The 144179-nt window shown below is 44.9% G+C and overlaps 1 protein-coding gene across 1 annotated transcript; it reads left to right on the top strand.

The window, feature by feature from the left end:
* Window positions 1–38053: 38053 nt before the first annotated feature.
* On the top strand, window positions 38054–124834 carry LOC142579651 (para-nitrobenzyl esterase-like). The gene is made up of 10 exons (XM_075690062.1): window positions 38054–38262; window positions 71142–71730; window positions 91232–91432; window positions 107539–107799; window positions 108481–108621; window positions 111846–112035; window positions 113387–113458; window positions 113932–114090; window positions 116821–116969; window positions 121367–124834. The coding sequence occupies exons 2-10, from the start codon at window positions 71269–71271 to the stop codon at window positions 121709–121711; spliced, it is 1980 nt and encodes a 659-aa protein (XP_075546177.1). The 5' UTR covers window positions 38054–38262; window positions 71142–71268; the 3' UTR covers window positions 121712–124834.
* Window positions 124835–144179: the final 19345 nt, after the last annotated feature.

Raw genomic sequence — 144179 nt, 5'->3', positions numbered from 1 at the left:
TACCCAAGGTTACACATTTTTCTCAAGCAATTGTGAATAATGTAGAGCCTTCTCACTAATTAGTTTTACATCCTCATTTTACATCAAGAACTGCCAGTCGCCCACCCCTACTTCAAATCCCTTCGAGGTTAGAGTTTGCACCTAAAGCTCAATTGAACCATAAGAACATCAAATGCTCCCGAATGTGTTTCTCTCTCTATGCACGATTTATAACTGAACATGTGCTGCTCAATCGCTCTGTATATTTTACAAGGGTGCAAAATTTTAACCTGGCGAGCATGACGAGAGGTCATGCATTGCAATATTATTGAGAACTTGATCTCTGAGGCCGGAAGCTTACAAGAGGTTGAAGCATTTTCCCGAATAATGGACTCGGCCGACGTCTTTCTGTAAAGAGAAACGGATTCTCTTCGCGTTGTCTGGGGTCTAATAGTGGCAAAATGACGTACGCCGAGATTCTTTGGCATGAGAATGCATATCACTTTAGATCACGAAACTGCTGCCGGGAAAGATGACCAATGGAATAACGACACAGCAATCAAAGAAACGACGAGAGGACGCCATAAAACACCAGTTTTGGTCGTGCGATCTATATCCGCTCCTAACAGAGTACGGAGGTTCTGGCTGAGCAATATGGGATCGCAGATGTAGTAAGCTCGAGCTGCGTGTGTACAAATGGTGGAGCAACACGCGAAAAGCCTGAGCTGCTCATGTTTCCTGCTGTTCCTCGTATATGCGTTACCTGGTTTTTGCCGTTCACGGCCGATGTTCACTGGTTATACGGTGGACTTTCAATAAATACTGCACAACACATTTTTGTTTAATTCTACAAGGCGTATCTGTCAAGTTTCTCTTTTGAATCCGCCGTGCCGATATCATTCAGCAAGGTGTTTAACATGTTTGCTTCTTCGAGTGATCCTCACCGGAAATGCATTATGCGTTATGCTCCATGTGAAAGAAATCCGAAGATGCCAACATGATAAATAGCGATGTATTTAGTAAAAAACCATGTATCGCCAAATTATTGTTGCGCGTGTATTTGCGTAGTTGCGCGCACACGCAATAGTGAAACTCGCATTGCGTCAGAATAAGGTATTTAAGCTTATAGTTTATTTATAACTTGTGACTATAAGTTAAGTTACAGATGCTCATCTGTAAAAAAACCACTGACCGTTATTTTCTTTCGTTTTTCTTTTTTGTTTTTTGCTGAAATTTATTCCTAGTGAGTCCTTCTAATGAAATGTTTTCGCGCAACGTTTCCTTGTCTTATTTTTTATAACTACCGTGCAAGGATACATATCTTAGTCCTAACTTTGTGAACACTACCGAGCCTCACCAGGAGTGCGATGATGAAATATATTAAAACACTAACTTAGCTCCAATCCCTTACACAACCCTGCGCGCTCAGCTGAAAAGAAAACAAGCCGAGTCCGCTTCTTTCCCTCGGAAGTACTTTCTGTTATATCTCTGCAACTTTGTGAATATATATTGTTTAACCCATTGTTTAGCATATAAACCATTTTCACGTTCTGTTGCTCTAGAGGCAGTAAAATTGCTTCAGCGGCAATACCATTCGCCTCTCGGAATATACTAGTGTAAAAATAACATGAAAGTTATAGTCGTCACATCAGAAATATTTCATTCTACTTTCTGGAATGGCTGATAGCGCCGCGTGCAATGCCTGCTGTGTCGAGGAAACTATAGAACATCTACTGTGCTACTGCCCATATTTTGAAAATGAAAGACATGACCTCTGCACAGCTCTCAACTAGTTAGATAGAAAGCCGTTCACCTTGAACAAGATCTTGGGACCATGGCCTCGCATATCGCAGCAGTTAAAGGCCACAAAAGCGCTGCTGCGAAATTTGAAAGCTACCTGATTGAGTCAGCGTCTGTGATCCGGACTGAGTGACCGAACGATATCCCCAGTGGACTTTCTCTTCTTTTAATCTTTCCATCCCCTTTTCTCTTTCCCCAGTGTAGGGTATCCAACCGGGTTCAGTCCTGGTTAACCTCCCTACCTTTCGTTTATCATTCGCACCCCCTGTCTGTCTCATTCTACTTTCCGCGTTAGTTACTTCAATTTATCATGAAAGGAAGAGAGCCCTACTGCGCAAAGAGCAGCGGTGTTTGTGCAACAGATCTGAGTCAGTGAGCCACGGGTGCTCATAACGTGCCCAGGGGTAAGGGACAGCGCGAGGTATGGCAAAGGTAATCATACACACATCCTTGCTTTTTGAGCTTTTGTTTCATTAAGTTTCTTTCTTCTCTTCCTTTTCAATATTGCTGGCAAATAGAACGCCTTAGTTGAAGTAGAGCGGCGATTTCTGAACCGGAATTTTTTGTAAGCGAATAGCTTTCGGTCACTCTTTCAACGGTCGTGGCCGGTAGTGTTCGGGCTTTTGCCGCCGGTACAAAGGCGCCGATCCAAAGGACGCCTGCTTTCACGCAACCGAATTGCGGAGCGCATTCGGGCCAACTTCTCCCTGCAATCATTCCTTCATTTTTCTATCCTATTTCTTCCCACTTCCCTGTATCTACAGAAAGGTAGCCGTGCTCCTATTAGAACTGTAGTAGTATATATGTGACTCTTGTTCCAATAATGTGTAACTGTCCCTTAGAATCAAGTATCAATCAGCCGGACAAGCTCCGAGCAGCGATGTGTCCCAAGCATCGCGTTTCAATCGCTGAGAACTGAGTGCTTCTCCCAATCACTACAATTGGAACTCTCATGTTACCTTCGTGCAATCAAGGGAATGGTTGGAGGAGTATTTGGGCCCCAAGGAATAAACAAACCACAAAGAAAGCGTTCAAAAGATGAAGCGCCAGCACTGACGGCACACTAAGAAGGCACAAAGACAGGACATTGTCTTTGTTCCTTCTTATTGTGCTGTCACTGTTGGTGTTTCATCTTTTAAAAGCTATGCTCTCACTAGCCCCAGAACGTGTTTAACGACAAAGAATGTGGAGTTGAGTTTCCGTTGTCATGCCATTTCATTGTCTTCATGGCGACTTGGTCAGGCTGCTGTGGTTGTCATGCTTTCACACCATTTATAAAATTATGTCGATGTTATTTCTGTGCCGCCATCATGAAACCTTGATTTGGACGTCATCAATACACTTCGTAAGTATAGTTTGTGTCGTTTGTTAGTTGCTTTGATTTAGGCAGTTCGAAGAAGCTATTCATTTGCCTTGACAACACTTTTCTGTGGGGTTATTTAATTATTTTTAAGAAGAAGCTTTCTTTGCCTTTTACTTCGACTTTGCGACTACTGCGGTGGTTGCTGGTGCTACTGCTGCTGCTCCGGCTGCTCTGGCTGCTCTGGCTGCTGCTGTCCTGCACACCACGTCGGGGGGTCCTTCGTAGTATGTCTAAGAGCGTGTGTGAGAGCGTATGTGACAGGGGCGAGTCGGAGAGGAAAGGTAACGTGAGAAACTCGTTTTCACCCCACCACGTCAAATGTACAGAATGCCCTCTGGAGCTCCCTGGACGTCGCCACCTTAGCCTCTTGACAGCTATGATTATCTGTGACTCCCCTCAGAAGCATTGCAGAAACTTAAGCGCTTCCCCTTCTACTAACGTGCGTGTCCAAAGGGACGTAGATAGAACTATAAAGAGGACGGAGAAGAAGAGGCAGTTCGCATAGAAGGGAACAGAGGGTGAAGGTGACGTGAGAAGGCAAAGAAACCGTACCACTATACGACAGCGGTTGTGGGAAAATTGGATAAGCTTGCGCTCAAAGTGTGGTACAGTACGTTGCTACTATTTCTGAAAAAATATACACCATGCAAACATGTCAAGCGGACAAACTACACAGGGCATGCATAAGAGAAACCGCATTAATTAATGTGCACCGCAGAATCCAGGCGACACTGCGGAAGCGCTTGACGGTCAAATCAACACTTCTGTGCCCGCCGCGGTAGCTTTGCGGCTATGGCATTGCTAGGGGTTGCGGATTTGATCCAAATCGCATTAGCCGCATTTCGACGGGGTCGAAATAGAAAACGCACCTGCACTTAGATTTTGGGACACGTTAAAGAACACTACGGTGTCAAAATTAATCCGGAGTCTGCCACTATGGCGTGCCTCATAATCTGATTGTGGTATTGGCATGTACAGCCCCATAATCCAATTCGAGTTTAACACTTATGCCACGGTGGGATGTGCCACGTGAGGAAATGACAACCCTCAACCCTCTCAGAGGTTATGAAATATGGCGCACAAGAACGCATCAAGCAAACACCTCTCCCTGTGTGTTCTGTGTACTACACAGACAAACAGCAGTGGTGCACGTAAGGTAAACGTTTAACATCAACTCGCCACTCTCGTGTTAGATTAAACGTTGAAGAAATTAATCTTTATAGGTCAACATCATCGCTAATCATCGTCAATCAAAGCATCCAGCACGGAAAGCTTCGTTTACATCGATTCCCACAGTGCGTGGGATCTGCATAATTTTTATTATCCACCATTTTCAGCCCGCGCACCCCGTTTTCCCGCTCGTTATCTACGTCAGGCCAGCCCGTGCTTCACTAAAGGGGCTTCGTGGAAGCACTTAGGGCTTGCACGAAAAACACGAACATTATGAGGATGAAATGGAGGGCACAAAAGTGGTGAGAGGTCGGAGGTCGCGTCACACAGGTGTTGCGTAAATGGCCACTCGCGATGGAGCGTACAGGGCCAGACAGGAAGGAGGAAATAAGGAATCGAGAACTACTGGTGGTAAGATAGCTGTTTGGGCGCTAAGACAGCATAATTTATTCATTTTGTCACGAAGGAAGACAGAGGGAATCAAGGAAGAATTAAAAGTAGGACTGACAGAGCAAGTATGGTTCTGAGCTCTTGAAAAGCCCACAAAGCTGCGCTAAAGAAAACAAGGTTGACCTAAAGCAACAAGACCACAGAAACCTTTGTTGCCTGAATAATGTTTTGTTGGCAGAATTCATTAGCCACCACTGGTCTAAGCATTTAGTTCTGCTAGTGGCCTTCATAATAGCTTTGAAAAGCGCCCCTTGCTACAGCTCTATAGTGTACGTGATTTGTGGGTTTTTGTGTCTGTCTTTCCCCCTTAGGCTGTCTTTCTCCTTTTATCCCGCTGCCGCTTCCCTCTTGCAAGGTATCCAAACTTAACTCCGTCTGGTTAAGCTGCCTGCTGTTCTATGCATCCTTTCTATCTCTCCCTATCAAGTGCCAAGAATCCACGTCACATAGGTTCACCTAATCGCATTAGTTTGACACAAGTAGGTGAATCTTCGAGAGTTCTAAAACAACAACGCACAGAAAATTGGTGGCCGGACAGTCATTAATGCGACGGCGTTATAGGCCCCATTACGCGAAAATCCGTTGGTGTAGTCAGAATGACCGAAAGATGGTATAGCAAAAATGGCCGATGGTGCAAAGAGTCAAAATACTTCAAAAAATGATTTCACCAACGTGAAGTCTCTCAGGGAGGTTCCTGTAAATAAAGTAAGTTATTGCATATGGCAAGAAAATTTGGGAAACGCGTAGCGGGGTCGGAGTCGAGCCCAGACCTCCTATGTGCAAGACCTGCATGCTTCCCGGACGCCGCAGTGGCTCCAGAGCTCTGGTTGAGCAAAAGTGCGCCTAACTCGTGCGCCATTGCACACATCACGTCGCAGCCATCTCGCTGACTCAACGTGGGACCTAGTGCGTGCGTTGTTAGGCACGTGGCGGCGCAGCCAATGAGGCGGAGGTGGGGCGTATAAAATAAAAAGCATATATGTTCAATAGAACGCGCTGAACGGTCCTTCGAGTTATCAACTCCTCGCGGGCAAGCCAGAACGTTCAGGTGCTTGGCGCGTTTTCATTTGGCGTTAAACCGGCCCGCAGTAAGAACGCAAGCGTGAGCTCGCGCGGACAAGCAACACTTAGAAAAACAAGTTTCACCAAAGGGACTATAACGCTTTCGCATTTCCACACGTAGGCAGCCTTAAGTGTCTGTGCCGAATTTTTTTCTTTATTTACTTATGAGGAATCTCCTATGCCGACCCCGCCTTCTGAAGCGTACGCCCACGCCATCTCTCTTCATTCCAGCAATAACACTGCAAGGAATACAAAATTCGCGCTAATTATATATGTTCGCCATGACGTGTTTCTCAACTTCATCTCAAACAATGGGCACGCGCTTGCGAATACGAACATATTTTGTTATGCTTTATTTGAGAGGTATGACAGTTCTCGCTTTTCTGTCCTCTCGGTGCTAAGGATCCTTCGCTCAACACAGAAATAATAAAGCGGGCTCTATTTGGGCAATATTTGCTGTGACAGCGGTGTCATAACGCTGACCTGGTGCCACGTGCCTTCTGCTAAGCGCTATGTATGCGCATAATATTCCAGCCGCCAGAAGAGCAGCATAAAAACGGATGCCATTTGCAGTTTGCCTAGGGTTATGTTCAAACCGTGCACATGGATGGCATCTTTGCTGCAGTACCCGCGTTGTGTATGCCGCGTATTCCTGAAGAGTGCGAAGCGAAAGAGTACGTAGTAACGCTCGAACAACAAATATATATACATATATATATATATATATATATATATATATATATATATATATATATATATATATATATATATATATATATATATATATATATATATATATATACACACATATGTAATCAAACTGAGACATTGTACTCCGACATTACTCCAGTGTGCAAATTGGGCTGTATACAGCCTGAATCGGACGAAATATTCAAAGCTTCGAACACTGCAAAACAGGCAAGGTTTAGCTTTAGCGTTTGCTTTCTTTAGCTTTTGTAGATGGTTCCCTGAGGCGGAGCTTCGGAGAACTCAATTGACAATAAAGGCATTTGTTGCAAAGCGCACACGAAGCTTTTAATATAATTAATGTGAAACAGAAACACATGAAATGAGCACTCAATAAAAAAATTCACAACAAGAAACAAAATACAGTCAGAGCTATAAAGCACCAACAGCACTCGAGTAAGGGACAGATTGCGAGCGTGAGCGCGCGCAACGGTTTGATGCCGAGTGTCGGAAACGAGGCGACGAAAGAAGTGGCGTTGGTCTCCCCTAGAGGTCGATGTCGTTGGCCGATGAGCGGGCGACTGGAGCATGGCAGCTCCGGCTTGGAGACGGGCCGCAAGCGGGTTGGCCGGACGGGCAGATGGAGGCAGCGTGCTGGCCAGGCAGCAGGGCGCAAACTCTGGCCCCGCAGCCCGACTGCTCGCACTCTGCCCGTTGGTGAAGAAGTTCGAAGGCCTCGGGTAGCAGTCCGTGCTGGGGAATAGTAGCGACGCTGGGGAACGGGTTGGCAGAAGGCCCGGCCGGGTGAAACGCTGGAGGCAAGCGTCCGGAACCCTACGGCCTGTCTTCAGCTGCCAGTCCGGCTGCCGATCGTCACCCTTGCGTCGCTTCCTGCAACTCTCCCCCTCTTCTGCCAACTCGCCTCTCTGGTTCATTCGTATCTTCCGGACTGGCGATCCCCTGGACCCAGTGTTCAGCGGCGATTGGCCCCTGGAAGCTCCATGGTTTCTTCCGATTGGATTCCTTTCCTTTTTCTTATTTTTCTTGCGCCAAGCGTTCTCCTGCCGGATGCTCCTCGATGTCACCGTCTTTTACCCAGCCCGGGATTCGCCTCCGCGCGAGCGATCTGTGGTGTCCTCTTCTTTCTTTTCTTTCACCACGGCATTGACTCGCGCACTTCACACATCGCATGGTTTCGTTGTGACGTGCCTGCAGGGCATTTTCCTTACAGTGGCACCTTCAATGATAGTGCCTGTGCCACGGAGCAATCTCATCACGCAGCTTTATCAACTACACAAGCTCGCTTAAAGCATGAGCTTTGTATCCTTAAGCCATCCTCGTGTTCGTAACATACAATATGCCTAAATGAATACCTTTCAAAATTACGACGGGTCAATGACCACCTTGCGAGGGTAAGATTAAAGGACTTAAATGATGATTCTCTGATGAAGGGAAAGTATGTGCTACAAATAAGGCTACGTTGTGTTATGCTATAAATATGCTCACAGTATTCGAATGCACCATGCCAATAATAAAATAAGAAGGGCTTGTTAAAGAAGGATATTGTAATAAAGTGGCATGTATATTTTGATTACTGTTTTTGTTTTCCTTTTTCGGATGAGAAATAGACGTAGAAACATCTTACTGTATCTTAAGAAATACTCGTAATATTTTTTGCTGTTTTGTAGGGCGGAAACCAAGACGAAGTTTCACTTTTAAAATATCCTGTAGCAGTTCCGTTGTATTCTCATGTATTCTGATATCATAAGCGGCAACTCCTCACCAGCAGTAGACAAAATTTCGGGCAATACTAAATACGAAAGGAAATTAACGAGCCTAGAAAGGAGAAACGGAACAGGAAATGGTTGGCATAGCGGTAGAAGAAACAATGCTAACCATTAAAGGTCAAATTTAATAGAATGTATTCTATTTCGGAGTAGGACTTCTGGGGACTGTGCAATCGGCGGCAAAGAAATCGGTGAGAGTAGGTAAAACAACGCTGTGTGGATTCGAAGCATTTTCGATGGTGGCCTAACGATGGATTTAGCACTGTGATTAAAATTTTATTCACATAACATGTGCTTATTTGACGGCGGACACAGGGACTTTAGAGATGCTTGAACAAAACATTTTTTTCTCCAGTGGACATCAGGTGAGGCGATCGCCTTATAATAAAGAAAGACATTACAGTTTTTCTCTCTACGAGTGTACTGGTCATTCGAAGTGGAGCACAAATTAACGCACATGCAGAGGAAGGATACAGAATGGCATAGTGGACCGCAATACAAGACGCTTGTAACCGTATCTGTAGCGTGATGCGAAGATACGACAGCGCTATGCAGGCTAGCGGTGTAATGCGTAGGGAGAAAGAGACTAAGGTTTATACACAGAGGAAGGAGACTGGACGGCTCTCGTCCTGTAATCTTCCTCTGGGTTTGTGTTAATTTGCGCGCCTCTTCAAATTGCTATGCGTCACGAACTAGCCCTGCATAAAGTACACTTGTTCGTTGGTCTCATAACAAATCAACAAACAGTGCGAATATTTATAGGACTTTCCTGCTTACCTAAAAGGGGATCCGCGTGCACTAAGTAAAATTAAAGTTGACAAGCTATAATTCAACAAAAGCCCACTATACTCGCTGCCTTATTAGGTCTTACAAAGCATCTCTACTTGCATGAAAATTCCCTCTTGAAACACCGCTGCAGAGCTTCAGCCATAAGTACCCGATGTAAGCGATGTAATGTGAGAATGCAAAATACGGGTTTTTATTTTCTATCGTCAAGGCGAGAAAGTGGGATGAGTGACACATTTCTTGAGATAACGTATTGCGTAACTATAATTAGGTCTTCAGACATCATCACTGCTTGCCGCATGCCCCTCGACAACGCAGGCTATAGCAGTCGGTATAAGTAAGCAAACTGTCTAGTACAAGAGCGAACAAACGTATAGCGAATGGTCTGAGCTCAAGATTGGTTATTTCTAGAAATGGCTTCGGTGGTTCGATAACTAATATTTTAGTGCTACGAATGGTTTAATTTGCGTGATAAAATCATGCTGTATGAGGCAACATTGTTCTGTGCACGTAAACGAGACATCAAAGATGTCAATCAAGAAATGTATTTCCTGTTAACTATCAATTTCGGTGCAGCGGTGGCGTAGAGGTAGAACACCCGCCTCGCGTGAGAGAGGTCCGTGGTTCGAATCCCGGTTCCGCGCAATTTTCCACCGGATTAAAAAAAATCCGCGTATTGATAAAATTGCATAACCAGGCCTGGAGTGTGGCCTCATCCCGGTGACCAGAACCGGTAACGCATTCTCTCACCAGAGCAGGATAGGCCACCCTGGTGCAGTACTTCGCCACAACCTCCTATATGAACACAACAATCAAACCCCGGCTCTCAGTCCCCAGCAGCTGCGAAGCAACTGACCACGGCGGCGGTCAGACCTGCGACGCTGCAGAGGGTGTTAAGAATCCCTGGCTCCGGACAGGCCGCCGTTCAAATATGAACCTGGCAACGTTTAACGCTAGAACGTTATCTAGTGAGGCTAGCAGTGCTATTGGAGGAATCAGAGGGCAGTAAATGGGATATAATAGGGCTAAGTGAAGTTAGAACGCCAAAAGAAGCATATAGAGTGCTAAAAAACGGGCACGTCCTGTGCTACCGGGGCATAGCGGAGAGACGAGAACTAGGAGTCGGATTCCTGAATAATAAGAACATAGCTGGTAACATACAAGCATTCTGTAGCATTAACGAGAGGGTGTCAGATCTTGTTGTGAAACTTAATAAGAGGTACAAAATGAAGGTTACACAAGTCTACGCCCCTACTCCCGGCCATGATGACCAGGAAGTCGAAAGCTTCTATGAAGACGTGGAATCGACGATGGGTAAAGTCAAAACAATATACACTATACTAATGGGCGACTTCAATGCCAAGGTAGGCAAGCAGCAAGCTGGAGACAAGGCAGTGGGGGAATATGGCATAGGCACTTGGAATAGCAGGGGAGAGTCATTAGTAGAGTTTGTGGAACAGAAAAATATGCGGATAATGAATACCTTCTTCTGCAAGCGACATAGCCGAAAGTGGACGGGGAGGAGCCCGAGGGGCGAGACTAGAAATGAGATAGACTTCATACTCTGCGCTAACCCTGGCATCATACAAGATGTGGACGTTCTAAGCAAGGTGCGCTGCAGTGACCATAGGATGGTAAGAATTCGAATTAGCCTAGACTTGAGGAGGGAACAGAAGCAGCTGGTACATAAGAAGTTGATCAATGAGTTAGCGGTAAGAGGGAAAATAGAGGAATTCCAGATCAAGATACAGAACAGGCATTCGGCTTTAACTCAGAAAGAGGACCTTAGTGTTGAAGCAATGAACGACAATCTTGTGTTGCATCATTAAGGAGTGTGCAATAGAAGTCGGTGGCAACTCCGTTGTACAGGATACCAGTAAGCTAACGAAAGATCTGATCAAGAAGCGCCAATGTATGAAAGCCTCTAACCCTACAGCTAGAATAGAACTGGCAGAACTTTCGAAGTTAATCAACAAGCGTAAGACAGCTGACATAAGGAAGTATAATATGGATAGAATTGAACATGCTCTCAGGAACGGACGAAGCCTAAAAGCAGTGAAGAAGAAACTAGGAATTGGCAAGAATCAGATGTATGCGTTAAGAGACAAAGCCGGCAATATCATTACTAATACGGATGAGATAGTTCAAGTGGCTGAGGATTTCTATAGAGATTTATACAGTACCAGTTGCACTCACGACGATAATGAAAGAGAGAATAGTCTAGAGGAATTCGAAATCCCACAGCTAACGCCGGAAGAAAGCCTTGGGAGCTATGCAAAGGGGGAAGGCAGCTGGGGACGATCAGTTAACAGCAGATTTGTTGAAGGATGTTGGGCAGATTGTGTTAGAGAAACTGGCCACCCTGTATACGCGATGCGTCATGACTTCGAGCGTACCCGAATCTTGGAAAAACGCTAACATAATCCTAATCCATAAGAAAGGGGACTCCAAAGACTTGGAAAATTATAGACCAATCAGTTTACTGTCAGTTACCTACAAATTATTTACTAAGGTAATTGCAAATAGAATCAGAAACACCTTAGACTTCCGTCAACCGAAGGACCAGGCAGGATTCCGTAACGGCTACTCAACAATAGACTAAATTCACACTATCAATCAGGTGATAGAAAAATGTGCGGAATATAACCAACCTTTATATATAGCTTTCATTGACTACGAGAAAGCGTTTGATTCAGTCGAAACCTGAGCAGTCATGGAGGCATTGCGGAATCATGGTGTAGACGAGCCGTATGTAAAAAATACTGAAAGATATCTATAGCGGTTCCACAGCCACCGTAGTCTTCCATAAAGAAATCAACAAAATCCCAATAAAGAAAGGCGTCAGGCAGGGAGATACGATCTCTCCAATGCTGTTCACAGCGTGTTTACAGGAGGTATTCAGAGACCTGGATTGGGAAGAATTGGGGATAAGAGTTAATGGAGAATACCTTCGTAACTTGCGATTCGCTGATGATATTGACTAGCTTAGTAACTCAGGGGACCAACTGCAATGCATGCTCACTGACCTGGAGAGGCAAAGCCGAAGGGTGGGTCTAAAAATAAATCTGCAGAAGGCTAAAGTAAGGTTTAACAGTCTCGGAAGAGAACAGCAGTTTACGATAGGTAGTGAGGCTCTGGAAGTGCTAAGGGAATACATCTACTTAGGACAGGTAGTGACTGCGGATTCGGATCATGAGACTGAAATAGTTAGAAGAATAAGAATGGGCTGGGGTGCGTTTGGCAGGCATCCTCAGATCATGAACAGCAGGTTGCCATTATCCCTCAAGAGAAAAGTTTATAACAGCTGTGTCTTACCAGTACTCACGTACGGTGCAGAAACCTGGAGGCTTACGAAAAGGGCTCATTGCTTCGTCCTCAATTTAAGTAGAACCATACTTAAATTGAGGACGACGCAACGAGCTATGGAAAGAAGAATGATAGGTGTAACTTTAAGGGATAAAAAAAGAGCAGATTGGGTGAGGGAACAAACGCGAGGTAATGATATTTTAGTTGAAATCAAGAAAAAGAAATGGGGCATGGTCAGGACACGTAATGAGGAGGGAAGATAACCGCTGGTCATTAAGAGTTACGGAATGGATTCCAAGGAAAGGGAAGCGTAGCAGAGGGCGGCAGAAAGTTAGGTTGGCGGACGAGATTAAGAAGTTTGCAGGCACAACATGGCCACAATTAGTACATGTCCGGGGTAGTTGGAGAAGTATGGGAGAGGCCTTTGCCCTGCAGTGGGCATAACCAGGCTGATGATGATGATGATGATGATGATGATGATGATCATGATGATGATGATCGATGTCGATTATGCATAAATCACGCTAGAATGTATTATTGCTTGACATCTGCAGAGGATTAATCAACGCATTGGTCGCAGCACGTTTTCTCGATGGAATGTTCAAAGGACCTTGCGAAAGACCATAACGCTTCACGAGGCTTACTGTCTTCACAGCCTTAATTGGCGGTGATGACAAAAGCTTCTAAAACACTCGTATTGCGCAATACTCTGTAAACTTCAGGAAACAATGAATGCCTTCCGGTCCCAAAGTTATGCGCATACAGAGATGCCGCTTATATAAAGTGAATCAGACATTTCGCACATCGACGTTTCTTGATTATTACTGGAAGCTGCTGCAGACAGACTACAGCTGAACCATGGAACGGCGCAATAAGAGTGAACGTGACACAGAGCATTCCAGATAAAGAGAAAAGGAGGCAGACAGAGCGAGTTCGTATTTTCCAGCTACCCGGCGGCAATTTCAAGAGGAGTACTGACACAGGCTAGAACTTTCGCCGGAGAGAGCACTTTTTCGTTGCTTTCTTTTTTTTTTTTTCACAGCCAATGTGTTCGTGGTCTCCCTTTTTCGCTGTCGCAGAGTTGACCGGGCGTGTCTTCCCTGCTCATTTCTGGAAGAGCGCCTCGACTCCTCGTCGGCTCGCTCGGTTCGTCGTGCTGGGTTATACGGTGTCGCAGCTCTTCTCGCTCCGGCTCTCGCTCCAGCAATGAGTGCCGGCATTTTCATCCTGTCCTTACGCGAGCGAGCTCCTCTGGAGGAGGCGTTCGCCGGCGGATGATGTTCACGCGCCACGCAGAGCGAAATGCCAAATGTCGTTGCATAAATAATGCGCGAGGAGGAAGGGGGGGGGGGGGCTAAATGTCTTCCGCGGCGGACCGGTGCCGTCGAGCTTTGCCCATACCACCTTTCTTTTTTTTTATATTCCTTGGACGTTTCCGGGTCGACTCACACTAGGTTTACCGTCTGTCCATTTCTGGAATAAGAATCATCGGGACATTTGTTTCATTCTATGTTGTCTATTTTAACAAACGTATGTTTGGTCTAGTCGGCTTATGCTTTGAGTAATAACCAGACAGCCTAAGAACCTGCACAAAGGCAAGCTGTCAAGACGAACGCTGCTGCGAGTAGCGTTCCTCCTCTCTTCTTTGCATTTTTTTTACGATGTTGCTGCTGAGGGACTTTGTATATTTTACTTTTGCATGCATTGCTTTTTCCGATACCCCGAGTCCATTAAGTTTTGCGTTCAGCAGTTTGGCACGAGGTAGCGGGGGTCAACTCCGGCCATGGTAGCGACCGCACTTAGATGCAACGCTCTTAGAATGGTCGTGTACTTAGATTTAGGTTCACGTTGAGGAACCCCAGGCGACAGATAAAACAGGAGCTCTCCCACCCCACGATGTCGTCTCCCGTAGCCCGAATACTGCTCTGGAACTACAAAACCGATTTTCCAATCAATTGCAACCCGCTGTCTCCAAAATCTTGCGCTGCAAGCTCGAATCGCTTGTGATATATCAGGTAAACTTTATAGAAGTCACAGACATTCAGCAATGAAGCAGCGAAAAGGAGTTACCCCTGTGGACAGCCCACGAACGTCACATGAAAGAAACTTGCCATTGGGATCAAGCCGGTGAGCGCGAGGACCTACCGTAAGGGGAGTGCTCTCAAAATGCATCTGTCAGCTTTGTCTCTTCTTAGCATTTTTTAAGGGAAAGTCCACCTGTATTTAGTTCTTTTTGCGCGAATCGCTTGCTTTACTTCAAGGTGTAAGTATGCAACATGATGAGTCAGTATAGAGGTCTTAAAGTGCATATGAATGGTTGACCACGATGGCGGATTATATATTTCCGGAAAATCCCTAAGAAAAGAAGTCATACTTAGACAGGGCGTCAGAACTTGCCGTCTCGCATCTCGCAATCAGACGTGAATTCTCCTTTCTCGCTGCGCAATCGCATTTTGAGCGCACTTTCTATTCACTATACAGCTAAATATCTGGCACGCTCAAGAAGAAAAATAGTATTTCGGCGTGCTACTACACCACGTTTAAAACGCTTATATCATATCAAGGCAACAAAGAGACATCCAAGACATCATAGGGGAAATTACTTGCGCTTATTATTTGAATTACAGAAATGATACAATAGTGGAAAAGTAAGTGGATGAATATACAATTCACCGCAGGTGGAATGCGAACCCACATCTTCTCATTACGCGCCCGATGCTCTTACCAATCGAGCTACCGCCACGGTTTTCCCATTCACTCTCTGGTGTATTTACGTTTCACAAATAACCACGGGAGCCCTAGGTGTATGTACGCACGAGAAGAAAGGAAACCGAGGTGCCCAATTTCTATTAGTCAGAATCAGTAGAAGTCAGCAGGCAGGGACAGCAAGGACAGCAAAGGGGAATTTATTTGTAGTTCCTAATTGTACTATAGGAATGATGAGTGAATGAAACTTGAAGTGGACGAAAAAACAAATGGCCGCAGTTGGCATAGGAACCCACGTATTCTCATTACGCGTGCGATGCTTTTACGAATTGAGCTTACGCAGCGCCGTTTTCCCGTCCACCTTCTGGGGTATTTATATTTAGCGACTAGAACTAATCCTAGCAGTGAGTGGTGGCGCTGGCTAACACCCCTTTGGCTCGTTCTAATAAGTGTGTGGGTATGTGCATGTGCGTGCGTGCGTGCGTGCGTGCGTGCGTGCGTGCGTGTGTGTGTGTGTGTGTGTGTGTGTGTGTGTGTGTGTGTGTGTGTGTGTGTGTGTGTGTGTGTGTGTGTGTGTGTGTGTGTGTGTGTGTGTGTGTGTGTGTGTGTGTGTGTGTGTGTGTGTGTGTGTGTGTGTGTGTGTGTGTGTGTGTGTGTGTGTGTGTGTGTGTGTGTGTGTGTGTGTGTGTGTGTGTGTGTGTGTGTGTGTGCGCGCGCGTGCGTGCTCGTGCGAGTGTGCGCGTGCCTGTGTGTACGTGTGTGTGTGCCTGTTTGTTCCCATTGTAAATTCAAGGATTTCAAGGAGTGCAAAGGCGAGCGCTCCCAAAGGTATAAGAACATGGAAAACAAATTGATATATCTTTATATAGAGTTCTCGCAAATCATGGTTGGCAGAGCCCAAGAAAAACAAATGAGCGGTCATACCCCATGAACGACTTTCAAGTTGACCACTCATTTTGTACCCGCGTAAGCACTTCAAACACGTCCACACAGTCACAACGAATACGTTTGGCCGGCATTTGACCAAGGCAGTGATAAATTGGCTCCTTAGTTCCTAAACCATGCCATGAAAGTCCTTTGTGGTCCTTGAAGTAACCGAAGCGCTCCAGTATGAATGGACGCAGCGGAGCGCTTAAATGGGTGCATACTCGTCAAATGACATATTACCCGCATGCAAATAAAAAAAAAATAGAGTGCTCACTTCGCTGAAGCGGTTATCTAGAAAGATATGGCGAATAATAATAGGCTGCTCGTGCTACAATAAAGGCTAGCGCTGTCAGTGTTCTGTGAGATATATTGCACCATAGCGCCTTTTCAGCGTGCCGTGGTGAGCTGCGCAGAACAGCTAACATGACGAGAAGAAAAGCGGCAGGGCAGCGAAGAAAAGAAACCAGTAGTAGCCCATGGTCGTCACCCTACGAAACAGTGTCGAAATAAATGAGCGTGTATATTATGAATGCTCATGCGTTGACAGCTTCATTCCCTGGACAGACACCGGCAGGCCAGGCGGCGTCCAAATTCCGATGGTGCGGGCGAGAATCGCTTTATCGCTATTCAGTGCAAACTTAAACTCCATCGTAAAGTGGGAAATCCTAGGAATAAAAGAAAAGACCATACACCCCATCCAACGTGTATTGCAGAGATTACACAAATGCATGTGTAAGAGGCTGTGTAAGACCTTGGAGTTGAGGTTATCCAAGAATGTTTTGTCTGAAACCGAGCTCAATGAAAAACTAAACAGACTGTAGTCCAGCAAGTTAGTCCCCATGAAGCTTTGAAAAATTATGATGACCACTTTGCTGTAGTATCATGATCTTGCGTCACTGTCATGACCGACGAGAGTAGGTAAATTACCGCGAACGCCCGTATACAAGCCTGCTGACGCCACGAAGCTCCGCACTCAACAATAAGCGCAAGAACAACTGCCATTTCTTTTTTGCTGAAAAACATTTAAAGCTAAACACATTACTACTGTTCCTTGCCCCGGTATAGTAGGACAAATGAAAGCAGTTATAGGTGGCATTTCTGTGGTAGAATTGGTAAATACAAGAAGATCAATGAGCAACTACAGCACCCAAGCCCTATTATATTTTGCAGAATGTGTCACTCCCAACGTATTCATTGTCACGCCAGCTGATATATATATATATATATATATATATATATATATATATATATATATATATATATATATATATATATATATATATATATATATATATATATAAGCGGTTTATTGACGTTTCGGCCGGGGTCCGGCCTTCATCAGAAAATGATGATGCAGATGAAGACGAGAATTCTGATGAAGGCCGGACCCCGGCCGAAACGTCAATAAACCGCTTCATACGCACGTCTACTTCACTGTGAATATTTACCCGGACACAGAACTGCTTTTTTTCTGGTATGTATTATGCTGATATATATATATATATATATATATATATATATATATATATATATATATATATATATATATATATATATATATATATATATATATATATATAAATGCTCGCGCAATGCACATTCAGCACAGAGATGTTAGTACAGAGCAGCTCTCGTACACGGCTATGGCAGGTTTTGTTAATTGAGGCCGGCGGGCATAGAACACTAGGCAATCTGTTTTAGATAACAAGCACAACTGAAGCAACTCAGCATTAATCGTGGTTCAACGGACATATGCCGATGGATTCTGTCCTCAGACACGCGGTAATTATGTATCTTAAGCACATCAGTTATCATGATGAAAACGTCATTGAATAACAAAAGTGTATATAAGCACTGCTATTGCGCCTTTGAAGCATTGCGGGAAGTTGTTCGCGATCGGGTTATTCTCATATTCCTCATTTTTGGGGGTAGAGCACAGTGCTGGCATAAAGCAAACGTCATCCTGTCTGCGCAACATAGTGTCTTTGCATTTTGGGGAAGAGACCAGATATTTGTTTTGCAAGCGAAAGAACCAATTTGGTGGCAAAATACGAGGGGTGCTACGAAAGTAAGCTTCGCCATTTTGTTTTTAAAAGAGAATATGACACGCCAGTCGAAGCAAAGAATCGCCATGGAAATCCACGCCCATTATTGATTCAATGACGGAAGGCGCAAAGCGCCGAATAAAGGAGAGCAGCAGTAGACCGGCGTGCCCGAGGTTATTAGAATACAAATCACGTTGACAGACAGACGTTTTGTGCCAACGCGGTCGCCAATGGAAGTTCGTTATGTCATCCCGTAAGATTGGGCACCTGTTCCCTGCATTGAAGGCCGCACTCTCGGCATGTCACTTCCAAAACAACGCTAAGGTGGAGCAGGCTGTGCAACAATTCCTTGCATCGCAGTGCAGCAAGTTTTACCACAGCGGTTTCTCCAAACTGACGGCACGCTGCGGCAAATGTCTCAATGACGGCGGCGACTATATGGAAAAATACTGTAAGGTGTATGGTACATGGTGTATTTGTTTTTTGACGAGAAAGTTTCCACTCGAAAAGAAATGACGAAACTTGCTATCAGAACGTCCTTGGGGCCATAATGTATTTACAGGCTATATATTGTTTCTCAGCCCCATTCTCACGAATATAACAGAAAATAAGATTGCGAGCAGTGTTACGACAAAGTTATGTTAGAGCATACCGTAATCGAACAGCTAATATCAGTCGCAGCAACGAAGAACTCGTGAAATAAAAACAAAAATGCACTCTTCTGGCTTGCGTCAGCCTCGTAAAGTCTACGCAAAGCAGAAATGACATAAAATTAAGCGCTTCAAAGTACTGACCATGATGTAGGGGCTGAAAATTAGTCAACGAACGAAGCCGCCATCATATTTCATGGAAACCTGTACTATACGAAACTACGAGAAATGCGCTTTTGAAAAGTTTGAAGAGTTTTGACAGTGTATGCGATTATTTTTGCAAGTTTTCCACCAGCTGAATTATTCTCTGCGCTGTCACAAAGTACGGGGTGCTTCAGCTGAACTCGTGCCAAAGCATTGCTTTATACTAGGCGTGTGCGGATCTTTAAGATATTGAATAGAAGCCTAATAGGTCTCGCTCATCGATTTGCATTCGATGCGAGAGTTATCCATTCGAAGTTGTCGAATATTTGTTTCGCTCGGATACCATGAGACAGAAAGAGGTTTTGAAGTCTTCAGGAGGTAAGGCTGATGCAAATGAAGAATCTTCCGAATGATTTTGCTGAAGGAGAACCGCGGTTGGTGCGCAGACGTCGTTTCCGAGCCGAACCGACAGAGCAACTAATTTATGCACATTAGTTTCCACTTGTTAAACACCCATGTCTCGCCCTTGGCGGCCTACGAATTTTCTCTCAAGATTTAGGCAGATCCGCTGATTATTTGGACAATTCCACCGTGCTTGAATCGCTGTAATAAAACGACGTGCGGTACTGTATGGTAATGCGTTTAGCTCCTTGAATGAGCACTACAGTTGCACGTGCACCTGTCCTCGTGCTTTTTCTTTGTTGAAATACTTTTCATTGTCACAACGTGCCCGATAGAGTCACTGTCATTTACAAGCTTTTAAATAAGTTAAAATCCAGTCGATAACATCACTACGTGCTTCCGATAAAGCAAACAGGCTGCAAGGGTGTTCTTATATTTCACTTTGTTTAGAAGCGGCAAAATATTTGACATTCGACTCTAAACGTAATACCTGTTGTCGACTTGTACGATCCTTTACTGATGACACGCTACAAATAAGAGTTTAAACTGAACAAACTCTACTTTAAGAAACTTGCTAACTGGACAGAAAGAGTGAATATTTATGATACGCACGGGATTACTTTTTGGGTTTCGCTATGGGCTCGTACAAACTAATGCCGACAAATGACCGCATATATATTGCCTACACTTTTAAACCACCAGTATTATTCACTGTAGTACTACTTTTCTATCTCATACAGTAAAGTGTTTTAGTTTTTAGTGTTAGACATTTAGTACTAGATATATCTCACCTGTATAGTTTTTGTAATTGTATCCTTCTCGCATGCGAACCTCTTCTTTTGCCCCTGTAAAAGTTCACTTATCGGGAACATACCCCATTTTAGTGCATGCTATACATGTACCATAATGCCAAAATAAAAATGAATGAATGAATGAATGCGAAGCCGACGTTCTTTCTAATACTCGTATTAGATTTTATTCGAAAGTTTCGCTCTTCGAACACGTCTACATTAAGCGTGAGGTCTTCAGTGGAGAGGCCGTATAACCTATATTGCCACATATACAAACAATGTCTTTCCGCGATGACAGCTACTGAGATTTTCACTTTTCCGAGCTACACTGACCATGTGCCAGATGTTAAAAAAGTGCCACGCGACTAGGCGTTCACATTCAGCGACATTATTGCGCTTGAACATACTACGAATGAATTATCGATGCTGCACGCGTACTGAAGGCACGAACAGGCCTGAAGCAGCCCCGACGGACGAAATACGGTGTTCTGGCCTTCCAGTTTTGCCTAGTTTTGTCTAGCAGTGAAGCAGATGGGGTAATTTTATGCGTGCTAAATGCCGCATCACAAATTTTAAAGCTCTATCATCGTTCTTTGTATTGACAGGCAGCGTAAAGGACGATGAGGTTTTGACGTCGGATGGGGATTCATCTGAGACGATGGGTGTGGCAATCGCGTATCACTTTTGCTTTCGGCCTGTTCATACATTCGGTCTGCGTGACGTTGATAATTCTTTGCTAGCATGGTGAGGGCACTAATGTCAGTGCGCGCAAGTGCCTATTCTCGAGGTGATTTCTTTTTAATATCGGACACTTATTTTGCAGCCCAAAAAGAAATTAAAACGAAAACGGCTGTCATCACGGAAATAATTTTTTTTTAAATATTGGCCAATAGAAGGCTCTACAACTTCTCCATTGAAGGTCTTGCCTTGAATGCAGTACTTTAAAGTAGGTTATTTATTTTCAATTAACCATGTCAGTTCATTGTAAAAAAGTGCTCTACGTTACTCAATAGAACAGTGAATAATAGTAAGTTGGTCACACCCTCGTATTGCGTCCGAGGATATTTTTCCGCGTGCTTATTGCCTCCATGGATATATTTAGGAGTTGGCATGATTTAGCTAACACGCCCTTATACCTACTGTAAGTTACAACTATTAAAGCCTTTTACCTGTTATATATGGTGTACCATATATTATGATACGCGACAATTTTGGCTTATAGAATTGCATCTACGCACATTTACCAAACACGAAAGGTTTATTTGAGCACATATGACTAAAACATAACCTTGCCTAATTTTTGTAAGAAAATCTATATTCATGCAGTAGTGAATTACTAATAATGGAGTTCTCCAGTTCAGCACGCAAATAACGTTCTGAATGCAACAGCTCATGTTACTAAACTTACCTTCTGTGTAAAATGTACTCTCCTAAACATTGTAAGCTAGGCAAAGAACAAGCAGAGTAGCAGCAAAAGACGAAGAAGCGATGACAAACAGCCTTGGTGGAATACAGGCTTCCTGTAGTGGGCTGCCTGAATTCTCCACTTGGAATGAACATGGACAAAGAGCAACCTGGGGGACATGGCTAAGATATTTAATTTTGCACCGTTCACATTGAAAAGTTGTACTGTCCAGGTGTGGCGTGATCACTTCCTTTATACTAATTCACAAAGCCGCCCTTGGTTCCCTGTGGTAGAACACCGGCCAAGTCCTTGAAGGTTGGCATGAAGGATCTTCATGGTGGACTCGATGTTGTGCACCCATATGGTGAATTTCGCGATGGCATCGCAGCGACTCTAGTATTCCGAGAAACAAAATTTTCTTATGTGTTCCGACGCAAGAAGTAATCATTTTGCACTAAAGAACAGCGAGTATTAAACAGTACTTTTCTTACTGTCTGGTGCAAGGAGATTTCCTGCATGCTAGAATTATTCACACGCTTTTTGTCAGGCCCAACAATAACGATGTATCAGCTTCGGGAACTCCTCAGACATAGATTAATGTCTATTGTGTAAGCCTAGATGTTAGCACCAACCGTACAAGTACCACACAAAACTGCTCAATCAGACTTAGTATTTCACGGAAAGCTACTTGCTGGATGTAAACACGTCCTTTACGATTCCACACAATATGACTAGTCGCTGCTTAAAAACAAAATATGAAACGCCTGCAACGCCTGGAATAAGCGACCAGGCGTTCCTCATTGCCTCTACAATGGCAGGAGCATTGACGCAGAAAATGGAGGAACTGTAAGATATGCATTTAACGAGAAGCAAAAGAAAAAGAAAGTGAGGATGCTATAGCATCAAACAAAGTAACATCACTAGATTTGGGGCCCTATAACGTAAAACTATTCCAATATGTTTCTATTCCAATTTCCTGACGTCAAATTTGCGTAACCACCGACGCAAGCACCGGGCAGTCACCCACAGGGTTGTCTGAACAGACCAATCAAACGCTCTCCTCGTTCATAGGAGGTCACTTTTGTTTGCTTGAAAAACGAATAACATTGCCTACACTGAGCGGCTTGTCGTATCTAATTGTCTGACAAGAGGCGAGGAGAACGCTCAAGTGGAGAGGGATTCACTAGGGCACAGCCAGTGCACTGAAAATCGATAACCGGATTAAGAGGGTGGTGCCGACATCGGCGATTGGTCGGCTTTCCCTTACTTAGCTTGTGGTGGCTGGTCGAAAATCGCGGCGGCATGCAACGGAAGCTTAAGAATGACGCTAAAACTGACCCTCAGCAAAGAAGAGTTGGCAGAATGAGGTAGTAAACGTGCCGAAAGTGCTTGAAAACGTTACATGGTCACGCAAGATGTTTTATTACACGCAAATACACACATGCTCTCCGTCAGGTTCGAGTAGCCAGCATCTCAGCGATCGGCGGCAGCCATCTTTTATTCCATTCGGAACGGGGCAGCCTGCGGCTATTCAAAAATGATTCAGTTTTGTTCGGCATATTAATGCATCTTTATCCCGTACACGTCACTTTGACGCGGTGAGTTTGTGTGGTTTTGTGACGTCGTGTGACAGGCAGGGGAAGTGGGTGCAGCCCGAAAACTTTTTACCAATAGCCGAGAGCTAATGACGAAAAGGGGAGAAATCAGAAATAACTGTTTTTATTTTTTCTGTCAAATCATGCATAATCAGTGTGTACACATCATATCAGATGGGGAGGTATTGCGGTTTTCGCGACGTCGCGTGACAGACAGGTGAAGTGGGCGGGTGGTCGAAAAAAGTTTTTGACCAATCGCGGAAGGCTGATAGCAGAATTGGAATATGAAAGTTTGGAATAGTTTTACGTTATAGCGCCCTTGCTTGCGCAAGGCTACAGTAATCTCAGAAAAAGGAAAACGTTTACTGCCTAAGCACATATTTATTTTCTCGACATTAATAAATAGGATGTTTTTGTCAAGTAGTGAGAAATCTGTTCATCTGCTGAAACAATACGCTAGGTTAAAGCTACTGCGGACGCAGGTACACCCAGACAGTCCATAATGAGCTAATAAGAGCATTCATGACTAAAAAACAGAGCAAATGCGTGCTAAAATACAATTGATTTCTTCGAGTACTATTCCTTGAAAGCACAATTACGCTTTTATGCTGTCCTGCCAATGAAGTATGAGAAACTATAACTGGTGCACTTACATCGCACGCTAAAAATGCATTGGCCCAAGTTAAGTTTAATACAAGATGGCTCTGGGGGTGTCAAGTATTCCTTGAAGCGCTTTATGTATGTCAGGATCCCAGTTCTTATCCTGGTGAAAAGAAAGCTCCTAATAGCATTGATTCTCACCTACATAATTCATTGTCTATTGTCCTTATTTCATCAGTTCGACATTATGCTGGTTATTCCCTACTGGGTAAGTCAGACATCATGTCACCTATAGTTCACGAATCATTCACGCATTAATTCATTGCTGCTCGGTCGAATGCCACACATTATATGTTTAGTGCCGTTTGAGCAAATCGCAGCTATAAAAATGCAATCCCTATTTGTTACCAAGGGGGCTTTTGTTAAACCCCACCTCTCTCCCTCTATGGCAACACACAGAACACTCGTTGTCGTTCTTGTGGCCGTCTTTGTCCACATTCATTAGGTGGTGCTTGAAATAGTTTGACAAGCAATAATGTTCCTAGCTATAACAGGCGGTTGCAGGATACGATACACTGCGTATCTACATTAATTCATAGGAAACACGGGATTCCTTAGAAAGCATTATTTGTACAGTGTATATAAACTTTATTTAATCAAGACTTATAGCTCTCAATAACTTGCAAAACCCTCAGCATCGGTGCAATATTCTGGTGCAGTGAATTAGTTCACTAATTTCAATTACCTGAATTGATTGCCACGCGTCGCCGTTGCCGTAGTGGAGAGCACGGAAATATTATTTCAGGAGCTCATTCATGTTCTGCAAGTTATATTTCTAAATATGATACTACAGAAAATAGAAATTGTAGTTTTTCAAAGCAACGGAGAAAAACATTTTCGAATACCTCGGCGCCCTCGAGCCAAAGCAACTGGACCAGTGTGTCGGAACGGAACGAGAACGAAAACGAAAAATGAACAAAACAATTTTTTTTTACCTGTACGAAAACGTAACCGCAACGTTATTTGTTATTTTGTTTCAGAGTGAAACCGAAATATTTTTATTGGTTTTCGGTTCAAGTGTAAAGTCCGCAATCCGAAACAACGGACGTCAGACAACGTCAGCATTATCGCCTATCTCAGGGGTCCGCATGAGCACGTATGTGGCAGGGAGAGTGCAAGCGATGTGCGGTAGAGCGCGCCACTGATCTAAGCCTGCCGCTGAGTGCATTGGCAGTTCGGTGGCGTAGCGAAACCCTTGGCTCGCGCGCTGAAGAGCTTATCGTTTCGTTTTCTACGGGTACAATGTTTTGTTACCGAAGTGTTATCGTTAGTTTATGTTCGTTTAAGTTCGTTTTATCGGAACAGCCGCCTCGCATTTCGGCGAGTGTGCTCGATGCAATGCAGCTGCTAGATCATTCTCAGTGCCTCCACTCAAGGCACTGAGCATGATCTCGGAATTCGTAAATGCCTTATTGAGAAAAACAAATGCTGTGTTTCTATCGTTACATATTGTTTCGAAAACGTTGTATGCGAACCAAAACCGGTATGAACAGTTACGGGTCTTTTCTTTTTATTTCTCGTTCCGAAGCAGAACCGGAACGGAACTTTTTTTAGTGGAACGAACTCAAACCATAACGAAAGAAATTTCGTTCCGACACTCCGATCTGGAGAAGCAAAATACGTTCTTTTAAACACGTTTTACGACGCCATTTTTGGTCACTATAGTGCTGGAGCAAAAATCCCGACAATGGCGTCGTTAACATTCCGCAATGTCCAAATTGCCAAAGAACGCTTGTTTCACATTCCGGGTGAGGTCGCAATAATTTGCCCTCTCCCCCCTCCCTTTCTCCCTCCTTCCCTCCGACAAAGTGCCCGCATCGCCCCTATATACCCCAAGGCTGTTTGCTCGACGCCTAATGGCCGTGCCGTAATAAATTCGCTCACATTTTCTTTCTCCGCCTTAAGTATGCTACTAAGAGAGGCTTCCGTCGTTGCCGTCTTTTCCCGGAAAGAGTTTCCCTGTCGTCGCATTAAGAGTTCCCTGAGTTCCCCGGAGTGCTGCATGCATCGATGCCTTCGTGGGTGAAAACGGTGCAAGAAAGGGAAGCACGCCGTTTAAGCGGAAGAAATTAGGCCCACGGGCCATGCGGGTGACGGGGCGAGCCCGTCGTCGCGGGGATAAGGTTTGCAGCTGAACTACGTATTTTTGTTGCTATAGGAACAGAGGATTGGTGTCAGAAAGTTCACAGGTAAGTAACTGGTGGTGTCATTTAGCGCAATAGGAGATGGTTTGGAAAACTGGGTAGGTTGCCACGGCTTTCAGCGTGCCAAGCTCAAGACAGAGAAACGTAAGTAGTAAAAGAAAGCGTTTATCTCAGATGCGTGGTCCGCGATTGAGCGCACACGACCCCCTTGGCATGGCTTGCCAGAGCTTCCTTGTTTGTTTGTTTGTTTGTTTGTTTGCTTGCTTGCTTGCTTGCTTGCTTGCTTGCTTGTTTGTTTGTTTGTTTGTTTGTTTGTTTGTTTGTTTGTTTGTTTGTTTGTTTGTTTGTTTGTTTGTTTGTTTGCAGTGTGGTGCCAAATTTGAAGTTTGCCCTAAGTTATACTCGGAGTCGTCTTGCGGACTCTAGTTGATTAGCAGTAACGTACTGTATGTAGGGAAGGACTTAGCAGACTAATATCATGCGGACCTCACCCACAGCGGGAATCGATGAAAGCGAAGATTTCTGTTCAGTTTGGTTTGATCTATGACAATTATCGGTGTTGTTGACGGCGAATGTTTAATTCCTTCGACGTTTAGCCCAATATGGGCGTGGTGAGCTTATGTTAATCTGTGCCTTGCGTGTACTAATTCTGTTCGTCTGCGTAGTACACAGAACACACAGGGAGAGGTGTTTACCTAGGGCGTCGCTGTGCGCCACACTTCACAACCTTTGAGAGGACTGGGCATATTAGTTGCCTCACATGGCACGTCGCATCATGGCAGAAGTATTAAACTTTAATTGAATTATTTCGCCGTAGGTGCGAAAAGCACATATGGACTATGAGGCACGCGGCAGTGGCGGACTCCGGATTAATGTTGACGCCGTCGTACTTTTTAACGTGTACCTAAATCTAAGTGGACGAGCGCTTTTCTTTATATTTTTATTTTCGAAAGGCAGCTGCCGTGGTCGGGGTCAAATCAGCGACCTTGAGCATTGCTATAAACGCAATGCTACCACGGTGTGCACAGATGTGTTGATTTGACGTACGTGCGACCGCTTCCGTAATGTCACCTAGGCGCTACTGTGGGTTTAATGCGGCTCTGCTTCTGCACACTATACGTAACTTGTCCGCCCGACGTATTCGCATGGTGTTTATTTCTCTGAAATAGCAGAAACGTACGGTACCGTTCCTTTAAATTAAGTTTGTACCGTTTGCCCGCATCCGCTGTCGCGTCTGTAATGGTAGTGTTTCCTTGTCTGCCCAAGTCATATTTTCTCTATAGCGCCCGTGTCCCGGACCAGGGCGAATTTTACTTCAAACCTGACGCTTTTGTTTCGAGGAACCCGTATGGGTTTCCTTTGTAGCAATTGATACGAACGGGTGGATGTCTGATTTTCCCTTTATTCATTACTTCTCTCCACCTTGCGGGTTTCCGCAGAACTACTACGTCAAACACCATCCTCTCGTATGGAAACTGCGAGCGAAGCGCAGCAAGGCTGTCATTCACTCATTTCGTGACTGCGTCGGTTCTACCGATTGTCTGCCTCCTCTCCTCCCTCATGTCTCCTCCCTCCTCTCTCCTCCCTTCGATTATTCTCTTTAGCTTCCCTGTGGACTAGTACGTTAGTACAAAGGCAAGCGCTGCAGTGTCTGCAATGCTCTTGCGGGAGGTCACGAATAATTACAGCTGTCAAGAGGCTGAAGTGGCCACGCCGAGGGAGCTCCAGAGGCTCCAAAGATCCAAACGAGTTTCTCCCGTCTCCTTTCCTCTCTGCCATGCTCCTGTCACCTATGTACACGCTCTGAACCAGCCCCCGACGCGATGTGCCAGACAGCAGCAGCAGTGGGAAAGTCGAAGGAAGAGACAAAGAAAACTTCGCTTTTAAAAAATTGACTGTTAGAGCTAAAAGCACTGGCGACATGCAAGGCTCCGACCAAGTGTCAATCATTGGCCAAGTGCGACTGAGGTAGCTGTTTAGAGCTTTGTGACTGGCGGAGATCTTAACAGTTACTTCAGTCGTACTTACCTGGTAGAATTTAGTAATGTTATGGGTGGAGTCAGCAAGTCCTCCCAGGATCTAGAACTTTGGGTAATCGGGATAGATGCAAGGAATTGTATTCGTGCTGGTGGGGCCGGGTGCCTAACTCAGGAGCATCAGCGTTCTTTCTGACGATGCATAAGGGGAAGAGTACTGACGCTTACAATAGTGCGACATCGTAGGAGCTCAGCAGAGTTAGCTTTTTTAGCGTGTAGTGAAATGTCTTTGTCGTGCGTTTTTCTATTTGGCAGAGAATTGAATTGAGCTGTATTTATTGACATACCACAATTTACAAATAATGGAATTGCCGTAAAGCGTCTGAATAACTAGCCTGAGGCTTGTTGAAGTTCATGCAAGTATAATTCTGAAAAAAAAACATGTCATATAACAAAACAATGTTAACTCTGCAGTGCTGCCGGAATAACTCGTTGTACAATAATTAATTGAGGGGATAGTTTGTTTGTTAAAGCTGAATAACTCAATTAGGGCAATAAAACAGGCAGACACAAGGAAAGTGAAACAAACAAAAGCGCTTTTTTTTAATTTCGTGTTATCGTGGTGGTCCACAACACGCGGCCAATCTTGAACAAGTCAAACTTGGCACCAGAGCTAGGACTTGAAGAGTTTGCATAGCCATTTGACATGTCACCAAGAAGGCTTCACCAATCCAAATGGATGACATACATGTCGAAGGTACAGCGCTTGTCCTTGTCTCCCATTCTTGCGCCTGTTTCTTTTATTGCGCTAATTTACTTGTTCGACTAACGCGTTAGTCTGAAGGCTTTTAAATTATATTGTTTCTTTTTTAAGTATTGACTTTTCTTTCTAATACTGTAAATTTTCATTTGCATAGTTGCACATTTACCGTAACTCACGTCTGGAGTCCTAAGTGCCAAAACCGTGAATTCATGATGGGACACGCTGCAGCGAGGGACTCCGGATTGAATTTGTACTACCTGGGGATGTTTCATGTGCACCCAATGCATGCGACGCGGGCGTTTTTGCATTTCGCTTTGACCAAAATGCGGCCACTGCGACGGACGTCTGTGCTTACTCGTGCTTAGCAGCGCAATGCTGACGCTACTAAGCCACAGCAGCGGGTGACAGAATATATTAGAGAGTTTTAGAATTGGGGACCCAAGAAAATTACACTCCGCAAGCGCGCATGGGCAGAACGCAAGCTAGTCTTCGGTTCTTGCGTTCGCGCTGACCCAAGACCCCAGAATCGAAAGCTAGCGTGGGTCCCCAAGCCGTAATGGGTCTTAAAACCGCATGCTTCATTCATAGTCCTAACACAGGAATTACGCTTACTACATTTGATTGTTTGCTCCTTTCTATTCAAAAATGCGTTCTGTTCGTTTCCAGTTGCATGCAACACGTTTCCTTTTCTTTCTTTCTTTTTTTTTTGTTTTCGAGCGCCTTTTAATTGTACCCACTGCGGCGTCTTGAGCGCTCGACCTAAGGCTGTCTGCATTGGACCCAGTTCTCAAACCCTGCTGCACCTCTAAATTCAAGAGCAGCTTACCCAACGCAGCCTGGTGACACAGAGTCTTCGGTCCCCCGGTTCTCATACTCTCTATTGTCATTACACTACACTTATATATGCTGTTTGCCTTGGTTTTAGTTCATTTGAGTTGTCCCTAGTTTTATGCGAATGCATCAAAACTAGGGACAACTCATAAGAAGCCGGCCTTTGTAGCAGTGAAACAAACCCAGTAATCCCATTGGCTGCAAGGCCACGTCACGTGGGCACCTCGACGGAGCAGAGCGGGCGAAAGCTGCCGTGCCGACACTTGCTGCCGACACTTGCTGCCGTGCCGACAAGCCAGGTGTTGGGTGAGGGGAGGCCTCGCCGCGACGCCACGTCACCCTCACTCTCGGAAGCTTGTGTTCCGCGCTTCCCTTGTCCGCGCGAGCTCTTGCCTGCGTTCTAGCTTCGCCTCCGTAATAATCATACAAAAATATTTAGCATAAAAAACAATAAAATCGAAAGAAAAAACGCATGCTCCACATGCAAACCACATGCTCAAAAGCCGACTGTCTTACCCACTGGGCTAAACCAGCGCTTCCTTAGACAGCAAATCTGTTGCACTCTGCTTTAATGACATCATGCTACTCGGGCCAAAATTTCCATTTGCAAGCCGAGCGTGACGAAAGCGGTGACGCCAAACCAAAAGTTTACTCGGGAGCGTCCCCACTATATTCTATGGCAATAGGGGAAGGTAGCATGACGTCAAGGACCGAAGTGCACCAGCCTTTTGCTATCTGGGAGGCGTTGGCCAGCGTTTTAACGCACTCACTTGTCCGCGATGGGCTCATGACTCGAAGGACCAGTCAGCGACGTTCAAATGGCCGTTAATGCTCTCGCATTAACAGCTCATAAGAAGCGCTTAGGTATCCTTGCATTATTTTTCCTGTAAAATGTAATATTTATTGAAATTTACACCACACTCTGATTGCTACGTTTGTATTAGAAAGTTTTGCTTGAGGCCTTCCCACTGGGGCTTCTTCAAGCATAACTATTAAGATAAATTATAAGATTGCCACATACAGAGGCCCCAGCAGCTGCAACGGGTCCGCTGGGTTTAATAATCGTGCTATATATTCCGTGATGCTCAGAATAAATGAATAAAAGTGAAACATTGTAAACAAACACTCATTCCCATCGCAACTAGTGAAGTCAGGAAAGCTTTTAAGGAGAGGACGAGTTGCACATACTCTGAATGCGTCCTGATTTATTCTGCTCGTAGGTACATAACTTACGAGCCATATACAAAGCATGAAATAAATCAGCTTATATGTCATATTTACTAACAACCAAAGCCAAGCATCACACGAAGGCGGCAGGTAAACCGTGCACTGAGTAATCTACTAAAAAAGCTTGTAACATTATAGCATGCAGGAAGACAGCAGTACCTATTAGATACTTAACCTGAAGCTCATAGCTGAAGTTGAAGGAATAATTAGATTTGTCCTGTTGGTGAGATTGGACTAACACGACAGCGCCAGATAAAAGAATAGAAATGCTCTCGAGGGCGGCACGGGGCGTCTACTTATCAGGTTGCAAAAGTAAAGAACATAAAAGGAATACAGCTATTGTGACATCGTTAGCAGGAGATAGCTGCGGCTTTCTTCCTGGCACGGATTTTAATTATCTGATAACAAATGGTACACATACATACGTTGACGATGTTAATGGGAATCCTGAACTAAGCGTGCTCCCGATATTTCACCCTCACCGCTTACTTTGCCCACCCGGAATCTGTGCAAGTAGCCCTGCACCATTTCCATGATGCTTGCATCTGTTACCTGTCATTCCAGCATCGGTATACAGGGCGTATTCAATTGACATCTGTACTCTATGTTGTTGCCCAGAGAGAGAGAGAGAGAGAGAGAAGGGAAGACGGAAAGGCAGGGAGGTTAATCAGACTGAGTCCAGTTTGCTACCCTACACGTGTTGCCCAATTCACAGCCTCTACAGTGCTGCTAGAGATAAGCTGATCGAGATAGAGCTCGGTTTTTCGCTATGCTGGCTGTACAAAAATGTGGTAGCGCCAGTGACGTCAGCGCATACGCCTATGGGCAACTAGCGCTGAAAATTAATTCGCTTGCCAACGACAGCGTGTGACACGCAGTTCAGCGAGTGGACGGAACCAATTTCAGTTCCGCATTCTGAGCCTTTAACGTCAGCAATTTCGCCGCTAATGTTTAGGCCCACGTGTGTATCCTGCTTCCGATATTACTGGGCACCAGCGCCCCAAAGAGTAGGAGAGCACGCTCTCCTCGCAGCGCGCATTTTTGTGGATAGAGGGTCGACTGTATGCATTGAACTAAAGAAAACGTTGACACAGGCGCGTATTGGTTATTCCTCAAAATGCCGTGACATTTTCGTGGCCTCTCTACCACACGGTGTCAGCATATTTGAGTTGTATACACTTAAGCTGCCGTAGCGCCTCCTGGCCAGAGCTGATTTCTCAAAGCTAGTGCAAATAATGTGGCATCCACTGACATTTTTTTTTATGCTGCCTTACCAAGAATGTGGCATCCTTCCAAAGCACAAGTAACGAGACATTTGTGCGCAAAGCGTTTGTTTTCCAAGTGCTAGAACGCCATTTCTTGTGAAGGAAATAAGGCGACAACAAGCAGCAGCAGAAGCATTAAATGCAATGTTCGCTGCACCCCTTAAAACCGACACACTCTCAAACAACGGTATTTGTAGTTCTTAAGAAGTGCATAGATGGAAACAAAAGGCAAAGGAATGAGAAAGAAAGGACACCGGCGTCTTCTTTCAGTAAGATTAATGAAACTTAGTAAGAGGAGCACAGGAAATCCTAGGAAAGTTACCAATGTCGAAGGCTCCTGCCTTGCGACGAAATATGATCTTCCTCATAACCGTTTGTCTTCATTCGAAGCAGTCATTCGAGCGACGCCTCCTACGCTGCGCGCGGAACCGTAACGCTCGCCTCGAGACTGTTATTGACGTATGGCACAGAAGACGAATAAATACCAGTTTGCACCCTACAACAACTTAGGCATTCATAAATGTAAAAACTTGCCAGCCAGTCAATCTCATTTAAATAAGCTATGCTTTACTCTATGTTGGTGCTATGCTGTGACCTTTCTAAGCTAAGTCGTCTAGCAGCAAAGCCATGAAAATACAAAAAACAGCAAAGCTATTCTTCCTGCCTAAAGACGGCAAGCTTAAAAACGAGTCTAAGCTATTCGGGGCAGGCGCTAAGAGAGCGCAAAGAACTAAGTAGATCATAAGTAATAAAAATATATCATTGCCTACACTCGCGAATGTTTGATCATGGTCCCGAGTTAGTTTCCGAGGGCTTAGCGCAGTGTATCCTCAAATGTACGTTTGCAGTCCACCAGGCACTTTGTTCATGCCCATGTTGGTAACATCTTTTCACACTATTTAGCTAAAAAAAAGAACTAGCCAACAGGCTCTGCTAAGGCATCATCATCATCATCATCATATATGTCCACTGCAAGGCGAAGCCCTTCGCCAGTAATCCCTAAAAGTACATTGTCTTGCGCCAGGAGATATTATAATATGCTTTGCGAATTTCGTAGTTTAATCTAACCACTACCCTACCGTCCTCCACTGCCTTCTCTTGGCACCCATTATGTAATATCTAATGCACTGCCGGTGACTTCCCCTACGCATATCACCGCCGGCGCGAATCCACTTTTGCCTCCTAGCGTGAACTAAACTTTCGACTGTCACCGCTTGTTCTCTAATGCGCCCCGCAGTGTTCCTGTCTCTTAATGTGTTTATTATATGTGTTTATTATATATTAATATGTTTTATCAAAACAGTTCTAAGGTGTGCTAAATCAAATGAAAAAAATAACAGCAAAGCGAAGCCTCTCCCACTTATATGGCTTCGCCGTTCGTTTCCTCATTATTCAATTTGCCTGGTGTACCAATTTCATTGCCCCCAATTGTTCTCGTATCTTTAGCTTGGTTACCCTCGCGTTCTACGTAACATTATCAGGAAAGAAGCCGTTCTTACAAAAACAAATGTGCGAACATTTACAACGAGAACGCCTTCTGTGTCACATTGACCCTTGAACATGACGCGTATTCATTTTTAACTTCTAGGGAACACGTTATATTGCTTCGAGTCGCTTGACGTAGCCTATGTCGAGTATTAGTGCGTCTCTATGGAATGGATATATCAAAGCAGCACTTTGCCTTCATAACACACAATACCACAAACGTCAATTGCGGGGCACTCTGGAATACGCTATATATATATTGAACCACTGAGTCGTATGCACAGCGATTGCCAAGGGTCGCTTACGTGAGACCGGCCCTATGCACATATTTTTGATTGGGTGGGTCAATGCAAGCGAGACACGGCAAACAGAGCCCGTAATCACGTTATTTATGAGTCCTAATGCGCCTAGCTTCTATAAATATTCATAGATAATTTGTCCTACACTGACCATGCCATTGATATTTATGAATGTAGATGAGATGGCTGCATAACGAGCTAAGCATACTCACATGGCGAGACAATGCTTTTTTTACAAGGATACCCACCGTGTTTAGCATTCGAATTGTCGAAACTAATAGTCCTGCGGGTAGTGTTGCCACTGAGTCACGGGTGTATCGCTCTCTAGCAGTGCTGTATTTTGTCCCCTGTTCTCGTTGCTTTACTTCTGAGATGCGAAATGATACTACCTGTGACAAGAGAAACAACGTATTACTGACGTATATAAGTGGCCCCTTAGTTTTCATATTTTTTTTCGGAAATGCGACTATTTGTACGATCTCTGAAGAATTGGTAAACAAAACATTAATATACGATAGCTCTCGAACACATTTAGAAAGGACACACAAAGTGTTCAGCAAAGTGAGCTGGTCCCTTTTGCTTAAACAGCATTTCATCGGTTGCATTACAGCCGTCTTGCATCTCAGTAACTTTATTCGTTTTTCGGCATTTCTTTTCTCGTTTGTTTTGCCGATATTGTGACATATAGCTGCAGTAAAATGAACAAATATGCAGGCATCTTGTTCATAGGGCAGCATGATGTCGTACTATAAGAGGAAGGAGGTTTGCCATCCATCGTCTGATTGCCAATAGCATCGGAGAAGTAAATGTTACAGTCTCTAACATTTTAAACAGTTGTTGCTATCCTAAAATTATTTCATTTCTCGTCGATGCTATATATGTATTTTTACTCTCTTTGTCGAGTTTCATAGATTGTGACGCCTCCTATATTCACAAGCGTCAAGCGCCGCAGGTTCGACAAAAAATGTGCCATCGATGTGATACGGTAACGAGCAAGCAAGGAAGCAGGTAAAAGAAAGTGGTGGTGGAGGGAGGGGTCTGGATTTTTTTAGGCCTTCAGGCTATATGTCGCCGTGCTTGTAATTCATCATTGCAGCCATCTTATTCGTCCAGTTTTAGTGCATTTGTACTCAAACATGGACTTGTGATTTGGTTGTAACGTCCCTTCTGGATATGTTCATTTCTTAAGACTGCACCTGAGCTGTGGACTTTTTCTGACGTTTACTTTGGCGGTTCATTGTGCTGGAAGAGCATAAACGGGTCCAATAAGTCTCCCATTGCATCATTAGATTTCTGGTTCACTGTCGCTGGTTTTCGAAAGCTTTGGCTTCTTAGTATTGATAGCTGGGCTGCGAGTCTATGACTTTTAGGAAGCCTGAAAAGCAAAACTTTGATTCGATAACGCCACTGTACTCAATTACCCCCCCCCCACCGCCCCCGACACACACACACACTTATTATATACGTTGGTGCGCCCATTGCTTGAAGAAGTAGGCAGAGATACCAGTGATGTTGACATTCGCCTGGCAAGAGCACCCGACCGTTCCGACGAAGGGCCAGTCACAAAAGTGGAGACGAGTTATAGAGACACCAATAAACAATGCTTGGCTATCATTTCCAATCTCTTCACATTTCACTCTTTCTTGCGTGCATGTCTTGCATGACCGCGGAACACAGTCCTTTGTCAGCAAGACCGTACGCACGACACGACATTCTTTTCGCCTCATCCGCTATTAACCACAATGCGCGCTTGATGATGATGTGTGGTGTTTTATGGCGCAAGGGCCAGGTTTGGCCAAAGAGCGCCATCATGCGCGCTTATGTGTCCCCCCAAAGAGTAATTGAGTTTAAAAATGTGATATTCGAAAGCACTTTGGGTCCATTTGGGTTCTACTACATATGCCACGCGTAACCAAGAAATTTCGTCGAGAGAAGGCCTCACTTCTATATCGAATAAGGACAGAAACTGATAGTACACCAGCATAGTTATTTAAGGCGGGGTGTATCAGTTCTCCGAACTGTACGACATGTGAGGAGACAGGAGACATTGAACACATTCTGTGGTCGTGCACTAAATTCCGTGATGAAAGGGACGTTCTCCTACAGATATCTGCAAGAAAAGGACCTTTCGCATACGTGCGTGCAACAGCTTGTGTTCCCCTGAAGGATCAGTTAGAGCCCGCAAACAAACTTCACGTCTTCTTATCGCATTCCTAAAGGAGACTGGTCTGATGGACATGTGGTGAAACACCGCACGCTCGGGCGGAGCAAGTGTCGGGCTTGATTGCCAGGCTAAACCCGCCTCTTGCTACGACTCACTACCACCATCATCCACTTTTATTCATTTTCGTTAGTCCCTGCAGCTAACTGTAACCACTTAACCTAATGACCGACTACCATGAGCGCAATCATTCTCTAGTTAATGTTAGAAAAAAGAAACATGCTAATCTACTTGAAGCAGTGTCGTGTAGTGTGCACTCTTACTGTGTGACATAGTAAACGAGAATAACAGTTGTCGGCAAAGCCTTAGCCAGCAATTACATAAATTCCCATAGTGCACGATGTTTCATATATTGTCACTTGATAGTGACATATAAAGAAGACACTATCAATACTGTCAAAGAAACTAACTTTTATTGGGCGAACCTGTGCCCACAAAAACAGGCTACACTTAAAGAACGGCGACAACGGCGAACACAGTCGGCGACCGTTAAAATCTGATCAGTGGGTCAAGCGCGTCGGCTTTTATACAGCAGTCGTCGAATTTTTCCAGACTAATCGCAGGGACCCGCATGTCTTCCACAAAGTTCTACGCCATTCGTGTCACGCGATGAAATCAGATATCACAAGGTTCGGCGACAACAGGCAGCGGATAGAAGCATCGATAACATTCCAGAAACTTCCGATACATGCAGGTGCGTCCCGCGCTGTGCGATAACATTTGTTAGGCGGCGAAACGTGGTCGCCCGATAAAGACAATTACACGTGTCAGTATACTAAAAACAAGAATCAGAAAAATAACCCTTATTATATTTTCAGGATACCTGCTTCTTCAATGTACCAGCATGGTGAATAGATAGTGTTACAGCTTATGCGCCACTTCATATCAATAATGAGCTCACAGGGTGATTCCTTTGTTTGTTTGTTTGTGTGTGTGTGTTTGTGTGTGTGTGTGTGTGTGTGTGTGTGTGTGTGTGTGTGTGTGTGTGTGTGTGTGTGTGTGTGTGTGTGTGTGTGTGTGTGTGTGTGTGTGTGTGTGTGTGTGTGTGTGTGTGTGTGTGTGTGTGTGTGTGTGTGTGTGTGTGTGTGTGTGTGTGTGTGTGTGTGTGTGTGTGTGTGTGTGTGTGTGTGTGTGTGTGTGTTACTGTGTTCATTTGCAGCAAAAACTAATAATCTGGCAAATCTTACGAGAAACCGGTACGTTAACTGTTTATTGCAGAATTTCGTACATCTGAGACCGTCAGTTCGCTATTTTTCAACAACGGATACAAACACGGAATCATCTACGACGCAGAGAGATCACGGAAAAGCTACGTAATACTGCTATTAAGTAATCCTCTAGTGATTTATTACTTGTGGCGTCCAAATGAAACTTTGTAGCAAAAAACGAACTATCGACCCGCTTATCTGAAGTGCTCGAAGGTGTAAACTAAAATGTACGATTTATAAAGTGTGGTGTCAAATTAATCATCCATTTTTTCTTCGTTAAACGCACTTCCTTTCTTTTTCATTTCATAAGAAAAAAGTGGTTTTGAATCAGCGTGAAGCAATAAAAAAGTAACTAAATGCAGTTTATACTACAGCAGATGTGCTTATAAATTATTCAGTGTATAATCCCGGTTTTACGTGGTTGAAACTTTTTTTTCGCGGGCGCATATTTATATACGCCACGATAGTGCGCACCGAAGCTGCGGCGCTGATTCACGTACGACCTGAGAGGCCTTTAATTTTTTCTTTGTTCTTAGCCCGACTAAACTCCGTCGTTCTCTCTCGCTTTCCTCGTTCAAAGCTTTCCAGCCCCTCACCTTTCCTCGTCGCTGGCCATCGGGCAGCCGTCTCTCAAAGCGCTCGGCAGATGGCGGCAGCCGCCAGAGCAAGATTTCGTTCCGCTTCCGATTGGTGGCTGAGCCGCCACCAGCCATCAGTTCGGCCTGAAAGCTTCAGCAACCGCCGCTCAACCCCCCCCCCCCTCCCCACTCTCCCCACCGTTCTCCGTACTCCCTGCAGCCTCGCCTCGCTTTCCCCATTCCCCCTCGGCGGCTGCATATCCCTACGCTCCCTTTTCCCCCATCCATCGTCAGCTCTCCATTCGCTACCCCGCCTCTCCCGAGCATCTTTCGGGCGCCGGCCTCGTTGGCGAGAAGCTGGGGAGCGCCAGTCGGTCGCCGTCGCGCCTGCATCCCGGATCTGCGGACTTTCACTCGTTGTCGTGCCCAGAAACGGGAGCTTGTCAAGAGCCCTGGACATTCGCAGTGCGCCCCCTGCTCTGCAGTCTTGTTGTCAACCTCCTTCCCCTTTTCCGAGTACTGCCTAGACAGCAGCAAGTTGAATTTGAAGGTAAGCAAGTGTAGTTTGCTGCGGCATCGAGACCAGGAGAATTAATCTGTCACGCTGTCCTTGAGTGGCCTGAATGTAATGTACAGAAAAATTTGTTTCTTGCCTCCCGTGGGAGCGGTTGTAATCGATGTTTTGAGCATGTGCTCTTGACGTCATTTGGCGCAGCTGTACACCAGCGATAGTTCACAATTAGAACAACGTTTTATTTTGGCGGACGGTAATAAATGAAGTCACGAAAATACTTAGAAAAGTTTCTTAATTGAGGTTCAGGAGTTGCCTCTTCTTTAGAACTAAGTTAGCGGCCGAACAGACGAAACGCAGTTATCACAATTCTGTAAGCTGTTGTATACACAGAGAACCACTCAGACAATAATGCTTCTGAGGAACTTTACGCTACGATGTTTACAACTTATTAAACATCGACTTTTATATCAATTACATGTTATCATACGATTTTCCACTTCGCTGCAAGTAGCCTGCTCAGACAATTTAAATCACAAAGAGCCAAACATTTTATCGTTCTTTGAGTATCGTACTAAAGCAGTAGGCTCAATTTGGAACGCATGAAAACTACAAATGCATTTTTTTTTCAGAGGCCTTTCGGAAAGTTCGCTAAGTCACTTGTTACAATCAAATCCTGAGCAAGTGTAGTTTCATGTGGTTTTGTGGAAATGATTATATCAGCAGTATAGTGGAAAATACAGTAAGAATTTCTAGTTATGTACTGAAAGCCACCGGTTACTTGCCTGGAAATGGGAAATAAAGGGGAAATAGCTGCACGCTGTTAGCTTCCTTGTTTATTTCAGTGCCGACGTGAAGGTTCTTTGGGACACTAATGGCTGTTAGCTGCGCTAATTGCGGTGGCTGGCAGAAATATTGGTCCTAATTAGTCTGGCGAGAAGACGTGCTACAGGGAAGGCATTTCACTCTCACGTAAAGATCGTTTCTCGCTGTGGGTCCTACTTAGTATGTTGGTAATGTTGTTGGATGAAGCTCCGCAGAAAAAAAAATACGTAAGCATGTGTTAATGGGGCTTTGGTCCGTTATTTCTGGCAATGGTTGTAGTAGCATTAGCTAATGAGGATTAGCGTAGTACAAAAACCACACGTTTTCTTCTTGCGTCGCTGGCAAACGTGTGCTATTAGGAAAGTGCGCATAGCTCTGGGGAATCCGCGGGCTGTCTTTGATTATACAAACGTAATGATTTCGCCAGTGGAGCGGCGTTTTAAGCCACACTATTTCTTTCCCGGCTCAATTTTATTTGCTTTATTTCCTATCCGTTTCATTTATTTGTACTCAACGTGATGTGAGATATTCTAAGAATTATGGGGATAAGGCTCTCTATGGAAACTTCTACTCCATCTTTAATGCTTGGATAGTCTTTTGGAAGACTAGGGCTGCGTGTGAGTTACGGCCACGTATTTTTCATCCTTTCATTTCACGAAACATTTAGCACTGCATAATACTATTGCACGAGTCAAAGCATGTTTTGTGTAATGCTGTATAAATATGTAAATAAAGTCAATAAGTCTTGTAAACGTATTGCTTCAAAAACCCCATCATTATCATAATCTTCACTCTATATACATATTTTTCCTTAGCGAATTTCTGTAAATTCTCCTTATAAGTTTGCCCTCGCTGTCAGCAAAGACAGATCAGAAACGTCCAGCAAATATCCTTCTTTTCTTTGTAATAGAAAACTTTGCAAACACCAACGCTTTCTCGTACTTTTTTTACTAAAATAAAGCTTATTCCTGCCCAACCATCTCCAAGCATGATTTGCAGAAGTAGTTTTGATGATCTTGGGCGTATTCGTCTTAGGTGGGAGAAAACTCGTTGGTATTAAAACAGTTGCATTTTTTCTCAGACAGTAGGCAATAATTGTTACAGCAACACAATTTTTACCCTGAATTTGCGCCACTTTAGAATACGAAGCATGCATTATCGTATTAGGAAACCACAATTTTAAACTCTGCTATAATTGCAGCACTTTTTTTTCTGTACATTACAAGCGCTCTCATGATTTCCTGGCGCTCTTTGAACATTAATGACCTTGCGCCATATTACGCCTTACATCATCATCATCATCATCATCATCATCATCATCATTACAAAGGCTCCCGTGTTAACGCGACGGCACGAACAGGCCAACAACACTGTTCATTGGATGCATATCTCACGAAGTTGTTGCGTGTTGAAAAACGTGACTAGCGATACTCCGCAGATCTGCGCAAACCTGCTGAACTCATACATGAAAGACCGCGTGAAAGAGTGTTCATACCATTCGGTAGAGCTAAGAACATCCACCCACAAACTTTTCAAACGCTTTCCTGCATCCGAGCTAAGTACTTCTCGAGCTCCTCTTTATTCAGCGCAATTTATTTTAAGCTGCCACAGTAATACCGGTGCCGGTTCCCCGCTGCACGTTCCTACCACGGGGTGGCGTGGCCGCTTCGGAGTTTCCGCACGCGGGCTCCGTTTCCTACATAGTAGGCAACGCTGTGGAGGCTAGAGAGACTTCTCTCACTGCTCGCATGCGTGGTGAAAAAATAGTGCGTGACATATGACAAAGAAAGACAGACACGCGTCATGTAATCAGATGTGAAATCGCGCTCGCTCATGTATGTCGAGAAAAAAATAGGACGTGCTCACTACAAGAATCGCGCTGAATTTCTCAAGCTATTTACCACCAATTGAGAGGAGCGACGAGCGTCGACGACGAGCGGCTACGGCGCATGCTCTGTACTCGCGACCAAAACATCGCACGCCACAAACTGGAAGTACCTAAGTTAACGAAAGAAGTTCGTAATTTTCCACAAACTTGCTTTGTGCGTGTTGCAGTTGTAATATGTGAAGTATAGTTCATTCGACAGAAATCTCGCAGATCGAGAGAAACTTCGCTGCAAAACGCACGGGGTGACTTGAGTGAGTGCACTACTTGCCTAGCTTCCGCAGCGTTGCCTCCTATGGTGATGTTCCGAATGTGACCAGCATCGTAGAACGTCTACGTTGACAGCTAAGGAAACAGACGAGAGTGCTTCGAGCTCAAGTAACGGAACGGGTCTCGAACGAACCACCTGGAAGACGTGCGTAATACGACTCTAATACGGCGAGAAGAAAAAGTTGAGAAAAGGACATCCCACATTTTTAACTCTTTGAGGCAGCTAACGTATGAACGACAGCACGTGACTTACATTAAGCGCATAGGAAAGCGTGACTAGGATTTATTGAGTGCAGACGACCTTCCCGTCTATTTCCCAGGCGTCCTGCTCAGCCGCCATCTTGTTTGGACAGGGATGTAGCCTGCATCGTTTTTGACTGCGTTGCTATCCTCGCTATCGCTTTCCTGTTAATTGTTTATGTGGGTTGATAACAAATAATAATAATAATAATAATAATAATAATAATAATAATAATAATAATAATAATAATAATAATAATAATAATAATAATAATAATGAAGCTGTTTTCGTTGACGTAGTTGTGAGAACTGGAACCAGACATATGATGACCGCTGTCAGGTGAGCCTTAAACTTTGCCTTCTACGGCGAGTATTGGGACACAGCCTCAGTGTGAAACGAAGCAGCGCAGATGCCAGCGTCTGGCTGCGTGCGTTCACCGGCGCCATGGTCATACGCGGCCACTCCAGAGCTCCCCGACGCAAGCTGCGTTGCTGGTCATTTCCTCGCTGACATTGGATACCGAGTGCGCCGCCAGTTCCCCGCTGTCAAAGAAACACCATCGCGAAACTCTCCTTCATCGTTTCGCTCTAAAAGCACACAAACGCAAGCGCACGCTAGCACGCAAGCTTTGCCTACCCAGGTCACCCGGGGCGCTTTCTTCGATCGTGAATCGCACGGTCCCAATTACCACATTTTCGCAGTTTGCGCAAAGGAGTCATTCGAGATCGAAAAACTCGATCCCACTTACGCTTACCCGCGATTGAAAGTGCCCGGGGTAGAAAGGGGTACTTCTTGAAGGAACATATGTTAACATCCACACCAGAACGCAATAAGTGTTTATTGTTTTCTATTTGATACGTTAAGTGGTTATCAAAGGAACAGATATTAACATCTACGACAGATGACAATAAGATGTTAGCTAGTTATCAAAGTCTCAGTACTTAGGATTTGTTCTCCGTTATATCGCAGGCGCTACATTTGCAGGGTTGTAGCCTGCAAAAAAATTATATCCATTTATCAAAAACTCTCCCCTGGTTACCAATTTCTGCTGATACATGCCCAACTTCTTTGGTGAAATGCACTGATGCTCGATATAAACCTGTAATAACACATGCGAAAATCAGGTGCTGATAAGCGATTACTGTAAAATCAGCGCAATTCTTGGAACAACGTTTTATTATGTTAGCTATTCTGCGGGAACCCGGCTATTCTCAGCAGAAGGATTTCAAAACTTTCTCATTGTTTTAGACGATTTCCAGAGCGGGAAAATTACAACATAAACGGACGGATTAAAATTGAAAAAGCGCAATACAGAAGTGCATTTGGGCGGACGCTCGTTCAAGAAGCTTAGAAAAATACAATGCACGCGTTCACACATATAAGGAAAAGGGGGAGGAAGGAGGTTGGTTGGGGGGGGGGGGCAGATGAGTGAAAGAGGAATGAAATAAAGCAAAATCAGCTTTGCCAAGTTCTATACACGTGTGCCATAGTGTCTGCGTTCCATTCCCCAGTGATTCCTGTTATGACTGTTACGGTGTTACATTTTGGTAGCGGTTATTTTGGCATCAAATTCGATTTTCTCAAATAACATGTGAAATGGATCACAGTTACGGGCTACGAGGCTGTGTCGGCGCGTCGGCTTTGTGTGACGCGATGACCACATTTCGTGAAGCGAAGAGGAGGCAAGGACGAGCTACAAGAAAATGATTCGAAAAGGACGGTGATGGATGGACGGTTGGGCGGTTTGTGGTGAGTCGGCCCGCCCGTACCGCGGATACGACGACGCAGATTCGCACTCAGTAGGGGGCGCATCGGACGTCAAAGGATAAAAGCAATGAAGTCCGATAGAAGAGTGATGACCGTCTCTAGCAAATAGAAAACGACGTGGGAGAACCGCGCAAATAACGGGCCAGTTTCGGCACAGTCCAATCTGGGCACCAGGAGAGAACCTCCCCCCCCCCTCCTCCCACCCCACGCACACTCCTCCCTTTTTTATTATTATAATAACACCGCAAATAAAATGTTTGGGAATGCAGCGTAAATGGTTCCTTTCGCTCGGCCACATTCTATGCAGCCTCACTCCCCTCCCCCACCACTGTCCGACGCTAAAGAAGAAGAAGAAAAGAAAGGAAAACGAGACTTTATTGTTCCTGCTATCACGTGGTGAGGAGGAATGAGACAGGTTCCCGAGAATCACCGTAAACATGAGGATATATTCTCTTTTTATGTGCAGTCAAGGATTCCAAATTGGCTTAACTTGGCTTTGCAATGCTTGCATATAAAGTCAATGATGAAGATGAAAAAAAGATACAACTGTTTGAAACTCAGGGGGCAGCCTAGCAATCTGAACATTCTGTACACTCAACTAAAAGGATGCACCGGCTGTGTTCAGCAATGCGCAAGAAATAGTCAGTGTTTTTTTTTCTCTAAAATGACTCTTTACAGCATGGTGAACTGTTAAAAAGAGCATGCCTATGTGTGGTTATCACCTTGTTAGCCCTCCAGCTGCCAGCTCCGGCTGAAGCTAGTTCTAACAGGGCGCCGAAAGGCGCTTGTGCTACCAAGCAGTTTCTCTATAACTTGCCAATATATTGATGTTTTATGGCGATGAAGGAGAGGAAGATTACCTGAGAGCTCTGTACTATTTGCAGAGCAACTGCCTGTAGACCATTCTACAGTTATTGTGAAATCCTGTGAACAAACCCGTTGTTTTACTTCACTGTCTTCGGGTAGCCGTTGTGCCGCTCCGTCCATGCGCTGTCTGTGCTATATTTAAAAATACAGAGAACACTTGTCCTTGTAGTAAATGTTCCGCGGGATCCACCGTGGTTGCTTAGCGTCTCTGGTGTTGGGCTGCTGAGCACGAGGTCGCGGGATTGAATACCAGCCACGGCGGCCGCATTTAGATGGGAGCGAAATGCGAAAACACCCGTGTACTGAGATTTAGGTGCACGTTAAAGAACCCCAGGTGGCCCAAATTTCCGGAGTTCCACTGCGGGGTGCCTCATAATCTTATCGTGCTTTTGGCAAGTAAAACCCCATAATTTATTTTATATTCCGCAGCGTATCAATATTCTTTTTGCTCTATTACAGTTCGTGTCGGCAGCTAGAAACTTCTTCTTCCTGTTCTACGATGAATTCGAAGCTGCATTGGCATTTCTATAGATCCAACAACAATCCAACAAGCGTTGGCACTTACTTTTGACCCAAAATAAAAGAATAAACGGCTTACACAGTAATTAACGCCCAAGCGCAAGAAATCTCAAAGGACGCTATTGAGCTAAATGTGTAAAAAGAATTCTGTAGGAGTATATCCTCCCCCTGCACCACCTGAAGAACATGTCAAGATTGCAAGACCATTTTACAATATCGCAGGACTAAGAATTGGTTCCATTCTGTCTCAAACAACACAAGATACGACACTCGCCACTGCTTACTACATAGCAGTCTACGCCAGTCTTTTTTTTTTTTTTCTTCCAGACGCAGCCCCGTTGACGCCTGTCATTGCATACGCAGTTTGGTGCACTCAAAACTCCAAAGGAAATTGTATCAGCAACATATTTCTGACAAAACAAGGTCTTCCTAAATTCCACTTGACAGGCACTTTAGAACTGCCACTCCGAGAAGTATACGCTCCAGGCAAGGATCGTTCCCAAACGAGAGGAAACGGGCATACAACTTTGCTCACATAACAACACTTGTATCGGAAGGGCTGCACGTATAGTTGGGACACGCCATTCGGCATGGCAACAGCTCAGCGGGACAGGAGTCGCCTTTATAAGGAGAAACACGAAAGGAGCCCTGCTCCCTGTCTGCACTGACACCGCGTCACCGTTAGGGCGGAAAGATAGCGACGACAATGCCGTACCCTTACAGAATGCCCGGTGCTGCAACGGCAGCCGGGCGAAGGCATCACGCGGACGACGTTCCTGAGCGGGCCAAACTGATCTGTCAACATAAATAACCCTCACAGCGACTCGGCGCCGCATGGACAGCGTAGGCGGCGACGTAGTACACGCTCTACGCACCGAAGCCCTCAGGCACGCCTCAGGCGTTTGCAACGTACCCGCACACGTCAAGGAAGGAGGATTGGAGGCGAGAGGGAGGGGCGAGTGAGCGCCTCGGTCGCCGGCTAGCACCGGGGGGGGCAAAGCGGGTGTGCTGCACGGCGTCTCTTGATGAGACCAGACTGCGAGGAAGATAGCACCCGCAGTCTACTTGCCGCCTTGGAGTCTGCTGACTCGCTTCCCGCAAGCCTACGTCCTTGTTCCCGATCTTCGCCGTTAAAGAGAGCGATCCTTTTATTGGACCATAGCTTGGGTTCCTCGCCGTTCGCGGCACCATTGTGCTCTGCCGCTTGGCTTTTGTCCGCTTTCTACTTGGCCTCGGGGTGGTGGAGAAACTCTGCTTCCCTGCATCGAATTTCACTTCCCTTTATTCACCTTGTCTTCTTCTATTTTTTTTTTTTACTCCCTATCCCATTTGCGCAGCAAGTCAAAAGGCGAAACGGCTGACATGTCTTCGTTTTTAGACGTCGCGTGCTTCCGGTTCTTCTTGTTTTTTCTCGGCTACCCTATTAAAGCCCCTTGTTTTGAGGAGATGCGTTTGCGTTCGCTGCGCTGAATTTCTTGAGGGATGACACCTTCGTTTTTTTATAACACGAGGAAGTACCTTCTCTCCGCCATGCATGGTTCGCAAACTTACGTCTGTTCAGCGGGTTCTCGGCTAAACTTTTGTCACCAACGTTTCAGTTATCGTATCCCGCTGTATGCCTCTTGATACTAACATTGATAAAATTTGCTCAACATTGAACGTCATCCGTTCGCTGTCATGAACGTAAGCTTCCCTTGTAGCTTACCAATTTCTTTGAAATAGTTGTGCAATATCATCATTGTAGTGAAAATTTACTTCCGTGCAATAAGTAGCAAAGACTCATTTACTATGCAATAATATGGCGAAGTAATTGCGTCATCATCATAAAGTTCAAGAAGATGTTACTCGCGTCCTTCAAGAAAACTCATAAACGTGTATAAATCTAAGAAGTGTCGTAACTTTTCTTTCCTCCCACCGCGCCTTCGAATTTCATCACATTCATAAGAGAAAAAAATACCCCTCCCATAAATTATTCATAGCTATTTATGCAAACAAGAGTACCGCAAGGACATGGGGGCGCGGCAAGAGCGGAAAAAGATGGCCCTCTGAGATACCGCTCTGCAATAAATTGACGCTCAATTTCTCCTTAAAAGCTCCCACTTCTAGAACCTATAAAGAAAGCCTTGGCCAAGCGTATTTCCTTACTCTGAAAGCCACTCGCCCTAAACGCTTGGCTGCTTGCTTCAGAATCGCTGGTGCCTGGGGAAAATGTTCGTAGGAGACTGCAGATAAGAAATTAAAAGCACACAAAAGGGTTCTGTGAGTACAGCAAATCTTTACGCTCAGCTGTGTGACCAGTATATTACGCGCATGATAGCCGCATGCTCGTACTTTCTGTACAGCATCTCACGCTATATGTTGCTTTAAAAAATTACATATCGGCCAAATGCGCACTTGGGTAAGTGGTTCGGGTCCTGAAGATATTAGCGAGAAGCTGGAGCAATTTTCTCTGTCTTCTAGGTGGCATTCACAGTGAAAACGACGGCCTTACAAAATTTCGGGTAGAAAAGTTCTTTCATTGGGAACAACAAAGTATTTATGCTAGTTTACAGGGGAAGAGAACAAAAACGTCATATTTTTCCAATTAAATAATCACAAAGTAAAAAAAAACGCAGTTATTTGTGCGCTAGTATAAATGGCAGGCCGCTTAAGATTTTATCAGCACAGTCTCGGATAATTGTACATGGAGCCAGGTGTCTTGACATTTTGCGTGCTCAATACTAAAAGCATGTAGCAGCTACGTTGGGCGTGCACTATTTAATGTGTAAAGCAAAACAAGTATGTCGTCAAAAATACTAATATAGAACTCCAGTCAGTTAACAATTTCCGCTGGCCTCGTATGCGTGTAAAGGCTTGCAATTAAAAATACCAATCATATGGAATCCAACGTACTGTTGACATAGGGAAACTCGTTATGGTTGTCAGCATGGAATGGCCATACTACAGCAGCAATTCTTTTTTGATAGTTGATATAGGAGACTACCCACCATTAAAGACATTCAAGCATATACAGTATATGCAATATCCGAAGAGCACCTCATTTTATTTTTGACCAAAACTAATATGCGAGCCACGCTATTATGACGCGTGTACACCATGCAAACGTGCGATTAACATTTTAGGGGAGAGGAATGGCGGTACAACACTATGGGCATAAGTGATAGATAACCAATAAAAATATTGAATGAATTGCATTCTCACTTGTAGGAGAACTTAGCGCTCTAAACGGAACTACAGCTGCTGTTGAATGATTCAAAGCTATATGCAGCAGCTAAATTGAATATTCAATGGCTGCAAAAGCTGCAATGAAAGGTGCATTGCCAGTGAATGACAGCATATGTCGAATAGAGTGAAGTCACAAAACACGAACAGAGAGAACGTGATAACTCAGCATGAACAGCGAAACAATGCACACTGCGTTGGAAACCAACGTAGTAGAATTCTTGTGGAATGTGTCCGAGTACAGGTGCTGAAAGAATGAAACAATCCTAATAGAAAGAAATTTTTGTGTCAATAAATGTTTGTCATAAAACATTGCACAAGACATCTAACCACCGAGGCACGCAAAGAATCGCTGACAAATTCACGGCGGTTCTGAGTAAATAAAAAGAAGAGATAAGGATCATCGCCTTTTCTGCAGCCAACACTTTACCGCCAACTGCTGCACTGCTGCACCGCCAACTACAGCGCTTTTAAATGCAGTTGAAACACCGCCACCTCCGAACTCGACAGCTGTCCAAACATCCACATCCTCCCGGAGCTTCGCGCCTGGCGCAACTGCCGAGTGTCGTCACTTCGCTGACATATAACCGACGAATCAAGCTTTTTCGAAGGAGCTGTTCACGCGCATGTCAGCTGAGGGTCCGCTCCGAACGTTCACACTAGACGCCGATAGACAGGAGAGGAATCCGCGCACGACACGACATATGGATGTGATGCATCTGGACAGTCAAGCATTCGGCTCGTATGATAGCTCAGCGGGAGAGCAGCGGAACAGCCCTAAGCTAAGAAAGAGAGGTATGTTGGCTAGTGTCAGCGCTGACATTGTCAGCTGCGGGCACAGTAAAGATGGCGACGATACGGCACACTCATTTTCACCGACACGGCTGCAGTGCGTGTGAACTCTTTCTTGAAGCTGTTACATAACTGGCTACACGTGTACCCGGGAGCGCGCCTATCAGCGGAGGAACTGACGTGTCAAAGTAAATAGTGCCGAAACCGTGACTCTTTCTTGAACAAAGAGCAGACCTTTGGTGCAGCAGTCACTCCCCGCGTCCTCAGAACGTGCCTTCGGTGCGTACAACGCGGAAGAACATCGAGGAGGTAGGTCCGGGCCTTTCGCTCGCCGGCTGGCGCCGTAGGGCATGGCCGCCGCGCCTCTGCGGCGCGTCTCTTCATCAGAGGAACGCCGGGTCACGCCACCCCACGTCAGTGTACACCACGATGGCGCCTGCTGAATGGCTTCCCAGCTTCGGCGTCCTTTCTTGTTCTCTAACTTGGCCGTTAAAGAGAGCAGTCCTTTTATAGGGCCATAGTTTGGTGTCTTCTTCCTTGAAGGCTTGGCGCCTTTGTGCCTCGGTTCGCCTTTGTCCCTTTTCCGCTTCGCCCCCCGAGGCACCCTAAGAAACTCCCCCTCTCTCTTCCCCCGCAATTTATCTTCTACCTATTTACTTTTAATATGCATTCTTCAAAATTTCCTTGGTGCGGCGAGTCAAAAGAAGCATTGGATCATCTGTGTTCGTCTTTTTTTTTTCGTTTTTCGAATAGTCATCACACATGAAGACACCGCGTTCTTTTTTCTTTCGCCCTTGGGCAATTTATTATGACGTTTTCAGCACTGTTAGCGCCTGCTAAGCTTTTGTGGTAAGTTTCTTTTCTTTTGTGACATTGTGGGTAGGTAATAATAGATCTTATTTAATTGAAGCGTGCTTTCTCCGTGAACCTTTCAAATTTTCGTTTTCGTTTCAAATGTTTCTACCAGAATGTCAAACCTTTCCGAATGACGCCGCTGACTACGCTGGAAACATGTTATTTCTCTGTATAAAGTGAGAGGGCGTCCAGTTCGGTTGTATATCGCGCACTGTTGGGTTTTGTCTTGAACAAAAGTGTCCAATTTCTAACGTCCTTTTCAGAAATCATGGCGTGCCAGAAATATTTCAAAACATTGGCTGTGACAAGAATATTATTGCGGCATTACTGGCATTGCCGTGATGTCATTGCTGCCGGTCATTTAATAACAACTCCTCGAAGATAAGCATCATCGCGTCATCATGACTACAATCAAATAAAATGAATGAAATATATTGATAAAATACTGCGCCTTAATTTCAGTTGGAATGCTCGCGTTTCAGAAGTGATTACGACACAAATGCACCATAAGGGCAACTCTTAATATTATTATGGGTGATGGAAACGAGCTATTGAAAATTGGGATAAAACGGCGCAAATTGAGCTTTCAGGCAAATTAAGGTGCAGACAAATAACGAAAAGGATATCACTATTTGATTGTGCGTGCGGATTCAGTATTTCCATCAGTCAATCCTGCTCTGCGAAGACGTGGTAATCTGTTCAGGACAAGAAAGAGCGTAGTCATCGACAAACTGACAGAAAGAAAAGCCGCTGCGCCTGGAGAAAATGATAGCCGTCAATTACTTCAATGGAAGAAATGGTCGTGAAGGAGCACTTGTGTTTAGCAAGTTAGGCGAAGGCAGCGGCGCGAATTTAACCCGAGGGTCCGGGAGAAGTGATGCCCATTATTTTTCAGAGCAGTGGTGCACGAAATTTTAACCACACTGGCTACTAGCACAACTTGAACGCAACAATGCTCTAAATATCAATGCATACGAACATGACATTTAAGGACTATTTATTAATACGCAATGATTCGTCGAGGTTCAAGAGAAGGTAAAAGAAACAAGTAGCTTTAAGAGGGAAAAAAGATATAAGAAGAATTAAAAGGAAAATCGCCAGGATGGTTTCGGCTGTGGAGTTGGGCTGCTGAGAACGAGGATGCGGGTTCGATTGCCGGTCGGCGCGGACAAACTCCGGCGAGGGAGGAATGCAAAAAACGCCCGTGTAGCGTGCTTTGAGGGTCACGTCAGAAACTTCAGGCGGTCAGATTATTCCGACACATTCGAGATTATCGACGTAATTCGGCGCGTTCGAGATTCATTCCGCATTTATTCGAGGTTAACGACGCAGTTCAGTAAATTCGAGAGTCATACCGTGTAGTTCCGTAGTCCAACATAGTGAATGTGGCAGCAAGGCATTGATTTCGCTCCACAATTGCAATTTCTTTGAGAGAATGCCCAGTCTGACGCTCTATCCGCGCACTTTAGGGCCGATCATAAACTAATTAGACTACGACAGAGCGCTCGAGGAGCTTATAACCATTCTTCTATAACTTTCTGGCTTCCGGCACAAGAAGCACGCGTTTTTAGCTCTCTTTTTGGGTGCACTTACATTACAGTCCTCGTAATTATTACAGTTATTTGATAAATTGGCCTCCTTGACGTAAGTAGCTGCAGAATGCAGTATATCATATAACAGAGCACATACTAAATGCTTATGATATAGAAGTAACCGGGGAGGCGACAGTTGCTGGAAGTATAGTGTTTCATGCGTATGCCCCTGCAATGAACGGGTGTTCTGTGTTAACATTCCGGAGTGTTTGATTTTATTGTTGTTTTTTTACCACCATAAACGCACACATGTATTCTGCTGGTGCGCTTCTTACGATTTCCTTTATGCCGCAGACGCAAGATGTAAGTATACACAGGAAGAAAGGAGTGGTGGAGAGGTCACCAAGACGAGTGTGCGGTTTGCTGTACCCTACACTGGCGCTAAGGCAAATGGAACGAGGAGAAGTAGTAGAGAGAGTGAGCGCTGTGTGCACACAGTATGACGCATCCCATGCGCCGGATGCCAGTGGTGCAATCGGCCACTGAAGTCGGTGTTTTTCAAAAATTTCAGTAGTGCACCAATTGTTTCCTGCGCCATCGGCGCATGTGGCCAAGAATTTTCGTTTCAGTAAATATTCTAGTCCAGTTGGCTTAGTGCGGTCTTCATAAGGATGCGCTGGACATCGCACCGAGGGCAAATGCTCAGGCGTTCGATAGGCATTCGATAGTTTTTTTTTTTTTTGCTGACCCGCAAGTGTCGCACGCTCGTGCATTGGACATTCCAAGACGGAAAGAAAAAAAAAACGCGTTCGCAAATGCAGCACTAAGTCAGAGGTGGTTGCCTGAGGTTGCATCCCTGCGGCAGAGGTTATTTGGCCCTTGTAGCAGTAACAAAAGGGTTCAGTGTACGTAGGCGGCTATTGGAGACGCTCGGAGAGCAGCAGAAAGTTGCCCGCTCTGCCCACGGAGGCACCCAGACTATTTCAATTCTGCTGGCGCGGACGCACGCTGCAAGATAACTTTCTTTGCACTCTCGTGTGATGCAGGAATCTTCATATTTTGCTAGAGGTATATCCATAGCAGCATCACCATAGTTACTCACGATTTAAATGCAATGCAAACCATACCTGGAAGGCTATAAACATGCAATCCATTGTTGACATGAGACCAAGGGAAGCAAATATAACTTATTTTTACGTACGTATTCTAACACAACAGCCTGTGAGCTGAACACTTCCCTATAGCCAGAAATGCAGCGAGTATTATTTTATAAGAGTAACACGCATGTGTCCTGCCTGCACATGTTGGACCTCCTGCCGGTGTGTTGCATTGATACGACAAGCCCAGTCAGCCTTGAATAACACCGTTCCAATACGGAGCACTTCTTAGTTGCGATTACTTCCGTAAAGCAAGCTGCCGGAAGGAGAAATTTGCGATCGAAAATTTTGATCCGGATTGAGGTCAATCGCTATCGAAAGGGATCGCGTGACATTGGTACAAGGCAATCACTTGTTTGATTAAACTTACGATTGAGCAGATTCAAATATGACGCAAGCTAGCATTCAGTCGCACATGATCAGCAATAATACAATAATGAGACCTTAGAGTTTGTCTAGTATATGTTTACTAAATCATTAAAGCGTGTATCTTGTACTACACAAGGAATATGCGCGAAACATGTTGTTAGGGACATTGCATTTCTTCCCATTCAAAGATTCTTTTTTTGTGATTCTTTTGGTATTGGGGTCCTCGCCTTCCAGGTCTGCTCTACTGCAAATTCTAACACGTGCATGCTATTCGCCAACTTTCCTGCATCGCACATAGTGCGCACTATACGGTAGCTATACATGGTAGCACATTCGTGGATGATTCGCGGTGTCTTGCTTGGGAATTTCAAGTTATGAAATTCTCGCTACGAATTCCACTTGGGGTTGCTACGTATTGCAAAAGAAAATGAATTCGTGAGCTCCGAGTAATAGCGATATAAATGCAGGGAAAACACAGGGAAGGCGGGAGGTGGAAATTCAAGACGATTAGCAAAACGAGAACAAGGTGAAAGCAGCAGCCAACGTTTCGACAAGTGGACTTGTCGAAACGTTGGGTCCTGCTTTCACCTTGTTCTCGTTTTGCTCATCAGCTATACAAATGAACACACTAAGGACAAAGCTCTTAGGAGGCGGTAACTTATTACTCGAATAATACGTTACCATATGTGATAGCCGGGGTTTTCACGCCATAATTGTGCAAATCTTGAAAAAACGTACTCACGCCAAGTACAGCTCGGCATGCACAAATCTGTCGCTTCGAAGCGCCGGCCCACTTTATTGGCGAAAAGTTTGCGGAAGCGGTTCTCATTCTCGTATGTATGCGAGCAATGTTAACGCTTCGCTGACACCGTTTATAATGCATTGCGGAAGAAATCTGTGGACAAGAAGGTATTCACTTCAAGTATCTGTAGCAAAAGTTTCTCGCAGTTAATTGCTCGCCCGTCTGACGTCCTCTGTGTCGAGAAACTCGCAGAGAACGCCTGCAACAAGTTGTCTGTGATCTGCCGTCACTGGCTAACACACGCTTCACTGCTTATTCATTAGGCAATTAACCGTCCTCCGCTCCTAGGCGCAGCGCCTTACTGCGCGAACAGCGCTTCATCTCACGGCTGTACGCCCACACCTCCTGTCTAGCGTCCAATTAATTACGCACAGATGACGAGAAAGTGGCACGACATCCATTAGAGGCCTAGACTGAAATTATCTACAGAGCAACGCTGAGGCGTGACTTCGAAATTTAAGCGCTTCACACTAAGTTCACTGCGGCGAAGAAGCCTCGCATGTGTGTTCTGCGCGCTCTCGCGCCTTGTGATGAAGCCAAAAAGAAATTTCACCAAGTAGCGTCGAGCAAGCTCATACTTGTTCGTTAATGAAACACTGACCAGGCCTGTATTGGGGAAGGCTTCGCCGTGTTAAATTTTGCTAAGGAGGGCAAGCTGGCATGCCTCTGGTGAAATAGCTCGAGCTATAGCCTAGAGCAGCGGGCAATAGATATCAGATGACTTATAAAGAAAAAGGATTGCATTTGTGTATCAGATGCTCAAGAAAGAAAAATACAAGCCTGAAGCTCTCCGTAAATGCAACATCTGCCGTTAATCAGCTGTGTCATTAGAGTGAAAAATTAAGACTCATTGCCCAGACGAAATTAACCTTCAAAATTTTACTACATCTGTCTTGAAAATGAACACAGTTGTTTAAGAACTGCTCGCAAAGATTAAGACTCCACTTCTTACTGCATTTCTGCTCACCTAACCAACGTTACGATCAAAGGAATCCTTTGGACCCAGTATTAATTTTCGCAGTCTTAATAAATATTTGATATTCGCTATTTCGGCTCAAGAGTAGAGTGCACACTGAGGCAAACTTACAGGAATTTCTTGGACAGCCTTGCATCTATGAGAATTGGTTGCATAAAAATTCTACAGAACAAATGAATGTACACGTCTCCGCATGGCTCATTAGGGGAACCCGTCATAGAAAAAATGTTTAGTTTTATAGAATCATTTTCTCCTAGTCACGTCAGGCAGCGTCCATAAAAAAATGGTTGGGTGACTTGTATATTTTATGAAAGAAACAATGTTTGTGTGTGGAAGGTTATGCTGCTAATTTTACGCGTCTTTCATTAGTTTTCAGATACGCGCTTCAGTATCGTATTTAGCTTTGCTGAACCAGCAACGTAATTTCGTTAAATGATATTGGGCACTGGAACGTTCTCTTATTTAGGGCTCACTTACACTTGAATATCTTGGACACGCCCTTTTCCGCAGGCTCACAGCCTAATTTTGGTTACACTAAAGCAAAACATATGCACAGTAAAAACGCTTATTTTATAACAAATTTTAAAGAAAGCACCAAACATTCTTTCCTTTTGTTGGGGGGGGGGGGGAGGCAAATAGAAATGAGCGACACACCGGGGTATAAAGCACATCGCAGAACACATCTACAACACAGCTATCGTCATGATTTAAATAAATTTCCTGTTTCATAACTGACATTCCTAAAAATATCAAATTGCTTATCTCCCTCATCACCTGACCGCCGTCCTGCTCCCGCAAATTTTCTAATCTGTTTCTGTTTTTCTAACTCGTTTACACTAATAAAGCAGCGCGGCAAGCGTTTTTATACTCATATTGTCTTTCTTAAGATGACAGCTTTAACTGAACACGCATTGACTTAGTCGCGTTTACTTGTGGTTTCATAGCCTATGCTGCGACGCCTTTACAGTGCTTCAAAAAAAAAAGCAAGAGAGAGGTAGCGCACGAGGCGAAAATACTTTCTAAATCTTCGTCAAGTAGTCTTATACGAAATGCAAGTGGCAGGAGAAACAAAACGTGATAAAGGTGAGAGTGAAAGTCCCATATACCACGCTTATTATGATAACCGACCGCTAAATTTCTTTTTTAATGCCCTTGCTCACTTCAGGGCATTCAAACATGGTTTTGCGCACGCAAGCAGTTATTGCTGATATTTAGGTTCTTAGTGTTCACACTTGGCTGGCTGCGGCAGGCTCGGTGCCGTATATATGAAAGGTGGTGGAGCAGGCTGCTGTGAATGAGCCACATGCAGCGTTAAAAAAAAGAATAAATAGATGGACCCAATTCGGATACTCCGCGAGAGAACCATTAAGCCATCTACATAATTACAAAAAATGCTTCAACTTGCTATTGTTTGTTTGGATCCTCTTATTGTTTTCTTTTTTCGCCGCCTTGCGCTTATTGTCGTTTCGATTTAGTGTTACTCGAGAATCATGATGCTTTCTCTAGGAAGGACTAAGCTCTTATTTGATTCCGAAGGCAGAAAGAAAACCTGCAGCGGTCGCTGCTCATGAAAGCAGCAAGCCGCTTATTTTTTGAAAATTTTGACTTAGGCCTACAAAAAGCCTTTTATATTTACAGTATAATAATTATTTGCGGTATCAACATTTACTCTGCAACGTAGTTGTCTGTACGATCGACAATAGTACTGCTACACGCAGGCAAAATCAATCCTGAAGGCAAAAGTAGGGAAATAAATGCCGTCGGAGGAAAGTGCGGAGAACTGCGCGGACACCAGTGCAGCTTCCAATCACATTTTTCAGATGAATGCTCCCGACTATGTTAAATCATAACCATAATCATCCCGATTAAGTTCAACGTAGGACGAAAACTTCTCCTGCTTGTCTTTACTTGTTCCCCTTCTGCGATAGCCGGCTAGAGCCCATGTCTAAAATTTCATCTTTCCGTCACAAGATCTCACCTTTGTGCTACTCTACGGTCATTTTCTTTTTAATTGACAGCGATTCCATTTTAATGAAGCAAACTCCTGCCGACGTGCTTGGCGATAGCCACATGATAGACGGACCAAACAACTTACTGAGGGAAGAGACACAACCATACTAAAGAGCAGCGCTCTGACACATCTGAATATGGTAAAGTCTGTTGTAAGACACAAATAATTAGCGATAAACTGTGAATTTCGGGCTGCTGTGATGCGGATGAGATAAGCGTACTGTTTGGAGTGAGCTGGACACTTCATCCATATTGCTTTGTTTTTAACGCCTTTGAAATTCATTGAAATCTGTGCTTTGGAACTTTCCCGCTAGTGGAAGACACAAACGGGAAGCAGATGTAAAATTGCTGCAAGCATGTCCTCAAATATTGAGAACCAAAAGGTGTATGTGAGTGATGAATGTTGCATCAAGTACTGCAGACATTAGACAGGAAACATCTCCAGTCGAACACGCATATAACGAAGAGGCTTATGTGCCAAATACAGTTCGATATATCAGCTAATTTGATGTAACCAAACTCGCTTATAACAAGCCTAAGAGAAGACACGTGGTGCGTTCTTTGTGTACAGATATGTTAGTTTCAGTGGAGAGAAATGAAAAAAAGTTCAATTATTCATTGCAAAACTATACACTCAGTAAGCGTTAATTGCTGATGTTAATTGTTAATTGTTGACGCGTTAATTGTTGACGAAGCTATAAATTGTAGAACAATTTACAAATTTAAACATGCAATACAAAACATACTATTTTCTGATCACAGCGTGCTTAACGAATGTTAACTGAGTTTTTTGTTTGATGTCGATAGGGATGTTACTAATATTATATTCTGAATGTATAACTTTTGTTATTACGAGAATGTTCTTATTTATTGCAGTGCTGTATTTATGTAGCTACTTGCTATTTTGCAAACAGTTGGTACTTTTCAATGTGCTCAAAATTTGGCTGTAAATAGTTTTGAAGTTTTCTTTCTTATTAGTTGTATTTTGTTTTCTCAGTAAACTGCTACTTCTGCTGCTCCAGCGAGGTAAAGGTCTTATTTAGGAGGATTACGCCCTCCTTTTGCCTTACCTTGAGGGCGAACCTTGTATGTTTTAGCCCAAATAAATAAATAATATAAAGAATAAAATTTTGTTGCTATATTGAGATGCGTCTCAGCGTCACTAATGATGGCGTTCGCGACGCACAAGATTGTGCAAACCTGCTACAGTCCACCTTACTTTATGGCTTTATTTCGCTGGCAGCAGACGCCTGGTGGTCGATATAGCCAACGTTCAGTTCGTTTTAAGTAAGTTTAAGTAAGTTTCGCGTGCTTGATATAAACAATGATTCGCTTTATCTGGATTCCTCATATTCGGGCTCTACTGTATAGTGCACTGTCGGAAAAGCGCAGCTATTCATGAATGAACGAGTGAGAAGGCATGCATAAACGCTGGAAGAGAACATTGAAAGCTGTTTTTAATACTGCCTACAGGTGTCTGGAGTACAGGTAACGTAAACAGACGGGACGCAATCGGGGAACAGTCATGCTGACGTAGTCAGATATACTTTAGCATTGAAAAGCAAGAGAAGCAGGCAATCTCCTTAAGCGTATCTCTTTCCCCCTGAGCAAGGATCTTTAATTATTTGTGCAATGAATTCAGGTCAAGCTACTACTGACCTGCACTCCATTAAGAGCTTTGAAATAAATCGAAGGGAGACATTCGCACCCGCGAAATACGTCTTTCAGGATGCAGGGTGAAGCAAAGGGGAAGCGGGTGCAGAGCAAGTCGTGCTCTTTCTCTCCCGCGTGGGGGAGGGTGCGTGAAGGAATAACAGTGAAGAAACGGTAGGACCGCGAGCAGCTGGCTACTTTCCTCACACCTGCAGAAGGGTTGAAATCCAGACCACTTGGTACATAGTTGTAGAAAAAATCCAGTCACAAAAGACAAAAGACCAAGAAGAGATGTTTACACCACAACGACTTTCCTCCCGCCTCCCGTTCGGGTGGCGGTGTGGTAGTAAGGCTAGGGGAAAAGAGTGAGGCACATAAACACGCACAGCGATATATATATATATATATATATATATATATGGGGAAAAGAGTGAGGCACATAAACACGCACAGCGATATATATATATATATATATATATATATATATATATATATATATATATATATATATATAGAGAGAGAGAGAGAGAGAGAGAGAGAGAGAATGAATGAATGCTCAGTGAAAAAGATTTGTAAAAGCGATGTTGTATATATGCTGACAGGACTCCGCCACATTATACTGCCACACAAAACTCTCATTATACGCAATGCAATCAGTTCTCGCCGGCAGCTCCGAGTACATGACGCCGGAGCTATCAGTAGGCTGCTGTTTTCTTTGCCGTTCGGAATGGGCAGTCTATCTGGCTACACGAAAAAAAACAAGAAGGTTCATCTTTGTTCGGCATATAACTGCGCCTTTATCGCGCACAGGCAACATTGAAGTTGTCAGCTTTCGCGGTTTCTTGAGGAAGGTTCCTTCAGAATCGTGCTCATCTCCCTTTCAATTTCCCAGACGAGTTCTTTCAAATTTCCCCGAAATGTACCCTGACACATATGACGGTATGCAGCTGAGGTAAAAGTATCCGCGATTGCGCCATGGCAGGTGTCCTCTGCATTCGAAAGAGCGAAGCTTGCAACACAAGATCGGCTAGCAGTGCCTCGTCCGCTTGCCCAAATATGTTTCGGGGAAATCGATGTGGTAATGCGCGCTGTGCGGTGCGACGTTGCGTCATGTCACCTGGGGGTAAAAAAAAAAAAAAAACAAGTTGCTTTCGCTAAATACGCAAGGTGAACCAAAGCGCTCTCGCAACGACGACAATGCTATAAAAAAAATGCCTTCGCAGCAAGAAGTTATGAAAATCAAGAAATATAATACCGTGAAGTAAAACGAAACGCAAGGGTACTATTTCAGGCTCAGGGTCAAAGTAGTCGGAGCGTTATTTTAGTGTGAAAGCACTACTTCACTGAATGGGCGTTTTGCCGTGCTATCCGACGGTGGCGGTGTATTTAATAGTAGGAACGCTAAAATGCAAATATAGTATGTATTAGATCGTTGCACAGCATACAAGAGGGTCATATTGTATAGAAAGTGGTTATGTAGACACATCCAGGTATAATAAGCTAAGAGATTTGGGAAGAGAATTCGAAATGCGATTGCCCGCCGGCGTAATGGAGCCCATGCCACCCCCGAGTAAGCTTTGCAATGAGAGCCACAGGCGTTAGCTCTAGTCCACACGAGCAGGTGTTATCGGTGAGACGAAAGAGTGCCTAGTCAGCGCGGCGCGCCTAGCAGTTCGTGACGTCACGGGAGAGGCCTCGACACTTGTATGCATAAAGGACGCGCGCGTTGGCTTGCCTCCATTGCGAGCTGCATGTATGGATACAGGAGCATCTACCTCGCTGGCTTCCGCGAAGCCACGAGGCCGACCGCCAAAGTACCCCTCGGAAGAAGAACGACGGGGCCAGCGGAACGCAGCTCGGCGAGTAATGCAATTGTAATGCAATCGCATCTCTAAAGTATGAATCTGCGTAATTTAGGGACCATAAGGTAATGATTGTTGGCGTATAACGTCCATTACCAGCAAGGGCACCGTCATCTAGTTTTTCAATGGAGTAAATAAAGAGGAGATTGTGATAGGTATAAATGGGGGTGTGTGTTTCAATTAAATAATTGGGATGTCCGCAACACTTTCGGGGCTACGGCGAAAACACTGAAGGGAACAGATTGGGGGACAACATGGGGGACTACATTGGGAAACCACATTAGGACATAAAAGTGAATCATTCTAGTTTCCCAATGAAATCCCCCATGTAGTCGCACAATGTGTTCCCTTTAGAGGTTTCGCCGTTACCCCCCGATAATGTTGCGGGTTTCCCAAATTTTGTCGACAATTCAGCCAGCACAATTTTTTGTGTATGCTGGTTTGGGAATGAATGCTTTAAACCCGATGCTGTCTAAGTTACATTATGGTCATATGATCGCGCGCACTGACATATTATTGGCATAATTATGCAATAACCTTACTTCCACTGCCACAATATTTTCAATGGACGGTGTTATTTACGAAGAGATTGTTATTCTTGATGATATTGATTTCCTGCATTAATCGTTAATCGTTAAGGTTTGCGACAAATGGCTGATGGTAATAAAGATTTCCAAAAAAAAGTCATTGCATTTACCAGGACCAGCGCAATTCACACCTGCTTTCAAACAATACTAGAAACAGTGATCAAACATTTTTTGTGGTAAGATACTTAGGCGTTCACATTTCTGCATATATGACATGGCACCATGCACATTCATTCCTTCTCTATACCAAAGCGTCCAATACCCTCAGTTTCCTAAAGCGTGATCTGTACTCCGCTAATCAAGCAACCAAGCTTTTTGCATATGCGTTACTTTAGTAGAGCGCAACTGGAATATGCGGCTATCACTTGGAATCCGCATCAAGAACACAGTGCTCACAGACTCAAATCAATATAGTATAAAGCTGCAAGGTTTCCCACGAAGCAACAGTCTCGGTTCTGCAGCTTAATCCACACTACGCAATATTTAAATTTGTGCGCACTCGAAAAACAGACTTGCTACGCTGCCATTTTAGCTTCGACTTTATCATAAACCCTAGGTATTCACAGAGCTCCATATCAAACCATCCAGTCGCATGCATTTTCCCTTGAGTAGCTCACCCTATTAAAATACAACCGAAGTTCACTTTACTAAACCTATTCTGTCACCCCGGTGTTTTGCCATTCACCAGTGCAATAAACGGCCAGCTGAAATCACTTCACAGAACCATCAAGATGCATCTGTTAATAAACTAGAGTGTTTCAGAAATACTGACAGGCAATAAGGCTTTGTTCAATTGCATTTGTTTTCTATTCCATGTAAAAGCAGTTATTTCTTCCTTGCGAGTAAAATCATCTTTCTATAATCTACACTCTTGATCCGGTTACACATAGGTTCCAGTTGAAACTAACGTTCCACATGTTCTTACTGGAACGAACCTCATATTTATGTGTATCCGGCTGTTTTCGCGATTAAGATTGCTATCAGGAATCGCAAACTCTTCATTCTTTCTTTATTTTTTCTTTAAGTGGAACACGCCAACGTTACGTGGATCAACGGCTTGTTCCACGTACTCTATTAGCCTTACTATTTTTCCGTTCCACTTACATCTTGTGAGGGACATACTTCTTTTCTTTTGCTGTTCCACTTTAAAACATAAGCATTGCAGTGAACCCTGTGGCGAAGAATCTAAGTGACGACATATGTTTTCTTTGGATTCCCCTCTTACACTCAAGAAAACGCTGCGGGCAGTCATCACGAATAAAAGGAATGTCTAAGTATTTTGAAATTAAAGACAAATCGGTCTTGCTAACTTTATGATTTTTTTTTTGCTTCATTGAAATGCCGACGTGAAGTTTCGCTGGTGCACAAAGCTCACGACAGTTACTTGCTTGGTGGATCAATTAGCAGTGTTTCGAAAAGCGGAATGCGTATTGAGCTTGTGCTTTCTTTTGAAAACTGTAAAAAAGAAAAAAGAAAACAGTAGAGAAGAACGAGACACAAGAGGCGCAAAATAAAACTGAAGTTTATCCGTGCAGGGACAAATACGAGACAAAATGTGAATATAGGGGGAAGGTACGCGAGAGAAACAAGGTGAATTAAATTCAAGTGCCATCTAGAAGGGAAATTTCACAATCCAATAGTGATATAGAGGATGAACTCGCCGCCTATATCCCTAGTTCTCGGGCCATGATTACGATACACAACTTAACAGCGCGGAGCTCCCGCAGCGCAGCCACATTTTGCACAATGATCGGTGTACCGTGTTGCTCTCACAGGCGCACATTCAAGCAGCGCCCAATCTACCCAGTGTATACTGTGTCGCAGGACAAAAAGAGGCAGTAGACAACATTACATCGACAATTCGTCTAGCAATTGACATGATTCGCACCACAACCTTTTTTCAAAGCGCTAGCCTTTGTTTCTGTTCTTTTTTTCGGCGGTTGCAAAGAGGTGCGTCGATGCATTGCTTCAATGTTAATCGCACTAACGTCGACATTCGTCGTGACATGGGTTCTGCCTAATTATCCGTAATGTAATACGATAAAGCTAGGTAATCAAGGGTGCATGAATAATAATAATAAAAATGTACGCAATGTCGACACAATTTTTGCGCCCACAATTTTTTTAAAATTTCGATACACCACCAAGTTCTCTGCCGTCGTCGACGGCGCTTCCCTTTCCTCGGCACCCGTTCTGTAACTCTGATAGACGATCAGTTTATGTGTAAGAAAGACAGAAGCAAACAATTCCCGCAAGGCAGACGGGACCGTGACCCGGTTGTTGTAGCACACGGCAGTGGTAGTAGCCAAACACATTAGAACGGCGAAACTGCAGGCGGCGGCAATCACGAGAGTGCAACGGACACCTATTCCCCTTTTTCGGCCACTCTTACACAGTATACGGAAGAAAGCGAATTGGATGACTGTAAGGCGACTTCGATTGCCGCTGCTTTTACGGCTACGCGACGCGCCTGGCTTTGGCGTATGAGGACAGCGACGTCTCAGAAGGAAGAGAGAGACATAGAAAAAGAAAGGAAAGAACAGTGTCGCAATATAGGAAGGCGTCGACTGGCACGAGCTTTATATATAAGACGAGTGAGGTGAAAGCAGGTGACGGATGTCCCTTTTCTCGCCGAATAATACCGCCTTCTTAGGCTCCCGTTAGGCTCCCGTTAGATCCACAAGTATAAGTAGGAGAATTGGGAAGAACGAAAGGCGACACATTGATTCTCGGGTAAGCAGAGAAAATATAGCGTCTGAAAGCAGGAAGCTATGAAAGAAGCGGCGGTGGCTACTCATTGGAAGGATGGGTGGAAAAAAGTAGGAGAAAGAGCGACAGAAAAAAGATTGATCGCGCCCCCTGGCTGAAGCTAAAAGGCTCATTCCGCATGCTGCAGTGGAGCGCTAAGCGATGCTTCTGTACCCACGTTTCCAGTCAGGATCCGCAGTCTCGCGGAGCAGTAAAGAATGGAGCCGGGAGACGGACAGGTGTAAAGAAAGGGAACAGCAACGGGACTGCGGCATTGCGTTGTGCCGACTTAGCTAACGTCCGTGGTGCCAGTTGTCTGCATTCTCGGGAAGCGGGAAGAATGGCACGCCAGCCTGCATTCGTCTGGGCGCGCAAGCAGGCACACGCGCACAAGGAAACCTTGACAGTTTACCCTTCCATCCGTATTTCTTTTTTTACAGCGATAGCAATTATACGGATGCTCGATTGAAGTGCGTTCACACTGACTCTACCCCCGTCGTGCTGCCATGGTATCTGCAGCCCAAGCGCGGCCCACGCGACGAAGGTTAAAAAGCTCTCTGCAGACGCGCCGTGCGTTTGGCTGCAAAAGCGACGAACCCGAGCTGACGCATGGTGGCACTGCGCGCTCAACCGGCTCTGCAACGTTGTGTCTACCGCTACTGGATGGATGGATGGATGGATGGATATCATGAGCGTCCCCTTTGGAACTGGGCGGTGGGTTGCGCCACCAAGCTCTTGCTATTATACTGCCTTATGTCCTACCTTGGTTAAAAAAGAAATAAAGAAAAAAACCAATATGAACTCCCACAACCAAATTTTCTGATTCCCTATTGCGAACTGTGCTTTTGTACGTCTCCGTTTTTTGTCGTTTCCCTACTTTTCTTCCACCAATCCTCCAATCGCCTCTTACTAATCCCTATTGCGGACATGTTTACTTTTCCACTGCTCTCGCTGAACCCACGGGCTTCAAGGAGGTCAGTGGCGCCTAAATCGACCGCTGGTATGAGCGCTGTGCGCGCACTCTAGCGTTCGCGCCGAGAAGCTGTGTGCATTGCCACACCGTGAAGTGCATAGCATGCCACTATTTCCTGCGCCGAGAGCGGACATTCGAAAGCAGCAATCTAAAATTTGCCCAATCGTTTCTTCGAGAGCTCACGTATAGCCGCGCTGACAAAATTTAGAGGATGTGGGATACGTATAGAGTATCATCAAGTTACTAGAGGGAACTGTGGTGCTAGCCTCTGCGGGAATTGCAAGCAGGTCAATTCAGCTAGCGTGGGAATAATGGGTAGTACGCGGATATTCCTAAAATTTGACCTTTTGGCTTTAAATGGCTTCGTGACTTTGCAAGGTGATCATTTCTATAACAAAGCCCTCCGTTATAAAAAATTAAGTAAACGTTATTAAAATTGTCAGAGGGTGGAATTCGGACAGAGGAGCTGTATCACAGAAGCGCGATATTGAAACCATTACGCCGCGGACGCATGGACAAGAGGAACCACTGCAATTAGCAACGATTATGCGTACTTGCGGAGTCTTCTTGCCTTCTGCATTCAAAAAAGTATCAATTACTTTGAAATTTCGCCCAATTTAGGCCCAGATAAAGCGTAATAAACGAAGCCACAAGAATGTCTAAAGCACCAAGCCCGAAGAGCAGACAAATCCGTGTACTACCAATCATTCCCATGGAGTCTAAATGATCGCAGCCCTAAAGTTCCCTTTATTAATTGTAGGAAATATTATGGTGGGTTAGGTACCCCAGTTTGTTAATCCACTTTTATTTCCCCATTAGCTTATCATTTCTACATTTCAATAAACACAAAAAACTATTTCCCCTATATTGTCCTATACGTTTCGGTATATGTTGGTTTCGAGTCCTCATAAAGCATGGTTGTCGTCCCAGTTTGAACGCGGTCTTTTTCATAGCCCCGGTGGCCACTTCAATAGCACCGCTAAATTCTCCTCCCAACGGTGGCGGTATTTTCTAAAGTCTCATTGCATTTTCCGTTCATTTTCGGAATTCTTTGTCATTTCCCCGTATTCCGGCGTACCTTCATTGTCACAGCTACTAGCCACCTTGTGTGATAGATAATTGTAAGGCAGAGAAGATAATTGGGTCCATACGAAATGCGGTTCCATATCACCTTTTATTATATTCATCACGCGCAAATATGTTTACAGTGAGAAACTCAATTTGATTATTCTAGTTCGTTGGTTATGTGCCTCCTACAGACAGCAGGACGAATCACCAATGCACACTCATGCAGTTCAGCTCACTTCAATTAGTTTCATCACTAGTTGATACTCGTTAATCGAGGTGTTATACAGAATGACGCGCAAGGTCTGAAACTACAGCTAGGCTTTTTATTATCGCTCACATAGGTATATGATAATGAAGAGGCATCAATCGCAATTAGAACTCAAAGTGCTAGACAACCGCGCAAGTTACGCAGTGCTATGACATGACTAATTGAAATAACAACTCATGCGGAATGGGTAACCATAGCACATAGAACAGAAAGGACACCGAGGTAAATGAACGCTATGTAGTTGCAATCCGAAATAGGTTGCCAGTGCACGCAAAAAGTCCACCAACTTGATCTGGAAGATCTAAGTGAATGTCGTTGCGATGGTGAAGTTGGCAGACTTCTTTTATGCGCTGCTAAGTCGTTCCAGATTTTCGCGCCAGCAAAAGGAAAAGATCGTTTTCTGCGGTTGCTGCGTGAGTTTGGAAGTAAAACATTGTGTGAAGCTTGTTTAAGGATGAGCACGAAGGGTATTTTTGTGAGAAGTAAATCAGATGCGACTCGTGTTGCAATAACAAAAGAAGGCTGAGAAAAGGGAGGACAGCTGGGTGTGAACGTGACTGCAGTCTCTCGTCCTAGAAAGAAGCAAGCAGGAAACGCAACAGTGATTTCACGCGGCTTTCTGAGCACGTACGGTGCCAATGTTGCCAGGGTGCTTATATCAGCAGTTTCTTTGGCAAGCCTCGTTGCACCGCTTTGCCGTTAGTTTCTTTTTTGTTGTTTTTTGTTGATGAGGGCGATTGTGAGACGCCGTGTATTATGGGATTAGGTTCTTGCTTCATGGTCTTATAGACCGCGGTGTTAAGCTATCACCGACTGGTGCAACGAGCGAATTGGAGCCAGGCCTTATTGTTAACCCGCAGCACACACACACACACACACGCACACAAACACACACACACACACACACACACACACACACACACACACACACACACACACACACACACACACACACACACACACACACACACACACACACACACGCACACACGCACGCACACACGCACGCACACACACGCACACACGCACACACACACACACACACGCACGCACGCACGCACACGCACACGCACGCGCGCGCGCACTAAACTGAGGCACGAGGCATGAAACTGAGGAACGAAAAAGTGGACCAAAAAGATAAATCCCTAAAAGTTTATCTTCTTCAACAAAAAGCAAAACAATAATCATAGAAGGCCTCATTTGTCTTGCTATTGCAGCGCTAGCGACAATGAAATTCCAGATATTCTATCTTTTTTTGTATATTATATCGTATATTGGGGGGGGCGGGGTTCCGTTGCAGTGAGCGGGAAGAACCAGACAGTACTGAAACTGACACGTCACCAAACTCACCCTCTAGCGAGCGAACTTGCGGCCAGGCATGCAAATAACACTCAAGAACAACAATAGCGGTGAGCACAGCCGTCATTCCTCGATATGTAGTCTATGGGTAAAGGCTCGACATACATGCCAACATAACTGCTGGCGCTCGCGTACGTGCCAAAATGTACACCAATATTCGCTTCGCGCTAGCAGCCTGAGTTGTCAAGATTCTTTCGCTATCAAGTCGGCGACAAGATCGGAGCAACCATAGGTATTGAAATATCGAATGTCAAAGTCAATCATAGCTTCTTTGAATATCGATGGTGTTCTATTAATTGCGACTTCCGCATGCAAAGTTCCCTAGCATCCCCCTTTCACGTGATCAAGTTCATTCCTATCACTCGTTAACAATCTCCTCACCACAGTCTTTGTAGTTCCGTTACATGTGGGATCGGCACAGCTCCCCATTACAGGGCCTCCGGGATCAACGTGCTGTATTGGACGAGAGAACGATAGAGTGGACACGATCAAACTCGGGGAGCGTAATTTTCATAAATACATTTTGCTGTTGAATCTGTATATTGCTGCGGTGAGGAAATTTAGATACGATTGTTTCATTGCGTAATTCTGTAGATAACAGAGCCAGTCGCTGGTACATCTGAGGGGGCAGCTAAAGAAGCGGTATATGGCATCGCGCGTAGCTGTAGGAGCGCGATTCCTTAGTCACACCCTTGCTGTTTCCCACTGGACACAATTTCGTAGCTTACTTCTTTGTGCCACCCGCAGCACATTTCTCCAAACCAGCAGTTCATTGACTCAAGGACTGGATTGTCACAAATAATCGGAAAGTGAAGGAGGAGGAGGAGGAGGAGGAGGAGGAGGAGGAGGAGGCAGGGATCTAAACCAAGAGAGAAGAAGAAGAATACCGAGAGAAGGCAGGGATCTAAATCAGAAGTGTTTCTGGTTGGCTACCCTACTCTGGAGGACAGGAAAGAGGGAATAAAATATAAGCTAGAGAGAGAGAGAGGGGAGGTGAAGGAAAGAAGCGGTGAGCTCGCACACGCACGCGGAGGGCCTGAGCGACTCAAAGGCGTTCATGTAAGGAAGTCGCCCTCAAGAAAGACAAAAGTGCCTTCGAAGCTTTGTGGGCCGACGAACAATGGGGACGCTCTTCAAGTAGCACCCGCACAGACAAGGGCCGATCGCCCAGTCGTCGCAATGCGATAGATAATGTTTATCTTTCCGACTGAAATCGCTGACAATGGCACAATAAAAGTTCGATATTCTCATCCACGCCGCCGGCGTCGCATGCAGCACTGTCGGTCATTCCAGCTTGTCGAAATCTGTAGGAGCTCTTTCACGAGGTCGCGACTTGTTTCCCGTGAAAGTTAAAAAATTAACATATCATTCATTATTTCACTCTCAAATAAGCTACTGCCATCTTGTGTGGGGAACTGCGGCTCGCGTGCATCTAAACCAACTACTACTTCTGCAAAAAAAAGCTATCCGCATAGTTTCTGGCTCAGATTACCTAGATCACACCAGACCACTGTTTATTAAACATGGAATATCTCCCATTCATCATCTAGTGTCATTTACCATTCTTCGCGCCTTGAATAACTTCAGCTTGCCTCGGGCTAAGTTCATAATCCAACTCTCATCGGTGACACAAACGCACACTCATACAAGCACCAGACGCAAAGAGAAATGGCATCTACCTCGACTTCGCACGACGTATGGCTCCCAAATGTTGCATTTCCTGGTTCCGAACACCCTTAACACAAACAAATGGTACACAGAAAATATGAACCTAAACAGAAAAACAATTGTTCAGCAATTTTTTTGAGCATGTGGTGGGTTCAAACCCAAATAAGGCTAATAGTGTTTTTTTTTCATTGTATAAAAAGAAATGCTGCTATGTATTGTTTGAACTTGATATATTATATTGTAATGTTGAAATGCAATTACGTTTTACTCCTTCTGTTTCTGATATAACGCTGTATTATGCTTTTTTGTTACTTCTCAGTGCATTGTATATTTGAATTTCTACCTTGTATTGCATTAGGCTTAATTGAAATTCTGCATTGTGTTCCTTGATTCATGATGTATGTCAAATTGTACTTTTTTCCCTTCACTGCTGCCATTTTGTAAATGGGCCTCGGACCCCGTCAAGCTGCTTCAAGGCAGCTTTTTGTCCCCGGCCTTTTTCTCTTGGAGAAAATGAATCTTGAATCTTGAATCTTGAAATTACTGCACGCCTTCGTGAAAGCCACTCCCAACCACAGCCGGTATAGAAGCGATACCTTACATCGGTAAAGCCTGGGTGGAGGTCGTAGTTGTAGTGAAGGGTTCAGTTCATAAAACCCGTTGTGCCTTATATTTGGAGTGTTCCACTCTGTCAAAAGAGTACATGACAGGGGTAGTTGGAGAAGTATGGGAGAGGCCTTTGCCCTGCAGTGGGCGTAACCAGGCTGCTGCTGCTGGTGATGATGATGACTCTGTTAAGGAGAGCTTGCACGCCAGGTGACGAAGCTGCCTTGTAGCGTCTGTCTTTGGAAAGGAATGGGAATGATCTGTTGTTTTTGATGTGACTCTCGGGCAGCTTTGTCTCCTTGATCATTTCTACTGATCCCGCAATGAAGGCACCAATAATTGTGGAAGGCTTTTGAACTATTGCAAGGCATTAACCATCTCTTGTTTCTCATTCATAGAATATAACGCACCGACATGTCACTTTGCGTAATGTAGTCAACCGCGCCTGAGAGAGCAACAGGCTTTGAACCCATCCGTATAGTGACGGGTAATGACGTGAGAAATCTTGTGTTTGATGTTGACTGACCTTATAATTGGATAACCACTGCTTTAATGGAGGTTGATTTAGTGATAGAACCATCAGTTGAAATGTGAGCTTCGTCAAAGTAGAAAGCATGAAAACATTCCTGAGCCGCTTGCTTCAAAGCAGACATAGGCATTTCGGCCTTCCTTTGAACCCCTGATAGTTTGCAGTCTCTCGCACAGTAGCTTTCGCCTTCCCTGCAAGTTCGTGTTCCGGCGTCCTCCAGAGATGGCAAGAATCAGGCAAAATCTGCGAATTTTAGCGCGCGTAATGCGATGTTGGAGCTTCCTGCGCGAAAACTTCGAACACTCTCAGGGCAATTCTTAAACTTCTTCGTTGATGGATTGGTTAAGCGTAAGCTGGAACATGTTGACTGAAATGTTGAAATGTTGACGAGACGAAGGCTGGCTGGACGAGCAGGGTTTTTTTGGGAAGAACAAACGTAACAACGCAGCGCATGCACAAAATACAGTCCAAAAGCACTGTGCTATCATAGTATACTACAGATGTCTTGCCTACGATTTCCTGCCTAATGTCTTGATGATGAAGGGCTTTACGTATATCTCTTTCACGTTTGCTTCTTCCCTTCCTATTCTGGAATCCGCGCGTGTATGAAATCGGGCTTACAACCACTAATCCTACAGCGCAATGGCAAGTTTCCACTTGCATGTCGATCTTAGATTGATCAAAAAATTCTGCCAAATTAAGTGTCCATTACGCAGAACTGCAAAGCTGCTTAAAACCATTTCTTAACTTGTTTGCGTAAATTCGTTTCACCCGAGCCATTCGACGATTTATTCCCCCAAAGGATGGGTGCTTAAAGCTTCTATTAGCAGCAACACAAAGAAGAAAAACACGTGTTTGAAAACACTTTCCGTCGGCCCGTTTGAGAGGAAATTCTCACAAACATATCCAGTTTAATATTTGAGCATTTACGTTGAACATTTCTATGCTTTACTTAATATGTTTCACTAAACACTACTGAATGCTGACTGCTATTTAAAGAAGATTCTCTAGCGGAGCACGTTTGCACCTGTAAAAACAAAACAAGGAAAAACACTTTTTCATAGCTTTGCGCAGCTCCGACGTTGAAGCACAGCTCTGGGCTGTCCATCGGGCCCGCGACAAGGCGAAGGGGCATGGCCGCTCGGTCCCGACGTGGGAGCGAGCCCGCTGCGCGCTAATCGCGCGGACGGAGGGACCTCAATAAAGTTATTCACCCAACCATCCATCCATATGCTGCACTATGCCCGAAACTTTACTGCAGCAGTCAATATTTAAAAAAAAAGCTAGTATTATTCGCACATCGTCAGTTTCAGATTTGTTCCCTACAACAAGAACACTGTCTACATGCATTCCCCAACACTCGCGGGTTCACTTAGCCAAAAGGAGGTTTATCTAGTAGAGAAAAACGGCATCACAAACGTCTAAACGAATTTCTCGCGAATCTGAGAATCACATCTTAATCTTAATTATAACAGTACACTGTCGTCCCCGTTTGTTCTTGTGCGCAGGAGGGAGCGGGTGACCAGCGAGTGGCTGGAAACGCCGGCAGAGGTCCCTCGCCGAGGCATGACGTCGAGAGACAGCTGTGCCGCGGTGGCGGGCGGATCTTGAGCAGCGGCCGGCTCATGGTGTAGCATGTCCTTGCTGCGGGGCGTGCACCGACCTTACAGCCACTTGGACGACGAGGACGACCTCGTGCGGTACACGGACACGCAACACGACTCGCGCAGCTCGCCCACTTCGTCGTCGGCCGCAGCGCCTGCTTCTAGACTCGTCGACCACTCTCGCCGCCACTACTGGTCCACCGCCGCAGGAACGGGGTCTCAGCAAGGCCGGTGCAGCCCCAAGATGTGCGTTCTCGCAGCCGTCACCACGCTCGTCACGCTCACGATACTGGTCACCGTGGCGGCGGGGGTGATAGCCACGACCGTCAGCCCGTCTAGTAGCAGTGCCGCGTCCACGGGTGACGCGTCCGGAACGACTCCGGCGATTCCGTCGAACGGCGCCGGCAGGTCGCTGGAAGACGTGGTGCGTGCGCGCACCCCCGGCTGTGGGGACATCGCGGGAGTCGTCGAGGATGGAGCGTTTGTTTTCAAGGTGAGCGGGCCTGCAGCGATTTTGAGAGCTAGAAAAATACGTCCTTATGTTTGGCTTGTCCGAAGTGGCTTGCGCCACTATTGCACGTTTTGTTTGTTTCTTTGTTTGTTTAGACTGTGAGGACTTTAAAAAAATAACCTGCGGTGGATAGCGTTCTTGAGTTGCACTACTCGAAGCGGCGGATGTAGCTCGCACATGAAATCGAACTGCACGATCACTACTATTCAATAAAAAAAATATATTTTTACGTATTTGCCATACGCTGCGTATTGCACTTTACGAATTGTTGGCGACGTGTTCAATATCGGTGGCATATCCACTTGCACAGACTTCTAAGGATCGCACAAGTTTCACAATATGCGTGGTGAGAGTAGCGATAAGAATGCTTTATTGTTCCATTTATTTTTTAAAAAGACAGTAGTTTTATGCATTGAAGCACAAAAGTAACTGGAACGCCCATGTATTCTGTCGCACACTTCGGGAATGAATATCCCAAAACTTTTGTCCTGAAAATTTGTTCCAAATTCAAACTTGGAACTTAAAGGTACCTTGCGAATTCACTGGCTCCAATTAGCCAATTGCAATGTGTGGTGCAGAATAATGAATTTAGAAGTTCGCTAGTGAATTTTTCTAATTTGTCCGCAGTAATGTCCGCCTCTTTCAGTAATCTAGCTCGATGAATAGAATTCTGCTATTGGCCCCAGGGAATTTTTGAAAATTGTGTATGGTAGAAAAAGAAACACCGGGTGTAATTTATGGTTTAAATACGTGCCTCGTCTAATAAGCTCAAAACATGCATGTGAAAAGAGACATTTAAAGCCATTGGTGACTCACGCCATTGAAGTCGTTTACAAGATTTCGCTAGGCTTCGGTAAAGATTACTTCGGCCACACGTGTCGAGATATAAACGACTGACTCGGGGAGCAGTCATCGTCTTTGAAGACTGTAGCGGGTAGTATGCACCTACCTGCGCACCTTAAAGGTTGCGGTTGCACTCCAGTCTTTGACAATGCAATGATTATGAGTAAGCCTATTGACAGACTGGTGAAAGAAATATTGAGGCTGGCCAGATAGGCGCACAATCAAGCACGTGTGTTAGTGTCCCGTCAGTAGCGCTGACGGACAACCAAATATGTTATTTCAGTAGATTTTAGGTCTTTCTAGAACTTTTGCGTGTGAGTCTTTATGAGCCTTGCATCAGCCTTCTTACTGCGCATGCGCGCCCCATCCGCCTTCCTCGGAAACTATTAAATAAAGTCCACTTGTAAGGAAGCGTCTGTCCTGTGCATATCGTTTCTCTCCGCCCTCATTGCGCTTAACGACACGTCATCAATTTAGTTTCAGTAAGAGTTTTGGGCATTAACCAGTGCCTAAACCATGTGTTAGTCGCGTATAAATCACTTCGGAGAGTCACATGACTGGTATCACCACACTGGTCACGATTATCTACATGATCTACCTCAGAAGAACTAATGCGGTATGAAACGTGTTACGTAAGTCATTTATGTGCACAAGGAACAGCAACGGTCCAAGGCCGTTTTCCTTAGACGCTGCGGAAATGACGTGAGCAAACGTAGGGTACGAGTTGTTAGCAGAAGTGTAGTGAAAGGTAGATGCTGAGAAATCAATTATTCACTCTGAAACATGGGGATGAATATTAGTATCCAACTGTTTAACCAGTACTCTGTAATAAGCGTACGAAAGGACGCTTTAGATTAGTGTAAGAATACGGTGTCAATTTTGAATTCCGCATCAATAGACGAATACAAGACGCAAGAAATCCAGCGAGCTGTGTGCTAAAACAGAGGCTTTTCTAAAGCCGCGCTGGTATCCAAATAATTAATTGTCATCTTCAAGATAGCTAACGACTTGTAATCTATCAGTTTCGAAATTCTGCTGGTCAATGATACTGATGGTATGCTGATTCTTGAACCACGTGATTCAGGGACCACGTGGCCATCTGGACATATAAAGCCTGCCTGCCTCCTTACCGAGGATCACAAACTGCAGCAGTGACGGCGTCCTAGGCACAAGCTGAATGAACCATTTCTTCTTCGTTTTGCAGATCAGCGGAGCACTTATCACAGTGCAAAATACTTACGGTAGTTTTGGATAGCTGCCACTCGTGCCTGATCTTTAGCGTACGTGCTCTTTGTGCTACAACTGGTGTTTAATAAGAACATGGAAATTGCAAGCTTCCTACACGATTTGAAAGACAAAATGAGAAATGAGTGGAAACAAATTAAAGAAGCCATAGAGTGAAGCATTCAATCCGAAGAGATAAATTCGCTAAATGAAATGTAATGAAAAAAGAGCACGGATTTCTTCAGCAAGAGCCTTGATGACACATACGAAAAATTGGCGGCAAGCTTAAGTGATATTAATGAGCTGAAGAAAGAAAACGAAGTGCTGCAGCAAAAAAATTATACTTTGGAGAAGAACTTGGTGGAATGCAAATCGGGCCTCTGGCAGTCTGAGGAGTACTCGTGTATACAAAATTTTAAATTAAAGGAATAGTCGACAAACCACACGAAAACTTGTTTAAATACTTAAAAATATTGGTGAACTAGTTGGACAGTCTATAGGACACGGAGACATTGATGATTGTCACAGAGTTCGAACAAAACAAAACAATCAGACAAATATAATGTTGAGTTTCAACGACGTGACAAACGACACAATCTACTTCAGTAGTCACGCAAAAAAAAAGGCTAATGAACTCTTTCCTCCACTTACCTACTAAATCTCCTGGGTTTATGAATGAATCCCTTTGTACCGAAGGGAAGAAAATCTAAGGAATGGTAATAGCACGCAAACGTGAACACACCAGAAAATTTGTCTTAACGCACACAGAGGCTTCACCTGTTGTTCGAATGAGGCGTGAAAGTGACTTGAACAAAATCACAAGCGTTTAATAAACATAAACTTTAATACATTCGTACCAGGAACAGAGATGGTGCCTTCAGTCTGTGTGATTCCTGGAGACATCACTACCAGGCACAAGTCTAGCAACGAAGCAAAGCTACCGATATTCATGCATCTAAATGCAACATCACTGTTGAACAACAAGGATGAAGTCAATGTGCCAATGGAATCATGTAATCTGAGATTTGACCTTTTGATGTTTACCAAAAATTGGTACAATGATGACTCAGAGCATTCTCTGCTTAAGTATACCAGGATTTCTTCGTTAACCGCAAGGCAAGTGAACGTAGAGGCGTTGCAATTATAATTTCTCTAGCTGGGTATAATATTCTTAGAGAATATGGCATAGATGCCGAAAATTTCGAAGTTTTATGCACAAAGAAAGAAAATACAGTATTTTACGTTTCGTATAGACCCCCTAATAAGAGCCATTCTGTTTTCTTTCAGTTTTTATATAACCTACTGTTATAGGTAAAGGAAAACGGCTATCTGCTTACACTAGGCACGGCCTTCAACATTGGCATGATGACTATTCAGCACCTACGCGTAGTTTGTATCTATCCTAGAGTGCAATGACTCCTGCCGCATCATCAGGTCACTCACACGTGTAAGCTTCATTACATCATCATAGCTAGACATTTTCATAATAAACTCGGCTATCGATAGCACGACATCGGAAGTCATAAGCTGTGATATCAGCGATCATATACCTATGTAGTGTTTTTCGGGAATGGAAAACCACCGCTAAAGGAGCGTGCACTGAAAAGACAACGTACCGCAAGATATCGGCTCAAACACTAGATAAATTTAGAGAAGCCATGTCTGAAATTTACTGGAGCGGTATTTTTCACATTGAACGTGCCAATAAGGCATATGAAAAGGTTGTGAGCAAACTGAAAATGCGTTACTTCAAGTCATTTCCGAATGAAAACTATCGGTGTCAGAAAAAGTCGGGAAGGTCATGGGTTTCGAAAAAACTCATAAGGCAAATCAACAACAACAAAAAAAGAAAGAGATATCAATCTCTTATCAAGTCCAAAGACTTATCAAAGAGGAAAGAATATAAACAGTTTAGGAATAAATTGAACAAAGAAAAGAAAAAGCGAAAAATGGCTACTACACTCGTAACTTAACAAGGATTGCATGCGCAGAAGGGACAATGAAACGCTAAATCGCAAGCCAGTCGACACACGAACATATGCGTTGATTATCGATGACACTTTTAAAGGTGGTCAGAACTTGCGAACCATTTTAACAATTTCTTTTTCAAAGCAGGATGCGTAGATCACGACATTCAAGATACCACGCATGCAGCTTCATTAAGTGAGTTGTTATTTCTAAATCTCACTAGCATCCGTGAGGTCATTGCAACAATTTCATCCCTGAAAAATAACCACAACGGAGACATATATGATTTAGAAATAATGCCAATTAAGTACGTCATAGACATAGTTGCACCTGTGGTAATGCACATATATAATATTTCCCTGTCAACTGGAGTGTTTCCGTGCAAAATGCAGGTAGCTTGTAATAGTTATTCATAAAGGAGGTAAAAATATTATCGGCAATTATCGACCAGTTTATATATTTCCTATGCTACCGAAGAGCCTCGGAAAAAATGCTTAATTTTCGTATTGATAACTTTTCGCGAAAACGTGGCTTACTTACCAAGTGTGAGTACGGGTTCAAGAAAAAGGTGTCTACAGAAATTGCTGTAAGTATACAGAAGGACCTCATTCTAGAGAGCATTGAAAGAAAGCTTCTTAATTTACTGCGGTCAAATGCAGGTCCACTGCTGGCGACGGCAAAACTCGGCTCGACGCGCTGAGTAAGCCTTTCGCTTAAAAAAAAGTAGAAGGCGGAAGGCCACAAAAACCACAATCTAGATAGGATTGCAGTCTACTTTTAAGCTGCATTTCCACTTCCCTCACGTTTTACCGCACAATTACAGTGACGCAGGCGAAGAAAGTTCTGTTATGGAGCTGATTACAGGCTTATTAGCAGGTCATTTTAGATGTACGGTAGCTCGAGGTTTGAGCCTTTGAGAAAAGTCGCAGTTTCTCCTCAAAGGCGAAGCATGGATTGCGATAGCAAATTAGCAGCCAGCCATGCGAATTAAGGATAGTACTTTTATCGGCCGTGTCAACTTGTAAACACTCACTTGCTAACTAAATTAACAAGCATGGTGTCACTGCGCGGTGCAAACATGAACACATCACACCTCCTCACCGCGGACGCTCGCTGACAAAACACGGGCGTGAGGGAGCGCGGGAGCTGCAGCGAGCGAAGTGAGCTTCGTGCTGTCTATCGCTTCAATGCAGACTGAACGCGGAGAAGACACAACTCACACAAAGATACGAGCTGTCGACGCAATCCCAACGCAGATCGCTCTCAAGATACAGCCGCGCGACCGCGCGCAGCCGCCACATACGCACTTGCAGTCGGAGTAATACGCCGCCCCCCTCCCCCCCTCCCCACGGTGCCTCGCAGCGTTGAGTGCCTCGCTCGCGCGAGTAGGCGGCGCCCTTCCACCTGGCTTTTCTCCCTTTTCCGCGGGCTAGATTTAGCCGTGATCGTCGGCTACACTCGCATTATTTCACTCGCACATACAGCGTAGGGCGCGCGGTGACAGTGTTATCGCCCTTCGACTTTATAGGGAACATCACGGCGACTGCGACGATTTTGTGACCGTAAAAATGCGCCTGGAGTGTCGGTGTAATTGCTGTCACAATAAAACGCACCCCAGTGCTGTGATTGGGAATCAGTGAACACGCGATCTTCCAAATTTCACGTAATTCCCTCAAGATGGAAAACAAATTCAGCTACATGGACGTCCTTGGTTCTAAAGGTAGAGCATGTTGCTACAGAAAATCAGAGGTAAAGGGTGGAGCGTGACGTCTTACGGTATCTGGATGTCACCGTAATCATCTTAAACCACGCAACACGCCACTATTCTTGTTTGCCTCTTGCGAACTACACTGTATCGTTTGCTTCAGTGTGCCTCTAACGTCCGGGCCGCTGGTTCATTGTGCTGACACAAGGAAGCGAGCTCCGACATCCCAGCGCAAATGGCACACTGGAAGGCAAGTAGTCCTGGGAAAACAATCTTTGAAAACGATGAACACTACAAAGAAAATAAATTGAAACAGGAACACACTGCAGCTGGATGTCGTGGCTGACAGCGGAAGAGCGGCGCAGAATCTGCGGCCAAAACAAACAACGTCACGGGACGGTGTTTATTCCCCCCCCCCCAAGGGAATAACACACCGCGTAAGCGGCTACAGCGCAAGCAACCCTGACAGCGTCGTCTCCCTGTCTGTCCCGTGCTATGGTAAGGGACTCCCCTAGTCCCACGTTCTCTCCCCTTAAGAGACAACGCCTTCCGCCGTCGCTTGCTCCCTCTTTCCAATTTGTTCAAGGTCCGCGAGGAGAGACGAGGCGCCTATACGGTGTAGTTGAGGGAGAACAGCGTTTCCCCACTTGCTTATAGAAGCGCGCCGACTATCGATCGCGGCCACCAGAGGGAAACAAGCAGCAACCTAAAACTGGCACCCAGCTCCTTGGCTACGACGTGCGAGGGAACGTGGAGAATGTTGTCCCCCGCTTGGGATATAAGAGTGAAACTCCCGGAGCGAAATAAGGAAGCAAAGGAGGACAAATCTCGGTGTCCGAGTCCCCACCCGTTTCTTCACTTCTGGTCGGCTGCCAACGAGAAAAGTTTAAGTAGAAAAGAAAACGAAACAATACAACGTCTTCCCTTCTCATTTCTGCACTGTTTGCGAAGCGGATGAGAGAGGCCCGGGAGTGTCTTCTCAAGTTCTGCGTGGCGGGAAAAGTGCGGGAAAAGAAATCAAAACGAAATATGACGGTAATATTTTGCTCGGGCAGAAGCCGCTGTCCCTGTGGATGTCTCTATGAGTGCGATAAGGAAGATCCTAAGAGGAAAGACAAACCCGGGAATAGGGTGTATGTGCCTGTAAGTGTGTGCACTTCGGCTTCTCGAATACGATCGACTCTTTTCTTTTTTTTCATCGCGAACAGAGATTTATTTTCTTCTGAAAAAGTAGGGATAGAAATAGTAGGGTGAAAGAGACGAAGAGACAGACATTGTTTTGAAAACGGTGCCTCGTAATGAAAGGAAAAATATGTAAATGGAGGATTCCGAGTTGCCCTGGGACGGGAGCCGTAACAAACGAGGGGCACAGCGTTATTAGCCTTCCTGTCTCAAACAGCGCGATTACTTAATGGTAATGGCAAAACAAAGAGATGGGAAAGAGAAGTGAAAAAATACGTCCCTTATTTTTTTAGAGCACGCGTGAGTTTAGGGACTGGGCCTTTCATCAACAAAATGCTTCCTTCTGTGAGAGCAAAAAGGCAGCCAACTAGTCTATTCTTTTCTTCGTCTTGGCCCTTGTACATTGCTCCCAACACATTTCCCTACCATACACGCTTTCCATTTTTGTACACTCAAATAATAAGATAGAGAATATACCTGTATTCTTTCCTATTATTTCATTGCGCATGTAAATGGCTGCAATAATTAGTAATCTCGAATGCGTATTGTTTAAGGTGAAACACGAGAAAGATGACCTTTTTAAACTACAAAAGAAAATTTAGAAATAGTCTGCGCATATTTGTCACAAAGGCCGCATTTCTATTCGCTCTGTTACGGCTATTACGTGCACTTTTAGATTGATCAAAAGTTGTGAGGTGAACCCGAGTGGATTCGCTCCGGGCAGCTGATCCTTTTTATATTATGTAGTGTAAAAGCTCCACCCTTTAGATAAACTCGTGCTACAGAGCTTGTACTTGAAAGCTACTGCTGTGAGTTACGTCGATAATAATAGCGTTACGAGAAAATGGAGCCTGGGAGGTGATTTTTACTAGTGTATTTGCCTTATTCTCTGCGCTTTACTTTTATGATCTAGATGTATAGTTGTACACTTATTGCCGGTGCTGATACCAAATATTCTTAATTTGATGTATATGTTCTTCATCTGACGTAGTTTGCCTTCAGGGCATATCTTTGCGCTAGGGATGCTCTTAAATTTCGGCATGCTGTGATATTTCTTCAGACCATTCTCAAGCAGACTGACAGCAGCAAAATGAACCAGGAGTCGCATTTTTGTTAAATAAACTTGTAATAATAATAATAATAATAATAATAATAATAATAATAATAATAATAATAATAATAATAATAATAATAATAATAATAATAATACAGAATAGCCTGAATGCGCGAATGAGAATTCGTTACAGGAGGGCACTCGGCGCCCATTGTGCCAATGAAGTTATCAGTAGTCTAACGCCACAATTAACCGGAGTGAATTCCCCGTTATCGGTGCAGTTACACCAACGACATCTCCGATGATTCGGTTTCACTTTGATCCCAGCATTGTCAACTGAAACTCAATTCTCTTCCACGTTGTAACGGTCGAAGGTTAGGTTACACGGATAAACATCTGTAAAAGACAGGAAAGGAATTGTCATTGAGTAAAGAGATAAGGGAAAATCCCCAATGACTCTTGAAGTAGAAGATCGATTCACGAGACCCTTTCCCTTCAATATCGTCTATGCACTTCATTCTGCGTTCGACGACGAGTTGTCGACCACAACAATACGATGAAAATCTCTCTCGCATTCGCTGAATCCCTTTTAGGCGGAAGGATGTTAAGCTTAGTACTCAGTCCGTTTCGTGCATAACTCTCTCTCTCTCTCTCTCTCTCTCTCTATGTAGTCCTCTGTCTATCCAATCCAGGGCGCATAATTCGTTCAACGCAGCTTTGGATGCCGGAAATTGCTGAGACAGCTGACGGTGGCTGGAGGATTACGGCGAGGAGGATATAGTCGACTCAGCCCTATCATAGAACTGTTCGAAGCCGCGTCGTCCGAAAGAGAGCATAGAGTTTAAGTCACGACTGCATGATAGCACTAACTTGTGGGGTAATAGGCGCCGCCGGACGCTTAGAAAATGTTCGGCGCAGGCGGCATTAATGGGTCCCGATATCTGCCTTCAGAACCGGATGGCCACATAAGGCGCCGGAAGCTCCTATTTCGCAGATTACGAAACCACTGAGGCTTACACATGCTAATAATTATGTAGCTGCAAAAAACTTTAGGAACAATTATTAGCACCTATAGCTATGAACAGCGCTGGCAGAGGCGTCTAAAACCGTGGGCATGGTTCGAGCACTCACGAGACATGCATAAAATGAACCGATATTTGATTGGATTTCCCAAAACAAACATGCAGTCTGCGAAATATTTCTGATAGGTAAAGAACCTTCTTCAAACAAAACTCAGCACTGCACATAAATTATAAATAATTTTGAGCTACCTTTATTTTCTTGTGCCGCTGCGTTTTCTCTTCTGGTATCCGCACAGTTGGTACTTTTTAGTCATAGAATTTATGGTTTCAGAATTTGCACTAAACATATTTTTTTCGTGGTTTGGTGACGATAAAACAAAGATACGTCCTCTGTAACTATTTATTTTACTTTCTAGCTTTGACATTGCGATAGCGCGTTATTTTTCGTTTTCTTTTCTTGTTTCTTTTTTTTCAATAGGATAGCGATGCACTTTGCCTATAGCAACCACTCCAGTAATATTGTAATATTTGCAACGCGCAAAGGAACGAGGATATTGGTGGATCTGGGTATTGCCAAAAAAGGGGCGGATTCAGAAGCAGAACTGCATGAAAACGGGAACGCGCGCGTATAATATGAAACGTAACGGAAAAACGTTGCAAGTTGAAAGACGGAAAGAAATAACAACGCGCGCAGAGGCAACAACACCAACAAAATGGATGCTGGGTACGAGAGAGAGATAGGCCATTTTCCAATCGCTTCCTACCACCGTCGACCTCACTTGCGCTGTTTCCCCCTGTTTCGACAGGAAACAGCGTCGCGGCGCCGATGAAGAGTTTCGGAAACCGGTACCGCCTCTCTGTAGTATACCTGTTTATTTGAAGCCGTTCTTTACAGATGCGCAATTTCGAGTTCGCGATATGCTCTCAGAATGTTTTCCCTGCTACACACTAAGAATTGTTGTACCTCCCGTTATGTTTCTTTTTGTTGTTGTTGTTGTTGTTGTTGTTGTTGATTTTATTTATCTAGCGTCGCTTCACACATTTTAGTAATTTACATGACAAAATCGTCGTGCGAGAACTACATACAAAGAACGGTACTCGAGAAAGAAAGCGTCTGGCAATATGTTTGCACGCTAGGGGAATAAGAAGGGTACCGGTACATTTAGAGATATGGAACAGGTGCTTGAGCATCGCGGTATATAGAAATGGCATAGTACGAAGAGATAGCTCTCCGTGGGCATTTACTTTAATTTTCTAATTTTCCACGCGCGGACAAGATTTTTAAGAACTATGAGAAGGAAGAAAGGAAGGAAAAAGTGGAGAAGGAAGGCAGGGAGGTTAACCAGTTTAAACTATATATGAGAAAAGCACAGAAAGGTTTGGGGACCTGGCATCTTCAGTTCTCCGAACGAATGAATAAAAAAAAGAGAGCTGGCAAGTGCTTTGCTCGACTCGTTTGTGGAATTCGCTGCTTCTAAGCAATCTGTGCAGATGTTTTTTTTTAATGTAATCTGTAAGGTAATACAATTTGGCGCCCGGAAGTTTGTGTCCTCTGTACTGCTTCTGAAAGGGGCTGCAATGATTTCCGCAAGCGGGCGGCAAGGGTTAGTTCCTTCATGTTGCTCGCTTTATTGCTGAGCGGAACGGCTATACTAAAAGAAGACAATACCCCTATCAAAAAATTTTGAATGCTTTCCCACTTTGGAAGGTTCTGAATTTGATGATTTAAGTTGAAAGCTTCCAAGAAGGCGCCAAGAGTGATTTTTTTTTAATACAGTCCAAGGAACTCAACCGATAAATGATGGACAAAAAGAAATGGAATGAGAATGCTTCTTTTTTGCTTTATAGCAGGCTGTCAGAATGAAATGCTCATCGTTCTGGATTTATTTCGTTCGACTGAAAAATGCTCCGTTCCGGTTCCGCTCCGCAACGAAAAACAAATTATCCGTAACGGTTCATAACGGTCTTGTTTCGCATGCAAACATTTTCGAAGTGCAGTAACAATAACAGCGTACTATTTATAGTTCACAATAAGTGAATTATGAATTATGATATCGTTCTCACTCAGTGCCTTGAGTTAAGGCACAGAGCAGGATCTCAGAAACAGCACGTCATTGAGTGCACTCACCGAAATGTGAGACCGCTCTTCCTATAAAACGAACCTAAACGAACATAAACGAAGGATAAAGCGTATAAACGAAGGATAAAGCGAAGGATAAAGCCTCCTACCCGTAGAACACAAAACAATAAGCTTCTCATTGCGCGAGCCCTGGGTTTTGACACGATGCCGATCTGCTAGTGCAACGCGAAGTAAGCTTAGACTAGTAGAGTGCTCGAACGGCAATCGTTCACAGTATTCCTGCCTGAGATACGCGGTTATGTGGATCTCTTATAGATACGCGCTAATTCTGATGTTGTCTGACGTCGGTTTTTTTCGGATTGCCAACTCTCCCCATGAACCGAAAACCGAACAAACATACTTCAGTTTCACTCCCAAACCGAACAATAAATAAATTTTCAGTTATGTGCTCGTGCCCGTCAAAAATATCGTTTTTTTTTCGTTTTTCGTTTTTCTCTTTGTTCCGTTCAGACACGCTGCTTTGTGGGTACAACCAATTGCACATACGTACAGTGACACACACAATGATATCGTCATCGTAACAATCCTAAGTCTTATTTGATGTTCACTTCAGGGCTAAGGCCTCTCTCCTAATGATATCCTACTTCAATTGGCTCTCTTCCGTTGATTCCATCCTTTTCTAGCAAATCTCTTAATCTGATCATACCACCTTCTCCTCTGGCGTCCTTGATCTGAATTTTACCTTCTTTGGTTCCTTTCTGTTGCTCTAATTAACAACGCGTGAGTTCGTCTACGCATTATACCGCTCATAGCCTCAACTTGAGTATCAGTTACTCCAGTTAGCTGTCTTATCGACTACACTGTCTTCTTTCGTTCGATTGCGCGCTATAGTGTCATTAGGTTGTCCTCAAGCTTCTTCATTATCCTCCACGTTTCAGCCTTATAGCTAGATATTGGCAGATCTCAATGATTGTGCTCCATTCTTTTCCAAGATGTCGTCCAACTGAAGGTCATGCACACGATGTATTTTGTTCATCTAAGGAGAGAGAGAGAGAGAGAGAAAGAGAGGAATACAGGAAGGCAGAGATGTTAACCAGTCAATAGTCTGGTTGGCTACCCTACGCTGGGGGATAGGAGAAGGGGAAGAGAGAGAAGGGAGAGAGAAGGAAGTCATACAATAGTTTGTGAGCTCCGAAACTCACAGAACCACGCAAAGTCAGAACACAGGCAACTGTTTTATTTCCAGAACCAGCAAGTTTAGAACAAGAGACGCAACAAAATCGCCATGTTCTCGGAGCAATTCTCTATGCTGCGAGAGCGCGGCAACAACTTCATGGAAACGGGAAGAAACTACGGGCACTTCGCTCCTGCTCCAAGGTGTTCAGAAAACATCACATCTCAGTTACCCATAAAAAATGGCGCTTGAAGCTAAAATAGCTCTGATAACTGTTTCAACACTAAGCGCTCATAAAGTGTCACGGTGTCCAAGCGGCACGACCAAACTATAAGCAGCCGAGGCGGGTTTGACGACGCGGCAAGTTAGGGTCCACGGTGCATTACGCATCATTGCCAGTCAGGAATATTCCCGCTGGCACGCGGTAGTCCGAAGATACACTGCGATGGACATTGAGTGCCCGAGTCAGGTGGCTCTTCTGGATACGTTCTAATGCGTCTGTTTACGTCAGTTCGGGCAGTCAATAGCACCATGCACAAGAGCCAAGACGCCCAGTTATCGTCACAATGTCCCTGCTGTGCCAGGCCACGGCCACACACTAGTGACGTATTTTATACGACTTGTAATTCCGTAGCTGTAATGTAGGACATGATAGATGCTATATTACTAGATTCTAGATTAGCTATCGCAATGTGCGGATCTCTAACGTGAAACTGACATCGACTAACGCAAGCATTTTCACATTTTCCACCATCGCATTGAGGCCACTTGTGGCGTAATTCAATCCCGAACCCGCTCAACAGGAAGATTTTGCGGGTAAAGAGGAACCTTAGCGGATGAAACCGCGATGGAGTAGTGGCATGAAACCAAGTGAAAGGGGAGAAAGACATCAGCACACTTGTATATGGCCTGATTTGCTCTCACATCGTTTCCACTGTTCCACAATTTTAAATAGACTGTATACATGCCGAGCCACAACAAAAATTCAAACGTCTCCCCACTCGCTAACCTGTCATAACCATTAACGCGATGCATCCTTCGCCTCTTCCCTCCCACTTTGCCTGGAGGGCTGCGTGACCAAGTGAACTTGGCACAGTACAAGCCACAGTGTAATTAAAGGTGCTGACTCGATGGACCGATCCTGATATACGGGATCGCCACAGGTCCTCGCAAGAATTTTAGCTTGGTGTTTACCGTGGGCCAATCCTGGAGGTAGTGCGAGGTCAGTTCATCCATACAGATCACAGCATGAAGCAATAAAGGTAAACAATAAGTGTTTCGAGCAGCATATCACAACCACTATACTAGCAGGTCTACCGGGAAGCTATTACTTCACCTTGATAGTCATCCTCTCATGGATTCGGCCCAATTGTTCAAGCGAAACTTTTTTTGCGTATCTTCTGAGCTTTGGCAAGAACATAAAACTGGTATTTCTTATGCAAAAACTAAAGAACACGTCATTACAGATCAAACTCCTTGATTACAACATATTTATTTTACCTTGTCTAGAGTACGCATGCGTGGCCTGAGATACTTGTTTAAAAAAAAAGCATGCTTATAAAATAGAAATGGTTCAAAGGAGGGCAGCAAGATTTCTCTATAACACCTATCAAAATCTTGACCCGTCTCATCACTCATGACTAGTAACGACATCTGGCTTTTGGAACAGCGCAGAGCTATCGTCAGGCTCAACTTACTTTTCTTGCACCACAATCGGCAGTTTAATATCGATTCTGTTGTATACCTTATCTTATTGCCATTTTTCTCGCGGCAGGCCAGACATAGTCACAATCGTGACCTCATGCCATATTTAGAACGTACTAACCTGTTCAAACACTCATTTTTTTCCGCGAACCATCATCGAACGGAACGCACTGCGTTAAAATATATGTTGCCGAATGTGTCCTTCCTGACTTTGAGAAAGACGTGTCATTTTGTGCAAACTTCATTGTTCGTAATGCCATACTCTTGCCTATATTTTGACAACTCATGAACTAACTTTAATTTTCTCTTTCTTTGTGCGCATAAAAGTGATTTTACCGAGTTGTGCAGTTTTCTGTCTCTAACATATTTTTAACCATGTTCATTACTGTAGGCTTGTTTTTAGCCGCAATGCTTGCAATATTTTGGTATGTCCCCTGTACAGTTTCCATCACTATGTTCATTTTCTTGCCCCTCCTGCTTCGTCTTCGGACTGCAGTATGTACTAAATAATAAAAATATAACTGATGTACGAAGGGTACACGTGACCAAATAAAAGTATCAGCGTACGGGCTATACCCTGGCGTGCTTAGTGTAAATGTGGTGGAAGTAAGCGCGACTTCCGGTTCTGTGTAACAAGCAAAATGAGCGCCTTCATAATACTTCAACAAATATTGTCTGCGCACAAGTATCTCTAAAACGCAGCGACAAGTTAATGGTACAACAGCTTTTATTAGGCGGATCGTTTGATTTACATTATATTCTTTGATTTAGCGGTTCGGTATGGGTGTCTCTGGGTGTGTGCCTATTCATGGCCATTTTTCGAGAATGGGTACGCGCCACTCAATCACAACAGATAAAGAATTTTCATAAGTTGCTTGATACGAGAACTTATCTGTGCACATGCCTGTCATCACCATTCCTCCCTCGTCAACCCCTATACGTCCCTTCATCTTTGTTGCACCACAGCGTAGGCATGTTACAGTGCGTAATAGTCTAATTTGGAGTTCGCATGCCCACATAGCTTAACGTAAAAATTGTAAGAGAATAGAGTTGTGACTTTGCGGTAGGTGAACATAAACACTTTATGACATTGTATATACATAGAATGAAAGTAAACGAAATCGTAGGGATCACATTTAGTTGTAGAAATTGATGTAAACCGTTTCACCAAAGCTTCGCTTCAGGTACAGTTCGCAACATGTGCATTTCATCTGCATTTTTCTTTCCTTTCTTAGCCTTCACTTTTTGCGATTTCAGTTCCGTTACACAGCGGCCTAAAATTAAGATAGTGCTACAGAAACGAGCTCCTCCTTTCTTCGGCACATCCTGGACAATGAAGAAATCAAGAGAGTATATTGTGATATGTAAGCTCGAGCCTAACATAACGTGAACAGCAGCCGCGCAGGCTGTCAAACCATGCACCGGCACGCCGATGCTATGGTCGATTCAGTACGGCATCAATGTAGGAGCATCAGCTAAGTCTTGCCGAGTCCTTCGGTCAAAATGGGATGCCATCCATGGCAGAGCACGATATAAAAAAAGAAACGGCGTACAAAACCTCACTTCAGAGAACGTTGGTAATCCTGCGGCACTTTTACAGGTTTTGTCTTAACGTCAAAGCCTCTTGAGCAAGCCTGTCAGCAGCTTCGTTACTACAAGTACCCACGAGCGACGGAAGCCAATAAACTGCCTCGACATTGTCACTTTTTTAGATCCAGCGAAGCCGACAGGCAGTTCCCGTCAATGGGAGAACGCTGTCGAAACCTTTCCGGATCAGATTAGCAGTCTCAAAGCGGAAAAAGATAGAAGCAAATCGCAGTTTCGCCCGAAAGGCGAAGCATCGATTGCGATAGGAAATTAGTAGACAGGTGTAGAAAGTAAGGATAGTAGCTTTACGGTGGTATAAAGTTGTAAACATTCGCTTACTTACTAGATTAACAAGAACGGTGTCCCGCGCTCACAGGTAAACATGAACACATCGCGTTTCATGACCACGGACATTCGCTGTCAAAACACTTCCGTGTGACAATGCGGTAGCAGCAGCGAGCGAATTGACGTTCCGTGTTGTCTCTCCCTTCAACGCGAGGTAAACGTCGAAAGCAGAGCGCGTACGAAGATACCGGCACTCGGCGTGTGCGCTTTGTCCACAGCGAAGATCGCTTTCATGACACGGCGGCCGCGCGGCCGCGCCGGAAGCGGCAGCCGCAGGAGCAGGACGCCCACCATCTCTTTCACCAACCCCCCGTGCCTCGCGCGGGACAGAAGACGGCGCGCTTCCGCACCGTCTTCCTTCCTCGTGCGCGCGAGATTGAACCTCGATTGTGGGCTCACCTTCGCAAGCTTTCACTCGTACATACAGCGTACAGCACGCGGCGACGATGTTATGGTGTTTAAACTCTACACAGAATATCACGGTGACGGCACAAATTTGTTTGGAGTGGTCGTAAGGAGCTGAAACACGAGTTTCATTAACTGTCCGCTCAAACCGACACCGAAGGCTTTATTCAGGCATAGAATAGAGGCTAATGCAATGCAGCTGCCGCGGATGCGTGAAGGCCAGTTTTCCGGCTCTTTTTGGATGCGAAAGCATCAAATGGCCCATTGAGGGGAAAAGCCAGCCTCTGCAGTAGCCCGCTGCTGCTCCTTCCCTCTTTCTTCCACCACTCTTTTCTATCCCTTCCCCCCTGTGCAGCACGGTTGAGGTGTCCTCATCTGAGAGACAGTTACTGCGCTGCACTTTACCCCAATTCTTCCTTCCTCAAATAAGAATCTCTATCTCTCTGCAGTAGCGAAACGCCACCGAAATCGCCCCCGCGTCGCCTCACGTGCGCGTCTCGAAGGAGCAGAGTGGGCGAAAGCGAACACGTGCTGCCGCGCTGGCTCGCAGGGTGTTACGCGAGGGAAGAGGGCATCGCCGCGACGCCACGTCAACCTCGCTCTCGAAAGCCTCTGTTATCCGAGCGTTCCTCGTCCGCGCAATTTCACGAAGCGTTCTACCTTTGCCTCGGTAATCGCTATAACGAAATTAACGTACAAAAAGCAATAAATGCGACAGGAAATACGTTGGTGGTAGTGAGTTTCGAGCGTACGACCGAACGCTTGAAAGCCAGTGTCGTATACCCACTGGGCCAAACCAGCGCCTTCTAGATATCACGACCAGTAAGCCATGCTTAAGGAAATCATGTTACCTGGACCAATATTTCCATTTCCAAGACCGGCGCGACGAAAGCGGTAACGGCAAAATAACCGCGGATTAGTCGGGAGCGTCTCCATTCGATTCTGTGACAGTCGGGCAATGTAGCATGACGTCGCTAATCGAAGTGCACCGGCCTTATGCTGTCTAGGAAGCGTTGGCCAAGAGTCCAAACGCGCTCACTTGAACGCGAGGAGTTCAAAACTCGAAGGGCCGCTCAGCGGCGTTCAATTGGATATTAATGCCTTTCGGTGACCACGATGATTTTCCTATCCCCACGCACGGCCGGCGCCGCCGCTGCCGCATATGAGCGGAGCCGGCATCTGTTAGTGGTGCGAGGAACACAGCGACTGGCGTGGCGTGCGTCCTCCAATGTGATTGATTGGCCAAATCGGTTAGAGAATGGCCAGGCAGATACACCCACGGTCAAGAAACCGGGCGATGTTCGCGAAGGAATGCTTCGTTTTTAAAATGGTTCAAGGAGGTGTTGACTTTAGACAGTTACGGATGCGTCAAAGCGTGGCTAGAATTTCTCATAATCACACCACCGCCTAATAAGTTAACGTGACTCTTTGTGCTATCCGAGAGAAGGAACCTTCCATAACTGGTCTAACGGCAAACATGCCGAGCTATTAACTATGTTATTCTCAGATAGGTTGCTTGGTCAAAAAAAATTAGTGTTGAACTGTGTTTAAAGCCAACAGTCCTGTCTATCTGTTGCGTGTTTGGTTCGAAGAGACAAATGAAACGTGCGGCGGCAGCGTAGTACGCGGTTAGTGATGTGAAGAACCGGTCATGCAACATTTTAAATTATGGGTGAGTTTCACTCCTGTGGCAGGCTTTGGGTGCCTGAGCGGCCATGAAAGTGGGATCACCCTAGAATAATGTCGAAATAAAAGATGCGCAGTGGATTCTAGGCAAAATTCGTAGAGCCTGAGTGAAAATTCAAAGATGAAGTTGGAAGCGAACACCTTCAATTCTGTATTGCTTGGCACGTGTGGTATGGGTACAAAAAGAAAGGACGAGAGAAACATGCCTCACGATAACTCGTTAGAAGAACATAATTATGCATTTGTTGATTGTTGTTATAAATTCTCGTATTTGCTATTTTCTGAAAGTTTCACACAAAAATTTATGGCCTCCGTTCTGGCACGGCGTCATAAATTTCCCATTATATTTGATATCTTACTGTGATTGTGTTAAATGCGGTTATTTTATTTTGTGTGTGGTATTTATTTATTTTGGCAATTACGCTTTCAGTGGCCGGCAACAACTATAATTTTTTATGCTATAGCTGAGTATTTTGCGAAGAAATGTTACACATAACTATCCGCTCCAGAAGCTCTGTTGCCCACCTTCCTGCATTTGCAAAAGCATTCCACAGCGAAGCCTGGAAGAATAAACCCCACTGGTACATCTTTCACGAAACCATGCCTTGTCACTTGAGTTGATGTCGTATGCAACTGGCATCTCATTTTTTGTCTAAGGGCATGAAAAAAACACAGTATGCTGAAGGTTTTCCACCAATCTTGTGACGGTCATTAACAAGAGAAGTGGGAGTTGAGAAAGGCGCGCACTACACTTGAAGGCTTGTAGTCTGATTTCTGATATATTTCTGATTTAAAAGACCTTCATTATACTCTGCCAAACTATTTTGTTACTACATAAAACTCAGGTTGCTTAGAGGAAAAACTGCATATCAACGTTCAGTTTGTTATCCCACAGGTTTGTGTCATTAGGGAGGAATTTTTAAACAAAAGCCGGCAGATCCCACGCTCTGGGGCAATCGATGCTATTATACGAAGCAGTGTGCGGGGAGCCTACCAAGTTAACGAAACGACCTTGCAAGCATCAAGATGTAGCCGGCTGTTTCATTACCTACATGGCACGCATGTCATGACATTCATGGTGTGACCGATCATTTATGCTCGTCCTGCACTCTTGTCATACTATGCCAATTTTGGTACACACCACGTTAACGAAACGACCATGAGAGCACCAATGCGTAGGCAGATAGATAGATAGATAGATAGATAGATAGATAGATAGATAGATAGATAGATAGATAGATAGATAGATAGATATATATATATATATAGATAGATAGATAGATAGATAGATAGATAGATAGATAGATAGATAGATAGATAGATAGATAGATAGATAGATAGATAGATAGAGAGATAGATAGATAGATAGATAGATAGATGCTTTCAAAGTGGAAAATGTTCGCCAAGAAATCCGTCGCATTTAAAATTGGATGGGGGAATGTATTGCGGTGCTTAGAATTGAAGAAGGTCGTTCATTGTCACTTGCCCGTTTCGCTCATTGCAGGCGCTACGTTACGCCGAGGCACCCGTGGGTGAACGCCGGTGGCGCAAGCCGCAGCCCAGCAACGCTCAGTCATGCGTGGCCGGTCGCCGGGCCGAGCACTTCGGATCGCCGTGCCTGCAGGCCAACCCGGTCACCAAGAAGTTCGAAGGGTCCGAGGACTGCCTCTTCCTCAACGTCTGGACGCCACGCATAGACGTCACCGTGAGTGTGCAGATACAATAGGGGACCTTATAGCTCCTTCTACCGCTGTCGTCGCTCGAGAGCTTTTAAGGGGCCCAGATGCTTAGACCGTGGCTTCGTCCATGATTAGCGAGAACAACAGAAGTGCTGCTTATACGCGTCGAACTGCAAATGACGTAAACGAATTGGTCACTCTCGTTTCCGCATTGCGAGGCAGCCCTTAATTGGCACTTTCCCTTTCATCCCCGCCTCGAGAAGAGCGCTCTAGCGTAAATCTTTAGCGGCTCCAGCGCCGCCTAAACGAAATCCGCGCCGTTCAGCCAGTCACTGTCGCTGATATCGCACTGTCACCGTGGAGTGCGATGAATAATTCACGAAAAGTTGCACGTTAAACCATTTTGTATTTTGTGTGTAAACTGTTAATGGTTAATCTTGAACTAGAGAGCGAGCAGGCGAGTTTCTGAGTACACACGTTTATCTGTGAATGCGTATGCCTGTGTGCCATACGCTTGTATAGAAGCATAAACGGGGACACACGACCTTCGAGCCTCTCTCACTTCTGTTACAGTTGTTTTTGCATCTTCTCCTCTCTGCCGTTTTGAATTGTTATTTATGTGTCATGTACCGCTGAACAGCTGGAGCAATGTATGCAGATTAGGAGTTCATAATCAGAATAATTGGCGTTTGTGCATAAGCGCTCTAAATTGGTGACGGCTGCCTATTGTAGGCAAGCGCAGGGTCTGAATATCAATTTCTTTGCATCTAGCTATTGTGGGAGATCTTAAATGCACAGCAATTTTAAACGATCATCCTTGCTGAGAGAACTACGCATTTCATACGTTTATGGACTGAAATAGGTCAATTAGACCAAGCAAACACTTGGAGGAACTAGTGGTATACACGCCTATATAGATTGCAGTTAACGCGACTTCTAGCAGCAGTGCAATGTACTGCGTACGTATTCGTTTGCGGAGTTTCGAGGAAGTGCGGGGCTGGTGAAGCTGCCGTCACAATACCTTTTTTTCCCACTACCTCCACTTCTTATTTATACGTAAATGCACTTTTCTGATGAAAATGCAAGCAAAACATGCTATAATACCAGACGTAGTGGGTTTGGCGATGCGATGCTAAAAACTCGAGGTTGTGGGGTCCAGTTCCTGGCGTTGGCGGCCTCATTTAGAATGTGTCGAAATACATAAACTAACGTATTCCGTGAATTGGGTGCACGTTAAAAAACTCAAGGTGGTACAAATTAATCTGGAGCCCCTTCTTACGACATGCGTCAGTATCAGATCCTGTTTCTTTTTTTTTTTTGCACGTAACACCTTCATATTTTTTTAGAATGTTCTACAAATGAATGATACGCTGAAGGCTTAATATGTACACGCGTACATTCCTTTTTTTCTGTGACCGTATTTCTATTTTGCCGTCCCACTATTCTTATATGGTTATCGCTCGTCGCAACATGCGGGTACATATATCCGAATCTTCGCGATAGTTCTCGCTGATTTTATAGAGAGAGAAAATTGTCTAATCAGATTACACGGGTGACGCGAAACAAATAGCATTGTGCATTCGGGAACGTTTGCGAGCACTAGAGATTACTATAGAATGTACTGTGAGTCATGCATAAATAGCCGACGCACTTGACTTATCCATCAGATTTAGATGACAGACGACTGTCATTATCATCATCGTCATCAGCCTGGTTACGCCCACTGCAGGGCAAAGGCCTCTCCCATACTTCTCCAACAACCCCGGTCACGTACAATTGTGGCCATGTAGTACGATTGCACTCACCGTTGTTGTTTTGCTATGAGTGTTGTTTGTTTTTCTTAGCACAAGTTCATCCAAAAGAGGGTTGGAATGGGGACTTGAAGTTTCGACGCTGAATAGTTAGTTATTCACCGTCCCTAGAAAGTAAAATCTCGTGAAGGTGTTTCTACCTTCATGGTCCGGTCACCCCCGCCAAGCCGTGAGCCCAGTGCAAAGCGTGAATGTAACGCCAACGCCACCTCAGCAACCACTGTTCCGCCAACGCCAGCGGCTACAGGGGTTGTCCCCCCCTCCCCCCCTTCGCAGTACGGACCTCTATCCAGCACTCCCACCCAACGTCACGTTGGTTATATTCACGTTGTGTTAATATTTTGTTGAGCAACGCCTAATTGCTTATTGTGTGCCCCAGAAATATTCTCCTAGCATAAAAAAGCACTGAACACCGACACAAGTTCTCATTATGGGCACCATAGCAAGGAGGTCAATATTGGCGTGTGCTATCGCTGCAGATTGATTCCTCCATCATGTTCAGGGAAAGTGTGCACAAAGTAGTCACCTCCAAGCGTCGCCAAAGAGACCGGCATTGCTAGTAAACTTGGTAACATCACTTTTCTAAAGATTCCAAATTTTACATTTCCACTTGTCTACATCTAATAAGCTACAACATAATAGCGATGACTTCTCAAATAGGGAAGGAAACCAGGCCATAGGATGAGAGAAAAGAAGAAAACTAAACTCCAAAAGTAAACGTCTGCACTGAAGTGCGCAATACAGGCTGAAGGATCGTCTGCAGTTCCAACATGCATCGCTTCCACCTCCTTGCAATCAAAGAAATTCGCACGGAGACATACGTTCAAGGGAAGGCGTCTTTGTCGATCGCGGCTACTTTCTTCCTTCAACCTTATCACCGGAGCAGGCAAGGTCGTCTCGACATCGAGACGCGCATTACACAGATCGATGTTGAAAATGGTCTGGTAAGGAGGGCGCCTTGCACAACGCTATTGTCAAGACATCTGCCCCGAGAGCGGTTGGGTTTCGGCGCGCCATTGGTCGGGCGCCTCGTGGGAGACCAGCCTACAATCGGCGTAGCGGTCCCGGGAGGTCGTCTGCAAATGCCCGCTTTATCTCCGTCGGCGACGGAGCACATTAAGGAATGGTGGCCGTACGAGTCATTTGCCGCGGCTTTGCAGGCACGATTTGCTCTCGCTGCTCTTTTCTTTTTCTTGACATATTGAAACGACAATAGCAGACAATTTCATTTTATTTTTTTTACGCGCAATGATTACTTTTATGCGCGAAGGTGTGTACAACCATTTTGTTTTTCTTAAATCGTGACGTATCGTACCGCAGTTCTGGCGCATCAATTACGTAGAGTGCTATCCATTTCGTTACGACCATTTCCTTTCAATTTTAGGTAAATATCGAAATGTTATCGCTGTAGGTTTTCGCTTCGGGCAGATAAAAGAAATAACTAGGCAATTTGGAATGTGCTGGATGGGGAGAAACAGCGCGATCAAGAAGACGAAACCACACACATTTCGTGTGGATCTTTCTCTTTGTGGCTAGTCGTGTGTCGCTGCGTTTGTTCAGAGGGAAGGGGCGGGGGCTCCTTTGATGATTGGCAACAAAGCGGATATCTGCAAAGCGTCGCTTGCCAGGTTCACTCCCACGGTTACTCAAATTTCTACTTATGCTAACATATTACAAAGAGTATTTTGATTCTAAAGAAACAAGATCATTAGAAACTATGTATACGGCTCGCTGTCTCACGACGTAGCGTACATGCCTGCGATACAATTGCGCCAGAATAATATTTCGCATAAGACTTCCTGTAGAAATTGTGCAACATGCTTATGATGAGTGAAAAGGGTGGAAAGGAGCGTAAGAGCAAGAGGACATGAAAGAAGACAGAAGACAAGGTTGACGTAGTTGGTATAGGCAATGACATGTACTGAAATTTGGGGGTGGGGGGGGATGGAGCTGGGGCACTGTTAAAGATTGTGCAATGTTGCACATTTGATTGAAGTTTTATTCATTCCACTAAAAGACTTTAAATTTTTTCCCGCATCCTTTATTTCTTTTATTCAAGCCCTGTTTCTTCATTCGTTTTTTTTTCTCTTCTTCCTTTTGTTAGGACACGTAAATCGATGTTGTCTTCTTTCTCGTCGACTAAGGTTGACCAGTCTTTCTTCTTTTACACCTCGAGACCAAGTGGGCAGATCTCGCAGATACTATCGGCTATGATGTGATATGGTTAGTTTGTGATTATATTGGCGCTTATTACGCCCTTACACTTACTTTGTCTATTCTGTTACTCGTTATCCATTCTTGTTTCCTCGATAAATACATTTTACTGTCCTTTGCTACTCGTTACGATGCTACGGAGGCGCGAAATGGCCGTCTTTTAACCAGAAGGCCAGATAGATACCAAGATTTGATGTACGTGAAACCCGTGTGAAGACGTCAGAGAATACTGTGTCTTCAAGAGATGAGAATTAGCAAGTGTAAAGTTTGGGAAACAGCTAAATTATGGTGAGTCTCTAAATGCGGGGCCTCTCATCACGTGCATTATCGTGACTTCTCGACAGAGAGCAAAAATTATTGACGCCTTGTAGCAGTAACGCTCAGTATGATGAATTCGTTCATGCAAACACGCTAATAATAATAATAATAATAACAATCTAGATAGACTATTCTTCACGTTTCTTCAGCCTACGCTCACGTGTGGCAGCCACCAATTTCTCTGAATCGGGGCGAGCCAATGCAGCGTGACGTCATCGCGTATGCACATCCCACGTGGCGAAACGAAAGCTGCTTGTAAATGTGACTATTACCGTAAGTTATGTATGCCACTCGGACGCTAACGAGAAATATTGTTGGGATTTAGAGGGTTTCTGACATTCACATAACGCAAAATGTGACAAGACGGAAATGGTGCGCCAGTAGCTGGCTCTTTCAAGGTGAAGAATGGCGTGCCAGTAGCCTACTCTGTTAAAATGTCGTTTCTTCATATTTTTAAGGCGAAAACCTTAAGTGGCTCGCTGCAATGGCTCCTACCTAAACAACGCGGCGCCTAGTTAAGTAGTAAAAGAAAAAATACCACTATTAGCAATGGCTCATACCCTTGCAAGCAAGCAAAGATAAAATGGCTCATACCCCCGTAAGCAAGCAAAAAATGCAATGGCTCATACCCCTTTAAAGCAGAGGCTACAAGCGCACAGCAAAAATAAGTCAACAGTGCGCACATTCACTGAAATCACTCATACAACACACAGAACAGCAGGCGTTTCAATAGAGAACAAGCTCGAAAGACGCATCGTAACCATCAATACAGCATTGCATACCCCCCTCGGAAGTGCGCTATACGGCCGAGAATGCTGGCCAAAGCAGTAACGCAGTGCGAAGCGGCAAGTACAAAGCGTTAGATCACGAGTGGTGCTTTCCCCAGCTGAGAGGCTGCAGAGAAATCTCGTTGGCGCGAGTCTTACCCCGCTGTACGAGCGCGCGAAGCCGCAGCAAAGTATCGAAAACGAGCCGAAGAAGACGAACTGCAAAAGCAGAAACGCGACGACGTGAGAGGGCAACGCTTGGAGTAGGCTGAAGCTTGGAGACAACGGCTTTCCATACGTGTACTTTACACTGCTGCTTGTTATGTCTTCCGGGAAATCTGACCCCTCCGATCGTATAACTTAATACATTACCAAGTGTGCCGCTCAGGCTTTCGCCTTCACGTGTTACATGATTGTAACATTGGTGGCGAACTTTTTCTAACCCTGTTGCGCACTGACTTCACAGAGCGAAGACTTCCTTACCCAACTGATACACCAAACTTGTAAGGAGCCAGTATTCGCAAGTCGGTCAAAATACAAAGCGTACCAATGGATCGAAAATTGTATTTTATTCACAGCCCCTCCATCTGAAAGGGAGAGTTAGAGCTGAAACGACGAAGTGAAAATGAAGCTCAACGCGCTGAAACTTATATTTATATTTTCTCCCATCGTCTCCCTTGAGTAGCACTTATTTTATTACGCGATATCTGTATAATTGGCGAACACGTATTCATATAGAAAGGCAGAAGCGCCGTGATAAACGTTTGTTTAGGTTTATTCGAAATGGTCACTTCCCCTTCCGCCTGCGATTACTATCACTTCCGCAGCCGGTTAAAATGATTCCATGCTTCAAGTAAATTTTTTGGTGAACGTTGTAGTCATGGCTTCGCTTACAAATTCGAAATGTTTGAAAAGGTTTCGCTCGAAGGCGGTATTCGCATTTTCCTACAGAAACAAATTGTCGCCGGAAGTTCGTTATTTATGGTGATTGGTGGGGGACCAGCGCGACTAGGGGCCTATCAAGCAATTGGCTATTAGCTGTTTCCCATAAGTGCCTTGTAGTTTTTTGTAAGGGTAGGAAGCACAAAAAAACACAGCTGCAGGCATCAGACACGATGACGTCCGCAGCCCTGCAAAATGCTGCATTTTAAGTATAGAGAATATATTGACACGTTTCATTGTTTATGGGGTGACCGCGTTTCACCTTCTAACAAATTTTACCGCTCAACGCAGGACGCGCCAGCATGTATCGGAAGTTTCTCGAACGTTATCGAAGATTTTGTTCGTTGTCTGTTGTCACCAAACCTTGTGTAACCCGACTGCATGCCCGCGTGACGCGAGTTGTGCAGCACTTTCTGGAAGACACGCGGGCACCAGCGATTACTCTGGAACCTCCGATGACTCATGGATAAAAGCCACGGAGAAGGAATACTCCGTGACAAAAGCCGACGCGCTTGACCAATGACCAAAGCCACCTAGAAAAAAACTTTTTTTCTAGGTGGCTTTGGCTTGACCCCCTCATCAGATTTCTACAAACGCCGACTGTGTTCGCCGCAGTCGTTGTGCTTTGAGTGTAGCCTGTCTTTGTGGGCAGAGGTTCCCCCAATAAACGTTATTTTTGTCATTCGCAGTATTGCTTTTGTGTTCGTTACCGTCGCTACTATGTGACAATATCTTACCACTAGGTTGCAACATATTGTGTCGAGCGTGATGAGAACGTGTGTGCGTATAACGTGAAAATGCGACAAAAAATGGTTTGCACTCTTCCCCTTTGCTGACCACATTTCTAGAAACCTTCCCAGTTTTTTCTACCTATTAAATGACATTAAGTAATATTGTATAATTTAAATGTTCTGAAAACATGGCGTCTACTGTACACATCAGACGGCTAACATACGAACAGAAAGTAATAAGCTATATACAGACTGAATTGCTTTAAATCCGCGATATCTGAAATATTTGGGTGCGCTGTCCTCCTTAAGTCTAGAAGCAAATATAAAAAACAGGGCGACTACTGTACACAACAGACGGGGAACACACGAGCAGAAAGTAATAAGCCACCGACCGAATTTCCTTCAATCCGTGAGTTCTGAAATATTTGGTTGCGCTGTCCTCCTTAAGTCTAGAAGGAAATATAAAAACCAAGCGTCTACTCTACACATAAGACGGATAACACATGAGCAGAAAGTTATAAGCTATACAGACTGAATTGCCTTAAATCCGTGATATCTGAAATATTTGACTGCGCTGTCCTGCTTAAGACTAGAAGCAAATATAAAACCTCATGTACGACCGGCTATCTCCCAATAGAGAGCATTCGGGATGTCGCCCTCGGGCAAGTCAGCAAATAGTCGACATAAGGCACTAGCCGGACCTCGTTTGCGTCATTTTATCCTGATATGAGGGGAAAAAAGGAAGAGACGTATAAGATGCTTATACGTTCTTGAGTCGACCACCTCCGAGGCACAGTATAACAAACCATAAACGAAACTTTGCAAGCAAGAACACTCGCTCGCAAGGAAGGAACGAACATGGAAGGCGCCGAAAACAACTCCTGGAGGAGTGTCGTTAAAGGTTGGGCTGCCGCCACTGGGAAGATCGATGAGCCCGCGCGGCCTTCGCGAACGGCCCGAAGGGTTTTCCTCGGGGGGTCAGCGACAGCGGAGGTGGCGCTGAGGGAAAGAGGTGGCGGTGGATTTAAGGAGAGTCCCGTTTGCGTGGGGGACAAGGGAGCCAGTGGTCGATTTAAAGGAAGGACCCGAGGAACAATAAAAGAAAAAAGAAAACGCGCCCTTCGTCCTGCGTGACGGTGAGCTCCTTTTCGGCATGTAGCTGCACCGCGGAACCTTCCCTCTACACTGTTTCGTTTTTTTTTCTTTTTTCATGCACATTCGTTACAGAAGCATCTCTTTTTTTTTGCTACATGGCTGAATTTTCTCAGGGATTCGTGTGTTCAGTTCCTTCACGGGTGGCCGCCTCCGTTCGGCACTGCTGAACCGGAAATGGAGCGTCGATCCATTAGAGTTCGAGCGTAATTGGAATTCGGAAGCACTTGCCCGCCGTCCCATGTGCAATGAATGAGGCCGGTTGGTATACGTCGATCCCCTTTCCCTTGCGACCCGAAAGTCCTCTTCCGAGCGAATCCAGTTTCTCATCTATCGATATTGACATTTCGAAGTGTTAAGTTCGATGACCGAAGGAGACCTACGGGACAGACATATTTACCTGTGCTACGTGAACGGCTAGAAAAACTTCTCTGTTGACAGTTACATCGATAAATAATGACGCAACGTTTTGTGTGCGCAGTCATAAACATTGCAATCCTGCCGCAAATGTTAAGATACACTGTACTGGAAAACCTAGTGCAACTACAAGTGAACGCATTGCTGAAAATGGTTTCCCTAAGTTGCGCGGCCTAATAATAGTCCTAAGCTCAGTGCTGGTATTATTCGGCTTCATCTACGAATTCTAGAACACGTGCATATAATTCGACTGGAAAGCTGGATAGTGGCGTTCAAGCGAATACAAATCTTGAGCATCGTTTTTGTACAACTTGACTTGGACTTACGAATGATTTCGTAGATTAGGCTTTCGAGCAAAACGGGTGTAAAGGTTAAGCAGTGAAGCTGCTTAGCGCAGTCATGGACATAGGGTCGTGCAGACTGTGTGACCATTGCCTGGCTGTTTTTTTTTTGTTTAGTGCAGTTTTCCCTACGAAGTAAGTCGGGTGCTGTACATCACAGCGATGTCGAATATATAAACTCTCGAAGCGCAATCGTGCTGTCGGTGGCGCCGCCGTGCGGTCACGATATCGATAGCACACGTACGGCACACGCATGCGCGTGAGAGGCAAAAAACTGGAGGACGCTTAAGCTTCGCTTTCAAGAGTGGAACCAAAGCCGGTGGAACGCGATAGCGGTATTGCACCCTGTTCGCACCGCCCACTCACTCGCTCGGCATGCTCTTGAGACACACAAAGACAAGCGGTGAGCGCCGAGCAACGGAGTTTTCGGCGCGGCAACGAAACGTGCGCCTGAGTAAGCGGAACGAACCAAATATCTCGGTGTCTCGGAGGGACAAACAATCTGCGCGAGCCAAACGACGTGATCGGCGCGGACAGCCGGGCCGCGACGCGCCATGAAGGTGGACACGATCATTAGCCGCGTTTACATGAACGCGACAACTGGCGCATCGCATCGCATCAACTTTCTAGCGCATCGCATCCATATAAACGGGCCTAATGCGCTAGGAAATCGCGTCACATTAATACGCCAGACAGAGCTCGATTGAGACGAGTAAGTAGACTTTCGCAATGCATGTAAACGCGATCGCATCGCATTAGGAATTCTGGGAAATTGAATGTGCTGCTGTATCTGCTGCGTTCGCCGAGCTGCAGCGTGGCGTGGCGCCGAACGCGTCTGAAAACGCTGCTTTACATTCTACGTCAGACGCTCGCCGAGCTGCGGCGCGGCGCCGGAAGCGTCTGATGCACTGCTCTGCCTTTCGATGTGCGACACCGCGCGCGCCACCATCGTACCAGGGGTGATGCGCTACATGTAAACGCTGGCGCATCGCATTACTCGTGATGCCCTACTGGCGCATTCTTTCGCATTCATGTAAACGCGGCTATGGGGCTGACGCCTCGATAGGAGCGTCCTCTATCTCGCTTGGGAAAACCACGCAGACGCATGACTCCTCGCCAGCAGCACGGCACAGATCGCAGGGGACGCTTTCCCACCAGACGCGCTACGGCGCAGCGATCACGCCAGAGGGGTCCCGCATAGGACGTTGCACCTAGTAATCGCGCTGTGAGCGGAAAGAGGAGCTCCGTCGCCTAAACACGAGGGTGCGAGTGACGCACGCTGGAAGTTGGAAGGGGAGAGAGCGAGAAAACTTATTAAACGCAAGTGTATTGGGGCATCCTCGCACGGGTCCCGCATGACCCCAATGCGCTAAAACGAGACGAAGGGGAGAAGCGGGTGAGTGGCGCGCCACCTGTCCGGGCAGCGCTGTACATTGCGAGGAGGGGGTCTTCTGTGTTTGCCGCAAGATGGCTCTGCGTGTGCGCAGAGCGCAGAAGAAATGTAGCGGAAACATACTTCGCTACTCGTGTAACTGCGACTTATGTAATTTACATGCTCATAATTACCGATATACACCGCTCTATAACTTTCTACGGCACGTTTCTAAGGCAAAACCGCATTCACTAGAGGCGCTTTTGTTGCGCTTTGAACCATCGAATGGATGGCTGAGTGGTAGCGTCTCACGCTAGGGAGACCCTGGTTCGACTCCCACCCAGCCCATCTTGCAAGTTGTTTTATTTATGAATTGCTTTCCGGGATTTTTCCCTCATGGCCAACGCCACCGACGCCGACGACACCAGCTTTTCTGCGACACGAGCTACTTAACGCTGACGCGTTAAAATCATGGAACTTCGCCGCGGAACTACGGGAGGCCTTCGTCCGCTCGGCAACGTTGACGCGTAGCGGCGTTAAGCTGGAACCGCATGGCGCGTTTTCCGCGAGCGAAAAACGCGAGGCGCGGCGAACGCCCGCGTTGCCGTCGACGCGCGAGCACCCGCACGAAAAAAGGGAGCGGCGCTTTCGCAACGCGTTTTGCGGGTTGCCAGACAACATAACTCGCAACGACTTGAATTGTCTCTGTTACCGCATATATACTATGCCCTTAAACTTACAAAACACTACAATAAAAATAATCTTAGTGTAATCAGACAGCGGTATTTTTGTCCGAAGTGTGTTTATCAAGCTTAATTTCAAGCAGCAAGATTGTGTGCGAAACTGCGACTATGTGCCTTCCGCATGCTGAGATGCCGCTGCTTGTTTACAACTTCAAATAGAAAATAGAGTGTCGGCCGCTTACTACTGAGCAGAAGAGGCGACTGCTACTATTAAGGGGGATGCTGAGGACATCTGCTACGCCATCTACGCTGAGGGTATCTGCTATAGCTCGCCAAGCCTGGTCACGTTTGATGTTCTTGTAATTGCGGTCGCGTATGTCCCACAGGACGCGACGCTTCTCCCCTTCAGTTATTAGGGCCTCGTTTAAGGTTGCTTTGTCTATTTTAGGTGAACACGATGCGCGAACCCACACAATGCGCGAACGAAATCACAGTGGCACGTGCTTTCTTTGACGCACGCGCCAGTTCTGCCGAGAGAAAAAAAAATTGCGCCAGAGATGTTTCGTCGAGATGCGCAGAGAGCAGGGCCATCTGGTGGCGAAACCAAAAACCAAAACTCTACACGACCAAAGGCCACGTGTCTTACCTGAACTCTGATTGGCGGACGCGCCGCGCGAAGCGCTGTTTTTTTTTTTTTCTAGTCCGAGCAGCAGCACGCGGCCAGGTCCCGCACACTCTCAAGTTCAACAAATGCCCACAGAGGGCGAAAAAATCGACCGCACGCTGCTACTAAGAAAACCAGCAGAGTAGAATCACTTCGAGGAAGATGATTGCTCATCTGCCTCGATAGCCTGGGTCTTTGCGCAAGCTACACTGAATGATTGATTGCAGAATATGGTTTTGCCGCCTCACTTGGTTGTGGTCGCCGTGTTACATTTCTCAGATGTGGGGGCCTGGTCAGTTGCATTGGTAAGCAGTCTCTCGCGGTAAGCATTTGCTCCTGCAGTCCGCACAGTGACATAGACTTCCAGTATACACGTACCGTAACTGGTGCTCCCGTTCGTTCTTTCCTGCTGCAGTCATGGGCAAATTGTACTTGTCGCCTACCTCGGCCATGATTTGCTCAGAACGGAGACCAGCATATGTGCTTACATGATTCGAAGTGTATGAAGTTGATAGCCGTATTGGTGGAAAGGCCCGCAAAAATGGCTGCCGAAGGTGATGCCCACGAAAGCGACTTGTCCATATTGAGACAAAATGGGACACCAAATGTGAGCTACACATTAGCGGTCCTCGACAGTAAAGAAACGTGCAGGTTGGAAAGGAGTTAACGCTAAAATGCCGGATAGTCCATTTCGCTGTGTTGGTTGCGGCAGCAGATGCCCGCGTCACCTGATTGCTTCGCAATGGAAGTTGCTCATCTTCAAGGGCAACTGTCAGTTCAAACAGGTGCGACGCTCTGGCCAATCTGTTTGTACTGCTGGTTGTCGCTCGTTACCAGACCACCACATGCGACGAAAGCAAGCATTATGCCTGTAAGTAGGCGGCTGAATGTATCCTAGGAGACCCGTGTATGTGAATGCTCACTGTTGCCATATGGTTCGTAGCCAATGTATATTGTATGCTCCATACACTATGCGGCGAATGATTGCCGTTTATTTTTGCTGTTATCTCACTTGGTTACATTCGCCGTATTATGCTTATCGGATGTGGGGGCCTGGTCAGTTGCATTGGAAAGCAGACTCTCGAAGTAAGCATTTGCTCCTGCAATGTGCACAGCGACATAGACTCCCGATTTACGCACCGTGATTCGTGCTCCCCGTTCAGCCTTTCCTGCTGCAGCCATGGGCAAATTGTGCCTGCGGCCTTTCTCAGTCGCGATTAAGCACGAACGAATACCAGCATACGTGCTTACATGGTCCGACGTGTTTGAAATTGATAGCCACATGGGTGGAAAGGCCCGCAAGAATGGCTGCCGAAGGTGATGCCCACGAAAGCGACTTCTCCATATTGAGACAAAGTGGGACACCAAATATGAGCCACACATTAGCAGCCCTCGACAGAAAAGAAACGCGCAGGTTGGAAAGGAGATAACACTAAAATTACGGGTAGTCCATGTCACTGTGTAGGCTGCAGCAGCAGATGCCTGCGTCACCCGATTGCTTCGCAATGCAAGTTGCTCATCTTTAATGGCGACTGTCGCTGCAAACAAGTGGGACAGACTGTCTAATCTATTTCTGCTGCTGGTTGTCGCTTGTTACTAGACCGCCATGTGCGACGACGATGGTGAGCCGTTTACGAGCTCGCGTCAAAGATTCCAGCGTATCTCGACATACAAATTTTATTTCTGCTATTGCACGAGAATGTACACTGCTTGTCTTCTGCCAATAAAGTCGCACGTTCTGTTCACTCACTTGTGGCTTGTTTGTATGGGCGTCGTCAGTAGAGGCTCTTTGGTCTCCTGGCAATTAGAACGCACTGGCTACGCGGCAGCCGAGGCATGCCGCATAGCCGGCGGGGCGAGTACGGCGCGTACGAGCGGATACAAGCAGATACAAGTGTACATTTGAGTGTACACGACCTGCGAAAAGCGGCCATATTGAATAATGCTCTAAAAAATGCGCATTTCCGCTTCCTGTTTCAGCAGCGCCATCTGGCGTTCACCTAGATAAGTTCCATGCGCTGCCGCTGCTTATTTTCGAACCACTGCGGAAGGTACAGTTTCCCTTCTCTAAAGCTGTTCTTTATTCTATGACGCGGCGGCGCGATTTCGTGACGGATCATGCTGGGCACGCGCCGAAATGACACGCGCGTCCCACCATCCGCGCGTCAATCGCGCCTGAAATCGCGCCATGTGGTTCCGCCTTTACAATAGAAGACCTCCAGAGACGCGCAGTTCGTTTGGCAACGGGAACGACGCAAGCCAAGAGGACGCTCCTTCACGATCTGCTTCGACTCGGTCGACTGAGCAGCGGAGCCAAGTAACAGCGTTGGAAGACTGGCATGAATGTTGGGTGCGCAAGCACTAGCGTTTCTGCTTAGATAGCTGTGTGCCTACATTGGTATCAGCGGAACGAACAGTAACCTTCAAGGTATGCAAGTTGACGACATTCTTTCGCTCTCATCTCCTGCACCATGGTCGTGTGACGCCTGCTACACCATCGTCGGTAGCCGTCATCGAGCCAGCCTTGCGATGCCCACTATCTTCCCGGACGCCTCTTTGTATGAAACTCTATGGCTTGTACTGCGTGGCAGTTTTCTCGCATCACGCCCCCGTCGCATCAACATATCAACCCCCTCACCTGTTTTCTTAGAACCGCGGTCTGACTGGTTTAGGCGCAGCGCTAAGACTAACGTATACTGCATTGAATGCTTTGCAGTTCCAAAGAAAGTGCCGAATTTTGCGTGCATATATAGCTGGTGCTTTCATGAATTAAGTCTAGCAGGAATCAATGGGAGCGACCGTAAATCAACCGATCGGCGCTCTATGGAGGATCGTATGCGGCTGCAATTTATCCCGTTTGTGAAGCCCATTCCCGCAGTTAACGTTACAAAGGAAAGAAGTGCGGTAGGTCTGCAGAAACGGCAGTTCTAATGTGGCAGTGATACGTGTCGCCTGAAGCCGGACGATGTTCAGGAAGTCTTACACATATTGCTGATAGTTTCGGCTTTAATACTGCGTTATAATTTTCAATCTCTTACATATGCACCTGTTTTTCTGATAACTGTGTCCTGAACCATAATTTCAAGACCGTGTGTCAAAACAATAAGCATATCCATGTTTCCTTCATCCCTTACTCTAAAATAGGTGCCGCATTTCTACAACTTCTCTTACGTAGGAGCTGTTCATTACTGGCCAATTCTCATCCGTCCAGTACTTTTAATAACGGTTCCCATGATCGTTGAAAGATCGCCGTTTGTCGCGAAGAGCAGCCACAGGTGATAGACCCGTAACTAAAGAATACAGGCCAATATATTAATTTTTATTCTCAAAATACTTCACACCCTATATAGCTCGACCCATTACCTATAATTCCGTAATAAGTAAAGACTCCGAAGTCTCCATGAAACAGACAATCACAAAGAAGACAAGAACAAGTGCTACGCTTTGTTTATTCACTTCATTTTATTTTCAATATACTTTTACAAAATTCTTTTTCGTCATGAGGCCAGAACATCTACACAAAGAGTCAGCTCGGCGCACCATCTTGGAGGCAATCGCTCATAACGGTTAATTTACATTTAGAAGATCATGTTCTACAGTCGGGCTGCTCCGGTGTGCGCTTTATCTTTCGGAATAGCAAAAAAAATAAATATAGAGATATCTTCTCCCCATGGCTATGAGATATAACTCGAGATACACTAGTTAAAAATGTAAAATTGTTCCTCGAGGGGAGGTCAAGTTTCACAATTCTAATCAACGTCCCCTCCATTGTTATCCTCCTGCTTCATGTCGCGGCATAATTACTTCTGCGGGCTCGAGCATACAGACGACGGATGTGCTTTGGGAAAAGTGGTTTCTGGTACAAAGGTTGTAATAGACATGAAACATCAAGTTTTGATTTATTTTCAACATCCAAGGGCAAATAAAAAAAATGTAATTAGGGGCAATTTTCACATGACATCTCAATTTCCACAAGTAAGAAATTCTCTACGTGTCACTTTTTCACGTACGGCCCCTGCACCGCAATGTACTTTTGATATTGTGCAATAAACTTCTGCACCCTGTCTGCTATAGAGGTGTCACAATGCCTCATCAGCACTGTTTGCTGGACTTCCTCATCTTAACTTGAGCCAATGACCCCGCAGGCCGAAGGTCAAGGTACCTGAGACGCGGTAATCTGATGACGCCTGATGAATGTTCTACGGAGGATGGGGGAACGAGAACAACCAATGGGGGTATGTCCACCGGATTGACGGCCTCCAACCACACACCGGCCAGCGTTATATACGGCACGATGTTCCTGGTTGGTGGCGCATCTATACACGTGGCCATCTTGTTTCACCATGCTCCACGGTATGTTGCCGTGATGGGTACTCCTGATTCCACGTGGTTCCAAGTATACAACTGCTGACCTCACATGTACTCAGTCTTCGTTTATTCCCATGACAGCACAAAACTGTGCTCAGGCTTTTATGTACTATTGTAGGTGAAACGACACTATGGAGCTTGACGTCGCTGTGATACGTGTTCGTTATCTTCTGACTGAATCTCAGTTGTCGCCGCGGTATATAATCTTTGGCGGCTCGCTTTGCAGAGACCTCGTTTTCCTTACATTTTCATCGCTGAGCCCATTTTCTCTTGAAAATAGTTAACCTAGAAAAGACTCTTCGCGTTACCATATATTTTCTGCGGGCTGTTTATTTCTCTGTCTCCACCCTAGGCCGGCATGGATGTGCTGGTCTGGATCCACGGTGGGTTTCTCCAGCTGGGTTCCGGCCACCAGCCCGGCCTGAGTCCTTCAGGGCGTTTGGCGAGAGGCACAAACGTCGTACTCGTCAGCTTCAACTACCGCCTCGGGCCGCTGGGGTTCCTCGCCCTGGCTGCGCTGGGGACCGAAGTCAACCACGGCCTCTGGGATGCCGCGTTGGCTCTCACCTGGGTCCGCGACAACATTCGTTCCCTCGGAGGGGACCCTGAGAAGGTGAACGTGTGCTCCCCTCAAGCTAGCACTTCCCTTGGTTGACCTTGTCTACTTGAGAACTGGTATGCGTTGCAGGATAACTTTGAATTACTTTGTAGCGTGTGAGATTAATTAAAGAAGCGCGTGTTTGGATTCGGGCCGCAGTCCTCAGATGAGGTAATATCGCATTAGAAAATATGTATGTATATTTTTATTCTTACCATTCTTAATGGGGAAAAAGAACGTTGTGAATACAAATAAAGGCTGGAGATGAAATATGCTCACGAGTCATGTAGATTCTACGTTTGATTGCATGGAGGGCGAATGCGCTCTGCTGCAAAATTTTATTATTAATCTGAACTCAACTACAAGGTTCCCACTTGCTGTTGTTGTGGCATATATTTGTTTCAAGAAGGAGTTTAGGAGAGAAACCTCTTACTTTTTCTTAAAGCTTTTTGTTCTCTAATATATTGCATTTTGACGCACCCAAAATAACTTTCAAGTGTCGATACTTCGCACTTCAGCTAACTTCGTATACGGCTTGAAATCCTTGGTATCCTTCAATAAAGTAAAACAGTCTATTTTGCTGTCTGTGAATTTGTCGTGTTAACGAACTGATAACTTTACATACGAAATGTTCAGTGAGACATCCTCACTTTGCGATCTTCTGTAGTTTTTATTTACATTATTTACTGACCGCAGGTGACGGTGGTGGGGACAGACGCGGGTGCCTCACTGGCGCTAGCTATTTTGGCAGCGGGGCCCCAGGCTGGCTGGGGCCGTCTCTTCCGAGCCGCCTGGCTTGATGGTCCCTCTTCAGTACTCAACAGAACCTACGCACAGGTAATGACCACTTCACTGCGCAGTGCCGCTGATGACGTAAATAAAGAAATAAAGCAATATGCCTGTTTGGTGTTCTCTGTAGTATACCATCATGATAGTGAGCGTTCAAGTATTTCAAGTGTCCTGTCTGAAAAGAAAATCAAAGAAAAATTTTCCTGTCAGAACGAAATGTCATCACTCTTGTCAGCAGAAGAAAAAGAAAGCTTCAGCATATTTTAAATTATTATTGTGGTAGAAGAGGTGGTACGCTTGTAGTGGACCAACAAGCGGATGATGTGGCCCTGAAATTTGACATTTATTAGACTTGGTTTCCCTGAAGCCACTTGAACTTGTTGTAGCTCCGCCAGTAAACTTTAACGTCACGCGAAGGAGCCAAGTTGGTCCCGAAAAACTTGATGCAAAAACCTTGCTTATTGTTTTAGTCGTTATTCAATATAATTTCAATCTACCGCTGACGATTACTGTATGAACTAGCCGCCTATGACGTACTTTTTTTTTCACCACTAACTTTCGTAGCCCATTCGGCCGTTGAAGGTATTCAAGTAAACACACAAAGAAATAAGTGTAGTTGCATAGAAACAATGTGTTGCTTCATTTTTTGTAAACGCATTCCCGTGCGTGATTTTAAAACTTGGCAATGGAAAATTTCGGAGCTTTAATTATGAGGTGAATTTCATGCCCGCCTAGAAATCACAGTATAACAGAAATTAATATCCTTCTAAATATTTACACTGTAGCATATAATTACATTGCATTGTAGCTGCGTGGTGGCGCTGAATAATTGTGCGTTTAGGAGAGATTCCTCGATCCGCCTCATTCCTTAGATACCTGCCCTGAAATAGTCTTACGTAGTAACGTTATTTACGAAGTAAGCCATTTTCGCGCAATGCAAGAAAGAAAGGCTTAATTCCAGTGTATGTGCCACCATTCAAGGAGTTAAATAATTATTGCTTGCAGAAAGGCGCTTGTTTGAAAATTTCCGCTAAAGAATGCATAATATACGGCTCAGCTTCCATTATAGATCATAAATGCCATGAAATAGATGTCAAGGAATGCAGCATAGCTTCGGTAATTACTAAATCACAAACTCTGATATTCACGCCAGAAATATTAACACCTGTACGTTAAACGAAGCAATAGCATAATTCATCTAGCCCGCTGTGGCAGTTCTTACTCGTTTTATGTGAAAAGCAATTCTTCGTATGGACTAGCCATCTAAGGAAGTTACAAATCTTTACAAACCTCCTACTGACTCCGAGTCATATGATTTGGTTTTGTTTAGTGTCGTATCCTGTTCGTTTTTCGATTACTGTGCTACAATGGGTCAGACATCGAAGGAAAAGTTGTCATCCACCTGAATATAGCACATAGTTACGGGTTTGCAGAAAGAAAGCAGTGGCTATTTGGCATGTGTACCTATGTGTCGCACTTCAACGACCCTCTTTCACGCCGACATGGGTGATCGGGGATGCGGAACTGTGTATGTGGCATAGGGTATGTACCGCTCTTCAGTGAACCTCGTTGACGCAAACTTCATGAAATACACCGATTGTCTAGAACTGTCATCCCCGCAGCTTGATTCTTAATTGAAGCTGCAGGTGTCATGGCACTTCTTCCGCCGTGATGGAACGTTACTGTGCCGCCTGTGATCAGGGTTTGCTTTTACGAAAGCTTACTAATTCCTTATTGGAATGTATTGCTCATCTATCTGTGAGTCATGCAACGGTGAGGAGACTATCGAACACGTGTAGTGCTTTAGTGATCATTGTGACGTTTAACGCTACGCTTTTCTGAGTGTGTTAAACACATTACATAATAGACCACTCTCAATGACAAAGATACTTGGACCATGGCCTCACGCACCGCAGGCTCACAAAGCACGTGGGCACTGGTGCAGCTTATGAAATCGACTGGCATTAATGACCAATTGTAGGCTTGATGGGATAGATAACCTACGTACTCGCATCGATAGTACCTTTCTTCCTCCGTCTCCGCTCTTTCAATTACATCCCTTAAACCCTCCTCATCACGCAGAGAAGCAAACAGGGAGCCCGTCTGATTGAGGTCCCTAACTTTTTAACGCGACGTACGTACGTTCTTTCCTGTCGTACGTAAGTATCGTACGTTCTTTCCTGTCATGCGCTCTATCTATGTCACGTGCTCACTTGCTAGATGAAGGCCTTAGTAAGCAGGTGGCTCGTCTGGAAGCAGCGAACTATCCGAAACATATCATTAACTCGGTTGCTGAAGGCCTGCATCGTCAAAGGAAACTAACTTCACGCATGAGCGATGAGCAGAGAGCGGATGACGAAAGAGAAAGGAAAGAAGGGACAAACGAAAAGTGGCGGTAATTCCCTACTTTCATAAGGTTTCCCACAACCTAAAAAACGTTGGGCAACGTTCTGGTGTAAACGTTGTGTTTACGGCACCTAACAAACTCTTGAGGTTGAGTGTGATGAGCTGTCCCATGAGGAAACGAAAGTCTAGTTGCGCTACCGCGCACAGAGATCCTTTTGTTACATGCACTCGCAATGTTGTGTATAAGATCCCACTCTCGTGTGGGAAGTACTACGTGGGCCAGACGGGCATATGTTTAAACGTGCGTCTGGCGGAGCATAGTAACAAAGTGGACAGCATCGCAATAGATGGGCATCTGGCTGCCCATTGTAGAAAATGTGACGCGAAGGCACCATGCTTCCCGCTATTAAAACAAACTGTTGTTGTTTATCGCCACAGGAATAAGATTACGAGGGAAATTGTGGAAGCAGCCGAGAGAGCCAGAGCAGGTGTCGAGTGCGGTAGCACGCCGTCTATATTTTTATCAAGGAAAGAGCTTGAATTTTTGGGCATAATAGTCACATGACTGTTTTTTCCTCCTTCCCTTCAGTGTGTACTATTGCAGTGTCGTCCCAGTGAGTATATATGTGCTCACCAGCTGCAATAAATCAATTGTTGAAAGTTAGCGCTCGTCCTGTGTTCTGCTTGTCCCTGTGTCAATTTTTTGCGCTATGTATCCCAGTCTGAACATAATGTATAACCCGATTCTTTATTTTTTTTTTTGGGGGGGGGGAGGCATCGAACTGCACAACCAATTTGTTTTAGCTTTTCTTCCTCCACGATGCGCTATAAGTCTTGAGTAAATCCCAAGTATTTCACCTGTATATTCCACATGCGCAATAACGTCTTGATTTCTAAATTCACCCAACGTTACTTACTCAACGCAGGTTGCCAAGCACAACAAGGCATTTTTCCAGCAGCGTTCAGGCTGCACAAATGCCACGTGCCTGCGAGCACTGAGCGGTCATGACGTCATCAAGGCCCATTTGGGTAAAGACGACCCATCTTTCAGGATCAGGGACCAGAACGACCTGCCCATTCAGGGGATATTTCCGGAGCAGTTTCTCGTCGTCGACGGTGAGCCAGTAGATACGATTCCTTTCGCTGACTTGTGCACTGCATTGCCTCAATTTATTCTGATCGGACGAGAACATGGCCACCGCGTCCGCCGCGCAACGTTTGCTAAACGACTCCACACTGCGATGATCCCTGATATATTTACTCCGTTCTCGCGGCAGTCATCTTTCAGCGTGTGCATTGCAAACACAACACGTATTGTGGCCAACGAGTCACGCCTTAGGTATATATGCGAATTTAGAGAAATACTAGCAGCGTAACTCGGGAACCCCTGCCTCACGCGTACGAAAGTGTAGCCACGGGATGAACAGGGGTTTGACTTTGTTCTATAAGGATTCGGGAGCGGCAACAACACAGCGGAAAGCTTCAATTTGTGCTTTTATTATGAACTGGTTTCGTTTAATAGCGGAGCTTATCCTTTCGTAAAGTACACCGCGCTTTTTATGGTTCAGAAAAAGCAGTTAAATTTACCCCAAATTTAGAAGTAGATTAGCTGACAGTGCAAGCGAAACTCGGTTTAATAAATATTTCTGGGAGCTTGGTGGCGAGATCTTATCTTAAGAGAGACCTTGCGCCACTTTCTTTAACAACGCTGTTGAGTGTATTGGCACCGAATCGCACGACCTTTTAAAAATGCTCCAGAAACAAGAAGTAATGACTTTGCATGGAAGCGTAGTAATTGGCAATCAAGGATTACCCTTGAACTTCCTCTGCGCTCCCACACATTTTTCCGCGCCATGAACGCCAAGTCTACGTAAGAGAGCGTCATTACCCGCGTGCTCCGTTCTTTATACGTCGCCGCGAAGTTGGGGCTTGTTTCTGTTTTATTGGTGTGCGGCGCGCAGTACTTTGTTTTCATGCTTGTACACTTGCTAAACTGGAACGTGCTCGAGTAGAACAAACACACGTGAAATACCTAACAAAGCAAACGGGAAACACGTGAAAAGCAAAAAAAAAAAAGAACGTTAGCACGAGGGCCGAATACCATTCAACGTAGGGGGTGCTCTTTTCAGTACCGCAACTCTTCCTACTAAGGGCTTCGTACGAAGTGCTTCTTTTTCCTTGCTTTCATTGTACTTCATGGTTCTTTTGCTTGTTTTTTTCACGAACGTGTTTATTCTACGTGACATGACTTTTGTTGCACTCGGCTGGTTTCTGCTGTGCACTGCTCTCGTTCGGTTTACAGTACGAAGTATGTGTCCGAGCATTGCCATAAGTCTGTGTCAACGAACTTGAGCGATTCAAGTTTACTGTTTTATTTTTGCGGCTATAAGTACACCCATTGTGAGAGAAAAAGTATAACTGCTTGATACGGCGGGTCAACGATACATTTATTTTTCTTCGTCATCAGGCACATTACTTACGAAGCCACCACTGGAAATGATCGACGGCAATTCCAAGTGTGACATTCCTATATTGATTGGTAAGAGCTCCTTGTTTGACGAACGTTGCCTTAAAGAGTAGAATATTGTAAACACGTTGTACTCGTAATGTGGTACTTAATTTACGATATGTTAAGACTCAAATATGTTGAGAATTAAAAAAGAACATACGTGTTCAAAGGGAGCACCATGTAATATACCGCAATTTACCTTTCTTTGCTAAATCAGAAAGTTGTACATACTGCATTAAGAGGGTGCTTAAGGTATTTGCTTTGGGTAAGCTAAGTTACATTTGTGTAGTAGTCGATAAGTACTCCATAATGATTGTGAAGTCTACAAAAGGAAAGCCGCACTACAGAACAAAGTCATTCTCGGTCATCGAAAGAAACGAATCGTCTCTATGAGATAATTTCAGCTTAAATATACTTCCTCCAATGCCGGCAGCTTTTCAATCTGCCATTGTTTTTGTTTATGTTTTTGTATTTGTAAAATTTTGACTTATATGTGTTTTCAGGGTCATCGTCTCAAGCAGTTGACATATGGCCGGGGCCAGACGACTTAAGCCACTGGTCTTGGAACCAGTACAAGAAATACGTTACTACGAGTCTCGACAGCTTTGGTTCGGGTATCACACAAATGGCGCTTCAGCTGTACAACATTACGAATGCTACAGGTAACTTCGACAAATGCCTTTTTTTTATGAAACTATATTTTCCTTCCACTTCTGCTTCTACTTCTCCACGTTGTGTGGTCCATCGCTTCAGCACAAGGTGGGCGCCTACAACACCCAATAGGCACAAAGCTACGAGCCGCCGACGCACCTACACTCTAGTCCTAACGAAAAAAGCTCTTGTCTCAAGATACGGCCACGAGACCGAGCGAAGCCACCACATGCGCTGTTGCAGCCGGAGTAAAACGCCCCTCTTCCCTCTCCGTCTGCCCCCTCCCCGGTGCTTCGCAACGCTAGGTTGTGTGCCATGGAAGAAGGCGCGTTTCCACTCCGCATCCATCCCTTTCGCGCGAGATTGAGCCGCGATCGTCGTCTACCCTCGCGGTAATTGCTATCGCAGTAATAAAGAACACGGAATGAGAGACGCAATTTCACGCAAAATTACGGTCGGCGAGGTGAGCCTTTAATCCAAACTTCTCCTTCCGCGAGCGAAGAGCAGCGCTTCCTCCGTTCGTGTCATTTACGGTCTTACTTAACCAAGAGGAAGGCCATAACCAGAAGAAGAAACACGGAATGGTTTTAGCGGAAGCGAAATTGTATCGCGTCATCACGGTGAGATGGAGAGCATTAGTTCGCTGTAATTACTGCCGCGCTTGGAAGAGGCGAGCGCCGAAGCTTATTCGCGGCAACAAAGGGCTGACGAATGCCCGAAATTCCGCGAGGAAGCGCACCCAGCGACGAACATAGCAGGGGCACTCGTCGTTCGGATTCGCAAAACAAGTTCCCCTTGATTGCGGGCGGACGGTCCAGAGAGCACATTACTCCTCCCCCCCCCCTCTCAACCCCTTCTATAATGCCTTCGGTTCAGAGCCTTTCATTCAGTGAGCGCGCTGCCCTGGCACTCAAGTGAGCGAACGAAGCGAGGGAAAGTTTTCCCACTTCTAATGCATTTTTTTTTCTGTTTTCAGCTGAGCGTGTGCTCGGCTCGCTGCTATCAGGATTTCTTTGGGGCTCGCAGGGCGTGGAAATTTTCTTTTCGAAACGTTTAAACATACAGAAGGGTGGCCGCGAGGTTTAAGCGCAGCAAAAGTAGCCGGCAGCTGATGAAAGTTGTCCGTGATGGTAGTGGGGAAAAGAAAAGAGTGCGAAAGAGAGTGCAAGAGAGAACAACGCAAGACGAGTAAATACGCTTTTCTGACATGTGGTGAAAGTATACTTCTACGATGAAAAAAATTCAGCGTGTTAATTCTCGAGCTGCAAATATAAGCAAATATAAACCAGTTGTTCATGAACGCCTGCTGCACTGTGTGCATTGCTGTGCATTCTTACTGGGCCACTGATATTTTTAGCCTCAACAGCGATGCAGATGCCCCCCCCTATTGGAAAAAAAAATAAAGGGGTGAAATAGAATGCGGATGCCTCCAAATGTGCCATATAAGAAATTGCCCCAAGTCTCTAATCACAATGATAACTATTGTTTTGTTAAGTCGCCTGGTACTCACGTATTAACCGCGAAGTAAGTCCACAACACAGAAGAACTTACGTGCGGAAACACTATGTTTGCTTCACTCAAAGCGACTTTATCAAAAATATGTACGATGAAGATACACCATGTACAAAGACGTATTTACCGATGCCGTTAACTACGCCAAATGTGAAGCATGCCCTCCTACGTGGAACTTTACTTTTATAAAATGTTTGCAGCAGCAACGGTTATTTGAACGCTGCCGCACTGCAATGAAATCTTTTAGAACATAGCAGACGAACACGAATTTCTTTAAATGTTTCCTTTATTTCTGTCTCCATTGTATTCACAAGCAAACCTTAGGGATTGATCCGTCCAAAGTGGCGTACTCGGCCGTGAACATGTCGTTTTCCGATGTTTTTTTTTATCTTCACTTATGTATTACAAGGCAAATATACCACATACACATCCGGTACCACTATTTCATCATATAGATTAATTAATGTTCTAGAAGGCAGCGTGTGATGAGGAAAGGCAGTCAAGTAGTTTGGGAGAACTGAGCGTTCGTAAAAGATAGCTTTTTACCGTAAGTACTATAGTAGGAAGATTCTGATCCAATGGCCAGTTAAAATATAATAGAGTCATCACGCGCGAATGGCAGATTTTTTTTTTTTTTTGAAACAAGACATATCGAGCTGATGAGTAGGAAAATAAGTTTTGTGGCGTCTACACTTTTTAGGGTATCTGTTAATGAAATTAAATGGAGACCTGAGTACACACGTACAAACATACATTTCTTTTTACCTGCTCAGGTTGACTCTGCATTAATGCGGAGTGACAAACGGAGACAAATAATGACTAGACCAGATTTAGTTAGGCTTAACGCAAATCTCCCAAGTCTGTTAGACACTGAATGGCTACAGTTAATGCATTACTTAGCGGCTCATTTGATTTCCTACTCTCACCACTATGTGCCAATCTTCATTCTATACAGAACACTCGATTCATGTCGCAACGTCTGCGGGAGTCAGCCCTTGTTTTATTTGGAGCGCATAATGTTGATTGGAAAGGAAGCGAAGTGCAGTACAGGACGGCGGAAAATTAGGTGGGGCGACGCAATATGGAAACTTGCAGTGGAAATTTGAAAGTGCAAGACAGGGGCAACTGGAGATTGCTAGGAGAGGCTTTCGTCCTTCAGTGGACATAAAATTAGGCTGCTGCTGCTGCTGCTGCTAATGACGATGATGGTGTTTGATGTGCATTCGCAGACTTGGGCATCACGCCAGAGCTGGTGTACACTACAATGGTGACAGACCTTCGAGTGGCCTGTCCACTGGCGAATATGGCCTCGAACTTGGCGACAGCGTTCCAGTCGCCCGTCTACCGATACGTATCTGAAATCCACCCGTCCAAGCCGGTAAGACATTTGTTCGTTCAGTTTGCCTAACTTTTATAGAAGGGAAAACCCGAAATGTACAAATATCGCTAAAGCGGCCCCACAAGGCGAATGAGGCGAGGTCGGATAAGCGTGAATAATGTCACAAACGCCTTTTTATATAAAAAAAAATACAATTTTTTGTAAGTAGTTGGCTGAGCAGCCCCTACAGCGCTAATCTCACGGGAATCCGCAGGGGTGCAAGAACTGGGCAATATATTTCTTTTTCTTCTGTTTTAAGTGGTCTCCTAGTGAGAGACTTAGGTAGAAACAACTGGGATACATCCCTTCGCTCGGTTTTGCCGCAATAAATATATAGGAAGATGGCGAAAATATGTCTTTAAACCGGCCTAGGTGGGAAGTTTAATATGACAGCAAATATCCCTCTACACATGGAGGTAATAATTCATCGGCTTCGACTGAAACTGACATGTAAAACAACTTTTTGTACAGCCTCGATTGTTTCAATAGTTCTGTTTCAGTGTGGCGAATCCGCTCTATGACAATATGTATATTTTGACAGACCTGCCGCCCATATGTGCACCGTATGTCTGCGTTCTTCTAGTTTTCTTTTGTGTGTGTTTCGCTTTGATTGTCGTAATGTATGCTCTTGTTTATGTAGTTTTCTTTTGTAGCTTTTAAGTAGGTATAAAGTAAGCGTTGCCGTAACATGATTATTCTGTACAATACTTTCTAGCCTTGGGTGCCAGCCGCCCTGTCAAGCCGCAGTACTTAGTCACTTTAATGCGGCTGCTCATTTCTTATCACCGAAGGAGAATAAACTGACTTGAGCTGCCTTGACTTGAATACTCTGCAACACTTCTCCTGAATTCGGCTGTGGACATGACATTCAGAATATTTACTACGTATTTCTTGAGTGTACATGGAACTCCGTAGGCGAACAGCATTAAGAAATAAACAATGGCTCCACAGGCACCCCTTTATTATAAGTTAGGTAATTCGATCATGGAGAACGAAAGATTGGCCGCAGAAGGCGAACGTCGTCACGAAATGCACTATACTTGATACGAGACTACATCAGTGTTCGTGGTGAGGCGATAAAGTTATGTATACAGTGGCGAATTTAGATTCTGTGTCTTCCTTTAGCGTAACTCAGTTTGAGTATGAAGGAAAAACGACAGACAGGTGACAGGATGAGCGCTATCCTGTCACCTGTACGAACGTTTTCTTTCATACACAAAGTAAAGGTGCTATAAGGTAAAGCTATTCCAGATTTTTCTATTCCAGTTCAGAAATCAGCTTTTCGCGATTGGTCAGAAAATTTTCTGGCCCCTCCCATTTCACCTGTCTGTCACGCGGCGTCACTAAAACCCTGAAAACGCTCCATCTGATATCATGTGCACATTCATTAAGCATGATTAGGTGGAATGAAATAAAAATAATTATTTCTGAGTCGACGTCTTTTTCAATATTAGCCGTTTTCTATTTGTCGAACGTTTTTGGGTTGCAAAACGTTCACAAAACCGCGAAAACTCACTGCTTCAAAACAATGTGTACGCTTTAAACACGCATTAATATGCCGAACAAAACTTTTTTTAAATAGCCCAGGAATGCCCCGTTCTGAAAGGAATTGAAGATGGCTGCCAGCCGATCGCCCTGGCCATGGTCACTCGGAGGCGCCGGGAAGAATGGGTATATTGGCGTATAATAAAGGTTTTGCTGTTCAGATAACGTTATCTAGCCCTTTCCCCATGTATGCAACATAGCCCTGCCAAGTCTTCTTTGCTGAGCATCGACTTCAGCGACACATTTAAGCCTCCGTAGCACGCCGCTTCGATTTTCGACCAACCACCACAAGCTCAGTAAGGGGAAGCGGGCCAATCGCTGACGCCGACACCGCCCTCCTTATCCGGTTATCTACTTTCACTGTACTGGCTCAGCTCAATAGAAACCCTTCCCACTTGAGCGGGCTCACTATAGGCAATGCTATTCGCTTTGAAAGGAAAAATGTGCCCTCCTGTAAATGAGGAGCGGATTTGATTGGGCTTTTCAAACAACGTTGCGGCTTACCGCCCGATGCTTGCGTCGGTGGTTACGTAAATTTGACGTCACTAGATTGGAATAAAAACCGACTGGAATAGTTCTTTATTATAGGGCCCTGAGTTTCGCTAAAGCAAGACAAGAATGTGATGCACCGCCTCGCCCATTCAGCCATACTTCTGGGCTTTATTAGATTCTGTAGTTTGGACGTAACTCGAAATCAGGGGTGCGCTTTCTCGTGCCTTCCGTTTTAGTCATTTACAGACTCCTTCACCAAAGGTCAAACACTGCAGTGCTAAAGTTGCGTTTGTGTAGCGGCGTGGACAACAGTTATATTTTGTTCAACCTTATGATTACGCAGCCCTATGTATATAGTCAAAATGTTTAGGTATTTCTCTTATCTGAAGCTCCTGTTTCCGTAGACCCTCTGACAACTTGAATCGTTGGTTTTAAGATTTTCTAAATACGCGTGTGCAATAAGGTACGTTGCACTCTCAATGTTTTCAGTATTGTATGTCTAATTGGGGTGATCTGTGGATTAGCCTTACTTGGGCCTTATCTCCTTAGAGAACCTTACGTGTTCCCTATCAATGCCTGTTTCTACGGAAATAGGCTTTCAGCCAAGGCGCCCTCACGGACCGCTTCAATCATATGACGCTAACAGATAATTAATCAAGGAAAGCATAAGATAAATGACTAGACTTTAATTTCAATGTCAAAATAGTAATTAAAGGAAAAGAAAGTCAGCTAAGAAACAACTGGCGGCAGGTGTGATGCGAATCCACGTCTTGGTGCGTCTTGATGCACGCGTATTTGCGAAACCACGCGTGCGATGCTTGCACCAATAGAGCTATCACTGCACCGTTTCCCCGTACACTTTCTTGAGGAACATACGTGTACGATGTATCTATTACCAGAAGCTTGGTGGTAGGAGAGGTGGTTTAACATACTTCATGAAAAGAAATGAACGCTACAAGGACGCGGACTTGGAAGTTAGCGCCTGTCCGTCGTACATGTTCTTCTCTTCGTCAGCATCATCATCAGCCTGGTTGCGCCCACTGCAGGGCAGAGGCCTCTCCCATACTTCTCCAACAACCTCGGTCATGTACTAATTGTGGCCGTGTCATCCCTGCAAATTTCTTAATCTCATTTCTTAACTTTATGCCGCCCCCTGATACGCTTCCCTTCCCTTGGAATCCAGAGCGTAACCTTAATGACCATCGGTTATCTTCCCTCCTCATTACATGTCCTGCCCATACCCAATTCTTTTTCTTGATTTCAACTAAGATGTCATTAACTCGCCTTTGTTCCCTCACCCTTCTCCTAGTCTTCTCTTAGTCCGCGTCATTGTAGCGCTCATTTCTTTTCTTCAAGATATATCTAGGCCTAGGATTATTAGCCCGCGCCACAAGTTATGGCCTTGGCGATGGAAGCAGCGCATCCTTGATGACGCAAGGCGTCATGACGTAAGAGAACTTTTAGGAAAAGCAACTGGCCAATAAACTCTCACATGATGTGTCTGAATGCATTAAAGCTTCAGGGTTCGAGATCCTTGCTGTGTATTGATAGACGCCAAGGTTAGATGTTGTGGAACTAGCTAAAACTCCCAGGTCCGGATCTAGTACGCCTATAATATTAAAGGAAGTGGATGAGGAAACAGCGCCGCGATGGCTCAGTCAGTAAGAGCTTCGAACGCGTTAGGCGAAGATGTGGTTTTCTACCCCACCATGCGGCCACTTCTTTTTTCGTAGACTTTCATTCTGCTTTACACATCAGTTGTACATTTGAGTTATAAACAAGTAATTCATCTTATGTTTTCTCTTATATCATTGTCTCTTGGCTTCTTATGATTCTGGCTTACGAAAATCATGTCTCTCTGTTCTCCTTTTTAACGGACAGCTTGTCGTTCATAGATATCTCGTGGTCAATTAGGGAACGTTTGACTCCTATCAGAAATCTGGCGAAGTGCACTTGCTTGTAATATAGGTGCGCGCATGCACAGCTGCATAGGCGCGCCGACTAAACGCAGTTTGTTTTTAGCCCATTGCTAGCTACATCTCCACAGTAGCCTAGCAAGTCTCTAAAACTGTTCCTAGCTGACAGTTTGGTTCCTTTGAAGTTATAGTAAATGCTACAAGAATTTCAATGTATTTGCCACCAGACCTGTCTTTTGCGCGAAGGACAGTGGGAGCACCTCAGAACAATAAGAGTGGCCTAGAGGACTAGCTTCAAAGGATTGCAACGCTGTTAAACCTGCAGTGATCACTCATATGAAGTAGTGCTAGGCAGTTATGAGTGTGGCGAGAGTGTCGCACTCTCTGAGGTTAGTAGAGTGATTTTCAATTGCATCTTTTTTCCTAACCTATCTTCAACTACAGGTGAAAATACTGGGCCATGAGGCTCCGTACAGTCTGCACCCGTGGACGCTCGTGGCATTCTTCGACCTCCAGGGTCACTTTCTGGAAGGAGGCGATGGCGGCGGCGGTCCTCAAGAAGAGCCAGATCTGGCTCTTCGCGATGCTGTCCAAGAGATGGCGCTGCGATTTGTGCGCTCGGGTGGCCGCTCAGTGCCCGTGGCGGACTGGATGAGGTACCCGAAGACGGTAGCCCTACTTCGGGGTGCCAATGCCACATGGGAGGTAGTGCCAACCACTTCGTATAAGAAGACCGAGTGCAAATTCTGGACCTCCGAGGGACTGACCCAGTACGCCTGGATCAGCTAAGCGCTCGTGCAGGGCACCGCACTATGTACACCGTCCTGAGATTCATTCATTAGTCGATCGGTCTGCTACATGACGCCGGTCATTTTCTGTGAAGGCTTGTGTGCTTGTTCCCTTTCCGAATGTCCTTGCGCTTTGGCGAATGACTTCATGACTTGTGGAAATACCACACGATACAGGGGGTAGAAGCCACGTCATGGCGATGAAACATGTCTGCATGATCTTTTGTTGCAGCGACAAAAAAATTCCATGCTGTTCGCAGAAGAGGCCACTCGTCGTGAGATGAACAATTTGTGGCATGTTAAGAAGTAAAGAATACCTTTCAATTTGCATAAACACCCCTTTTGGCTAGGCCTAGAAAAATGGCAGATCAGAGTTAACAACAGGGAGTATCAAAGGCAAGTGGCAAGCAATGTTGCATTTTATGGGTTTTGCTCTTTTACAGTTCTCACGCTGTTATAACAGCATTTTCTGAAGTAGCATCGCGTTAATTCCTACTCGTTCATAGTGATCAAGTGGATAAGCGAGGAAAAGCATTCATTACGGTGTCACGATTGCTTACGTGCCGAGAGCTACTTTCGTTGCCTTGGGCAAGGCAGCAGGTTCAGCGCCAAACGCCGAGAAAAACAGATGACATACGTGGGGGAACAGCTGGAAAAGCTGTTCAGTATAAAAATAGTTGTCAGTCATGCGGTTCTACAGGTGAATGCTATACAGAGCGAGTGCTACTTATGAATACCTGTAGGAATATGCGCTGTCTCGCCGACTTTTGTGCTGTACAGTGACTGAAAACAGAACGTAATCGTCAACGACTCGCAAAAACCAAAGCGAATGCGAAGCGCGTCTGTCCTGAAGCCGCGTCAACAATGCACCTATTTCGCGCAGTAGTGTTCTTTAGTATCTTGAGTCGATAACGTTTCTCATCTGGCAGTCACTTATTAAACAAATTGTCTCATAATAATCATGATCAGTTTCTAAGATAAGGAGTGATAAATTACACGCTCATTGCTCGTGTAGACAGACTGCCAGTCCACAGATATGTAAAAGAGAATACCACACGCATAATAAATTACGAGGTTTAGTGACTAGTTCAGTTCATCCGGAAAACTAGGGACAAAGAAATGGAAACTAATATAAAAAGATCTCATCGGAAAGTAACATTGCTGTCGTTCTATGACATGAAGCATCACTTTTATGGGCTGTTTCGTACATTAAAGGCGAGAAGAACGAATTGAAGAAACTGTAAAAGTGGGCGGCAAAGCTTAAGAAACTTCTTTACTTAGCCAATAAGAAAGAGAAACGTTATTGAGCAACAAAAGCCAAATCCTTGCGTTTCTTAATTCAATGTGTGTCTTCTCTGCTCTCCAATACTCGTATAATAGCGTGAATTCGCACACTTCTGACGCATTGTTTGGAGTTGGTTGGGAGTTCTTACGCAACCGACAAAGCCTACATGTTTCGTCGCCAAGGAAACTTATGTACAGTGCTTGTAAACGACACTTGTGTCTATGCATGGCCATTGTAAAAGAAATACATCACTTAACGTGCAGCCGATGACATGGACGCCTCAAGAACCCAGTGACACCTTCAGTGAGTGGTTGCGTTTGCGTGTGCGTGTGTGAAGACAGCGTGATTTGTGCCTTAGGCAGACTCTTCCTGGGAACTTTGCCGTTCGTGAACGCTTTTTGACGGCGTCAAGTACTGGTTCAACTTCTTGCGCCGCGTCTTGTGTGCTTCAGTCGAACGACCTGTTTCTCGTACTTTCATCGTGCTAACCGGGTGTGCTTCTTGCTGTGTTGTTGTGTGTGCGTTGTTATGTGTGGACATTTTTAGTGCACCGGTTCAGTGGTGTTTTTTCGTGATCTTTTTTTTTCATCTGTATGCTTGAATGAATCATACATAACCCGCCGTTCAAAGTTTATAGTTTATAGAGAAATCCTTGCTGCAATCTCTTTCATCCAAAGGCCTTTCTTAGCATCAAACTATTCAGACAACGCTTTCTCTAGCGAATCCAAGCTTCGCCAACTGTGACTAATGGCAATGGAGAATTATCAGACCATAGTGGAGTTCCTCTTCTACGTAAACCTCTTATGCTCTCAGGCGTTGCATGATTATAGAGCGAGGCGTTGTGCTTTTGATAATGAGATCATGTTTATAGAATTTCATTCATTCTTAGTTATAACTGCGTTCCAACGTTCTTCACTGTGCTAAACAATGGAAGGCAAACAAAAGAGCTACGCTCTAATCCCTGGAAGTTAGGGTTCTGATACGCGCATGGCACGTGTGCAAAAATGGTGTATACGGTGAGTGTGTATTTAGATAAATCAGTGATTTTGTTTCTGTTCTTTACACTGGGCAGTTGTTCGTTCATAAGGTAAGTTGCTATCAAGGTACAATACCTCATCACTTCTGCGTTGAGATTGAGCGCGCTTTCCACAATATACTCCGTTGAATGGGTATTTGCTCTTGTGTAATGACTGTCAAAAATATCGGAGAGGTGCTTTGTGAAGATGCAATATTGCAACATGCAATATTAGTATTATAAGAAAATTAGTGCATACGTGTGTCCCACTTATTCGAGTAGGACACATTGAGAATCCTCCATTTTGCCAAAATTTGTGCATTAGTGGGGCTTGCTACTAATGACGTAATAAAAACTCACAACCAGTATGGTGGTAAAAAGAAGTCGTGTCAACCGGCACACAATTTGAAGAGCATCAATGCAACTTGGAAATACTGCTTCAACGGGACATTTGTGGGAACCTTTGTTGCTGTGGTGTGGCTGCATAAGAAACAGGAGTGCGGATGTTGTACGTTGCTTTTCCGCCTACATCTGATTTTACTCGCTGAATTTGCGTGAATGCGAACTAAGGATATACATGAGAGTGGTGGAGAGATTGACGCGCTTAGTGATGGGCCAAACCGTACCGCCTGCTGGGATTATTTAGTTACCAAAAAATATTCAGGACTGCTTGCGCGTCAGTGGTCTTCTTGCCCAACTTAAAACACTCACTGAAATGGACGACAGTTCTTTTTAGCGGTTCCTACTTGTTTCAACAATTGTTCCCCGGCTGACAAATGTGTTGTCTGTATGTATGACTTTGAATAAATATCCCTTTGCTTATTTATAACTAGAACAATACTTTTAATCTTTCTCATGTGCATTGAGCTGGCCATTAACTGTTATTTCATATTCATTTGCCAACTCATTTAACGGGTTGGCATACGACTAATAGTTGGCAAGCTACTAATAACGCCTTAAAGTATGAATGAGCTGAATCACTCAATAAATTATGTTCATTCAGCTCTGAGCAGACAGGTCTAGTTAGTTGAAATCTTTTGCGTCAAATAAAACATGTACATGAAAATAGAGCAATGCAGAACATGTAAATGTCACAGAGGCATGTCGCGTTTTCTAAGCGACGTTGTACAGATTCGAACGGTGGCGTCGTGTACTTGTGCGATCCACAATACTCGCCAACTTATGCCACTACGTTGGCGCCTCTACGGCCAACCAGCAAGGTCCGGATACACCGGTGCAATGCTCTCTCCTACGGTTACATCTTTGCTGTCGGCTGACTCCGTCTTCTTGAGGGCCCTCTCCTTCTCCCTATGGCCATGCCCTCTCATTCTGTCAACGAAGAAAGTGCAGCCTTCCACCTGAAAATTGAAAGATGAGTGAGAATAAGCTATTACATTTCAAAACTTCTACATGCCCTCGCTTTTCGCCAATCTGGGCAAAATAATTTTTATTGCAGCTAGTATCCTCACATACCTTCACATGATGCTATTAACAGGGCCGATACGCCCTAAAATGGAATTGCCAATAGGGCTAACCTATGGTACTTTTGACTGGTATCTACTGCGCTTTAACTTAGTTGACACTGACGCGGAGTCTTCTCGTGATTGGAGGCAGAGTAGGCCTGCTTTAACTGAACGCTCTGCTGCTCTCAGAGCAATAGGAGGAGCCACGTGATCGCGTTTTTTTGTCAGACTTCTACAAGCTCGAAGATGAAAGCACCTTGAAATTGAGCGCGGCGCATTGAATGACAAGAGAAGTGTGTTCCCATCACTCTACTTCGACCACGTGATTAAAAGCGGCACCGCGAGAGCGCTCTAGAACGATCGAAAGCGACCAGTCGAACCTGCCATAAGGCTTATGCTCCGCCTGACCCCGATGCCTCTGAGACCTGCAGTCGTTTTCATAGTTTGCAAGAAATGAACGGTAAGCAGCTGCTATTGGTGTCACAATCAGCTAAAACTTGTACGAAAAAAAGTTACTCTTGATACTCAGAAAAATAGGCTTTTCACTATCCCGTCATATGAGCCATGCCTATAATTTCTGTTGCACCAAAGTTTGTAAGAAATAAGAGATCGATTATAGTAGCTGCTCTTGTGGCCATCCCAGATCGGAGTTTATACATATCAAAAGTAAAAGGTCGTGCTTACTCCGGAAGTAGCGCACATACAATGATATACGCTCAACTGCAGAAATGCAAGTGCATGCACGCTTGTGTGTACAGATGCACAATACGCAGCTACAACTCACGGAGAACGGTGTTGAGAACCTTTTCTTTGACAGGCTCCAGGTCACGGCCTACAACGCTCCAGTTTGTGTGAAAAGCGGCTAATTGCGATGATAGCCAAAGTAATGGCTTGCTCTGATCTTTTTTTTTTTCTAGTGATCTACCTGATCCAAGACATTTGTCTCATTTTTTTTTATTGCTACTTTGTTCAACCTTCTGGGGTGGCGATTAAACGAATCTGGTTTTTAAAAGATTCTGCTTTGCCGAAAAAAGCATTGTTATACTGCATCCAGCCCGTTCAATAACGAGGTTTGTGGAATCTCCATCGGAGTTAAGACAAATGGAGGCTCATATACCATCGGTAGAACGAAATGGAAGCGAGACATTAAACTGAGTCACACAATCTTGTGCAATTTTATCAGGGCCACGTTCATCGTTCCCCTAGAAATTTTTTTCTTCGCCACTGCGGTTCCCGAAGAGCGTCGGCCTCATTCACCGATTATAGCATTGCTGTGCATCCTTCTCTGCACTTCCGCTGTTCTCTCTCTCTCTCTTCATATCTTTCTATTACATGTTTCTCTTTCCCGAAGTGTAGGGCAGCATACCGGACGCTAAGTGACCTTCCCAGATTTCCTCTCCATTTTACATCACACGCAAAAAAAAATGTGTTCCAATACGTTATCAACCCTGACGGAGTAGTTTTGCGCGTACTGCTCAGCTGCAATCTTCAAGGTTATGGTAGCATAATCACGAATATTCATACGTAGGCATGCTAACCAGGTCACTTTCTAGCTCTCCGGTCGTCAAGCGTACCATGGGCACACGACCGTGGATTAGAGAACAACACGAGATCAAATTTACACCCCTGAGAGCACGTCGGGCCTTGCATTGATGGGGAAAGCCCCGCTCTGCCGAACCAGGTTGGCCTTAATTCACTCCTGCCGCGCGAGTCGATAACTATTTGGCGTGCAAGTGCGATCAACTGAGGCGGACGGCCGTCCAGTTACGGTTGGGGCGCCTGAGCGTGAAATGGAGTCCATGATCATTCGACAAGGGCGGTTTCCGAAAGTCTCTGGGAGTCCCGGAGAAGAGGCGATCGTTAATTGCACGCACTATTGGCCGCGACCCTCTAGATAATTAGCGGCGTGCAGTTGTGGCTTGTTCTATGACGCCAGTAATTGCTGGCGATGAGAGCGCTTTTCCTCCTGTGGCGGAAGCGAAGGAGTAAAATCGGCAGAATGGATAGGAGAAAATATAGTTGCAAACCACGTGTGCTTTTCATTGTATATCATGCGAGCGGACGAGGATATATGCGCACAAAGCATCTAGAGCAAAACACAGGGATGACCTTATGGTCACTTTGTACTGCGTGGATACAAAGGTTTGGAGGGTCAGATATTTTGAGCACTTAATTTCAACCAGAACTGATGGACGGTGCGACTGCATTTTGCGTCCTTTCAGCTTTTGCTTTCTCGATTTCCTTTTAAATAAGAAAAAAAAAAGCCCTTTCATGAATCGCATGACACATATTGCTCTGTTGCTCAAAGACAGTGGGTTTCTAGGAGAGGTGGAAATAACCTCGATGAGAAGTTACCATGCTTGGGTAGATTACTAAAATACACTGCCAAGTTAACCTTTTCATTTTTGAAGATGTATGTTGCCATAGCGAAGTGATAGCCAAAAATTTTCGACATTGTCCCTGTGGCCATCGTACGATATTCATCTCAATGCGTAAGCGTAACTCATTGCGCAGCATATTTGAAAGTTATGTTTCAGAAAGGCGCCAGAATTTTGGCAACATTCAGTTAGCAGCGTCGCGAGGGTACCCCCTTTTAATACCATGTGGTAAAGCTTGAAATTACTTCTTGATTGAGGCCGCTTCTTATGTGTTTTTATTTCGTAGTCAAGTGTTCGTGTCGTCTAGTTCTACTCTAACCAAATAGGTTTCTCAGTTTGCCCGCGTCCGGAAAACACATGCATGAGGCTTGTTTTCTTGGAAACTGCTATGTTGCAGACATACTAGAGAACGTCGAAGATGCGGACAACGGTTCCAATTGATCGCCGTTTTATGTATTTGTGTTATTGATTTCGTTGGTTTGGCCACTGATTTGGCCACTGCTCTCTTTTGGTAGAGGCGCAGCATCTGGCAGGCTTAAGAGAGGCAGAGAGAAAGCATGCACAGAAAGGCATGGAGGTTAACCAGAGGTAGTTTTGGTTGGCCATTCTGCACCGGACGAAGGAGGCAAGAAGATAAAAAGAGAAAAAAGATCTTAGTGTGGAGAGGAAGAGGACAGCGCAAGTCAAGTAAACGTCATACTCTATCTAGCTTTATGCGGAAGTGTTCTTAAGGTCTCTTACGAAAGCCAGCAAAATTAAGGACTTCCGTAGCGCAAAAAGTAGTCTTCTGCATGGTTTCAATTGAGGGCACTGGCATCGAACTTTGTTTTCTGATATGGGACGATTGTCTCGTCTATCAAGAACTGCGCAGAGTACTTGTGCACAGTACTTGCTAGGAAGCGAGAAGGTACGTGAATGATGCAAGCTTGAAGAACGCGAAATTGGGCTAAGGAAACTAGGGAATAAAGTCGAATGAAGACCTTCGTACAACTGCAAGTACAGCGCAAAAGGACGAAGACACTCATTTCGCATTTTGTTCGCATATCACCAACAATGAGTGTTCTAATGACATTACACGCACAATTCCAAGGAATTTATCAATGCTCTTCGCCTGTATTCTGAGAAGGAGACCAGCCATGGAGTAAAGCTTGAGGCAGACAATTTAGCATCAGTGAGTTCTCCGACGCAGATGTCATGAAGAGCTGACACACGAAATCGTGAAACTTCACCATCACGTCCAACAATATGTCACGAGGTTGTCTTTAAATGGGTACCTGGCCATTGTGGAATCGGTGGCAATGATTCCGCCGATAACGTTGCTCGGACATCACATCAAGGAGAGCACAGCGTTTCAATTCCACTTTCAAGGACAGACGCCGCAAGGCAGCTTCTACACCTGGCACGCACTCTCTCCCTGACCGAGTGGAACACACCAATCTTGAGACTAGCACGACTGCATGGATTGAACCTCTCAGTGAAACTCCGACCTCCATTCGGAATTTCTCGATGTGAAGCTACGCGTCTCTGTAGCCTTTGGTTAGGAGTTGCCTGCACAAAGGCGTACTCTACATTAATTGGAGTGACCGACAGTGCAGCATGTGAGGTTTGCGGCACCGAAGAAAATACCGACCACCTGCAGCGCCACTGTCCACGATATACCCCAGAAAGACAAGAACTTGCTAATGCTCTCCAAAAACTGGACCATCGGCCGCTTCCTGTGCACGTGCTGCTGGAACACCGCCCACATCGCTTGTCGGCCCATAAAGCGGTGAACGTGCTGCTGTGCTTCTTGAAGTCGACGGGCTTGCGTGAACGTCTGTGATTATTAGTGCAAAAACTATTAGCCCACAGGCGTCAGCGAACTCACCGCTAATTTCCTTCTTTCCTTCCCTCCTCTCTCTCTCTCTGTCATATCTGTTCTCCCCTTTCCCAATATCCCGGTGTAGGGTAGTCAACCGTACGTTATTCACGCTAACTGCCCTGCCTTTTGCTCTTCTCTTTCCTCATTCTTCTCATACTTCGGCTCACTGGCAATGCGGGGTTACGCAAAACACCATTGGCTACAGGCTTATTCATTAAGGTGGGGAAGGTGCGCGGCTGTAAAATATTGGACTATTTTAAATAGGAATTAGAAACAATTAAATATTCGTTATTACACTTGGTAGCAATAATACATACTGCGATGCTAAAGACAAAAAGCGTTGTACGTTTGGTACTTTGTATCGTAAACAACTTCTTATTTTGTGTATGGCATAGTAGGGCATCTTGTTTAATATTAAATAGATGGGCAGATTTAAGTACTCTAAGAATCCCTACGTTTAAGTACGTTCGATTTGATTAGAGTCGATGTAGATCTTTTGGGAACCTTCGTTCTCAGATATTCGACCTAACACTTTTGCTTATGTTTTTTTTTCTTTTTGCTAAAGGAGCTCCAATATTTTACTAAAACGATCTATGAGTCAGGCAATCTTTGTGCAGCATGTTTGCTTTCGTTTCTTACGGGCATTATGGTGGAGAGGTTACCTTGTGTATAAGTTTCTAGGAGTTGAGCGTGACAGTACAGTCATACTTTCTGCCTGCATCCCAAATAAGGAAAGCGTTCAAACACCTACCTGCCCGACATGACAGTAACGTGGTATTTCAGATTACCTTCAAATTTGAAATTTAGTGTGTTGAAATCAACGCTTCAGCCGGAGGGGATGAGGTAGTGGCTGCGTTGGAGGGTTCTATATTTTTTTTCTTTCGAGCTACATGAATGATTGTGAAGCAATAAATGATCCAAATTCGAAGCCACAGCTTCTTCCACAAGTGTCGCCAGGGAAATGAAGCAATGCCACGTATGAAAAGTTTATATTCTTGTACATTTGAAGTGCGTCTGCCGGGGCCTTTGGAGGCTGTGAATTTTTTGAGTAATTATTTAGCAACGCATGCGGGGCATCATCGTTGCGACGTCGTCGTTGGCAGTGAAGCCGTGTGTGCCTTCTGCGTTGTTTTCCACCAGCCACCTAATTCTCGGTGCATCCTCAATTTCGAACATGAACCATATTTTAGGAAAATCACCATTCTGCGTCACAGACTTTCTACAATAATTACAAAAGGCAACTCTGGTATGAGATCGTTCAAACAACCATGGGAATCATGATTAATACGTACATCTGACTGATCCTCATGCGTGTGGCTTCAAACGCTCTTGTGGCTTTGTTTATTACTGTTTACCTGCCTTCATTTCCCTAAATTTGAAAGCAATCTACACTTTCCTAAAGGGAATAGCAATAAGACGATGCGAGCAGGCATAATCGCTATAATAATTGCAGTGGTACTGCCTGTCGAGGTGGCAAAATCGAAACGTGCCGAGCATCTCAACACGCTGGCTTGTCAGCAAGAAATCGTTGCAGCTACTGCTAGACTGTTTTTGCTCTATGCCATTCGCCGACGCATGCGTCCGTGGCATAATATCGGACTTTTGTGCTAGAGTTCCTGTGTTGAAATCCAGCCGTCGGATAATTTTGTTAATGCTTACTTCATGATTCATAATGGAGTACCTTGTTATATAATATGTGTTTGCACTGTAAGGAATCCGTACATTGACGGAAGGTCAAATCTATGTACTAACCGCCATTCCCACACTGGCTGAACCATCGTGCTTGCAGCTTCCGTAGACAGTAGCGCCAGAGGTCTCCCTAGTAATTTTCGTACCAAACTGTATGGCATATGCCTCCTTTGTGCCATCGACATTATCATCTCGAGCATGGAAGCAAACATTTGCACGCCAACATACCACCATGTTTCCAAGAGCAATTCTTCTGTGATGCACTATTGTCATCATGGTAGGGTACATTACTGATTGTATGGTGGCCTCCAAAATCATGCACATGCATCACAGGTCTTACAGTATGTGTGGACCGCACTGCTTTGCCGTATATGTCCAGCATTGTTCTTGCGTGATGGCTCAGTGGTTAGCGAGCCCAGCTCTCAACTTCACATCGTTGCAGTTACATGGGTTTCATTCTCAGTCGTGGTGGTTAGAGACGAAGCCTGGTTTTTCGACACTCGAGGGCAATGCTGAAGCTGTGGCTGAAGAGGCAGCTTGATGGCGGCAAAAAACACGTTGATGACGGCAATGATCATTGTCAGCATTACAAAATGGGCGGAGGAGGAAAGGGGGGACGCGCAAAGCTAACTTAATATCGAGCATGTAACGGCTGCTGCAATAAAAACAAAAATACGAGAGAGAGAGAGAGAACAGATACGTAAAGATTAAGAAAAGCACTGAAACAAACTGTGGCACCTGACTACATGGTCGGCATGCTTCGTGTGGTCGTTACTGAAAACTGTGCCCATCAGTCACCTTTATTCTTTTCGTTCATGGAAAGCAGCTTAGGTTTCAAATCTACTGTGACAATGTTTTTCCTTTGTCCATAAAGATTCTTCAGAGAGGCCTTGCCAGCGTACAAACTCCACTGGCTTTAACAAGTGCTAACCACCAGACCATTCAAAAATCGAGGAATGGAGTTAAGCAGAGCACCAAATGCGTTTCAACAGCTGTAATTGTGATTTGAAGAAGTCATTTAAGCGTTGATTATTGTTGTTATTATTATTGTGTTGTTATGGCAGTGCGTGGTTGCATTTTAACAAATTAGGATAGCAGAACTATAAGGAAGCTGCCGTGAACACGGTTCATTTCGAAGAAAAGTGAGGGATTCAAGAAATGTTTCTTTTTAATAGGAACAATTTTTTAGCTTTTCATAGTAACCTGCGTTGTTTGACAGTACGAAATATACGAACATATTTTCTTTTCCGCCGTGTAGGCAAGACTGTGCCCCCGATTACTAACAAAAATGCCCCTACATGCCGAGTGTCCCAAGAAATGCTAACTAAAGACGACGCCGAGATACTGCCCTGATCTATTATTCGTCGCAGCAAACATTTCGCCTCCGGAACGCATAAGCGATCGTAGGGGAAATGAAACTGGCCCTTATAGACTAGGTACACACGCAGAAACTTTAACCTCACAAACCTTGCGCACAAGCTGGAAGTAAACGTGTTCCGGAATCTGATTTAACCTGGCTTCATATTTATGCGGGTTCAGTATAGTTCTCATCAAAGTGACAGCTGGCACAGAAGAAGCAGCAGGATTGTCAAGATTGTTGGTATTTACGAGGCTGAGGCTATGACGAATTAGTTAGCGGGGTTTGACGAAGCTACAAACATTGTGATCTTTCTCCTGTCGATGGAACGATCCTAAAAATCAAGCGGCGCAGGACTGGCGAGCGAAGGAGACCAGCATCGAACAGGAGGGTTCAGGTGAAACGCGTTGAGCAGAACAAGACGAGCGCTTTCCTGTTAGTTTCTAACTCGTGAAGGTGAGCGTGTAATTCGCTTTGGGTGAGCTGCAAAAGTGCTTCTCCATCTTTTCTGATCACATGCATAGCTGAGGCAACCGACAATTCCTTGCTGCTTGCGTTCGCGGGGTGTTCTTTTGGAGCGATTCGCGGTTTCTGACCGGCGACAAAATCAGTGCCGACAGCAGGCCTTCTTCACACGCACGAGATTCAATCGGTTTGCTTTCATTTTTGTTTTAGCGACTGAGGGAGTCAGCGCGTTCGAATGCCACTACTACTCGTATAGCAGGACTTTGCTCTTCCGAGCTTCGCTTGCAGCTCTGTCATTACTTTTTCTCAATTCCTTTTTTCTCCAAATTATTCTCTCGAAAAGAGACCCGCTCTTAAACTTTTTCTGCGAGTTTGTTTCCTTTCAAAGGGAAACCGTCTTGGCGTGGCGTTGTGATCTTTCCTTGGATGAATATGGCTCTCGTGGGGCAGTCTCTTTGCTACTGGTCTTTGATGGCGGCCCATGCTATAGCTTCGGGGCACCCGTAAAAAGCAGAAGCAGTGGCGCGGAAGTTCGCACAATGCGGCTTTCTAGGCGTTCGTCTCCGATGGATTTTTTTTTTCGCACTTGCATGCATGCGGAAGCGCGTTCGTCCTCGAAAAAGCGTCCATCGTTGACGCGGGCTCACGCGTGTTTTATTCAAGTTGAGTGTCGGGACCCGCAAATGCTTTGCGAGAACGAAGCCACTGCCTCGGAACGTCGGGTGCTGCGATGCGGGACATTTGGCGGCCTCCATACAATGGCACGTGCGCATCGACGATTCGTACTGGCGAACGACGTTGTGAGTTATGTTGTCCCTCCGTTTCATTATTCATTTAGGTCTTCTCTAGTCTGTCATGTTTTACGCTCTTGCCGACATCGTGATGGTGCGAGGAAAATGAAACGATTGTGTTTATGAAATATTCACAAGAAGGTAACGAGTTCCCGTGGAACAAGAACAGATGGCATGTGCGCCGTAGGCATGGGACGAGTACAGTAGATAGTTTCAACGCACTGAACGGTCAGCAGGAAAAAAGAAATTGTTCCTCTTTAATATTGTTAATTTTATTTCAGCATATTATTAGGACTGGTATTATTAAACAAGAAAATAACGATTCTGCCCCGCATGGTAAGATATCAAAATCAGTTAGATCTACGCAACTTCCAGCAGCCTTACGTCGCATTCTAATGAGGAGTTATACCGCAATATGCACCGATTGAATATTGCTTATTGAATATTAGGCAAACGTCGGTGGTGCAGTTGCTCTATTACTATAGAAACCAGCTGCTAAATGCGAGCTCGCCGGTTCAGTTTCACGCGCGGCATTCACATTCGTGTTCTGACGAAAAAAAAATCCCGTGAACTGTTCTACATCATCTTGACAGAACAGAAGGCATAGCATGCAGAAACAAGCAATATAAAACAGCACGCTATCACTCTATCATTCCACTACCTTGATAGTAAATAAAACCAATATGTAAAAGGAACCGAATGGGATACAAAAGCGAACAGTTTGACTTATCTTCGCTGAACAGAGAGGAAATGAAAGTATATTGAATATCTGAATATATTAAGGAGAAGGAAGAAGAAGTATTTTAATGATTGGAAAATGTAGAGAGGTCGGCCGGATAATGGAGCATCTTGCCTGCTACTCTACGTAAGGGAAGAGCAAGAGGGGAATAAAAAGGGTCACAATAAATAAATAACACGCCAGCCTCTATGTAGCAGTTATACTTTCGTGCAAGAAACTTACACAATTCTGTCTGGGCACGGGCCAGGCTGCTCACACCAAAAGATAAAATAAGCAAAGCAGAGAGGCTAAGTTCAATACACGAAAGAAGTGTACCTTTCTTTCGAGCGCATACGCGTGTAGCGTGTAGGAGGAGAAAGTGCCTTTACATTGTTGACACCTCGCACTGTCGTGGCGAACATGAACGGACATTCTAGGGGGAACGTTTGTGCCTGTAACCCGTGGCGCTAAGAAAAGTTTATTCCTGCGACCAAGAATTAGTTGTTCTCGACGGAACCTGGCCACAGCCATATAAGGAACATTAGGCATAAAGGACGCCTACGGGCCCAGTAATTGCTACTTTTACCAACATATCAGCAGTCTCATTGTGAGTACGCCCACAGTTGCCAGTAATGTTCAAAGACGCCTTTGTTTAACGTGTGGTGGAATGAAAACGTATACCAACCGGTTAAGACGAGACTACCTTGGACCCTGCAGTGACAAGACAGCGATATAGTCGATGAACAGAATCATAAGCGACACATTATTCGAAATCGTGTGGAAGACAAAATAAATGGCCAGCATTTCGGGCCCAGAGATGGGCTTGCAGTCCGGAAGACAAAAAAGAAATACGCTCTTCATCTCCGTCTCGCCCAATAATTTTACAGCTGAGCTGTGTAGCGAAGTTCCACGATGGTTTTCCTGCGCAGCTAGTCTCAGATCCCGAGACGAAACAGGCCAACACACTCTTGAGGATGGCTTTCAAGACCGCTCTCCGCCTGCCGATAAGTACATCGACTGAGAACTTATTGGCGCTGGAGTTACACAACACCATCAGCGATCTCGCAGAAGCCCTTTAAGTCTCGCAACAACAGGTACTTGCGTGGACTCGCATGGGCCGGGAGGTCCTACAAACATTGCGTATCCAAGCTACAACAACACGAACCCTAGAAACCTGCTTTATACATCACCACGTCTAGGACAGGCATCCCGTTGCCTCGATACCACGCAACATGTACCCTAACCTACACTCCGCCAAGAGGATAGTGAGGGCCCAGTAGATGAAGAAAACATTCAGGTTCCACACCACGGCTCGTTTTAAGGACGCTGCCATGTATAGGACGAAGAACAAAGTTGCAGGGGCAATGGTCTACGACCGGTGAGGCCACGTTACCTCCGGTGCATCGACCTGCCTCTGCGTGACCGCGGAAGCTGAAGGGCTGGCCATAGCGTTATTCATCCGCGAAGGCCAACGCACAAACAAACCACTGACGATCCTCACGATTCCCATCACGCCTGCCGCAATCTCCTACAAGGAAGAATCGGAAGACCTGCTGTACAAGTCCTGGCCCAAATAATCAAGGAGGACACTCTGGAAATCCCCGCCCAAATCATCATCGGGATACCGGACCGCACTGGCATCACGGGTAACGTGCACGCCGACAGAGCAGCTCAAGGATTCGTGCATAACTGAGCACTCATCACGCCGGCTGCAGGAGGCCCGAGCCCTGTCGACCTCGAGTATTCAGCCATCGTGAACTACCACAGAGGGAGTCGCTTGCGATATCGACCAGCCCATCGAAAACGAAATACAGACGATGACCATGCCTGGCGTAGGCACTCACACGAACCTGCACATATTACATTGCATGCAACCCACAGCCAGAAGGGACGAATGCCCGGGGCCTAACCAAACCTATACCACATTACGTGGGAGTGCACGCTACACAATCTAGAACAACAATACACGAACACCACGAGGGAGAAATGGGAGGCACTGCTGTCCAGCTCGGCCCTCGATGACCAGTTCAAGCTGATCCAGAGAGCTGAGGAGATGACAAGGGCCAGCGCAGGCCTGGACTACGGCCGCCTACCGTTAGCGATTATTCTGATTATTCCTTCAATAAAGTTTATCGACCCTAGCTTATCCTGCGAAATTAGTAAGCGTACAAAGTAAGCGTTTAAAAAGACTCGGGTATAACACATGATCTGCACCGGTATAACGAAGGGTTTGCGAGGTCTTGGTTAGATTTCAGGCACTCACAAACCGAGGGCCCAGCTCACAAAGCTTTTTGTTCATAAGTGCTCTTAGCCATGGAACGGCTGCCTTTGTTGCTGATATGTCCATTATCAGAATCGGCCCGCATTTGCTTTTATCAAAAATTTTCCCCAATAACTGGCTGAAAATACGGGTCCGAGAGACAACTCGCTCGTACGGATTCGCAGTGCTTTTGACTGATGAAGTGTCATTCACTAATACTAACCGTACGCGAGTTTTAATATTATGAAGCAACATAAGAATGTAACTGGTTCATACAGCTTTGCTGTCTTTCACCTTCGAGGCCCATGCCGAACTAAGCGTAAATAGAATGCGAAGCCTAACGTTAAAAAAATTACGCTAAAAATAATTCTACATGCTGCTGCAAGAAACATCGCTCTTTTGCTGACATATCATCCTGAAAAAGAAAAAAGAAACACGTTATAAGGTGCTTTGATTCAAGATTTATCGCACAATTAACAATGAGGTTTTCACAGTTTATCAGCGCCGAAGAGGAAGCAGTAGCAATTCTGTACTTTTATGTAACCTTTTCAGTGCACCTTGGAATAAGCAAGAAACAACACAAAATAATTGCACATGGTAAAACAAAGCTAATGTGAGAACGGAAGTTAACAGGAAGTTCGGGTGATGGGAGAGAAACAGGAAGCTGGTTCCAGATAAAGCTTTTCTATTACCTTCGCTGCCCTTCCACAGTGTTTGCCATCTGGGCATGAGATAAATATCAACTATGGCTTTCCTGCATTGTTGGATTCCATGTTTCCCTTACATTTTCACATGTTTAACCAATCCACACAAGCTATATAGCTCGCTTCAGAGCATTATTGATTACGAAGGCCTCGTTAGCTGGCTTTGAGCGGTACGAAAATATAGTCGCTTGCGTTAAGACAAAGCATTTAACGTATTTTATTGTTCTTTAGAATGTGCCATTGTTTGGTTTTGTCGAAGCTTTCTTATATTTCCACTCCACTCATATTGAAAAGCAAGAAAGAAAGCATACCTATCAAATAAAGTTTGAGGCACTAATTCGTTACCGCTATTCATATATTTTGATGACTTGAAGCCATGTGGTAATCCCTCTATATTTCTCACATTCAGCTACATATTTTTGCCGCAGCATGCTGAAAAATGTTTTCTTCATTTTGCTTAGTGCCATAAACTATCAAGCTTCTACATTTGCTCTTGACAACTAAATGTGCACCGCAATAATTAGCAGGATAATGCCACTATTACCTAAAGTATTACAAATGTTTTTGCTTGCCAAGGAAAACTTTCTAAAAAGCGATACATTTTCCACCAAACTGCCAATTTCACTCCACTGTAAGTGCCGCTGTAGTTACACACTTACTTAGGTTTGCAAAACGGGCACTTTTATACTCAGACAGAACAAGAAGGAAGCGAAACTCACGACAACTGCAGATCATGATACACTTTTTTGGTGAAACTAAGACACTAGTCGCGTTTTAGGGCGAATTTAACGTAATGATAATAGCCGAAGGTCATCGAACTTTGCCTCAATAAGTGCGTTTTAGAAACACCTCCATACGCATGCGTGGCAAGTGCAGATTATGATACACTTTTTTTGGGAAACTAAGACACTAGTCGCGTTTTAGGGCGAATTTACCGTAATGATAATAGCCGAAGGTCATCGAACTTTGCCTCGATAAGAGCGTTTTAGAAACACCTCTATACACATGCGTGGCAGCTCCAATGTGTTGAGGCAAGTTTTGCCATGCACAGATACTCCAAATTCACTTATATTACCTTTGCCCGATGTATTATGTTGGTGATTCATTGAACTACTAGGAATTTGTCAACGTACAAGGAAATTACGTCTCGTAGCGTGCGACATTCGGGTGATTGAAACGTCGAACTTCAGACATCTGCAAAGCACGCGTCACCTTGCATGACTAATTCTATCGGCGTTATCAAGGTGGCGTTATATTTAACAAAGTCAGAGACTCGTTCTCTGCGAAGGGCGAGCAGTGTGGCATTTCTGAACGCCTCGTCACATGTGGATCATATCGTGATAACATGCAACTATTCCGTCTCTTCAGCGGAACTGCCATAATGTTCATTTACTTTGCGACTCTTGCAGAAAGTAGACGTAACGCCATTGTCCAATGTACTAGAGCCCAGCGCCCAAGAGGACCAAAGAAATGAGCTAGGTGCCAATTGAGAGATTGAGTTAAATAATACTTTCTTGCAATTTCCTGCAGGGCGTACTGCTTTTAACAATCCATGATATTAGATGGAGCTTTTGCTTGCTGTCACTCCGAAGCGGGCATTTACAGTAAATCGGGGTAGTGCACTCAAAAAGGAAGATGTACTTCCAGCTGCTGGGACATTTGGGGTTTACGACATCCATTATGTAGTGATCGCGCCGCTTTTTTGGCACAGAATTATTGGTGGACCTGAAATTCAGGCTCACTGGAACTCTTACGAAAATCATTACAAGGACGGAGGGCATGCATTGAAGTGCGTTTGGATTATTTAAGGATATAATCCCTAGAATATGCATTTTCCTAGTCAATATTGCACGAATAGCTATTTACAGTAAAATAAGAGTCATGCACTGCTTAGTGATATCTGTGCTTCTGTGCCGGGGTGTACCCCGTAGAAGCTTAGAACACATTGTGCTAAAGTGTGTGTTGCAAAAGACATATCGTACTTGCAGCAAATGCATTTTTCTGCCAGCATTTTCTGCCAAATGCAATGCTTCAAATGAGAAACATTACCGCTGACAAAAACAAAGCACTTAAAAAATATGAAGGCTTCCAAACAAATCGCACTGCGGTATGTTGACATAGTTGTGGAATGCAGCGCAAGGCAGACAGGGTCAAGAAAAGAAAGAACACGGAACACTGGACGAGCGCTTTTGTGCATATTAACAGTTCAGATTCATGAGTAGCCACACGAAGAGTGCTTAGGAGGCCACCAAGAATTTCAACTTATTATTTGTAAAATACGTGCCAAGAACTATTTCGGGGTACTTAAATTGAAATACATTTATTAATAATGCCTTATGGAAGAATACGTGAGAGAGATGTTAGATGCTAATAAATAGGAGAGGTGACGAATATCCACTACGGATAAGAATTAAAGAAAATGTTCTTACACATGATACCTGGCGATTGATAGTAATGATGGTACACTGTTCGACGTGGTTATATCGACTGGCATTCACTACATAAGTTGCTCCCATATGGCTGGGCGGGATTACGCATGGTGTAAGTGTGCGTATTAATTGAAACTATTTCATGGTTTGGCGATGTTCAGAAACCCTCTCTGAACTTGTTCTTGTGCGTTTCTTGAAGGTTGATCTCTAGCAGCCTTTAATAAATTTTATGCTAGCTCCAGTCCTTGCTGACCCCCTTATAATCACCAGCATTATGTACAAGTTCTGCAAACAGGTAGGTTTGTGCTCACGCATTGGGCATGGAGGTGCAGGAATGGAGAAACATAACTGAACTAGCACATTGATTAGATTACATTGCTCGCCACCAAACAGATATCAATTCGACCCGATACCGAGAGAAAGACCTTCTTTTTTCGTTTTTCTTGAAGTCCGAAACCGTTTTTTTTAATACTGGACAGAAGCACCCTCACGGATACACATTTGATGTTATTAATGGGACAGTAACTAATATGATAAAAAAATATTTGGCTTTTAGCAATTCTACTACTGAAAATCCCTCACGCGTTCTCTCTTACCGTTCACGCCTTCGAACATTGCGAAGAAGTAAAATTATTATGATCCTTCCTCTTTTTTTGCTTTCACAGGCTTCTGACCTCAAAATATGCTTCCGCATGCCATTCGAGCCATCTTTATAAAGGCGATCCACAAGATAAACGCTGTCGAACTATTCTGCGGGCCAGCTCCCCTTTCCATTTCCTACTGCTCTCTGTTTCGACTTTCTCTTACGGTGCCATCACTCGTAATTGCGAGAGATTCCTTCGCTTCAGCCGTTGTTCCAAGCGCTGGACATACGGGTAACGTGGTATGTGCGGCAATACGCTTTCTTTCATTAGAACCGGGACTGCCATTGGTTATCAAGGGTGGGCAAAAATGTTGCTGGGACAATTAGTCGGCTAAGTTGTAAGGTGTTATTTTGCTCAGCGCCAAAATATGTATCCGCATTCCGGCTATAACAGTTTATGCTTTCTTGCCATAACATTGGTATTCTCTGTTAATTACGCGCTTGTCGGCATTATTTTGCTGGTCCGCGAGCGGACAAGAAAATGAAACATGAGGGCTTTGTCAGTGACAACCACGCCTAAATGTTGCTTCATGAACGTACGCGCATGCTTCATGAAACGTACCTTTCATTTATTCCCTAAACGGGCATTGTTAGGAGAAATCATAGTTGAATTTAATGGAGTTTCAGTGCAAAAAGCGTCAGATTAACTTGCAGGCATGTTGGCTCAAATGGATGGATTGCTCCGGGTTACGCGAGGTTCCTTAACTAGGACGCAATTTGCGCGGGCTACAAATTCTGGATTGATAACAGCAGTTACGCGCTCATGATGATAACGATGACAACTATGTGCTACTCAGCAGAATTTGAGAAATTCACCTAATAGTTGTTCGGTTTTCACGCGTTAAAGCCGTGAAGTGTAAGAACGGATAGCAGAATAATTAAATAATCATAATAAGGGCCTTTGAAGTTTAAAACCATCGTATAGTTGAAGGTTTTCTCAAGGAAAAAAATGACCCAGGTTCAGGTTTGATATGTTTGATTTCAATCTATAAGTCGCCAAATCCAGAAATCGCATTAAGTTTTCCAGCGTGCTGCATGTTTTCGAGAATGTTGATGCTCATAACTTCCAGCATATTCTTATTACCTCATCTAAAAGCATAGACGATTTTATTCTCAGGCAAAGGTCGGGCCCTTTGCACATTTTGATGACTATATAATAAAGTATGTTACTCATTTTATAACCTCCTGAAACACATTACAGTTTTTAGCACAATTTCAACCACTTACCAACTCAGACTAAAACTCTGGGTGCGCTTATATGACAGTGTAGATATTGAAGGAACTTGTCACACGACATACCTTTACGGAAGCCGTGTTGCGACGGATGGAAAAGTTATTACTGTCTAGGAAATTCATTACGTGTGGGCATATGATGTGTTCCATGATTTTGCGAGGGACACTATAGTTATGGATATGGAACGATAATTTAAGGGTGAATTATGGCAACTGATCTGTAGATTGAAACTAACTTGCTCTTTTCCTACTCATTTGGAATGGTGCCTGAAGATAGTGATTGGGAAAACAGCAGGGATAGGTACATCGCAGAGATGCTCTTCGTGTTCTTTAGAAGCGTTGGGTTGGTTTAGTCAACGCCAGTCGATGAAGATAATTTATGACTAATAATGAGTGCGGATATTCCATCTTTTGGAAAAATAATGTCCTGCTTTGAAAACATGGTTGAAACAGGGAAAGCAGGAAAAGCAAGAAGGGGCACGCATGGTCTTTCGGCCGTTGGCGAGAGCCTACAGCAAAGAAAGCTTTAGAGGAGCTGTGAAGACGAGGTCGGCAGCATGTTTTTGACCGATCTATAGTAGGTTGTTTGAAATGGTGTAGATATATGGCATCACGACATGCTTATTTGGCCTCTGGCGTGGCGTAACAGTAAGTGAGGCCGGAAACTTCTTTAAAAGCCTTGATCCCGCTGCAACTAGCTCACTCGAAGGAAATCCCGAGGCTCTCAGCTCACTGTTCTAAAGCCTTCTTTAAATTCGAAGTTATTCAAGCAATTATTTTTTCTAAGTCTGCGAAGGTTGAACAATGTTAACATTTCCTTAATTTCTTTCTCAGCGACCAATAGTACGCAAGAAATAGCAAGCCGCTCTTTTAACAAAACCGCTCTGCAATTAGTTGCACCTGCAATTTAGAAGAACCGGAAGCACGAGGTTTTCGGTTCTGAAATGACCAATGCCCCTCGTTGAGCGTTCGTATTGGCGTGCGTCGCAGCCCCAGTGACACCGGTCGTCTCGAAACCCAAAGTCATTGTATCGCAAGCTGCGAATTCCACGCATTCTTCGCAGTGGCGTTCAGGGATCGGTAATTCCACAGGCACGAAGCGCGGAGCGTCCAGTGCCATTGTGTTCTCAAGAGCGTCCACAAAAAGGCTACTTGTTTGGGAAAGAGGGCAGCCACCCAGCTGTGAACGACTTGATTACACGTGGAAATTAATTAGCTGCCCTGGAGCAATGGACACGAGGCATTCCCGCCGGTTGAGCAAATGTCTTCCCCGCGCTCTCTGGCCGCTACTGGCCCAGCTCGCCTGCTTCCGCGCGATCGATAACTTGCCAAGCTACGAAGCAGTTTTACGCCTTGTGGCTGCACCGTGCCCACCCTCGGTATTTGCGAGGTTAACCCCGGCTTGAAGCGACGTGATCTTTCAGCGGACTGTTCACGAGTGATCTATACAGATCGGTCAAATGTTTCCATGAAAGAATAATGAACTGCAGGCAGTTAGCGTATTCATGAGTGCGCCTACAAGGAGATCGAAGGCGTTTGAACTGGGAGGAGGCAAGTACGCGACCTTCACATAATAATATAGCTTGTTCAATGATAGTTTGCGCCCGTTAGCATTTTATGAACCTTTATTGGCTGTAACGTAGTGATCAAGATTTCATTTCTTCAGTTATATGTTCTTTGTTACCAATGGCGCTGCTGCTACTAGCTTTTATTTGAATGTTTTGCGGGGGTGGAGGGGGGGTCATAGCTTTTAAGCTTTTAAGGGGCGCGCAAATTTTCTTTTCTTTCTCTTTGTCAGGTGCTGCTAACCATTCTTCTTTCATTATTATTGTTCCATAAATATTTCCTTTCTCCAGTGACCAACATAAAGGACATGAGGAAGTGAAGAAAAATTGGGCATATCTGTAACACGCATGCGTCATTGCATGTTGCATGCAGGTAAAAGTGGTTAGGTCATAAAAAGAAAGAAAAAATCGAAGAAACGAGACAGACGCGGAAACACACCGAAGGTGTTGCTTAGTCAAGAGGTGCGGATTGTAACGACAGTCCCTCAGATATTTGTCGACTTCAGGAACTGCAGCAATGTACTTATCACTTTCTGGACTTGCGAAACGTTGCTCCCAGGAGGGCCTCAACGAGAATGGCATCGTAGCTGACAGGGGAGATTTGTTTTGTGAT

The sequence above is a fragment of the Dermacentor variabilis genome, chromosome 4, assembly GCF_050947875.1.
Source record: "Dermacentor variabilis isolate Ectoservices chromosome 4, ASM5094787v1, whole genome shotgun sequence".
In the NCBI taxonomy this organism is placed as follows: domain Eukaryota; kingdom Metazoa; phylum Arthropoda; class Arachnida; order Ixodida; family Ixodidae; genus Dermacentor; species Dermacentor variabilis.
This window is presented reverse-complemented; position numbering and strand designations above follow the sequence as displayed.

Bases quoted from the DNA above. Each gene is read 5' to 3' on its own strand.
- LOC142579651 (XM_075690062.1), top strand. From the start codon at position 71,269: ATGTCCTTGCTGCGGGGCGTGCACCGACCTTACAGCCACTTGGACGAC. The intron at 91,433-107,538 runs GTGAGTGTGCAG...TCTCCACCCTAG, and splicing joins CGCCACGCATAGACGTCACC to GCCGGCATGGATGTGCTGGT. The intron at 116,970-121,366 runs GTAAGACATTTG...CTTCAACTACAG, and splicing joins AAATCCACCCGTCCAAGCCG to GTGAAAATACTGGGCCATGA.